Source organism: Triticum aestivum, chromosome 3D (genome assembly GCF_018294505.1).
Source record: "Triticum aestivum cultivar Chinese Spring chromosome 3D, IWGSC CS RefSeq v2.1, whole genome shotgun sequence".
In the NCBI taxonomy this organism is placed as follows: Eukaryota; Viridiplantae; Streptophyta; class Magnoliopsida; order Poales; family Poaceae; genus Triticum; species Triticum aestivum.
Window position 1 is genome coordinate 545113350 of NC_057802.1, and position 124750 is coordinate 545238099.

Genomic DNA, 124750 nt, shown 5'->3' on the forward strand with positions numbered 1-124750 from the left:
TAAAAATAACCAAAAAAATAAAATACTGGGTGCCAAACGAGGGTCTGAATGACTCCTCGAGAGGAAACTGCAAGAATAATAATGCCGCAGTCGGGCGTCGGGGCGACACCACATAAAGGGCTTATAAATAAAAGAAATGACAAGCGTGCCACAGTCGGGCGTCTGAGCGACACCACATAAAGGGCTTATAAATCAAAGAAATAACAAGCGTGCCACAGTCGGGCGTCTAAGCGACACCACATAAAGGGCTTATATATCAAAGAAACAACAAGCATGCCACAGTCGGGCGTCTAAGCGACACCACTTAAAGGGCTTATATATAATAATCACAGTGAATATCCAGGAGGTAGAACCATCCCAGGGATACTCAATAAAATACATAACGTAAATGGTTAGTCCACAATAATAGTAATCATAATTGTCACAAGTCACAAGTCATGATCCAAGTTCTGGTTTAACAGTTTTGCCTCCGAAGACCGACACTAGGACCGACACTTGACCTATCCCAGACTGTAGTCCTTAACCCTGGACACGGCTATTCGAATAGATGTATAATCTCTGCAGAGGGTGTACTCTTTACCCACGGGTAACGGATTTCTTTAATCCATCGGGACTAATTCCGTCTACGGTCTTTTAATTGAAAACACGCCTGACCTGCACACACCAGCCTAACTTACCGGTGTCTGGAATCACCCACAACACCTGTCAAGCGAAACTCTAAGTGGGGAGGCTACAACCTCGACATAGCATGGGATCACAAAATTTATACCGCGCGCAAACTAGGGGAGCTACCCCTCTGGCTACAACCGAAACACCCATGCCCCCGGACCGGATGACTGGCTTTAATCCATGGCCATGGGACCCTCATCACGGCCTCTCTATACGGTGTGTGCTAGAAAGGGGTTGACAACTTACTGAACCGTACCCTACCTAAGGCAGGGACAAGTGGTAGTACCAGGCAAGTATGGGGGTTACTGGACAAGATTCAATCTAAGGCCGACTCAGGAGGTTCAAGTGTTCCTTGCATGATTATCATAACAAAAATATTTCCATTAACAGGTAAACTTACCACTCGTCAAGCCTCACCATGCCATACCGGACATACTCGTCCCAACGAGGTACTAGGGACAAGCCCGTGTCTACCCAAGACCACGACTTTCCCGGCTTCCTTCCGGCATGCAAGGGAAGCTTACGAGGATGAATACCATCATCAACATATCCATTTATCACAGCAAAGAAAACTCCACTATGCACTCATGCATATGATTTTTATCGTCACAAAAAATGGCGTATGCTCCAAGTCAAGTTGATGTTGTAAATGTATCAACAACATCCAACAATATTAACCAGGGTCCAGAATGCTTGCCTTCAAGTGTATGCAAGAGGGGGTGCACTTTTGAAGGTTGCCTTTTTCTCCAAAAATCCTATTTTGAGAAATATACAAACAACACACATTTCAAAAACAGCACAAAAAGTTGTCTCAAATATTTTTGAAATAAATCTTAAAATAAACTAGATGAAATTTGAGATATGTAGGAAAAAGAATCAACTCATTTGGGTTTTTATTTTAAAAGTTATAGCCAGTCAAACATCAGTCAAAGTTCTGTTTTATAAAAATCAGAAAAAGGAAAATGCTTCGGGGAAGAGTACGTTTTCGAAGCAGGGGACACGTACTCCGGATCTCTGCGCTTTCACTTAAACAGAGAGAACGGCCGCGCGGGTCACTGACAGTGGGTCCAGGGGGGCCCACTGGTCAGGTTTGACCGTTCTTCCTCTCCCTCCTTTCTCTCTGCCCGAACAGGGCGGGGCTCCAGCGATCGCCGGCGACGAACGGCGGCTCCCCAAGGGGTCCCGAGGGCGGGGATGGATCCGTCAGACCGAGGCGGTTCTCCCGGTGGGTGCTAGGCAGGCGGGGACGGAGGAGGTCACCGGCGGCGAGCTTCACGGCGGGCGGTGGTTCAGGAGCAAAGTGCGTTTTGGGCTCCGGTGGTCTCCGATCGATGCGGAGGCGCTGGGCAGCTGCGCAAGAGCAAGAGGAAGCGACTGGTGGCGTTGGATTGGCGGGGGAGGGCCTGGCTGTGACGCATGGCACTGGAGCTCGGCGCCGGCCGAACTGGCCGGAGACGAGGAAGAAAGCCCCTCCTCGTCGATTGCTGGCTACGGGGGTACTGTGGAGGTGGCTGGGGGTTGCCTGAGTGCTCGGTTGAGCTCGGGGTCCCCTTTTATAGCGCGACGGGGCTGGCTCCGCGGCGGAGGATAAGATCGGCGACGGGTCGCCGTTGCTGTAGCTGCAGGGCGTCATGGCGGCGACGAACGCGTGGGTGTTCGACAGAATGCCATAGGCATCTAGGTAACTCTTGGGGTGGCCAAAATCTCCAGTTCCTAGTCTCTTTAGGAGCTAAAGAAAGTGGTAGGGTTAGTTTGGCAAAAACACAAAGTTGATAGTGCAAGTTTTTGAGAAAACCAGATTTGGGCAGAAACTAAAGGCTGTCATTGCATGCACCAAAAATACTCCAATGGGTCCAAACTCCTGGACTTAAGTGTTTGGTAAGGAGAACTATAAGTAGGAAAAAGCTCAAGGGCACTAGAGCAAAATAGAATGGGGTTGCAGTACAAATCACCAAATTGGACCAGAATGAAGATGAGGTTGATTCACTCAAATTTTTCAAAGAACCTCACTGGGTTTTTGCGTGAAGTTGAAATATGTGTATCCACTGACATCTCCAAATGCTTGGAAGAATTTTTAAAGAAACATTTAAATGGGTTGTAGTGCAAAAGTGCCTACTGGACAAGATTGGAAAAGTTGGTGTAGAGCTCAAAATCTCCAATGGCCAAAAGGTATTTTTGCATAAAAGTGATTTGGAAACATCACATGACATCCCCAAATTTTGGTGGAAATTTTAAATGCATTTGTCAAATGGTTGTAGTGCAAAACAGGCTCCAAATTCAAAAGAAATCATTTTTAAAAGAATAAAGCTCTGAGAAAAAACAAATCTTGCAATTTAAATCCACTGATAAAGAATTGTTTTATCATAGAGAGTATTCAAGTCCAACAATACCTTTTGAAAGTTTTCCACTTGAAGTAAAAATCCACAATAACAAAAGGGTAAATCTTGACAAATGGAAAAGTTTTATTTCCTGGCCAAATTTTAATAAATAAAACAAGGTCAAAATTTTTGGGTGTCACATAGGAGCCGGCCCTCTTTGAGGCCGCCTCCCATTGTCCGCCAGCCTTCGGCCGCCGGCCGCTTGGACTAGCCAGCCTCAAGAAGGCAGCACTTCGTCCTTGATGCTTGAGGGGCGCTTCTGGCCCTGATTTCTTGAAATACCAGGGGAGACTGATGAGGCTACACCCATGGTCATTTACTCCGACATTCTCTCTCCTGCCCTAAAATAATTTTTGGTCAGCGCCTTTTACATCATCTATTGGAAATGCTCTCATGAGTGTTCCTATGTTAATGCTATCCTTTTTTGAGGTCCCAATAGGTTTGACAAAAAGACTTGATTTTAAACACTCTAGGTTTTTCTGGTAGAGTGATGAACATAAGTCTGAATATCACATGGCGCGGTGGGATATTATTTGTCGGCCTAAAGACCAAGGGGGTCTAGGCATTGAAGATCTTGATATTAAGAACAAATGTCTCCTTTGTAAGTGGTTGTGTATACTTTTCTTCTGAGTATGATGGGATGCGGATCCAACTATTGTGTTACAAATATCTTCACTTCAAGACTGTGTCCCAACTTACAGCGCAACCGTATGACTCTCCCTTCTGGAAGGGTTTGATGCAAACTAAAATTGTGTTCTTTAGTAGATGTGCCTTTTAAGGTGGAATATGAACGTACCACACATTTTTGGGAGGATACCTGGCTAGGGGATGCGCCTCTGGGATTACAATACTCTTATCTTTATAATATTATGAAACGAAAAGAGTAGTTCATTGGCACAATATTACAAACTATTCCCTTGAATATCCAGTTCAGATAAGTTTTGACAAGAGATAAATGGCAGGGCTTGCTTCAACTTGTACGTGGGTTGATGATGGTCAACTTAAGAGAAGAGCCATATGCTTTTCATTAGTGGTTGATATCTTTTGGGATTTCCTCAGTTAAATCTATGTATACAAACTTTATCAACATGGGACATGTATTTCATTGAAAAATCAAAAAATATAGGGAAAAAATTCCACTTAAAATCAAGATTTTCATGTAGGTTCTTCTTCCTCATGGGAGATGCGCTGGGGGGAGACAAGGTAGTGTTGTGCTTGCGGTAGGTAGGTGAATAGAGTAGTGGATCAAGGCTCCTATACTTTTATGTGCTCTCTCATCTTATTCTATAGGCGCAAGTTGTAGCGTGCCTTTGTAGAATGCTTAGTGCTTGTGCCGCTAAACCACCTCGACTACTTTCAAACATCTTGCATAATATATCTTAGGTCTATGTAACTCTTGCGAGTAGAGGTGAGTACTCACCTTGCTTAATTACCCTTTTTCGCTGGATTGCCGCCAATCTAGCCAACAACAGTTCAGGAAGCAGGTTTGTTGATGGACGGCGTTGGTGGTTGTCCGACAAACAACGATCCAGGCAGAGATATGGACATTATTTGCTTTTGTTTAAGCCTTCTTAAGGCAATCCATCTTCATACCCATCTAATGTATAATCTGCTTCTATTGTATGCATTGTAATTGGTTCAAAGACCAAGGTTTCATTATTTTGTTATTCTTGACTCCTTGTAGTTGTTGCATATATGTGTATTCATTGTTCCTATAGATTATTTGGTCATATGTGTTGTGATGCCAACCGTTTTTACCACATGGTGAGCATGTTCTGATGTGTCCATTATGTGAAGGTGGCACCTTGGGACATATATTAAGAGGAGACTGGCGGAGGATGATAGATTTGCATAGTTCCGGTCATTGGGCGCTACAGACAACATCTCAGACAGGTTGCAGAAAACACAACATCCTAGGACTCTAGCGTAACACCTAAAGCAACACTGCCTTTAGCAGCTGCTCGCCCTCCACCAATAGCATCATCACCTTCATCATCGTCGGCATAGGGAGTTGGAATAATAATGGTCCTCGAGAGGCTATATAATTATGGAATATTTGGCCTCAGCTCGGAAACTTTTGTGGCCATCATTTGTGTTGCCTTTGTCCCCCCCCCCCCCCCCCCCCCGTGATCGAGGCTTGCTTCAAATCGGCACCATGAAGAAAGGGAATAATAACGGTAAATAAAGTACAGCAAGGTATCCCAATCCTTTTATATCAGAGGACAGGGCAAAACGGTCTCTTATGATAAGCAAAGCGTTCTTGAGGGTACACGGGAATTTCATCTAGTCACTTTCATCATGTTGGCTTGATTCATGTTCGCTACTTTGATAATTTCATATGTGGGTGGATCGGTGCTTAGGTGCTGTTCTTACTTGAACAAACCTCCTACTTATGATTAACCCCCTCGCAAGCATCTGCAACTACGAGAAAAGTATTAAGATAAAATCTAACCATAGCATTAAACTTTCGGATCCAAATCGGTCCCTTACGAAGTAGCGCATAAACTAGGGTTTAAGCTTTTGTCACTCTAGCAACCCATCATCTAATATCTACTCCATAATGCATTCCCTTAGGCCCTAATAAGGTGAAGTGCCATGTAGTCGACGTTCACATGACACCACTAAGGGAATCACAACATACATATCATCAAAATATCAAACACATATCAAGTTCACATGATTACTTGGAACATGACTTCTCCTGTGACCTCAAGAACAAAAGTAACTACTCACAAATGATAATCATGTTCAAGATCAGAGGGGTATTAAATATCATAATGGATCTGAACATATAATCTTCCACCAAATAAACCATATAGTAATCAACTACAAGATGTAATCAACATACTAGTCACCCACAAGTACCAATCTGAGGTTCCGGTACAAAGATTCAACACAAGAGATGAACTAGGGTTTGAGAGGAGATGGTGTTGTTGAAGATGTTGATGGAGATTGCCCTCCCAAAGATGGGAGAGTTGTTGGTGATGATGACGACAATGATTTCCCCCTGCGGGAGAGAAGTTCCCCTGGCGGAATCGCTCCGCCGGAGGGCAAAAGTACTCCTGCCCAAGTTCCGCCTCAAGACGACGGCGCTTCGTCCCGAAAGTCCCTCTCTGATTTTTTTTTCTAGGTCAAAATGACCTATATACCAGAGGATGGGCACCGGAGGTGGGCCGAGGAGGGCACAACCCACCAGGGCGCACCTGGCGCGCCCAGGTGGGTTGTGCCCACCTGGTGGGCCTCCTCCGATAGTTATTTGCTCCATTATTTTTTATATATTGCAAAAAACAACTCCGTAAATTTTCAGCTCATTTGGAGATGTGCGGAATAGGTAACTCCGACGTAGCTTTTTCAGGTCCAAAATTCCAGCTGTCGGCATTCTCCCTCTTTTTGTAAACCTTGCATATTATGAGAGAAAAGGCATTAGAATTACTCCATACAGCATTATTATGCATAAAAACATTGTAAATAACAGTAGGAAAACATGATGCAAATGGACGTATCAAGATCCCATCTAGAGGCCTGTTCTGGTACACCGTCCGGAGGGTGATTCGATCATGGAGGGCTTCTACATCAACCTTGCTGCCCTTCCGATGATGTGTGAGTTGTTTACCACAGACCTACGGGTCCATAGCTAGTAGCTAGATGGCTTCTTCTCTCTCTTTGATCTTCAATACAAGGTTCTCCTCGATGTTCTTGGAGAACTATTCTATGTAATCTTCTTTTGCAGTGCGTTTGTTGAGATCCCATGAATTGTGGGTTTATGATCAGATTATCTATGAATATTATTTGAGTCTTCTCTGAACTCCTTTATGCATGATTAAGATAGCTTTGTATTTCTCTCCGATCTATTGATTTGGTTTGGCCAACTAGATTGATTTTTCTTGCCATGGGGGAGGTGCTTTGTAATGGGTTCAATCTTGCGGTGCTTATTCCCAGTGACAAAAGGGGACATGACACATATTTTTATTGTTGCCATTAAGGATAAAAAGGTGGGGTTTATTCATATTGATTGGATCTATCCCTCTACATCATGTCATGTTGCTTAAGGCGTTACTCCGTTCTTGTTAACTTAATACACTAGATGCATGTTGGATAGCGGAAGATGTGTGGAGTACTAGTAGTAGATGCAGGCAGGAGTCGGTCTACTTTTGACAGACGTGATGCCTATATTCATGATCATTGCCTTAGATATCGTCATAATTATTTGCATTTTCTGTCAATTGCTCAACAGTAATTTGTCTACCCACTGTATGCGTCCTTTTAAGAGAGAACCTCTAGTGAAAACTATGGCCTCCGGGTCTATCTTTTATCATATTCTTTTCAGATCTATAGAACCAAAAACCCAAAAATACCTTGCTGCAATTTATTTACCTTTACTTTATTTTGCACTTTTACATATCTTTTATACCTATCTCTATCAGATCTCATCCATGGAAGTAACCGTGAAGGGATTGACAACCCCTTTACCGCGTTGGGTGCAAGTATTTGTTTGTTTGTGTAGGTGCAATCATTGATGACTTGTGTGTTCCTCCTACTGGATTGATACCTTGGTTCTCAAACTGAGGGAAATACTTATCTGTACTTTTCTGCCTCACCCTTTCCTCTTCAAGGGAAAAACCAACGCAAGCTCAATAAGTAGCACCGACGTCTTCCCGTTGTTGGCCGTTGTGCCTCTGCATACCAACAGAGAGGTGATGAGACGGGGGCCAGAGAGAGGAGAAGAAGAAAAGGAGGATGGGTGTTGGATTATTCATACCATGCCATGGTCGTCGAGGTAGCCACGGCCGTCGAGGGTGCCATGGCTGCCATCATCGCTGTTAAGGCATGTGCCTATCACCGGCCCCCGTGGCTGGTAGCTAGGGTTTCCAATGCGGGGATGGGGATGGGAGGGCGGATCTGACTCTAGGCTGAGCTATAGGGGTGGATCTGCCATGTGGAAGAGAGGGGAGGGTCGTCGGCGGTGGAAGGGAGACCGAGGGTGGGGGAGGACGAGAGGGGAGGGTCGCAGCCGGTGAGGTCACGACGAGATATGGGAGGGGGAGATGGGGGCGGCTGTTGGGGGAGAATGGCAGGGTTAGAAGGGAGAGGGACGGGAGGGTTTAGGGTTAGATATTACTTGGTACAGTTTAGATGGGCTTCGGTGGGCTGTTAGGCCAGTGGCGGGCACCTGTTAAATTTGCGGCGGGCACGAGACAGAGCCCATCACTGCCACTTGACTTACTAGTGGCGGGTCCAAAGAGAATCCCGTCACAACTATTTTTGGACAGATTTGTCACGAGACTAAAAACAACAGTGACGGGTACATATAGATGCCCGCCATAGGTAACATTTGCCCCTCACAAATCTGGACAACTACTACTAGTGATGGGCACAAACTGACAACCGCCACTGGTAAGCCAATAATATTGGCGGGCGGATTTTGGAGCTCGCCGCTGTTAATAGCAGTGGCGGGTGCTAGAGTGCTCCCGCCACTGATTTGAGATCACCTATGAGCCCTTTCCCAGTAGTGCTCAAGCGTTATTCAGGAGAAGGAACATCCAAAGAAAGAGAGAAGATTATGCGAGGGGACAAGAGAGGAGCAGAAACCAACAGAAAAAGAAAGGAGCGGAACACGAGAAGAGACGAGAGGGAAATTAAGCGCTGGTTGTGGAAGGAGTGGGGGAAGTGGGAGGAGTGCAGTTGGTTTCTCCTGCGCCCTCTGCCTACCACGGACCATTTGCTTTCCAGTGGGGTTCCCCCACCCCTACCCACAACTTCGTCGCTTCCCAATGGGGTCCCAACACCCCCGACCCCTCCGCTTCCCGTTGTAGCCCCTTACCGCCTCGTTAGAAAATAGGAAAAGGATAGGGGGGTGTTCGAGATGCCATAACCTTGGTCCTTCGAGGGCAAAGCTGTGTACTTATGTGCTACAAGCCCACAAACGGTTCTAAGTACAAAACCTCCTCGAGAACTTCCTAACAACAGGTGGTTTCAATTTTTCAACCGCCTTCAATAATTATTATAGACGGTTCCAAATTTCCAACCACCTTGACACCTAAAATAACTGTCGATGCTGGATTATTACAAGTGTATTTGTCACGTAGGGAATTAATTGCTTCGAGGGCCCGCTGCTAATGCCCATTTTTCTACTACTGAAATCAAGTGTAAGAAAGGACATGAAGTACACGATGCCCCATGACCAATCTGCCAGCTAAATCTGATGCACCGAAAATGAGATTCTTCATCAGTTTAGCTCAGAGTTATCCTAGATGACTTGGTGTCAAACCTGAACTTAACAAGGAGGCAGAATTCTCAAATTGAATCTGGATTAAAAATGCTTCCTCGTAACTGTCATGATTCTTTGTGGAATGAAACATATTACTGGCCATCAATTTGGTCAGTTGTGCACAGCAAATGAGATTGCTGATTTGATGGTATTATTAAGGCCAGTTCTTTTAGGCGATTCTCCAAGAATTGGCCCCATCCCCAGCTTCTTTCAGAATCGCCACTCCATATTATTTTTAAAATCTAGCTAGTTAAGGTCTAATTAGCTAGGACTAGTCGCCAACCCATGCACATGCACCGAATGAAAATATCTTGGTGATTAGTATATTTTAGAAAAATAGTAGGTCATATAGATCACTGCATTTAAGATGAATGGACAATCTAAGCAAGTCAGTTAGAACAACTTATTAATATTGTACCTACACATATGAATGGACAATATAAGAAACTGAGCATCTGAAAACTTGTAGTGCAATTTGGCCACAAACTTACCAATAAGCTCCAGATGGATCCAAGCTAAAACAATAGATCAAACAATGCACTAATGATCAGGTTTCAAGTCACATATGCTTTTACAATGGCATTTTGAAGATTTAAAATGCTAATATTGATAGTCTCTTAATATGATCTAGTACTAAGCTTGACACGTGGTAACATAGTGTTGGAAATATGCCCTAGAGGCAATAATAAATTGGTTATTATTATATTTCCTTGTTCATGATAATCGTTTATTATCCATGCTAGAATTGTATTGATAGGAAACTCAGATACATGTGTGGATACATACACAACACCATGTCCCTAGTAAGCCTCTAGTTGACTAGCTCGTTGATCAATAGATGGTTACGGTTTCCTGACCATGGACATTGGATGTCGTTGATAACGGGATCACGTCATTAGGAGAATGATGTGATGGACAAGACCCAATCCTAAGCACAGCACAAAAGATCGTGTAGTTCGTTTGCTAGAGCTTTTCCAATGTCAAGTATCATTTCCTTAGACCATGAGATCGTGCAACTCCCGGATACCGTAGGAGTGCTTTGGGTGTGCCAAACGTCACAACGTAACTGGGTGACTATAAAGGTACACTACGGGTATCTCCGAAAGTGTCTGTTGAGTTGGCACGGATCGAGACTGGGATTTGTCACTCCGTATGACGGAGAGGTATCTCTGGGCCCACTCGGTAATGCATCATCATAATGAGCTCAATGAGACTAAGGAGTTAGCCACGGGATCATGCATTACGGTACGAGTAAAGTGACTTGCCGGTAACGAGATTGAACAAGGTATTGGGATACCGACGATCGAATCTCGGGCAAGTAACGTACCGATTGACAAAGGGAATTGTATACGGGATTGATTGAATCCTCGACATCATGGTTCATCCGATGAGATCATCGTGGAACATGTGGGAGCCAACATGGGTATCCAGATCCCGCTGTTGGTTATTGACCGGAGAGGCGTCTCGGTCATGTCTGCATGTCTCCCGAACCCGTAGGGTCTACACACTTAAGGTTCGGTGACGCTAGGGTTGTAGAGATATTAGTATGCGGAAACCCGAAAGTTGTTCGGAGTCCCGGATGAGATCCCAGACGTCACGAGGAGTTCCGGAATGGTCCGGAGGTGAAGAATTATATATAGGAAGTCCAGTTTCGGCCACCGGGAAAGTTTCGGGGTTATCGGTATTGTACCGGGACCACCGGAAGGGTCCCGGGGGTCCACCGTGTGGGGCCACCTATCCCGGAGGGCCCCATGGGCTGAAGTGGGAAGGGAACCAGCCCTTAGTGGGCTGGGGCGCCCCCCCCTTGGGCCTCCCCCTGCGCCTAGGGTTGGAAACCCTAGGGGTGGGGGGCGCCCCACTTGCCTTGGGGGGCAAGTTTCCCCCTGGCCGCCGCCCCCCTCCCCCCCTTGTAGATGGGATCCAGGGCCGGCGCCCCCCCCCCAGGGGGCCTATATATAGTGGGGGGAGGGAGGGCAGCAGCACAACAGCCCCTGGCGCCTCCCTCTCCCCTGCAACACCTCTCCCTCCCGCTTGCGCTTGGCGAAGCCCTGCCGGGATCCCGCTACTTCCACCACCACGCCGTCGTGCTGCTGGATCTCCATCAACCTCTCCTTCCCCCTTGCTGGATCAAGAAGGAGGAGACGTCGCTGCTCCGTACGTGTGTTGAACGCGGAGGTGCCGTCCGTTCGGCACTCGGTCATCGGTGATTTGGATCACGGCGAGTATGACTCCATCAACCCCGTTCACTTGAACGCTTCCGCTCGCGATCTACAAGGGTATGTAGATGCACTCCTTTCCCCTCGTTGCTAGTATACTCCATAGATTGATCTTGGTGATGCATAGAAAATTTTGAATTTCTGCTACGTTCCCCAACAGTGGCATCATGAGCTAGGTCTATGCGTAGTTTCTATGCACGAGTAGAACACAAAGTAGTTGTGGGCGTCGATTTTGTCAATTTACTTGCCGTTACTAGTCTTATCTTGATTCGGCGGCATCGTGGGATGAAGCGGCCCGGACCGACCTTACACGTACACTTACGTGAGGCAGGTTCCACCGACTGACATGCACTAGTTGCATAAGGTGGCTAGCGGGTGTCTGTCTCTCCCACTTTAGTCGGATCGGATTCGATGAAAAGGGTCCTTATGAAGGGTAAATAGAAATTGGCATATCACGTTGTGGCTTTTGCGTAGGTAAGAAACGTTCTTGCTAGAATTCCATAGCAGCCACGTAAAACATGCAACAACAATTAGAGGACGTCTAACTTGTTTTTGCAGGGTATGCTATGTGATGTGATATGGCCAAAAGGATGTGATGAATGATATATGTGATGTATGAGATTGATCATGTTCTTGTAATAGGAATCACGACTTGCATGTCGATGAGTATGACAACCGGCAGGAGCCATAGGAGTTGTCTTAATTTATTGTATGACCTGCGTGTCAATGAAAACGCCATGTAATTACTTTACTTTATTGCTAACCGTTAGCCATAGTAGTAGAAGTAATAGTTGGCGAGACAACTTCATGAAGACACGATGATGGAGATCATGATGATGGAGATCATGGTGTCATGCCGGTGATGAAGGTGATCATGCCGCGCCTCGAAGATGGAGATCTAAGGCGCAAGATGATATTGGCCATATCACGTCACTTTATGATTTGCATGTGATGTTTGTCATGTTTGCATCTTATTTGCTTAGAACGACGGTAGCATAAATAAGATGATCCCTCATTAAAATTTCAAGAGACGTGTTCCCCCTAACTGTGCACCGTTGCGAAGGTTCGTTGTTTCGAAGCACCACGTGATGATCGGGTGTGATAGATTCCAACGTTCGAATACAACGAGTGTTGACGAGCCTAGCATGTACAGACATGGCCTCAGAACACATGCGAAACACTTAGGTTGACTTGACGAGCCTAGCATGTACAGACATGGCCTCGGAACACAAGATACCGAAAGGTCGAACATGAGTCGTATAGCAGATACGATCAACATGGAGATGTTCACCGATGATGACTAGTCCGTCTCACGTGATGATCGGACACGGCCTAGTTTGACTCGGATCATGTATCACTTAGATGACTAGAGGGATGTCTATCTGAGTGTGAGTTCATTAATCAGATGAACTCAATTATCATGAACATAGTCAAAAGGTCTTTGCAAATTATGTCATAGCTTACGCTTTAGCTCTACTGTTTAAGATATGATCCTAGAGAAAATTTAGTTGAAAGTTGGTAGTAGCAATTATGCGGACTGGGTCCGTAAACTGAGGATTGTCCTCATTGCTGCACAGAAGGCTTATGTCCTTAATGCACCGCTCGGTGTGTTGAACCTCAGCGTCGTCTGTAGATGTTGCGAGACATCTGACATACACGTTTTGATGACTACGTGATAGTTCAGTGCGTAATGCTAACGGTTTAGAATTGTGGCACCAAAGACGTTTTTGAAACGTCGCAGAACATATGAGATGTTCCGAAGACTGAAATTGGGATTTCAGACTAGTGCCCACGTCAAGAGGTATGAGACCTCCGACAAGTTTCTTAAGCCTGCAGACTAAGGGAGAAAAGCTCAATCGTTGAGCATGTGCTCAGATTGTCTGAGTGCCACAATCGCTTGAATCGAGTGGGAGTTAATCTTCCAAATGAGATAGTGATGGTTCTCCATAGTCACTACCACCAAGCTATTAGAGCTTCGTGATGAACTACAACATATCAGGGATAGATATGATGATCCTTGAGCTATTCGTGATGTTTGACACCGCGAAAGTAGAAACCAAATAGGAGCATCAATTGTTGATGGTTAGTAAAACCACTAGTTTCTAGAAGGGCAAGGGAAGAAGGGATACTTCATGAAACAGCAAATCATTTGCTGCTCTAGCGAAGAATCCCAAGGTTAAACCCAAACCCGAGACTAAGTGCTCCTGTAATGAGGGGAACGGTCACTGAAGCAGAACTACCCTAGATACTTGGTAGATGAGAAGGCAGGCAAGGTCGACAGAACTATATTGGATATACATTATATGAATGTGTACTTTACTAGTACTCCTAGCAGCACCAGGGTATTAGATACCGGTTCGGTTGCTAAGTGTTAGTAACTCGAAATAAAAGCTGCGGAATAAATGGAGACTAGCTAAAGGTGAGATGACGATGTGTGTTGGAAGTGTTTCCAAGGTTGATGTGATCAAGCATCGCATGCTCCCTCTACCATCGAGATTTGGTGTTTGCGTTGAGTATGATTGGATTATGTTTATCGCAATACGGTTATTCATTTAAGGAGAATAATGGTTACTATGTTTATTTGAATAATACCTTCAATGGTCTTGCACCTAAAATGAATCTCGATCGCAGTGATACACATGTTCGTGCCAAAAGATATAAAATAGTAATGATAGTTCCACATACTTGTGGCACTGCCATTTGAATCATATTGGTATAGAACGCATGAAGAAGCTCCATGTAGATGGATATTTGGACTCACTCGTTTTTGAAAAGATTGAGACATGCGAACCATGTCTATTGGTATATATGCATGAAGAAACTCCATGCAGATGGATCGTTTGGACTCACTTGAGACATGCAAGTCATACCACATGGGCAAGATGACTGAAAGGCCTCGTTTTCAGTAAGATGGAACAAGAGAGCAACTTGTTGGAAGTAATACATTTTGATGTGTGCAGTCCAATGAGTGCTGAGGCATGCAGTGGATATCGTTATGTTCTTACTTCACAGATGATTTGAGTAGATGCTGAGTGTATTTACTTGATGAAACACAAGTCTGAATTATTGAAAAGGTCAAGTAATTTCAGAGTGAAGTTCAAGATCGTCGTGACAAGAGGATAAAATGTCTGTGATATGATCATAGAGATGAGTATCTGAGTTACGAGTTTGGCACACGATTAAGAAATTGTGGAAATTGTTTCACGACTAATACCGCTTGGAGCACCATAGTGTGATGGTGTGTCCGAACATCATAGCTGCACCCTATTGGATATGGTGCATACCATGATGTCTCTTATCAAATTACAACTATCGGTTATGGGTTAGGCATTAGAGACAACCGCATTCACTTTAAATAGGGCACCACGCAATTCCGTTGAGACGACACCGTTTAGAGAAACCTAAGTTGTCGTTTCTTAAAAGTTTGGGGCAGCAATGCTTATGTGAAAAAGTTTCAGGCTGATAAGCTCGAACCCAAAGCGGATAAATGCATCTTCATAAGAATACCCAAAACAGTTGGGTATACCTCCTATTTCAGATCTGGAAGAAAAAGTAATTGCTTCTAGAAACGGTTCCTTTCTCGAGGAAAAGTTTCTCTCGAAAAAATTGAGTGGGAGGATGGTGGAGACTTCATGAGGTTATTGAACCATCAATTCAACTAGTGTGTAGCAGGGCATAGGAAGTTGTTCCTGTGGCACCTACACCAATTGAAGTGGAAGCTTATGATAGTGATCATGAAACTTCGGATCAAGTCACTACCAAACCTCGTAGGTCGACAAGGATATGTACTACTCCTGAGTGGTACGGTGATCCTGTCTTAGATATCATGTTGTTAGACAATACTGAACCTACGAGCTATGGAGAAGCGATGGTGGGCCCATATTCCGACAAATGGTTAGAAGCCATGAAATCCGAGATAGGATCCATGTATCAGAACAAAGCATGGACTTTGGTGAACTTGCCCCATGATCGGCAAGCCATTGAGATAAATGGATCTTTAAGAAGAAGACGGACATGGACGGTAATGTTACCATCTATGAAGCTCGACTTGTGGCAAAGAGTATTTTCACAAGTTCAAGGAGTTGACTACGATGAGATTTTCTCATCCGTAGCGATGCTTAAGTCCGTCGGAATCATGTTAGCATTAGCAGCATTTATGAAATCTGGCAGATGGATGTCAAAACAAGTTTCCTTCCCAGTTTTCGTAAGGAAAGGTTGTATGTGATACAATCAGAAAGGTTTTGGCGATCCTAAGGATGCTGAAAGGTATGCTAGCTCCAGTGATCCTTCCATGGATTAGAGCAAGCATCTCGGAGTCAGAATATACGCTTTGATGGAGTGATCAAAGTTTTTGGGTTTATACAAAGTTTGTTAGAAACTTGTATTTACAATAAAGTGAGTGGGAGCGCTACAACATTTCTGATAAGTATATGTGAATGACATATTGTTGATCCGAAATGATGTAGAATTTCTGGAAAGCATAAAGGGTTGTTTGAAAGGAGTTTTTCAAAGGAAGACCTGGATAAAGCTGCTTACATATTGGGCATCAAGATCTATAGAGATAGATCAAGACGCCTGATGATACTTTCAAAGAACGCACACCTTGACATGATTTTGAAAGAGTTCAAAATAGATCAGCAAAGAAGGAGTTCTTGGCTGTGTTACGAGGTGTGAGTATTGAGTAAGACTCAAGACCTGACCACAGCAGAAGAGAGAGAAAGGACGAAGGTCATCCCCTATGCTTTAGATGTAGGCTCTACAGTATGCTATGTTGTGTACCGCACCTGAAGTGTGCCTTGCCATGAGTTGGTCAAGGGGTACAATAGTGATCCGGGAATGGATCACATGAGAGCGGTCGAACTTATCCTTAGTATCTAGTGGACTAAGGAATTTTCTCGATTATGGAGGTGAAAAGGAGTTCGTCGTAAAGGGTTACGTCGATGCGAACTTTGACACTAATCCGGATGACTCTGAGTAGTAAACTGGATTCGTATAGTAGAGCAGTTATTTGAAATGGCTCCAAGTAGCGCGTGGTAGCATCCACAAGATGACATAGATATTCGTAAAGCACACACGGATCTGAAAGGTTCAGACCTGCTGATTAATAACCTCTCTCACAAGCATAACATGATCAAGCCAGAACTCATTCAGTGTTAATCACATAAGTGATGTGAACTAGATTGTTGACTCTAGTTAACTCTTTAGATGTTGGTCACATGGTGATGTGACCTGTGAGTGTTAATCACATGGTGATGTGAACTAGATTATTGACTCTAGTGCAAGTGGGAGACTGTTGGAAATATGCCCTAGAGGCAATAATAAATTGGTTATTATTATATTTCCTTGTTCATGATAATCGTTTATTATCCATGCTAGAATTGTATTGATAGGAAACTCAGATACATGTGTGGATACATAGACAACACCATGTCCCTAGTAAGCCTCTAGTTGACTAGCTCGTTGATCAATAGATGGTTACGGTTTCCTGACCATGGACATTGGATGTCGTTGATAACGGCATCACATCATTAGGAGAATGATGTGATGGACAAGACCCAATCCTAAGCATAGCACAAAAGATCGTGTAGTTCGTTTGCTAGAGCTTTTCCAATGTCAAGTATCATTTCCTTAGACCATGAGATCGTGCAACTCCCGAATACCGTAGGAGTGCTTTGGGTGTGCCAAACGTCACAACGTAACTGGGTGACTATAAAGGTACACTACGGGTATCTCCGAAAGTGTCTGTTGAGTTGGCACGGATCGAGACTGGGATTTGTCACTCCGTATGACGGAGAGGTATCTCTGGGCCCACTCGGTAATGCATCATCATAATGAGCTCAATGTGACTAAGGAGTTAGCCACGGGATCAGGCATTACGATCCGAGTAAAGTGACTTGCCGGTAACGAGATTGAACAAGGTATTGGGATACCGACGATCGAATCTCGGGCAAGTAACGTACCGATTGACAAAGGGAATTGTATACGGGATTGATTGAATCCTCGACATCGTGGTTCATCCGATGAGATCATCGTGGAACATGTGGGAGCCAACATGGGTATCCAGATCCCGCTGTTGGTTATTGACTGGAGAGGCGTCTCGGTCATGTCTGCATGTCTCCCGAACCCGTAGGGTCTACACACTTAAGGTTTGGTGACGCTAGGGTTGTAGAGATATTAGTATGCGGAAACCAGAAAGTTGTTCGGAGTCCCGGATGAGATCCCAGACGTCACGAGGAGTTCCGGAATGGTCCGGAGGTGAAGAATTATATATAGGAAGTCCAGTTTCGGCCACCGGGAAAGTTTCGGGGTTATCGGTATTGTACCGGGACCACCGGAAGGGTCCCGGGGGTCCACCGGGTGGGGCCACCTATCCCGGAGGGCCCCATGGGCTGAAGTGGGAAGGGAACCAGCCCTTAGTGGGCTGGGGCGCCCCCCCCCTTGGGCCTCCCCCTGCGCCTAGGGTTGGAAACCCTAGGGGTGGGGGGCGCCCCACTTGCCTTGGGGGACAAGTTTCCCCCTGGCCGCCCCCCCCTTGTAGATGGGATCCAGGGCCGGCGCCCGCCCCCAGGGGGCCTATATATAGTGGGGGGAGGGAGGGCAGCAGCACAACAGCCCCTGGCGCCTCCCTCTCCCCTGCAACACCTCTCCCTCCCGCTTGCGCTTGGCGAAGCCCTGCCGGGATCCCGCTACTTCCACCACCACGCCGTCGTGCTGCTGGATCTCCATCAACCTCTCCTTCCCCCTTGCTGGATCAAGAAGGAGGAGACGTCACTGCTCCGTACGTGTGTTGAACGCGGAGGTGCCGTCCGTTCGGCACTCGGTCATCGGTGATTTGGATCACGGCGAGTACGACTCCATCAACCCCGTTCACTTGAAAGCTTCCGCTCGCGATCTACAAGGGTATGTAGATGCACTCCTTTCCCCTCATTGCTAGTATACTCCATAGATTGATCTTGGTGACGCGTAGAAAATTTTGAATTTCTGCTACGTTCCCCAACACATAGTACTCTGAAGACGGTAAAAAGTCATCTTGTACATTGCACTGGAAATGAAGGATAGTGGCACATTACAAAATTAGAATGTTGCAAGTTATATAGAAATATAGACGCATGCTTAAATTTCAACGAATAGATGCATTTTTTAATGTGAAAAAAATTCCTAATATTTTACTGACATAGCAGACATACAAAACAAACATTCATCATCCACTATTTAAGTGGCCATGAGCCCCATAAGCATGCATCATCCACTATTTAAGTGGCCATGAGCCCCATGAGAACAAATCGACATTTGGAACTTCATAATTTTGTAGTAACATAGCAGGCATACAAAACAACAATACATCATTTGCTATTGAACTGGCAATGAGACCTATGGGCAACAATATAAATTTGGAAGTTGTTAATAATGCATGTAGATTTATATCCTTATATCTATTTTCTTTCGTATCCCCGTCATTGGAGTAAAATGAAATACACTTTAGTATTTATAGGTGCAAGGTATGATGTGGCCAGCTACCAAACATTGATATGAAATATGACCCAGATATTAGTAAACCTTTATCAAGCAATCAACCACATAGTGTATCATAGAGAGAAAGAGAAATATATGATAGACAAAGTTGTTATATTTAAAAATTAGTTATCACACCATCCCAAAAGCTATTCTACATAGCAATGAGGTCCCTGGGTTACCTTCCCAGATAATGCTGATCTCGAAATTTATCCATATATAACTAAAAAAACATGTATTCACTAGTGCAGAACCGGGCTTTAGCGCCGGTTCGTAAGGGCCTTTAGTGCCGGTTCTGCAACCGGCACTAAATAGTGGAGACTAAAGGCCCCCCCTACTACCGTGTCGACACGAACCGGCGCTAAAGTGCCACCATGTGGCACGAGCCAGGCCCGGGTGCTGGTAGACCATTAGTACCGATTGGTAGCACCAACCGATACTAAATGTTTGGGGGGGTTTTAGTTTTAATTTTTATTTTTCCATTAATTTTGTGTTTTCCATTTAATTCTTTTTTGTTTGCTGGTATTTTATGATACTACATATTGTACACGTTATGCATATATATAAATAGATTTTCTCGTAGAACGATCGTATATATATATATATATAATCGAATGTCTCACAACCACCATTAATTATTCACACATACACATGTATATATATATATACAATTTCTCCTACATGTTGCCTTGGTGCCTTCGGAGCACGATGACAAGTGGTTCATGGGGGCGGTAGCGGGTAATAGTATTCTCCTTTGGGATCTATGACCTGGTCGAGCAAAAATCCCGCTATTTCCTCTTGAAGTGCTCGTATGCGCTCTGTTGGTAGGAGCTGGTCCCGCACCTCTTTGAACTATTAAGAAGGAGATCAATATGCATGTGTATTAGTTGTGTGACTAGATATCGACAATCATGTAAGATTTGTGAATAGTGTTCTGGCAAACATACCCAGTCCTGTCTATCAGATCTGCTCCTTTTGGATGCCATCATGCGAATGTTCTCGCAAACGTAGTATGCACACACTTCAGTCCCCGGCGCCTGCTTCAGGGCCTTTACGAGAATAGAATTTAGTCAGATAATAATTAATCAAGCATGTTAATTAATTAATGGTATTGAAACAAACATTAAAGAGATGGTAGCTAGCTAGTACTACTTAATTACTTACCTTGGGTCGATACCAACATAGCTTTTGTCGCCATTTTCCTGGAGTCACCTTGATGTACTTTGCCCAAGCCCTGCCCGCCGGCAAAGAAAATTAATAAAGGGGTTATTAAAAATAGTTCATATCAGGAAATGACGAACTAAATTAGGCCGAGATATAGTTAATAATGATTGAAATAACCTGTCGACTATCCCCTTCACGATGTTGTAGTCACTATCTTTTTTAAGTAGTGAGTCCAGTACTTCAACTTTTCCTTCGTCAACTTTAATGTCTAACAAGATCCAGTGGAACCTGCATGCGCATACGTTTGCATGTATAAATTAAGCGGGCATGTGCATAACACTAATCAACTATAACCCTAAACCCTATACACTTATTAACATCTAGCTAGTAAGCAAAAACAGAATTTGTAGTACAAGACAGTGTGACTCACTCGAAGTTGTAAGGAAGTAGCATATCTTCATTGCTATTGAGGCGCTTCAAGAACTCTACCATGTTTTTCTCTACATCTTGTCTACACCATTCCAATTTCCATGTGTATTCATTAACGGTATTTGGGTCAATGAACCCAATGCCATAGCGTCCAGCTTTTTTCATTTCATACATCTTCATCCTGCATAATACCACAGAAAAGAATATATAGTGAGGATATATAATTACAGGTAATTAATGATCAATCAATGAGCACTAGAGCTAGCTTGAGACTTAAATTACAGAAAGAAATCACTTACAGACAATAGCAACTGACGATAGATTTGTCGAGTGCATCTTGATTGAATAACTGAAATAGTTCTGAATACTCAACGGACAGAGCTTTCTTATTGAAGTAATGATCTTCCTCGACTTGCACCATGAGGGACTCTCGATTGGAAATCTTGGTAATTTTCATGTACCAATCATGCAATTCATACATTCTCGTTGGGAGGTTCTTGACCTCCTCGGGCTCGACCAAAGGTTGGCCCCGGACATATTTCTGTTTTATTTCCTCCTCTCTAAGCGGAGACATGGGCTCGATATCGAGGAGTTGTCCAACAGTGATCTTGAGCATTTCAGCCTGCATTATATGCTCCTCGGTTATTACCACATCGCCCAGCTCGGAAACGTAAACGGTTTGCCCACAATAATATTGGGCGCGCGTACTCTCATGTGTTGTTGGCACAATAAGCGGGGGGGTCGATTGCGCCGCCTGTTCTCCCAGCTTGGGAACGGTTTTCCCGCATTTTTTGACAGCTGCTTGTTGGCTCGAGCTCGCTTCTTTCTGTAGTCGTGCTCGATGTGCCTTCCTGATTTGGCGCTCATAGTCTGAGTCAACAGGCTTGGGAGCTGGTGGTCTAGCCATACGAATGAAGTGGTCAATCTTTTCCTCAGGCACTTTCTCCCTCGGCGGCGGTGCCAGTTTCGGTCCAAAATGAGCGTCCACTTTGGCCCGCACTATTGCATCGTTTTGCTCCTCGGTCATGTCGTAAGGCCTCTGAGGAAGAGGAGCGAGGCTGCTTGGACCATATTTATATCGCTTGTCTCTGCCTGTACTTCCTGTACTACCTCGACTCGTACCGCTACACACCATAGCTGCGACGTGTCTCTTCTGCGATTGCTTAGGCGGCGGAGATGGCTGACGTGGCTTAGTTGGAGCAGGAGGAGTGGCCTGACGCTGTGTCGGACTTGAAGCAGGAGGTGTGGCCTGAAACGGTGTCGGACTTGAAGCAGGAGGTGTGGCTTGACGCTGTGCCGGACTTGAAGCAGGAGGTGTGGCCTGACACGGTGTCAGAGTTGAAACAGGAGGAGTGGCCTGACGCTGTGCCAGACTTGAAGCAGGAGTCTGCTCACGCGTTCGTGGACTTCGAGGAGGAGTCGGCAGACGCGGTGTCGGTGGACTTCGAAAGATGATGCAATCCTTTCTCCATAGGATGATACGATGTATGGCCTCTCCCAGTGTGTGCTTGTCGTCACCTCCAGGAATGTCAAGCTGTAGCCCCGAATATGGGTCCACCACCTCATCAACCAAGACACGAGCATAGCCCGCTGGAATCGGGGCGCAACGGAAGGTTGCTTCGGGGGTAATTGTAAAAGCAACGGCGTCTGCCACCTTCATGGATATGTTCTTCATTTTGAAGTGTAGCTCACAGTTAGTGTTCTCTATGATGTCATCCACAGGGTATGTATCCAGCAGTGCGTCGCCCGGGGCGGAACCAACGCTGCTTCTCGGCATGGATGGGACGGTGCTATCCAATGCTGGATGATCATCCGCTTGCTGTTGCCGCTGCTGTGACCCCCTTTCCTGGCTAAGTGAGTCGATCTGCTGCTGCTGCTGCTGGAATTTGAGTGCCAAGTCCGCGTGCCTTGCTTCTAGGCCTTGAAGGCGTTCCGCGTCCTGCTTCCTCTGCTCCTCCTCCAGCTTCCTCTTCTTCTCCTCCTCCATCTTCTTTCTTGCACGGGTCCTGTAGTCGTCGTTCCATTCCGAAAAGCCCTCATACCAGGGAATAACGCCCTTGCCTCGTGTTCTTCCCGGGTGTTCAGGATTTCCCAGGGCGCGCGTAAGCTCGTCGTTCTCTCTGTTGGGCGTGAACACCCCCTTTCGAGCATCTTCTATTGCGTCAAGTAACTTTTGTTCTGCTCCTTTTAGACTTGCCTTCTTCGAAACCAGGCCTGTCTTCGGGTCCAACGCCCCCCCATGCGCATAGAACCAAGTTCTGCACCTGGGGGGCCAGCTCCTAGTAACCGGAGTGACCCCTGCATCCTCCATCTCTTGCTCAGACTTATCCCACTTAGGCATTGCCACCGCGTAGCCACCTGGACCCAGCCTATGGAACTGCGTCTTTTTTGCGGCATTGGCCTTGTTTTTTCTCGACCGTTCCTTAGATAATTCTGATTCCTTGAATTTCACGAAAGCGGGCCAGTGTTCTCTTTGCTTCTCCAGTGTTCCCTTGAATTCTGGAGTCTTCCTTTCTGCAGCGAGGTAGTTGGCCCATACAGTTTTCTTGTGGGTGTTGAATGCAATTGCCATCTTCTTAAGAGCAGCGTCCTTGACTTTCTGCACATCTGCATCAGTGAAATAATCTGGTAGGGTGAAATGTTCCATCAGAGATTCCCAAAGCTTTTGTTTTGCTCTGTCGTCGACCCAAGTAACATCTGGGCGTTTAGTTTTTGGCTCTTTCCATTCTTGAATGGAGATCGGGAGTTGGTCCTTCACAAGAACTCCGCACTGACGAACGAACTTGTTCGCAATGTTCTTAGGCGTGAGGGGTTCGCCACTAGCTTTGATGGAATCGATGTTGTACTTTACACCCTCCTTCAACTTTTTGCCCGGGCCGCGCTTTGTCCTGCTGTCTGTAGAAGCAGATTTGCTCGATCCGGAGGGCTGAAAGAAGAAAGATCGATTCGTTAATATATCTTCAAATAAAAAAACATGTGATGATCACTAGATGCCTGCTTATATAAATATACCTCGCCGGTAGTCTTTGTTATTTCAAGATCAACATTGTATTCGTCATCATAATCATTGTCTGCGTCATCATAATCATAATCATAGTTCATGACTTCATCAGCTCGGTCGTCGAGATCGAATATCTTATCATCACCCTCCCCGGTATTGTTCAGATATTGGGAGCCGTCATTTGCTTCATTCAGATCATCTGGCCTGTTAGGGCTGCGTATGATCTCGAACAGGGCCTCTTCTCCCTCTCTGCCGGTATTGTCCGCCATAGCTTTTATTTAACTAATACAGAAGAAATATAAAACAATTTAGTATTCAAATTACAATGCATGGATGCAATCAATAAGGAAAAACTGAATCATATAGTACATAATATGCATCGTCTCGAATAATATATAATCTCGAATACATCGTCTCGAATAATATATAATCTCGAATACATCACTGGCTAGGTAGCTAATAAAGATCGAATACTATAGAAGAATCTAGGCCACTCGCGGTTCCTGGGGCGCGGGCGGTGGACACCCAAAGACAAGGAACCATCACAGGATCATATCTCCGGTCATCTGCCCAAAGAACCTGCCAGGTATTGGAGAACCTGACGTCCATAGCAGCCATGTAGCGATGGACGTGCTCGTCCTCCTCCCTGACACGACGACGCACCACCTCCGGCGGGGCCGGCTCCCTCTGCACCGAATGTGGCCCACGCGAACGCCACCAAAGGAGATCAGGGTCGACGACGGGACCCGAGGCCGGGTTCCTCACCAAGCGGCGCGCCCCTCCAGGTAGCACCTCCCAGTGCCAGCCCGGCGGAGCCCAATCCCGGACATGGGTCAGCCGGACGTCGTCGCGAACGGGTCGACGGCGAGGATGCGGGCCGGGCATCGTCGAGAACAAATACTATATGCCCGCAAAAAGTAACATTGTTTAAATGATTGGATTGTGATAACTAAAATTCTATATGCAAATTCTAACAATTTGACATTAATATAATTCATCTAACTAAAACTAATTCTAAAATTTCTAACATTTCTATATATATATAACTAACATTTCTATAACATTTCTAATATTTCTATAACTAAAAAACAGAAAAATTGCTAACATTTCTATAAATATTTCTATAACTAAAAACAGAAAAAAATATAACATTTCTATATAACTAACGTTTCTATAACATTTCTAATATTTCTATAACTAAAAACAGAAAAATTTCTATAACTAAAATTTATAACTAAAAAACTAATGTGTGTGTGTGTGTGGACATGGCGGCCGGGGCAGGAGCTCACCGGCGAGGCGCGGCGACGGGGGGGCCGCGACGGGGACGGAGACGGGCGGTGACGATGGGGATGGGGACGGGGCGGCGATGACAGGGACGGGGACGGGCCAGGCGGGGACGACGGGGCGACGGGGCGGGGCGCGGCGATGGGACGACGGGGACGGGGACGGCTGGGGCGATGGACGGCGACGGGGACGGCGACGGGGGCGGCGACGAGGGGCGGCGGCGACGAGGCAGAGAAGAAAGAAGCAGAGGGAGAGATGAGAAACTGAATTTTTCTGAAGTGCTTTCTTATATAGAACACCCCTTTAGTACCGGTTGGAGCCACCAACCGGTACTAAAGGTCTGGTTTGGCCAGGCCAAGCGGCGGGAAGCGCACACCCTTTAGTACCGGGTGGTGGCTCCAACCGGTACTAAAGACCCCCCCCCCTTTAGTACCGGTTTGAGCCACCACCCGTTACTAAAGGGGGTGCGCTGGCGCAGGTGCGGTGCGTCATGTTTAGTCCCACCTCGCTAGCCGAGGGGCATCCGCACTGGTTTATAAGCCCCAGTGCAGTAGCTCTCTCGAGCTCCTCTCCAAAGCAGGCCTACTGGGCCTAAATGTTCTGTGTTGCCCTGTGGGCCTACTGGGCCTTTGCGGGCCTGCATCCTGGCCCAACAACAGGTTGGGTTTCTAGTCGTATGCAGGCCGCTGTCACGCAGTAGGCGGGCTTTTTATTTTCTTTTTTTTGCTTTATTTATTTTTATTTTATTTATTTTTGAGTTGTTTTTTGCTGTATTTAGAGTTTCTTTGTGAATATTTTTGCTTTAGGTACAAAAAATTACAAACTTTCTATTAGTGCCGGTAGTTTACAAATTTGAATAGTTTACATTTTGAATTATTTGAAATTTGTGTGAATCACTAGTTTGTGAATAACTTAACTTTGAAAATAGATTTTTCAGTGATTCTTTTTTCTTATGTTTAATATTAGTGTGTTTTATCATTATATTCAATTTGGTAATGCTTAGGTTATTTAAAAAATGAAATGCCTTTGTAACGGATGAGTTTTCGTCCGAAACCCTGATACTTCGAAAGAGATTGTCCATTTTGTACACGAAGTGCATCCAGTTTTTGCGGTAACCCTCTCTACTTTTTTGCACATGCTATGTGGGTGAAATTATGATACCATGCCAACTTTCAACCTTTTCTGAGTTCATTTGAAATGCTTTTCAATTTCAGGGTCATTTAGCTGAAAAAATCAGTAAATGCATGAAAGAATTTGTTTGCACATAAAATTTCTTCGCGTTTCAAATGCCAAAACACATAACTACCCTAACTATTACAGAGATTCCCTCCTGGGTGTGAAACACAGAAGAAAGTGATGATAGTGAAGCCGATCACATCCCAGATCTTTGGGTGTGAAACTTTTTCTTCGCGTGTGTCCCTTTGCGCCGTAGCCATGGAAAATCTTCATCATTTAACTGGATGCTCGGGTCAATATTCACTGTGAATGGAGCAATTTCATCAAACTTTTCATAATCTTCTGACATGTCTGTCTTGTCATCCACTCCCACGATGTTTCTCTTCCCAGAAAGAACTATGTGGCGCTTTGGCTCATCGTATGATGCATTCGCTTCCTTATCTTTTCTTTTTCTCGGCTTGGTAGACATATCCTTCACATAGAAAACCTGTGCCACATCATTAGCTAGGACGAATGGTTCGTCTGCATACGCAAGATTGTTGAGATCCACTGTTGTCATTCCATACTGCGGGTCTTCCGTTACCCCGCCTCGTGTCATATTGACCCATTTGCACCGAAACAAAGGGACCTTCAAACCACGTCCATAGTCAAGTTCCCATATCTCCTCTATGTAACCATAATATGTTTCCTTTCCCGTCTTGGTTGTTGCATCAAAGCGGACACCACTGTTTTGGTTGGTGCTCTTCTTATCTTGGGCGATCGTGTAAAATGTATTACCATTTATCTCGTACCCTTTGAAAGTCATTATATTCGAAGATGGTAACTGGGACAGCGAGTACATGTCATCTTCAATAGAGGCGTCATGCATGGTACGTGTCTGCAACCAGCCGGCGAAACTCCTGGTTTGTTCACGTGTAATCCAGTCATCAGACCGCTCCGGGTGTTTGGAGCGTAGAAAATTCTTGTGTTCGTCCATATACGGAGCCACCAAGGCGGAATTCTGTAGAACTGTGTAGTGTGCTTCAGTGAGAGAATGTCCGTCCATACATATTTTTTGATTCCCTCCTAGCGTGCCTTTTCCATCCAGTCTGCCCTTATGCCGCGATTCAGGAACACCAATCGGCTTAAGGTCAGGAATAAAGTCAATACAAAACTCAATGACCTCCTCATTTTCATGGCCCTTGGAGATGCTTCCTTCTGGCCTAGCACGGTTATGAACATATTTCTTTAAGACTCCCATGAACCTCTCAAAGGGGAACATATTGTGTAGAAATACAGGACCCAAAACGTTAATCTCTTCGCATAGGTGAACTAGGACGTGCGTCATGATGTTGAAGAAGGATGGTGGGAACACCAACTCGAAACTGACAAGACATTGCACCAAATCATTCTCTAACCTTGGTATGATTTCTGGATCGATTACCTTCTGAGAGATTGCATTGAGGAATGCACATAGCTTCACAATGGCTAATCGAACGTTATCCGGTAGAAGCCCCCTCAATGCAACCGGAAGCAGTTGCGTCATAATCACGTGGCAGTCATGAGACTTTAGGTTCTGGAACTTTTTCTCTGCCATGTTTATTATTCCCTTTATATTCGACGAGAAGCCAGACGGTACCTTAATACTGAGCAGGCATTCAAAGAAGATTTCCTTCTCTTCTTTGGTAAGAGCGTAGCTGGCATGACCCTGATGTATGCCGTCTTTTCCATGCATACGTTGCTGGTCCTCCCGTGCCTCAGGTGTATCTTTTGTCTTCCCATACACGCCCAAGAAGCCAAGCAGGGTCACGCAAAGATTCTTCGTCACGTGCATCACGTCGATTGCAGAGCGGACCTCTAGGTCTTTCCAATAGGGCAGGTCCCAAAATATAGATTTCTTCTTCCACATGGGTGCGCGTCCGTCAGCGTCATTCGGAACAGGTTGTCCGCCAGGACCCTTTCCAAAGACTACCTTCAAATCCTTGACCATATCATGTACATCAGCACCAGTACGGTGGCGAGGCTTCGTCCGGTGATCCGCCTCACCTTTGAAATGCTTGCCTTTCTTTCTTACGGGATGCCTGCTCGGAAGAAATCGACGATGTCCCAGGTACACATTCTTCTTACAATTGTCCAAATATATACTGTCGGTATCATCCAAACAGTGCGTGCATGCGCGGTATCCCTTGTTTGTCTGTCCTGAAAGGTTACTGAGAGCAGGCCAATCATTGATGGTCACGAACAGCAAGGCCTTTAGGTCAAATTCTTCCCCCATGTGCTCATCCCACGCACGTACACCTGTTCCATTCCACAGCTGTAAGAGTTCTTCAACTAATGGCCTTAGGTACACATCAATGTCGTTGCCGGGTTGCTTAGGGCCTTGGATGAGCACTGGCATCATAATGAACTTCCGCTTCATGCACAACCAAGGAGGAAGGTTATACAAACATAGAGTCACAGGCCAGGTGCTATGGTTGCTGCTCTGCTCCCCAAAAGGATTAATGCCATCTGCGCTTAGACCAAACCATACGTTCCTTGCGTCATCTGCAAACTCCTTCCCGTACTTTCTCTCGATTTTTCTCCACTGCGACCCGTCAGCGGGTACTCTCAACTTTCCGTCTTTCTTACGGTCTTCTCTGTGCCATCGCATCGCCTTGGCATGCTCTTTGTTTTGGAACAAACGTTTCAACCGTGGTATTATAGGAGCATACCACATCACCTTGGCAGGAATCTTCTTCCTGGGGCGCTCGCCCTCGACATCACCAGGGTCATCGCGCCTGATCTTATAGCGCAATGCACCGCATACCGGGCAAGCGTTCAAATCCTCGTACTCACCGCGGTAGAGGATGCAGTCATTAGGGCATGCATGTATCTTCTGCACCTCTAACCCTAGAGGGCAGACAGCCTTCTTTGCTTCGTACGTACTCTCGGGCAATTCGTTGTCCTTTGGAAGCATATTCTTTATCATTACCAGCAACTTTCCAAATCCCTTGTCAGATACACCATTCTCTGCCTTCCATTGCAGCAATTCCAGTGTGGTGCCCAACTTTTTCTTGTCAGCTTCGCAATTCGGGTACAACAATTTCTTGTGATCCTCTAACATGCGCTGCAACTTCTTCTTCTCCAAATCACTTGCGCAGTTTCTCTTTGCATCGGCAATGGCCCGACCTAGATCATCAGCGGGCTCATCTGATGCCTCTTCTTCAGCTTCTTCCCGCATTGCCGGCTCAGCTTCTTCCCCCATTGTTGTATCATCGTATTCAGGGAACCCATGGCCAGGATAGCTGTCGTCGTCCTCTTCTTCTTCATTGTCTTCCATCATAACCCCTCTTTCTCCGTGCTTGGTCCAAACATTATAGTGGGGCATGAAACCGGACTTAAACAGGTGGACGTGAATGGTTCTTGACGTAGAGTAATTGTGATCATTCTTACAGACTAAACATGGACAAGGCATAAAACCATCCGCCCGCTTGTTTGCCTCAGCCGCAAGCAGAAAAGTTTGCACGCCATTAATGAACTCGGGAGAGCATCGGTCATCGTACATCCATTGTCGGCTCATCTTCATTACACAACACCGAAAAGACCAAATTAATACAAGTTCATACATAAAGTTCATACAAGACTTAAATGCAACAAACAAATAACTCTCTAACTAAAGCATTTAAATGCAACAACAAATGCGATCAAGATCGCAACTAAGGTAACAATTGATCCAACAGCATAATGATACCAAGCCTCACTATCAATGGCATATTTTCTAATCTTTCTAATCTTCAAGCGCATTTTCTCCATCTTGATCTTGTGATCATCGACGACATCGGCAACATGCAACTCCAATTCCATCTTCTCCCCCTCAATTCTTTTCAATTTTTCTTTCAAATACTCGTTTTCTCTTTCAACTAAATTTAACCTCTCGACAATAGGGTCGGTTGGAATTTCCGGTTCACAAACCTCCTAGACAAAAATATCTATGTCAACTTGATGGGCATAATTTGTCATAAACACGAAATGCAACAACTAGTTTTAAAAGAGAATATACCACATCCGAATCATAACAAGGACGAGGGCCGACGGGGACGGATATCAAAACCATGGCACTATGTATAACAAACAACGTACGGGTAAGATAATTATACGAGTAACTATATATCCAAATCACACAAACATCAATTTGGTAATGTAAAACATTCATGAACAAGAGGCTCACCACAAGGTGGTGCCGGCGACGGAACGGTGCGGGCGATCGACTGTGGTTACGACGGAGATTTAGAAGGCACTAAGTAAACCACACCTACATATGCAAACTAAGTGTTATTTTTGACCTCAAATTGCATATAAATCAAATACTAGCACATATATTTCCTCCCAAATTACTAAACTCATAAATTAATCACTATACAAAGCATTGCAAGAGCTAATCTAGCAATGAGAGATGAAAGGACAAAGTTGCTAACCTTTGTGATCATTTGAATGGATGGGGGCCTTCAAATCTTGACAAATTTTGGGCAAAATGTGTGATGAGCTCGAGAGGAAGAGGGGACGAACAGAGTGGAGAGGGGAAAGGGGAAGAACAGAGCGAGCTCGGGTGGACGAAGGGTTTATGTAGGACGACCTTTAGCACCGGTTCGTGCCACGAACCGGTACTAAAGGTGCTGGAGGGGCCCCGGACTGACAACATCCTGCCACCACTCACTTTAGTACCGGTCTGTGGCACGAACCGGTGCTAAAGGTCGGCCACGAACCAGTACTAATGAAAGCGGCCGGCTAGCCGTTGGAACCGGCACTAATGCACACATTAGTGCCGGCTCAAAAGCAAACCGGCACTAATGTGCTTGACATTCGACCCTTTTTCTACTAGTGATTGAAATTGAGTGCTACGGTTGCTTCTGTTTCAGGCAAGAGGCCATGGTATATATCCATATATCTAGGAACCAAACATGTCTTGAAAGTGTCAATGCAAGATATGGGGGTCACCATTGTATTAAATGTTGTTTTCATTAGAACTTATGACTTATTTATGAATTATGGACATTAAGGGCACGCTGTCACTGGAAATAAAGCACAACTATCAAGATAAATGAAACACATAGATTAGGTAATTCTGGAAGAGAAATTACAACACGCTCTAGTCGTATACAACTTCCAACAACATATACCTTTAGCACCATTGTCAATCAAGGCCTCTTCTCTACTCTTAACCACTCGTTGCAAATTTTATCCAAACACTAATTGGTTTGATCGACGAAATCTAGTCTTGGAATTGGTTGTTATTGCAAAAAGAAGCTCAGATGGTTATATTTAAATCATCTTTTACATGAAAACACTAAAAACTGGCGTACTTCTTATTGTAATAATAATTCATATGCAAAAAGTAACAGATGATTGAAGCATCCGATCCTGATTTAAATGGAAATTAGAATAAATCATGTCAAAGAATTAATCCAACTTCTCACTACAACAGCCTTATTATGTCAGTATATATCCGTATTCAGTTGGAAATTAAGGAGATCTACTGAGTATTACCTTGGCTGTATGACCAGAGTGCATAAATCTCTGCAAGCCTAGTTAATGGCCGGAGACCTCACCGTCTAAAAAAATCCTAATCCTTAGAAATTGTCAACGCCAGAAAGAAAATAATCATAGCTAGTACTTTGTAATATGCAGAAGAAATAGAGTTTATCCAGGTTTTAAGTCCGACAGAAGAATTGGTGAGCATGCTATTGAGCTATAGTATCAATGAAAGGCAATAGCCAATGGAAAAATCTAATATATCTAGAAGAAATTTAGCATCCAATGTATCACATAAGGGAACTGAAGCTCAAGCAAAGATTAGGTCTGTATCAAGGCCACACAACACTCGGTAACAATCAGCCGAGTCAATAGGCAGATGCCAATAGATTGTTGCAAAGAAAGCCTGGGATTGTAATGTGTAGATGGATGGTCCAGGAAGAGCGAGAACATGTATGCATATACATTGGTAATTACACATAGTGATTACTAATCTGAAGTAATCACCCACAACATTTGTCTCATCCTGCAGGGCAGAAATCGGCGCATACTTAGCAAGTTGAGTTACTGTTACAACTGGAAACATGCGTGAAAATTCAGGTAAAAGATTTACTTCTCCATCATCCAAATGCATGATTATTAAAATATTTTATGAAACTGAAAGATAATTGTTAAGCTAGAAAATCAATATATTATTGTCACACTCCTACATTTTTTCAGCTTAGTAAAACCCAAAAATGCTCGATCATTCAGCAACTTTTTTGGAACTCAAGCTAAAAGTCTGTGTGGCTTCAAATCTTCTTAGGTGAAATGACCAAACATATGTGCTATATTTGGTCGTCAGTTTAGATTCTTGACTAAGCCAGTGAATATATTATAAAAGACAGGAGTACTTAAATTAGTATACTCAAGTTATCCAAGCACATAGCAAGAAAATAATGGAAGAATCTGTTAAAAAACAAATATAAGCGCATGTTCAATGTACAGAGAAACAATATATATGGATCTATACATCGATTTCCCCCAAAAAATTGATGTAATTACATGGCAACACGAAGAGGAATACAGAGAGGTAGAAACCTATGGAGAGGTCAGTCAATTTGGCTACATAAGCCAAAATTCAAGTTAAACCTGCAATAGCAGGAGCAGTTGCAATGTGATCAACGACGCGACCATACTGAAATTGCAGGTGGTTAAAATAATTTAAAATTCTTGATAAAGTGTACACATCATATTTTCAATTTAGCTACAAATAGTATGTCAGTGATTAAGTTAGCTCATATATTTTTCTTACGTTTCCTAGTTTAGAGTACTGTCTGAAGGCACAACTGTCATGTTTAGCTGACAATATTTGGATCATTATAAACGTACATAGCTCGCCACTTTAAATATGGAAATCGAAAAAGGGCACTCTAATATCATAGCTAAAAATATATTATCATATCTTGTATACGTAGCATCCATAAATCTGAACCCTTGAACTTCAAAAGAAAGATCATGCATATATTGTTAGAAATGAACCTAGAAAATATGGATTCCATGATTGATGTAAATGTAGTTAACACACTCTTACTGTCGGGTGAAACTTCATGCGATGCAGACCACCTAGTTGGCTCTCATCTTCTCCCCCATATAATCTGATAAACAAAAGTAAGTTTTTCTTGATGAGACATTATGGATCAATATATGATAGGTGCAGAGATTATATGACCGCATTGGAGGCTTGCTGCAGTTGATACGATTTGCAGTAGCAGTTACCATGGTAGTAGAGCACAAAGCTAGGCAAACGTGAGAGCGCACATGGGTTACTGTGGCACCTGGCACGTGCACCCTGCAGTGCAGTATCGACCGTGTAATAGCCATTGGCTATGGCAGCCATAGCCTCAATTAATCGATGGCCTGGACAGGAAGCAGTGCAAGGATCCTCTTGCCTATTGAAAACATGAATTACAGGACAACATGAGGTTCCCAATCCTTGTGTTCCTTTCTCTTTTCACTACAGATTAATCACAGTTAAGCCAAATCTTTCTTCCGAAGTCGTGCTGAGCAATGAGTCTAGCTCAATTTCATTATTTATTGGCGACTGCATTCATTTACATGACAGATGAAAACCACAGAGCAAACCAATTGTAAGTGAGTCAAAGTTTTTGTGAACCTGTGATTAGATGAATGGCTGAAAGCACCTGCCCGACAACCTGTAGATATCTACAACATCTGACGCCTAATATATCAGTGCAACAGAAGAGAACTAAACTGAAAAATCTGAAATGGGCGAACGCAGAACTAAAACTGCTCCGTTAAAAATCATGTATCCTAGAAAGTGCAAATAATGAGTCAATTTCCAACGCTAAGAGTTTGAGCCTGTTCTGAAATATCATCTAAGCCATTAGTAAATGTACAGAACGTAACTAAAACTTAATGAAGATAGCAAATCAAACTTTTTCCAAAGTTTTTAAGTCACATAGGGGATAAAATTTCAAAGCGCATTAAGCTTGCAAGTAGAAGACAAAGTAATTAAAGGAGTAGGTAATCCATACATACATTAGATTTTGAAGGAAAATATAATAAGGTGCTTGGAAGTTGTTTCGGCCTCCTTTGCCGGGTGCTCGACAGTTGTTTGGGCGAGATGCCGGAAGCCTTTAGCTTTGACTAACATCTCGGTCAAGATGGCCTGATTTCTTGCGCCCTCACGTCATTGTTATGGGAGTATAATATATTATGGAAATTCTGATGGTAGTTGAGAAGGCCGCGAGCTTGTATCCATGACTTGCAGAGTTGCAGCAAAAGATATGCGCTTGTGATTGGATCTGCGCGGGCATCTTCCACAGCCACAGGTTGAACTCGAGACATTGGCTGCTCCTTCCCGACCACGGGACCCTCCACAATTGCAGAGAGATGGCGATAAAGGAATCTGCAAAGAGAAAATATTGAGCATGGGAGATGAGAGATTAGACGGAGATTAATTACATGCTAGATAAGGAAAGCTAGTCCTTTAAGATCTCTTTCTTTTTTTCCCAAGATTCTGAGAGAATCGATGGCCTCAATCGTGTCCTTCAAGGATGGGAGATGAACTCGATTAGGGCCTGGAGTGTGACCTGTAGTGCCACCAGTCCAACGCGATTCCTCAACTCGGGACCCTCTATGGGAGACATAGGAGGGAGGGCCGGTATAGGAGGCGGAGGAGGAAGATAGCCCAACGGGGCAGAAGAGCTTTGGGGAATAAGAGTTTTGTATTAACAGGGAATTCAGCGGGGACTCCATAAGGGATACAACACGCAGATTTTTTTTTAGGCTCATAACACGCAGATTCGAGGGACTCATAACACGCAGATTAGTTGTGAAGATTTTCTAATGACGTGGGAATTTAGACTGAGAATTATATGATTGATTGATCTCCACCATTATAACATGGTCCCACCAGTTGTGAAGATTTTTCTAATGACGGGTTGATCTTCACCGTTATAACTTGGTCCCACTAGATTAACGGTTCTTAATTACTGATTAACGTGGGAATTTATTGAGAGTCTGTAATTAGTATATGTATGTATGTATGTATGTATGTATGTATATGTATATGTATGTATGTATGTATGTATATGTATATGTATATGTATATGTATCTGTATGTATGTGTATGTATGTATGTATGTATGTATGTATGTATGTATGTATGTATGTATGTATGTATGTATATGTATGTATGTATAGATAGATAGATAGATAGATAGATAGATTGTAAAAAAATATGGAGTGGCAATTTTGGGAGAAGCTGGGGAAAGGGACGATTCTAGGAGAATCGTCCAAAAGAACTGGCCCATGTACTTCACACGGATGTGGAAACTGAAATCCGAATCAAAATTGACCATATAATCTTGAACCACCTAACTACCATGTGATCATCTGTATTCATTACACAAAAATTCTGCATACACCTTGAATATGAAACTTTACATCTAATCTTAGAACTACCCGTGTAAATTTGCGGGTTATGATCGAAGAGACTAGCAAATTGTTCAATATCGCAGTAACTTGACCTGTTTGGGTGCAACCATTCTAAAAGAAGAAAGTTAAGCACACAAAGCTCCATAGATCATTCACCAAAGCCAAGTTCTATTTTTTTCATCATAAAAATGAAAATGTGATATTCACTGAACTAAACTTGCACTTTTTAGACATAGGCTTGGACATACAAAAATATCAATACTTAAACACGATGGTTTTCCTCCTACCGTACTGCTGGACATATCCGCCACACAATGCAGAAAAAGAAATTCACAAATCTTTAGGTAAACTAACTAAAAAGAGATGAATGATGTCAAATCCAAAAGGGGGGAAAGCGACGACACTGACGATTGCAACCTTTAAACAAACAAAACACAATTTGATGCTGATCGAATCAAGACGCTCCTCCGAGCTATAGCCACTTAATTACTTGGCAGCGGCGGCGGCAGCAGCCCACATACTCCGCAGCTTCCCGGCATAGTCCACCATGCTCTTCATGAGCGGGGCAGCCTTCTTGGCCGCCTCCGTCTCCACGAACCTCTCAGCCCAGGCGGCCAAGCGCGGAGTCCTGCCTGCGTCGATGACCGTCACGCCGAACATCTCATGGAGCGCCTCGAACCAGAAGAGGTTGCACCCGAGCGCGATGTCAAGGTACCCGACGGAGTCGCCGGCGAAGTAGTCTTTCCCACCAGAGCACTGGGCGAGGGCGTCCTCCAAGGGCCCGACCACCGCGAGCGCTGCGTCGAGCTTCTCGGCTCTGTCTTCCTCCGTGGCGGCGCGCAGGATGCCTATCCACGCGGGGAATAGCTTGTCGTCGATGTAGGCGGCCCAGAAACGGGCGACAGCGCGGCCGTAGGGGTCGGCAGGGAGGAGCGAGGCGCCGTCGGCCCAGACCTCGTCGACGTACTCGACGATGGCGAGCGACTCGCAGATGGGCCTGCCGACATGGATGAGCACGGGGACCTTCTTGTGCACCGGGTTGGAGTCGAGGAGGAGCTCGCCCTTGTCGAACAGGTCCTGCTCCAGGTACTCGTAGCTCACGCCCTTGAGATGCAGGGCCATGCGCACGCGGATCGCGAACGGGCTCACCACCGTGCCCAGCAGCTTCACATCTCCTTCGCCGGCCATCGTCTTGGATCGATCTCTTCCTTGCTACTACTATTTGCTATTTGGTGCTCGATCGTAAACTGTTTGCTCTGCTGTGTACGTATGTGCTCTTAACTGAGTTTGGAAGTGTACGTCTATTAGGTTCGTTCTGGTTGTTTATATAGCGCAAATCAAGCTGAACAGTGGCTGGAAGAGTAGCTGCAGATATGTGCATCACCGTTGACGTATTCATTTCATGGTAGGTGCAGGTACGCGAGCATCCTAGGATTTCTTAATCACCGAAAGCCGGAAGGTTGACTGGTAGCTCGGCGTCACATGTGACGCTTCAGTGTTATGAGACGATCTTTGTGCCGCATATGCCCTGCGAGTCATTCTACTCTTGCTGCGTCCACTGACCCGGTGAGCGGGAGCCCGGAGCAAGCACAACATCGCTGCCTTGAAATGCTTAGATGGTCAGCAGTACAGTGGTATCCTTATTCCATCAGAGTTTAAATCCTGATGCTCGTATTTATTCTGAATTTATTTAAGGATTTTCGGTGATGCGTGTTAAGTAGGAAGAGACGTTTCTGTCGACTACGAGACGCCTACGACGACTTCATAAAATCTTAAGATTATATGCCGGCTTAGTCTCTCGAAGATGCTCACAGGGATAGATGTGCGTGTATACATTCATAGGGGTGAATGTATATGTGTATATATATGAGCACTTGCGTTTATACCGCCTTAAAAAAAGAAAAAGAAAACTTACGTGTAGAAAGCGAAACCTTTTTTGGCGAAAAATAGAAAGTGAAACCTTGAGTGAAGATAGGGCCCATAAGCACATGGATGTACGTGCTCAAACTTGAGAGAGAAAAAGCTTCGATTTTCAACTTTAAACTTTTCATTTTTGCATCAGAGACAATACATGAGCTACAATGCTACACTCTAAGAAACTCTAGATTTTTTTTTGCGGGGAAAGTTTGTGTTTTATTCCTCGGTAATAGAATTATAGTCTGCTAATACATCTTCAACTACACTCTCTGGCACACGGCACAACCAACAATCGGTGCTACCACTAGAACGACCAATATTCACTAGTAGAAAACAGGGCTTTCGTTCAGACCAAATAAGCCGATTAGTCCCGGTTCATGCGGCTAAAAGCATTAGTCCCGGTTCAAATGAGCCCTTTAGTCCCAGTTTGGGACACGAACCAGGACTAAAGGGTGCGATGCCCTTTAGTCCCGGTTCGTGTCTCAAACCGGGACTAAAGATTAGACCTTTAGTCCCGGTTTGAGATATGAACCTTCGTGTCTCAAACCGGGACTAAAGGTCCCATTTTCAAACTCTATCCCCCCCTCCCCCGGATCGCCTTTTCAGTTTTGTAAAAAGCAAAAGAAAATGATAAAAACTTCAAAAATTAAAATCCTCCGAGATGTAGTTATGTTACTACATCTACTAGTTAGGAAAATTTAAAAACTTAAATTTGGACATGTTTTGCAAAAAGTGTAGGGAAATGTAAAACGGCTATAACTTTTGCATATGATGTCAAAAAAAAACGTATAATATATCAATCCGATTTTGACAGCCTACGACCTGTTTGCAATTTTTTAGAATCCTCAAATTCTAAAAGGAAAAAAAGTTATGCTCAAATTTCAGTTTTTTTTTAAATTTTCGTTAAATCTGGTCAAACTATGGTCAAACTACTTATTCAAGAAGTATTAGTGTTACTAAATAATTATTCAAGAATATTAGTGTTACTAAATAATTATTTCAGTTTTTTTATTTTGGTCAAATCTGGTCAAACTATGGTCAAGCAATGGTCAAACTACTTATTCAAGAAATATTAGTGTTACTAATTAATTATTGTTTTTTAGAACAATAGTTTCAAACTCAAACAGTGAAATGTGTGACTTCATGCTCAAGCTAAACTCCTGAGGGTTAATAGGATTGACATCTTACTATTGTCAGGAAAACAACAAGTGCAGACTTGGAAACGAGGGAGAATAGAACCCGGAAGTTAAGCGTGCTCAGGCTGGGGTAGTGAGAGGATGGGTGACCGTCCGGGAAGTTAGATGATTTGGAATGATGAGGGGTGATTAGAGATTAGAGGTTAAATTGAGCAGTGATGAGGGGTGATTAGAGATTAGAGGTTAAAATAATTCAGAAATTTGAAAATCGGGAAAAAAATTCAAAAAAATCATAAATTTTTCTTTAGTACCGGTTGGTGTTACCGACCGGGACTAAAGGTGGACCTCCAGGCAGCAGCCACGTGGAGGGCCTTTAGTCCCGGTTCGTATAAGAACCGGGACTAAAGGGGGAGGGCCTTTAGTATCGACCCTTTAGTCCCGGTTCCAGAACCGGGACAAAAGGCCCTTTTTCTACTAGTGATTAGCAAGACTATGAGCAACTCTATTTTGACGATGCTCGATTTTCTGTCGAATAAACCAACGCAACTCCAGAAGTTTCTTGATCTCTAACATAAGATGTCCATAGTCGGAACGATCCAATGAATTATCTGATAAAGCCGCAACAACACACGAGCTGTCAGACTGAATCACAATTGGAAGGTCTGACTGCTGCATACTCTTTGATAGTCCTTCTAGCACCGCACTAACTTCTAACTCTAGGGCATCATTGCAGTGAAATAGGTAACGATAAGCCGAAAAGATCACCACCCCATCTGAATCTCTAAGAACCATACCTGAACCTGCCTCCTAGATTCTTTCACAAACGACCCATCAACTGATAACGCCACCCAACCAGGAGGAGGCCTAGGCTAAGGGGCATGATGTTTTACGCGTGGAGTCAGGGCTGCATGCACCACGTTCAGTGGCATTTTTACCTTTAATGATATCCTCGATGCTACGTTTTTGGGCTTGGTCAAAAGAAGATAAATAGCTATACACAAGAAGGTCTTTGATATTTCTGGAGGTGGAACCACCTTGTTGTGCAGCTGATCATTACGCAAGCTCCAAATTCTCCACAGGAGCATAATGATCATGTCCCTCACATCCTCTCGCTGCTCCGACAACAGGTTAAATAACCAGTCGGATCCTGTGTTGATCAACATTTCATTCGGCGGTAGAGGCCATACCTGTCGCATCAACTCCCATAGTGACACAGAGTATGGGCATGTGATCAATGCATGGAAGGAATCGTCATTGGTTGCACCACATAGCCGATAACCACCAAACTCACTGATGTGATGTCTTGCTTTACATGCATTCGTGGGCAAAGCATCAACAACTATTTTCCATGCAAAAGTACACATCCTGTGCGGAACTCTAGCCTGCCACACCAAGTTCCAACAGGGACGATTTCCATCAGGCCTTGAGCTACTGGCACCAGTAGAGAGCTCAAGTTCACTTCATTCATCACAAGATGCCAATGATAATCAAAATGGAGCTAATGAGGAAGAAATCACTTCTACTTAAACTTTTTTGAATGAAATACCAACCAACACATAAAGCAATAACCAGATAGATAGAATGATAACAGGTAATACGAAGATATCAACACAACCGGAGTCACGAGGCTTGATAATGACCAATGGGTTAGGATCTGAGGAAGCTTAGTTTGGATGATGGAATATTCGTTGTTCTGATTGTTGATATACTCTAGTTGAAGGTGATAGTGTTGAGATAAAAGTGAATGATGATGTTGGTCACTATTTCCAAACTCATAAAAGTTTGGTGTCAGAGGATTGTCTGTCTCCAACAATTTCAAACATCGTAGTTGCAAATATATTGGCAGTCCTCATTGCAAGGGCAAAGAATATGGCCAGGTAGGAGACTAGCGAAAATATTATTACTACATACACTTCCCTAACAAAAACTCTTCGTACTAAGTCATTTGGATCATCGTACTTTCATGATTTTTGCTAACCGTTTTCAGATTGAATTAGTACGCAAACTTTTGTAAAACATGTATGTATGTATAGCATTGCGTGTGGTTTAATCCTCATCTAGTGGATGGAGAAGTTTCTATTCTACAATATGTTGATAACCCACTATCATTTCCATGGAACACGATATGGACAAAGGCAGTCAATATGAAATTGATTCTTTGACTTTTCGAATAACTCTCTGGACCTAAGATAATTTTCTACAAGAATGAATTATCCTGCTTTGGACGTGCCAAAGTGGAATAGAATTATTTATAAAAAATATACTGATGTGAGGTTGGTAAACTCCCCTTTAGATATCTTGGGGTACCAATATACCATTGAAAGCTCACCAGTAAAGACTGGAAATGTATCGAGGAAATGTTTGGAAACAAACTTAGTTGTTGAAAATGTAAGCTGATGTCTAATGGCAGTCAGCTGATCCTAGCTAGTAAGGGCCAGCTCTTTTGTTGATTTCTAGAATAAGTTGGGTATTTCATATTATTCTAGAAGCCGAACAATATTTATAGCATTATTAGTAAATTGAACTATCGTGTGCCGCACATAGATGTGGAAACTAAATTCCGAATCTAAATTGACCGTACAGCCTTGAACCACCCAAACTACCATGCATGCGGTCATTTATTCATTTCTAGATGCATCATTTGTATGCATCATTCTGATGCAGAGGCCGGGGAGATCCCCCTTTTCGAAAAAAATTATTCATTTCTAGATACACCTCGAAGATGAAACTTATCATCTAAACATGAAACTACCAATGTTGTTTGTTTAATAATCAATATTGTAGTAATTTGACATGTTTGGGTGCAAGCAGTCTAAAAGACGGAAAAAATAAGCATATGGGGCTCCATGGATCAATCACCGAAACCAAGTTCCATTTTCCCCATAAAAATGCAAATGTGATATTTACTGTACTAAATTTGCACTTTCTGGACATGGACATTTATTGCTTAAAAAGTCAAAAGAATACATTAAGTAGTGCAAACTCTTATAAAGCACTTTTATAGTAATTGAAAACTACATCCAAATATTTAGTGCACCGAAGTCTTCTTCCTCCTGCACTCATCAACAATGCATAGTGAACAAAGCATGTTTTTGCCTCTGGGCTTCCATCCTACAGAGAAAACTTGTGGAAATCCAATAAAAATCTCAAAAGACTTGAAAACGGTGGTTTTCCTGGTATGTTGCGTCACACTCACACTTAGGAAGTCAGTGGGTTGCTCAACCACAACTTTATCAAAGTAAATGGTCATTTTATTGCATACTTAGGAGACCGGAGACTGGAGGAGGGGACGACATGAGGACCGTCGGCCACGATGAACATACAAAAAATCTCAAAAGACATGAACACGATGTATTTTCTCCCATTGTTCTATTGTAACATTTTATAATGCTGTACTATACTCCTGAACAAGTTAGTGGGTTGCTCAGCCACAACTTTATGAATATAAATGGTCATTTTATTGCATACTGGACAGATCATAATGCAGAAAAGTGAAATTTACAGATCTTTATTAATAATAAGTAAACTAATCAAAAGGGACGACCGACGATGACCACCTTTATAGACAAACAAAACACAACTCGAGGCCAAGCGAATCAAGAAACTCCTCCGAGCTTGCCACTTAATTATTACTTGGTAGCTGCAGCAGCCGCCGCCCACATAGCCCGCAGCTTGCCGGCGTGCTCAACCATTCTCTTCATGGGCGGGGCCGCCTCCTTCCCTGCTTTCGTTTGCTCGAACCTCTCAGCCCAGGCGGCCAAGCGCGGAGTCTTGCTGGCGTCGATGACCGTCACGCCGAACATCTCTCGCAACGCCTTGAACCAGAAGAGGTTGCACCCGAGCGCGAGGTCGAGGTACCCGACGGAGTCGCCAGCGAAGAAGTCCTTCCCACCAGAGCATTGGGCGAGGGCGTCCTCCAGGGGCCGAACCACCGCGAGCGCGGCCTCGAGCTTCTCGGCTCTGTCCTCCTCCGTGGCGGCGCGTAGGATGCCTATCCACGCGGGGAACAGCTTGTCATCAATGTAGGCGGCCCAGAAGCGGGCTACGGCGCGGCCGTAATGGTCGGCAGGGAGGAGCGAGGCGCCATAAGCCCAGACCTCGTCGACGTACTCGACGATGGCAAGCGACTCGCAGACGGGCCTGCCTGCGTGGATGAGCACGGGGACCTTCTTGAGCACCGGGTTGGTGGCGAGGAGGAGCTCACCCTTGATGAACAGGTCCTGCTCCAGGTACTCGTACCTCACGCCCTTGAGGTGCAGCGTCATTCGCACGCGGACCGCGAACGGGCTCACCGCCGCGCCCAGCAGCTTGACGTCGTCTCCTTCGCCGGCCATCGTGTTGGGTTGATCTCTTCCAATTTGCCGCTTGTAAACTACTCCTATTTGCTCTGCTGTGTACGTGTGTGCTCTTGTAAGCCTCAATCCCTTGATACTCAATTTGCAAGCAAGTGTGCGTACATAGCTTCGTTCTCGTTGTTTATATAGCGCAAATCAAGCGGGACAGTTGTTGGAAGAGAAGCTGCTAGAACCATGGGAATTGTGTTGGGTAGGTCCACGGTGTGCTATGCGCATCCCCCTTGACGTACGCAGCATGCACTGAAAAGTCACCCCTAAAGTAAGGTTGACTAGCTTGGCGTCACATGTGACGCTTCAGTGCTGGATTTCATGCACTCTTGCTGTGTAGCGACGAGACTCGGTTCACTCATCCGGGGAGCGGGAGGCGGGAGCGAACACAACATCGCTGCAGCGAAAACTTACGCCAAGACAGGGCCGCCAATAGGCTTATGGATTACGGGATAATAGATAATATCACATGCGTTGATGTGAGAATTGATTGCAGTATATTTGAATGAGATTTGATCATATCAGGTGAGGAACCTCTCCCCGGGTGAACATTTGAAAAACATAAATTATACTCCATAAAACATGGATATTTGGATCCTTCAAATGTGAATCTTTTTTCATGAAAGGAGAATGACCCCGGCCTGTGCATCTGGCCGATGCATGTATCCATATTATTAATCATTCACAAAGACCTTGCAAATTAATATATCAATAAGTCTGAAGCCGCCATCTTGTCACGTCTCTCGCTACTCTTATCCAATTGATGAAGGGGTGCCGATTGTCCGACCCGAATACTAAACAGACCTCACACCAAAGCCTAACATCTAAACCGGAGTCCCCAACCAATCAGCATTGCCGGGTCTGGGGCACACACCGGTCTGACGCACTCTCAGAGGCCATCTCTGTCGGCTTCCATCAATCTATATTCAGAGCAGGTATTGAAGCATCCACCTTGCCAGGCCTGCCGTCGAGGACGCCACCTCCCTAGGCGCGTCCATCATAACACATCTGTCGCGGAGACTCTGCCGCACCGCCGAGACTCCACATCATCGATGTGTCACTTGAAACGCCGCTCCACCGCAGAAACCATCCACTGGTCCCTCGAGCCAATGCACACCTCCAATAATGATGCCCCCAAGGGGGGAACAACACAAGAGCGCTATCATCCGATCAACTAATCTAGGGTTTCCTCCGAAGATAGCAGATAGAAGTGTGGAGCTTCTCCACGGTGATGCCTTCTGGAAGGTGACGACACAGAAGAGTGTCGCCATCGCCGGCCTTGGTAAGTAGTCGAGAGCAAGATTTTCACCTGGATCTGCTCAACGAACCTCCATCTAGCAACGTGTGCACGTGTCACCGCCGATTTCTGCCGCCACATAGCGCGCAAGCCGCACCGGCCAGATCAAACCTGACTGGAGGCCATAGCGCGCATGACGCCAACTTGTCCACCAGGCCCTCCATGTCGCCGCTGCACCACCTAGAATGGATCGGCTGCGCCTCCACACGTTTTGGGTCCCTGCATCACCCCTATGACGCGGGAGAGAGGGAGTCCTCCGCCACCGCCGCGGCCCCCGGGTTTAGCCCGGCGGCGTCCCCCGATGGCGGTGGAGGGAGGGGAGTAGGGAGCTGGCGCCTCTGGTGGCTAGGGCTTGGGCGCCGCCCGGGTCGCCCTAGCAGGGACGACGTGGGGGCCTCTACTAAAATGAGAACTGAAACTGAAATACAATCTCGGGTCAGCCGGCTCGTAGGATGTTGCTTTCCTGCATGGGTGGAATCCACCATATCCATGGCTTTCTTTATTCTTTTACACAATCCCTGCTCCGTTGCATGTATCGGTGCTCAGGTGCATGCATCGATATGGCATTTTTGTCATTGGCCTATCCCTTCGCCACATGAAAACTTCCCGTGCAATATATGCTCTTTATGTATGTAAATATTGGTCAAAAGTCGTGCCCTCTCATGATTATTCGAAAGTCATGCCACATTTCAAAGACGGCGATGCACCAGAAGGAGTTATATTCAGAGAGATCCGTGACTTTGCCCACTTAAAATTTTCAAGCATTTCGTTTTCTTTCGTCGTTACAAAATGATGATAGTAAGTTATGAAGGTCAACTACAAAGGCGTAGGCTATGTTTGATAATAAAGTATTAAAAAATCAAAGTATCAAAAACTACAGTAATATAGCATGTAGGTATAAAATACCATGGTTTTAACAAAAATAGAGTATTGTGAAGTATTCATGATGCAGAGGACCTGTTTGGTACAGTGTTGTAAAATTAGCTGCCAAGTTGTTATTGTTAACACTGCAAACATTCCCATTTTCTAGCTGTTAAGCTGGCTTGCATGCAGCAATTGATTGGCCAAGAACAGCCATGCATACGGCCATAGAGCAGTTTGTTTTCTACCTATGTAAGAGCATCTCCAACAGGCGCCAGTTTAGCGCGCGCGCAACCCGGCGGGTGGCTCCAGCGGACGCGCAATAACCGCGCGCGCGATATAAGGAGTTGGGCGTGCGGTCGGATTCGCTATCTCGCGCGGTGTATTTGGGGCGCCCGCTTCCGCGCGCGGCACACTCGAGCGCTCGCGCTGCACTCTCTCTTCTCCGCCTCCTACGCCCCGCGCGCGCCGGCGCCGGCGAACTGCACCCCATGGACGCACGCGCCGGCACCCCGCTCACCCCATTCTATAGTCGCGACCCCTCCACCGCCGCCGCCGCCGCAAACCCTAGCCCGGGTGGCGTTTGCCTCGCCTCCGCCGGAGCTCCTCCGACCATCGGCCTCGCGCGCGGCCTCTTCATGCTGCCGCGGATGACCTCGGCGGCGGGTGGCGTCGCACCGGCGCCGGCCCGAGCCGCCGCCCCCTCCTCGCACACATTCCCATGAAGATGCCGTTGAAGATCTTGCCAACACCGTCGGAGCTTCACGTGATGCGGTGCGTGATGAGGAGAGAGAGGAAGATTCATCTTCGGAGGCGAAAGAATCGTCTTCCGAATATGAGAACGAGGACGAAGATGAGGACGAGGAATGATGTGTCTTTCATTTGTGTATTGAACTTGATTTGCATTTTGAACTTGGTTGGATGAACTTGTGGGCATGATTTTGAACTTGTGGGCATGAACTTTTCTTCATCAACTTGTTTGTGTGAAATTTTATATGTCATGTTCATTGCATTTTGAATGTTTCAACTTCATTTTGTGTTCAAAATGCCATATATGCAATGCCCCAGTGAGTCACGTGCGCTGCATTTTTTGCGCGCTGCATTTTAGCGCGGCTGCTGGAGCCAGCGCTGCGCGCCACGCCAAACCAGACGATGGGCGCGCGGCAAAGCAGTTTTTTGCGCGCGGCGCGTTCGGCGCCTGTTGGAGATGCTCTAAGAATGCATCCAGGTATGATGCAATCCATCACGCCCCCGTCGAATCATGCCATGGCCTCCAGGTAGCAGCGGTGAGCTGTGCAACCCCTCCTACAAATTTGCCGCTGAGGGAGACAACACCAAAATTGATAGGCGGCGGCGGCATGTAAACGAGTGGAGTTGTGCCCATGGTTTTTCCCGGCTGCTCTGTTTTAAAAAAAAGAGGTCCGGAGCTCTTTTTTTATACAGAGAAAAAACCATGGTTTTGTAAATACTGTAGTATTTAAACTACAGTTTTTAGTTGCAATCAAACAGCTCATTGTAAATAAAACTATGATAATCTTAAAAACTGTAGTATTCTGAGAATATTAAGAAAATACTTTGCTATCAAACAGGGCCGTAGTGTTAAAAAAATTTATGCCCCCTCCATTTTTTCCTGGTCTTGTGACCGGCATTGGCAGTGTTCGGCTCCCTTACACCTATTAATTTTCAACAAACTCCCAGACATATTAAGATTTAATAGCTGAATAAGAAAACATGTTTGATTGCATTTTAGATATAAAATTTATTAATAATGTCCAGATGCTCTCACTATTGGTTGCACTATATAAAAAGCCTGAGGAGTCAGATATTACATAATATAGATTTGTGAATGTTTGAAACCAATAAACTATTTCCACCAATTGTTACTCCGAGAGTTGTATTATAAGACCGACAGTGCTGGTGTAGATACCATTGTGGCGGCTGCTACGTGAGGTCGACGACATAGGGGAGTAGTAGCTTTTTTGGTTTTTGTTTTGTTCTGAGGGACTGTGATCTAGAACATGAGATGTGGTAGTTTTTTCCCTTTTTAGGATGTGAGATCTTCTAGTTTTAAATTTTATTTATTTTATTTAAAGGGACATGTAGAAATATACAAGATGTGCACGTACGTTTTTTTAACAGCATGTACATGCTATGGTTTATTTAAAGGGACTTGTAGAAAGATATAAGGTGTGTATTTTCTTTACGTACATTTTTTTTGGACAGCACGTACATGCTAAGGTTTATTTAAAAGGACATGTAGAAAGATATATGATGTGTAAGATTTTTTTTTTAAACAACACGTACAGGCTAAGGCTAGGATGGAGCGCGCTTAGATCTAATCCATTAATTACGTATTTTAAGTTATGGGTCCACCAAATCAACGATCCAGATGTTTTTAATTATTATGGTAATTTCTAGCTTAATTATCTTTTTCTGATTTCTGATTCTGATTAACCCATCAAGCACTTTTTATATATAATAGATAGATAGATCCCTGCTCAGTTGCATGCATCGGTGCTCAGGTGCATGCATCGATATGGCATTTTCTCGTTGGCCTATCCCTTGTCAACATGAAAACTTACCCGTGCAATATATACTCTTTATGTATATAAATATTGGTCAAAAGTCATGCCCTCTCATGATTATTCGATAGTCATGCCACATTTCAAAGATGGCAATGCACCGGAAGGAGTTATATTCATAGAGATCTGCCACTTTGCCCGCTTAAAATTTTCAAGCATTTCGTTTTCTTTCATCCCATGCATTTAGTTTTCTTTCATCCCATGGGCGTGTAATAAAGTAGCACATTGCCTTGCAGCATTTGGCTCACGGTCCCAGGTCAGCCGCCAAGTTTGGGCGGAAAGGCTTCTTGATGATGTAAACGTTTAGAGCCTGTGTGATTTATGGAATCAGAAGTGTTCCATCTAACAAAAAAAAAGACAGCGATTCAATAAATTTTTAGGCCGCTGAAGCAGGAGGCGATACTGCGGCGCACGACTTCCTCGATGACAACAGCGATGTTGTTTACTGCCATGGCAAAAACAGTGAGAAACACGTCGCAAACATCGTTGCCCCGGCTTTGCGGTGTCATGATTCTGATTTGCAACATTGTTGATTTGGCCTTGCTGCCTGGGTGGCCCAATCTTTCTACATCACTGCCCCGGCCGCCACCCCTTACAACCTTGCTTATTTCGGTCTGCAGCATTGTGAGTCCGTCTTGCAGCGTCACCCTCCAGGCTTGCAACTTTGTCATTCCAGCTTGCAACATCAGTTACGCCACCGTACAGAGTCGCACATCCTAGCTTGCAGGGTCCATGTCCGACCTTGCAACATCGGCATGTTGGCTTTTCAGCGTTACCCTTTCGGCTTTGCGGTAGCGGCAAACACCGCCTTGCAACATTCACATCTCGGCCAGTACCATCGTCACCCGGCCTCGCAGCATTGCGATTCTGGCTTGAAGGAGCAAGGTTTTGGTTACCGGTCAAAATTTTGAGATTTCCCATGGTTACCACGTATTTCCGTGCCCTTCGTAAGTCCCCATACCGAGCAAAAAATACCAATATTTTGAATTTAAAAGCTCGATTTATAGTAAAGTACGTAGGATCTACATAATGTCACGAGAGTTGGTTCTGACGTATTGGTACTGTTTTGAGAGGTCTCTAGTTCGAATGTTCGTTCATTCATTTATTTGAATTCAAAATTTAACTATAAAATTCGTTCGAAATATTCTCGGTAACCGTGATAACCATGTTTATCAGTTCCCCTCAGTAAAATTTCCTCATTGGGTAACCAAAACCTTGCCAAGGAGTAGTGGTAGCAGCAGCAATGCGCTACTGCTCCCCGGATGAGTGGACCGAGTCTCATCGCCGCAGAAAAACGACACTCCAAGCGCGTGGAAAGATCATCTGACACTGAAGCGTCACGTGTGACGCCAAGCCAGTCAACCTTACTTTGTGGTGCCCCGCAAAGAAAAAAACCTTACTTTATGGTGCCCCGCGAAGAAAAAAACCTTACTTTGTGGTGACTAATAGATCCTGAAATGCTCGCGTACGTGCAAGCATTCTGCGTACGTATGGGGTGATGCACATATACAGATTACAGACCTAACACAATCCCCATGGCTCTAGCAGCTTCTCCAGCAGCAGCTGCTCAGTTTCATCTGCGCTATATAAACAACAAGAACGAAGCTATATACGTACACTTGCAAATTGAGCAAAACTTAAGCGCACATACGTACACAGCAGAGCAAATAGTTTACGAGCACCAAATAGTAGCAAGGAAGAGAGATCGATCGAAGAGGAATATCGGAAACGATGGCCGGCCAAGGAGATGACGATGTCAAGGTACTGGGCACCGCGGCGAGCATGTTCGCGATCCGCGTGCGCATGGCGCTGCACGTCAATGGCGTGAGCTACGAGTACCTGGAGCAGGACCTGTTCCACAAGGGCGAGCTCCTCCTCGCCTCCAACCCGGTGCGCAAGGCCGTCCCGGTGCTCATCCACGCCGGCAGGCCCGTCTGCGAGTCGCTCGCCATCGTCGAGTACGTCGACGAGGTCTGGGCCGGCGCCGCCTCGCTCCTCCCGGCGGACCCCTACGACCGCGCCGTCGCCCGCTTCTGGGCCGCCTACATCGATGACAAGGCTGTCCCCACGTGGATAGGCATCATGAGGGCAGCCACGGAGGAAGACAGGGCGGAGAGCCTGGCCGGTGCGCTCGCGGCGGTCGCGCCCTTGGAGGACGCCTTCGCCCAGTGCTCTAGCGGGAAGGCCTTCTTTGCCGGCGACTCCATCGGTTACCTCGACCTCGTGCTTGGGTGCAACCTCTTCTGGATCGAGGCGCTGCGCCACATGTTCGGCATCACGGTCATCGACGCCGGCAGGACTCCGCGCCTGGCCGCCTGGGCTGAAAGGTTCGTCGAGACGGAGGCTGCAAAGAAGGCGGCGCCGCCCATGGAAAGCATGTTGGAGGAGGCCGGGAAGCTGCGGGCTATGTGGGCTGCTGCTGCCGCCCCGGCTGCCAAGTAATTAGTTTGGAGATTTGCAGTGGTCACCTTTTTTTACATCAGCGTCATTGGTCACTTGTTTACCTAAAGGATTATGAATTTCATTGTTCTAAGTTGTGTGATTGATTTCATTGCATAATAAATGGTCATCTATCTTTGTAAAAGTTGTGATTATGCTCCACTCTTATAAGTGTGTTAAACTTGCAAAGTTGCAATCTATACCATGTACACAATTACCAAACATGTTGACAATTTTGCCGTTCCGGATCCTCACGTCGACAGCGCCACCTCCGTAATCGCGGGAGACAGAGGTCGTGGAGAGAGGGGGTGTTTTTTTCTCGAGAGGTTGTAATGGTCTGGGATTAATTCCACGCATAGGGAGGAGATGTTTTGTCCCCGGCAAAAAAAACACAGGGCTGGGACAGAATTGGATGGGGTTTTTTGCGGGAAAAACTTTCAATTTATTCATCAAATATCAAGAGAGTAAAAAGAACATAAGAAGCATTTAAAAATTACATCCATCTCCGATCTATTCATGATGTAACCGAATGCATTATATGGAGCAGGTGGGGATAAATTCCCGGCGAGAGCAATCCCCGCCAAACCGCGGGGCTTGAACCTCAATCCCGGCAAACGAACAAGGCCTTAGCGTGATGCTTTCAGAGAAAAAAAAACATCCCACCTAAAATTATTGCCCCCATATATTTGAGCCTTTTGTTGCTCGTGGTGGTACAATCATTTCCGCACTCACAATGTACGTGCAGCATATTTGTTGCTATTAGAGCATCGACAGCAGCGCCCGGACGCGTCTACGGACACTAACCGGTCACACCTCAAATAATGCAATCCACATCCGGATATCTCAATTTAGAAGCCTCAAATCTATATTATTACATGCAACATAGCGATCTTTAGGCGGAGCTCATCCGGTCACCGTGGCCATGTCCGGCGACCGGCTGCGCTCCCCGGAGTTTTGGTCCGGTCGCCAGCAAGGTAGAGTGGGTGAAAGGATCGAGATGGACCTAGAGGGGGTGAATAGGTACAATTACAAATTTTAATTATTACGTAGTAATTTTAGGCAATAATGCGGAATATGAAGATGAGCCTAACAATTGCAAGTGTAGTACTAAGAGCTAAGCAGGATAAACAAGTAGCACAAGTATGTAGGTAAGCAAGCACAATACAATACAAGTAAGTGCTAAGAGACAAGTAACCACAAGTAGAGAGTTAGGGTTAGTAATAACCGCAACTCCGGGAGACGAGGATGTATGCCGATGTTCACTTCCTTGGAGGGAAGCACCGTCACCGTTAGAGAGGTGGATGTTACCACGAAGGCACACCAACGCCACGAAGGCTCACCCTATTCTTCCTTTGAGACAACACCACGGAGGCGTTTCTCAACCACTAGTGGTAGACCTTGGGCTGGTCTCCAAACCCTCACAAACTTTTCGGGGGGTAATCACAATGATCGATTCCTCTCCAAAAGACTCCTACCGCCTAGGAGTCTCCAACCTCCAAGAGTAACAAGATCCAAGGGGAAAGCTCATGACTTGCTCAACTCACAATTTGCTTCGGTCACAAGGAGAGGGAGAAGATCTTTCTTTTGATTGGAACAACTCTTCGAAACTCTCAAGAATCCAACCGGGATCTAGGATTTAGTGTATGAGCAAGGGAAATGGAGCACTGGTGTTCTTGAGGCGTGTTTGAGTGAAGTGTTCAACCTTATCTCAAAGAGATAAGGGACTATTTATACCACAAGCAAATTAGAGCCGTTTAGACAGAGATTGACTTGCCCGGATGATCTGGAAGACCATCTGGATGGTCTGGTCAGGGTCCGGATGATCCGGAAGACCATCTGGATGGTCTGGTCAGGGTCCGGATGATCTGGCTGAAGGCCCGGATGCAAGTGGAAGTAGCAGAGTTGCGAGGAGCCCGGATGATCCGGATGACGGGCCGGATGATCCGGCTACATCCACCAAGGTTCTGTAAATATAGGGGGAAGATTACCCGGATGATCCGGGACAGGATCCGGACGATCCGGGCACAGCCCAGATGATCGGGGGCACCGTCCGGATGATCCGGCTTCAACCATCAGTGTTCTGTGATGAAGGGCGCACATTACCCAGATGATCCGGAACAAGGTCCGGACGATCCGGGTTTAGCCCGGATGATCTGGGGCTCGGTCCGGATGATCCGGCAAGGAGTTTGTGTAGAGAATGAGGAGGAGGAGTAGGTTTTGGCTAAGGGGTTTTGCTAGGGATTTTGGTCCTTTGTGAAAAAGTTCTTGTGAGACCAAATATGAGCAAGCCTTGAACCTATACCTGGGATCCCCTCTTAATAGTGCGGGATTCCTATTACTCAAGAAATATAAAAGAGCACGATACTTCGTCTTCGTTTGCTCCTTTCCTCATTGATAATTTGCTTGAGTAATATCTCATATGATGTGATCATGATGCACATTAGAAAAACCAGAGGACTAACGACCTGTATATACTTAGCAAACACGGTTAGTCCCCTATATGTAAATTTGTCATCAATATCAAAAATATTCTTTAAGAGCAAGATTGCACTTTCAGTAGGGCATGGGACATGAGCCGGCTCACAGGACTCAAGGCGCCGCCGTCTCCCATGCCCTACTCTTTCTCGTCGGAGCCCGGAACCTGTTGGGTACCTGTGGACGTCAGATCGATGATGGATCCATCATGGGACGAGCCGGCGACATCCACCACGACGCGATTGAGGCGCCCAGAGTGGTGCACCATACGGGGCGCCGGAGAATGCAACTCCGCCTCGCCGACGTCCATCGCCACGAGCGCTGCCGCCACCTCCTGCGCCCGCTGCCTCACACGGCGGGCACGCCACGCCATGGTTGCGTCGGACGACGCCCACGGTGCGTCCATGACCTCAGCGCACCAACGGAGGGATTGCCCGTCCGCCACCGTGTTAGGACGCCATATGGACCGCACTGCCTCCGTTGAGGCAGCGACGGATACCCTAGCGTCGGATCCATGCACCATTTGGGCGGACGCAATAGATTTCCCGACGGAAGGAGTCCGAGCGCTGCCTTGCATGGGCCTCCTCCCGGGAGCGGCGCAGCGCAAGCCGGACAGCCATCTCCTCCTCGGGGCCGCATGGGATGAGCTCGGGGTCGACAAATCTGGAGGTGAAGGACTCGGATCCGCTGTCTGCCATGCCGGAGACGGACGGACGGCGCCGAAGACGAGCTTGGGTGGCAGAGGGGAGTGGAATGAAATGGTTAGGGTTTGGTCCGGCGATTGGATAGGGAGGAATATATGTGGGGCCAGATGGGTCAACGTGGGCTGGATCGAACGTGGACCATATCCGTCCATATTTGGGCTGGATATGAGGGGTGCCAGTCAGCGCGGACGTTTGAGGCGCCCGGCTAGGTCGAAATTTCATGACCGGTCAGTGACCGGGTGGGCCGCCCGGGCGTTTGAGAAGAATTTGGGATGCCTGGATGTAGATGCTTTTAGTGGATATCATTTTGGGTATAAATGGTTCGTTGGAGGAGTTGATCATAAGGAATCCGAAGCATGTGCAAGAGAAATATCTGATATGTTCCTTCTCTGTTCAGAGAAAGAGAGAAATTCCCATATCCGTCAAGGAAAACGAAAGAATCCAAGTTACCTGCTCGCTGAAAGACCTGACTGCGACGATGCAAATCTATCTCCAAACAAGAATCAATTCTCAGAAAGAAAAACGAGAGGAGAGGAAGAAGTAGCAGCCCATGTGAAAAGCTGATACGTATTCCTCTCGATAAGAAGCGTGTCCGATAGATCTAGGCAAGGGGTGGTGAGCCGGACGAGAAGATAGAACGGTTCGAACGCTATCGTGTGGTCCGACGTTGGTGGGATCGACGGGCATCATCTGCTGCTTTTTGACCGCGAGGTCATAGGCCAGGTGCGGCATCTTCCATTTTTTGAACAGAGAGCCACCCCCAAGTCGCTTGTCGAATTCACTTTCGGTCAGCCATGCATTGCCCTTTTTCAAAATTATATCTGATTTATATTATATCAATAGACACAGGGTACAATCAGATGCAGTGTAATTAAACCCACACACGAAAACAACCTCAAAACGAAGGGGGGACTATGACTATAAATAAGGACATCTAACGGACATGACATGGGAGGAAGCAATCCAACACTAATTATAAAGTATCAGGGAGAAAAAATAGGTGAGGATCATGCATGTGATGAGATATTTATGGTTTAGTGTCCTCTTTAAAGGAGAGAAGAGGGCGGTCATGCATGCACGGTTGGGAGGAGAGAGAGAAGAGAGGGACATGCATGATGCATATGATTGGTCGAGTGCATGTACGGACTCCGAGAAAACTCCCTCACGTTTGTCTCCAAAATACCGAAAATTTGGACGCCTAGACAGCTTCACGGACTGATACAGGTCCCCATTGGATTGCAAAAGTGAACAAATATATTTGGTCGGTGTTTTGCGGGTCTTCCTTGGAGATGCCCTAATGCCTCTATTTTTTTGTCAGAGCAACTGAACTTGAACTTATCGCCGTTGCACCACCATAGCGCACACTTATAGTGAACAACATCATGTTAAACATCGAGAAATTCAACCACCAAAGTACCTGCAAAGACCTGTAGTGAAACAAGCCTTGTTGAATCGCCGCAATAGTAGATCACCGTGTACGATGGAGATTGGCAATCGTGTCAAGCATATCAGTGGGGGAGTCGCCCCGTACTAGACAGACGAACACACTAATATCGCTAGACCAAGCTGACGACTTTGCTTGCAAAGCCTCGAAGGAAGAGGTTGTCGAAGAAGACAATGTTGTCGCCGCCGGTGTACATGGAACCACGCCGATGGACAATACAGATAACCAACCCGTTATTGAAGAACACGGGGGACAAGGACTCCAATGCCACACCAAGCGTCATCAAACTGGATTGAAGTCGGAGGACTTTTATTCGAGATGACACCATCATCATTGTCGGAGAACCGTCACCTTGACCCAAAAATATACTAGAGTAGTACGCAAAGGCTCACGGCTGGGAGCGACGGCCGGAGGCGGAGGGGACGGAAGATTGATATTTTGGCAGCCATCCAGTGCCGTTTAGAGTTGAACCAAAACTTGTTTAGGCTTTGCTTGGATTATCGTTTTCATTCCAGATACACCCGTATAAAACTTACAGACCTCCGCCCGCCGTTTTGATTTCCGGCCGGAAATAGCTGTTGGCCGGTAAGTTACACTTGTAAGAATAATACACCCGTATTCAATTACACCCATGCCAAGCGCGGCCTTATGATTTTGCTTATTCCGTTCACAATGCCAGTTCACCTTTGTGTTGCCATTCTCGAACCGAACATGTGCATAATTTCGACAGTTTGAACTGCATATATCTTTCGGAGATCAAACAGCATACATAGAACTTGATTTATTTAAGGGGACGACACGACACACAACGGCCATATTACAGTGAGGTGCAGTAGAGTGGAGAACGAGGTACGTTCCTCCAGAGCCTTTGTATGAGCTATGCAGTGCTCATTCTTGATGGCATGGCGGCAGGTGATGTGATACATCGTCACACATACTAGTAGCAAGCATCATAGTTAATTAACCGGCCCATTATTCAGTACGGTCGATGCATGATTAGGTAGTAATCGTCGAGTGCAGTAGCCTGCAGCGCTGTGACGACGAATTCGCTGGTCGGGTTCTACATGCAGAACGGCTCGCGCTCGACGTCAAACTTGTAGGCAGAGGACAGCTGAGGCTCCTGCAAAGTTCAACCGAATGCACAGTTCAGTATATGTGAGCAAAAATGGTGACATGGGCAACAGTTACGCTAGCTAGGGTGCATGCTGCTAACACTTGAGGGAGAAAAATCTGACTTACCTCCACGCCGCTGAAGTTTGCGACCTTGCGGATGGAGCCGCCGATGGGGCCTTGCAGGTTGCAGTTGCCGCTGCTGTCGCGCATAATGGCCCTCATGGAGGTGAGCAGGCGGCCGTAGGTGGTGCGCGGCTCGCACTCCACCGCTCTGATGAAGCTGTGCGTCATGGCGCCGATCGTGGCGTAGGGCTCAGGCAGCTGCACGCACACACCGGTGGCATACGTGTGAGAACGAAAGAGACATGAAAGAATCAATGAGAAAAAAGCTTGTCAATGCTACTGAGTACTGACCACGCTCATGTTGCTCTTTCCGTTGCTGCTGCCACTGATGAGCACGGCCTGGCCTCCGCTGGTGCCCTTGCAGGCGCCGGTCATAGGGCGCTCGTCCCTCCACCTCCAGCGCCCGGTCCTGATCAAAACATTTCATATATGTAAGTAGGCGCTTCCCCTGCATGCGAACATGGATGGGATCGGCGTTATGAAAGTTGACGAGATAGATACTGACTGCTTGGACACGGTGCATTGGTAGGGGAGGTCGAGGACGGTGGCGCTGTGGCAGGCGTCGACGATGGCGTGGAGCTTGACGCCGTGCACCAGCGGGCGGACGATGGCCTCGTTGATCTCGTCGTCCAGGATGGGGCCCTGCTGGAACGAGTCCACGGGGCAGAGGGCCTCGTCCATGCCGTCCAGCTCGTCGCCGTCGTCGTCGGGCACCTGCGCGCCCAGGCCGGAGAACTGGAACACCAGGGAGTCGCCGTAGCTGCACCCCTGCACCAGCCAGTGCATCGCCATGCGGATGTTGTCCTTGGTCGGCTGCCTGCATGGGTTCCTCTCCTCATCTGTTCACGTACACAGTAAACCAATTGATCAAAAAAATTATCAAACACGAACAAGAGAAGATGTTGGATTGGTTTGTTACGAACCGGTGAGGATGAGGACGCAGTCGTTGGGGAAGCCGAAGCGCTCGGTGAGCAGGTACCGCATGCACTTGACGTCGTTGATGGGGCCCCGCAGCTCGCAGGAGCGCCGGTTGGTGTACTTGATCCCGATCAGCACGGCGCGCTTCTTGCCGCGGCCGCCGCCGAAGGCCGGGGTGGGACGCATCGGCGGCATCAGCATCCCGCCGCCGTTCCCGTAACCCTGGCCGTAGCCGTGCTGCTGCCGGCCACGGCCGCTGACGCGCGTCACGCAGCTGCACTGCATGCACTGCACGGCGCGGGCGCCGGGCATCGCCGTGATGCTCGAGCTGCACTGCCTGCACCGCACCATCGCGCCAGGACCCATGGAGCCGTAGTTCATGTTCATGGCTGGCTACCTGGTTTAGCTTAGTTAAGCTAGCGCTACGACGTGCGTTTGCTAGCTGCTTTGCTTGCACTGCCTCAGCCCCTCGCCCCTCCCGCCCTTTATATAGCACATGACTGATTGATGAGGCTGTGCATGCTGATGATACCAACGCCGAAAGTTTATTCAAATATTCTATTTCTATCCCCAAAACAAAATATTCGCTTTAGTGGAAATGGGCATATATTATTATTGTCCATGGAACATTTCTTTTTGTTTCTCTCTGCATTTTCAAGGAATCGACCAAGAACGCCCTTGATGTTGTGTATATACGCCAAACGCCAAGTGGAAATGGGTACGTGATTCCATGTTTCTCTCTCGATAAGAAGCGTGTCCAATCAAGGCAAAGGAGTATTGAGCCGGACGAGAAGATAAAATGGTTCCAACGCTATCGTGTTGTCCGATTACTAGTGCAGGAATGGACATCAGAGGCGTCCCATGAAGCCGGTTTTGGCGCAAAAGAATTAGGCAAATGATTCCAGCCGGACGACCGGCCACAGCCTCCGCCGGTGGCCGAATTCAGTGTTTTGATCCTTTTGGAAAAGTCGAGTCAGATCTGACTCTGGTTCAAAACATTTTTAAGATCTGACCCTTTATCCTATCGCCGGGGTCGATGACGGCATGGTATAACTGCCCACCGTCCGGGCCCTGGTGATAGGGAACTTATCCACGTCAGCGGCCCTAACGGCCCGCCGTCCCCTACCAAGGTCTCGGGCGATAGGCTGTTATACCCTACTGCCATCGACCCTGGTGATAGGGTTTGAACAATTAAAGGCCGCAGTGGGCCGGCTGGCAGGTCCCACCCACCGAGCCAGCCCCCTTCTTCTTCCTACCGCCCGAGACCTTGGTAGGGGAGAGAAGTAAGCTCTTTCGATCTCTCCAATTAGTTTTAGTCAAATAGCTCTAGTTTTGATGAGTTTTTTGACACTAGGTGAACCCTAGTTCATCTTGTACTCCCTCCATCCCTAAATATAAGTCCTTTTAGAGATTTCAGTATGGAATCCATACGGATGTATAGAGACCAATGTTTTAAATAGCCGGCTATAGCTCCGCTATAGCCTGCTATATAGCCTTTTCGGCAGGGTGCTGCTAAATGGTCCGATGTACAAATAGCCCGCTATAGCCCGCTATAGCTGATTTTGAGGTCCGTCGCTATTTGACAATAGCCCGCTATTTAAAACATTGATAGAAACGCAGTCTAGATTATAGATTCATTCAGTTTGCTCGTATGTATTCTATATTGGAATCTCTAAAAAGACTTATATTTAGGAACGGAGGGAGTCGTTTTGAAATTTGAATGAATGAATGAATATATATGGATGTGGATGAATGGATGGATATATGTTGGATGTGGATATATGTTGGATGTGGATATATGTTGGATGTGTGGATGAATGAATGGATATAGGTGAACCCTAATTCATCCAGTTTTAAATTTTTGTAACTAAATTTAATTACAATTGATGTGTGTATCAATGGATGGATATGGATGTCTGGATGAACCCTATTTGATCTTGCGGTATTGCTATATTTAAAAAGAATTCATATGCATACACTACTGGAATTACACACTACGTCGAGTGCCAGAAAGACTCGGCAAAGTCTTTGTCGAGAATTGTTCTCGGCAAAGATCACCTGGCTTACACCCCTCAGGCAAACAGAACTTTGTCGAGAACCAACCGTCGGGCACTCGGCAAATAGTTTGCCGAGAGCCAAATCGTACCCCTCAGTAAAATAAAGCCCAGTACAGACGACAGACGGAGACGGCGATGGCCATGTGGCACAGCTTTACCGAGAGCCAATCTCGGCAAAGCTAAAGAGTAGCAAATTGCCACATGTCCATGACCTGACAGCCGGGTCCCACACCCTACACCGAGCCATTGGTTTGCCGAGAGCTATTCTCGGCAAAGCTAACGAGTAGAAAACGGCCACGTGTCCATGACCTAACATGCGGGTCCCATGCTCTACGCTGAGCTTTTGGTTTGCCGAGAGCTACTCTCAGCAAAGCTAAAGAATAGCAAACTGCCATGTGTCCACCACTTGACAGGTGGGTCCCAAGCAGTACGCTGAGCCGCTGCTTTGTCGAGAACTACCGGCAAAGCTAACAAGTAGCAAACCGCCACGTGCCCACAACCTGACAGGTGGGTCCCACGTCGTATGCCGGGCCGCTGCTTTGGCAAGACCTACTCTCGGTACGTGTCCACCACCTGACTGGAGGGTCCCATGTCCTGCGTCGAGCCGATGCGTTGCCGAGTGCCCTTCTCAACAAAGCTAACGCAAACCAAACTGCCACGTTTCCACCACCTCAAAGGGCGAGCCCGTGTTTTGCCGAAAGCTCCTCTCGGGACAGTTTATTTAGTTTGCCGAGAGCATGGATGCTCTCGGCACATATGTCAGACTCTACAGGTCAGCACATTTTGCTGAGAGCTTGACTCGGCAAGCTTAGCAGCCTGCTCTAGTTCAAGAGGCTTTACCGAAGGAGCTCTTGGTGAAGGAAATATGCCCTAGAGGCAATAATAAAGTTATTATTTAATTCCTTATATCATGATAAATGTTTATTATTCATGCTAGAATTGTATTTAACCGGAAACATGATACATGTGTGAATACATAGACAAATAGAGTGTCACTAGTATGCCTCTACTTGACTAGCTCGTTGATCAAAGATGGTTATGTTTCCTAGCCATAGACATGAGTTGTCATTTGATTAACGGGATCACATCATTAGGAGAATGATGTGATTGACTTGACCCATTCTGTTAGCTTAGCACTCGATCGTTTAGTATGTTGCTATTGCTTTCTTCATGACTTATACATGTTCCTATGACTATGAGATTATGCAACTCCCGTTTACCGGAGGAACACTTTGTGTGCTACCAAACGTCACAACGTAACTGGGTGATTATAAAGGTGCTCTACAGGTGTCTCCGAAGGTACTTGTTGGGTTGGCGTATTTCGAGATTAGGATTTGTCACTCCGATTGTCGGAGAGGTATCTCTGGGCCCACTCGGTAATGCACATTACTATAAGCCTTGCATGCATTGCAACTAATGAGCTAGTTGCGGGATGATGTATTACGGAACGAGTAAAGAGACTTGCCGGTAACGAGATTGAACTAGGTATTGAGATACCGACGATCGAATCTCGGGCAAGTAACATACCGATGACAAAGGGAACAACGTATGTTGTTATGCGGTTTGACCGATAAAGATCTTCGTAGAACATGTGGGAGCCAATATGAGCATCCAGGTTCCGCTATTGGTTATTGACCGGAGACGTGTCTCGGTCATGTCTACATAGTTCTCGAACCCGTAGGGTCCACACGCTTAAAGTTAGATGACGGTTATATTATGAGTTTATGTGTTTTGATCTACCGAAGGAGTTCAGAGTCCCGGATGAGATCAAGGACATGACGAGGAGTCTTGAAATGGTCAAGACGTAAAGATCGATATATTGGACGACTATATTCGGACATCGGAAAGGTTCCGAGTGATTCGGGTATTTTTCGGAGTACCGGAGAGTTACGGGAATTCGTATTGGGCCTTAATGGCCATACGGGAAAGGAGAGAAAGGCCCCAAAGGGTGGCCGCACCCCTCCCCATGGACTAGTCCGAATTGGACTAGGGAGGGGGCGCCCCCTTCCTTCCTTCTCCTTCTCCCTTCCCTTCTCCTACTCCAACAAGGAAAGGAGGAGTTCTACTCCCGGTGGGAGTAGGACTCCCCCCCTTGGCGCGCCCTCCTCTTAGGCCGGCCGCCTCCCCCCTTGCTCCTTTATATACGGGGGCAGGGGGCACCCCAAAGACACAACAATTGATCTCTTGATCTCTTAGCCATGTGCGGTGCCCCCCTCCACCATAATCCACCTCGATAATATCGTAGCGGTGCTTAGGCGAAGCCCTGCGTCGGTAGAACATCATCATCGTCACCACGCCATCATGCTGACAGAACTCTCCCTCAAAGCTCGGCTGGATCGGAGTTCGAGGGACGTCATCGAGCTGACGTGTGCTGAACTCGGAGGTGCCGTGCGTTCGGTACTTGATCGGTCGGATCGTGAAGACGTACAACTACATCAACCGCGTTGTGCTAACGCTTCCGCTTTCGGTCTACGAGGGTACGTGGACAACACTCTCTCCTCTCGTTGCTATGCCTCACCATGATCTTGCGTGTGCGTAGAAATTTTTTGAAATTACTACGTTCCCTAACAGTGATATCAGAGCCTGGTTTTATGCGTAGATGTCATATGCACGAGTAGAACACAAGTGAGTTGTGGGCGATATAAGTCATACTGCTTACCAGCATGTCATACTTTGGTTTGGCGGTATTGTTGGATGAAGCGCCCGGACCGACATTACGCGTACGCTTACGCGAGACTGGTTCTACCGACGTGCTTTGCACATAGGTGGCTGGCAGGTGTCAGTTTCTCCAACTTTAGTTGAACCGAGTGTGGCTACGCCCGGTCCTTGCGAAGGTTAAAACAGCACCAACTTGACAAACTATCATTGTGGTTTTGATGCGTAGATAAGAACGGTTCTTGCTAAGCCCGTAGCAGCCACGTAAAACTTGCAACAACAAAGTAGAGGACGTCTAACTTGTTTTTGCAGGGCATGTTGTGACACTAGTGCAGAACCGGGCTTTAGCGCCGGTTCGTAAGGGCCTTTAGTGCCGGTTCTGCAACCGGCACTAAAGAGTGGAGACTAAAGGGCCCCCCTTTACTACCGGTTCGGCATGAACCGGCGCTAAAGTGCCACCACGTGGCACGAGCCAGGCCCGGGTGCTGGTAGACCATTAGTACCGGTTGGTAGCACCAACCGGTACTAAATGTTTGGGGGGGTTTGGTTTTAATTTTTATTTTTCCATTAATTTTGTGTTTTCCATTTAATTCTTTTTTGTTTGCTGGTATTTTACGATACTACATATTGTACACGTTATGCATATCTATAAATAGATTTTCTCGTAGAACCGATCATATATATATATAATCGAATGTCTCACAACCATCATTAATTATTCACACATACACATGTATATATATACAATTTCTCCTACATGTTGCCTTGGTGCCTTTGGAGCACGATGACAAGTGGTTCATGGGGGCGGTAGCGGGTAATAGTATTCTCCTTTGAGATCTATGACCTGGTCAAGCAAAAATCCCGCTATTTCCTCTTGAAGTGCTCGTATGCGCTCTATTGGTAGGAGCTGGTCCCGCACCTCTTTGAACTGTTAAGAAGGAGATCAATATGCATGTGTATTAGTTGTGTGACTAGATATCGACAATCATGTAAGATTTGTGAATAGTGTTCTGGCAAATATACCCAGTCCTGTCTATCAGATTTGCTCCTTTCGGACGCCATCATGCGAATGTTCTCGCAAACGTTGTATGCACACACTTCAGTCCCCGGCGCCTGCTTCAGGGCCTTTACGAGAATAGAATTTAATCAGATAATTATTAATCAAGCATGTTAATTAATTAATGGTATTGAAACAAGAATTAAAGAGATGGTAGCTAGCTAGCTAGTACTACTTAATTACTTACCTTGGGTCGATACCAACATAGCTTTTGTTGCCATTTTCCTGGAGTCACCTTGATGTACTTTGCCCAAGCCCTGCCCGCCGGCAAAGAAAATTAATAAAGGGGTTATTAAAAATAGTTCATATCAGGAAATGAAGAACTAAATAGGCCGAGATATAGTTAATAATGATTGAAATAACCTGTCGACTATCCCCTTCACGATGCTGTAGTCACTATCTTTTTTAAGTAGTGAGTCCAGTACTTCAAATTTTCCTTTGTCAACTTTAATGTCTAACAAGATCCAGTGGAAGCTGCATGCGCATACGTTTGCATGTATAAATTAAGCGGGCATGTGCATAACACTAATCAACTACAACCCTAAACCCTATACACTTATTAACATCTAGCTAGTAAGCAAAAACAGAATTTGTAGTACAAGACAGTGTGACTCACTCGAAGTTGTAAGGAAGTAGTATATCTTCATTGCTATTGAGGCGCTTCAAGAACTCTACCATGTTTTTCTCTACATCTTGTCTGCACCATTCCAATTTCCATGTGTATTCACTAACGGTATTTGGGTCAATGAACCCAATGCCCTAGCGTCCAGCTTTTTTCATTTCATACATCTTCATCATGCATAATACCACAGAAAAGAATATATAGTGAGGATATATAAGTACATGTAATTAATGATCAATCAATGAGCACTAGAGCTAGCTTGAGACTTAAATTACAGAAAGAAATCACTTACAGACAATAGCAACTGACGATAGATTTGTCGAGTGCATCTTGATTGAATAACAGAAATAGTTCTGAATACTCAACGGACAGAGCTTTCTTATTGAACTAATGATCTTCCTTGACTTGCACCATGAGGGACTCTCGATTGGAAATCTTGGTAATTTTCATGTACCAATCATGCAATTCATACATTCTCGTCGGGAGGTTCTTGACCTCCTCGGGCTCGACCAAAGGTTGGCCCCGGACATATTTCCGTTTTATTTCCTCCTCTCTAAGCGGAGACATGGGCTCGATATCGAGGAGTTGTCCAACAGTGATGTTGAGCATTTCAGCCTGCATTATATGCTCCTCGGTTATTACCACATCGCCCAGCTCGGGAACGTAAATGGTTTGCCCACAATAATATTGGGCGCGCGTACTCTCATGTGTTGTTGGCACAACAAGCGGGGGGGACGATTGCGCCGCCTGTTCTCCCAGCTGGGGAACGGTTTTCCCGCATTTTTTGACAGCTGCTTGTTGGCTCGAGCTCGCTTCTTTCTGTAGTCGTGCTCAATGTGCCTTCCTGATTTGGCGCTCATAGTCTGAGTCAACAGGCTTGGGAGCTGGTGGTCTAGCCATACGAATGAAGTGGTCAATATTTCCTCAGGCACTTTCTCCCTCGGCGGCGTTGCCGGTTTCGGTCGAAAGTGAGCGTCCACTTCGGCCCGCACTATTGCATCATTTTGCTCCTCGGTCATGTCGTAAGGCCTCTGAGGAAGAGGAGCGAGGCTGCTTGGACCATATTTATATCGCTTGTCTCCACCTGTACTTTCTGTACTACCTCAACTCGTACCTCTACGCACCATAGCTGCGGCGTGTCTCTTCTGCGATTGCTTAGGCGGCGGAGACGGCTGACGTGGCTTAGTTGGAGCAGGAGGAGTGGCCTGACGCTGTGCCGGACTTGAAGCAGGAGATGTAGCCTGACACGGTGTCGGACTTGAAGCAGGAGGTGTGGCCTGACGCTGTGCCGGACTTGAAGCAGGAGGTGTGGCCTGACATGGTGTCAGACTTGAAACAGGAGGAGTGGCCTGACGTTGTGCCGGACTTGAAGCAGGAGTCAGCTCACGCGTTCGTGGACTTGGAGGAGCGGGAGTCTGCTGACACGGTGGCGGACTTTGAGGAGGAGTCGGCAGACGCGGTGTCGGTGGACTTCGAAAGATGATGCAATCCTTTCTCCATAGGATGATACGATGTATGGCCTCTCCCAGTGTGTGCTCGCCGTCACCTCCAGGAATGTCAAGATCTAGCCCCGAATATGGGTCCACCACGTCATCAACCAAGACACGAGCATAGCCCTCTGGAATCGGGGTGCAATGGAAGGTTGCTTCGGGGGTAATTGTAAAAGCAACGGCGTCCGCCACCTTCATGGATATGTTCTTCATTTTGAAGTGTAGCTCACAGTTAGTGTTCTCTATGATGTCATCCATAGGGTATGTATCCAGCAGTGCGTCGCCCGGGGCGGAACCAACGCTGCTTCTCGGCATGGATGGGACGGTGCTATCCAATGCTGGATGATCATCTGCTTGCTGCTGCCGCTGCTGAGACCCCCTTTCCTGGCTAAGTGAGTCAATCTGCTGCTGCTGCTGCTGGAATTTGAGTGCCAAGTCCGCGTGCCTTGCTTCTAGGCCTTGAAGGCATTCCGCGTCCTGCTTCCTCTGATCCTCCTCCAGCTTCCTCTTCTTCTCCTCCTCCATCTTCTTTCTTGCACGGGGCCACATTTATATCGCTTGTCTCTGCCTGTACTTCCTGTACTACCTCGACTCGTACTGCTACGCACCATAGTTGCGGCGTGTCTCTTCTGCGATTGCTTAGGCGGCGGAGATGGCTGACGTGGCTTAGTTGGAGCAGGAGGAGTGGCCTGACGCTGTGTCGGACTTGAAGCAGGAGGTGTGGCCTGAAACGGTGTCGGACTTGAAGCAGGAGGTGTGGCTTGACGCTGTGCCGGACTTGAAGCAGGAGTCTGCTCACGCGTTCGTGGACTTGGAGGAGCGGGAGTCTGCTGACACGGTGGCGGACTTTGAGGAGGAGTCGGCAGACGCGGTGTCGGTGGACTTCGAAAGATGATGCAATCCTTTCTCCATAGGATGATACGATGTATGGCCTCTCCCAGTGTGTGCTCGTCGTCACCTCCAGGAATGTCAAGCTGTAGCCCCGAATATGGGTCCACCACCTCATCAACCAAGACACGAGCATAGCCCGCTGGAATCGGGGCGCAATGGAAGGTTGCTTCGGGGGTAATTGTAAAAGCAACGGCGTCTGCCACCTTCATGGATATGTTCTTCATTTTGAAGTGTAGCTCACAGTTAGTGTTCTCTATAATGTCATCCACAGGGTATGTATCCAGCAGTGCGTCGCCCAGGGCGGAACCAACGCTGCTTCTCGGCATGGATGGGACGGTGCTATCCAATGCTGGATGATCATCCGCTTGCCCCTGCCGCTGCTGAGACCCCCTTTCCTGGCTAAGTGAGTCGATCTGCTGCTGCTGCTGCTGCTGGAATTTGAGTGCCAAGTCCGCGTGCCTTGCTTCTAGGCCTTGAAGGCGTTCCGCGTCCTGCTTCCTCTGCTCCTCCTCCAGCTTCCCCTTCTTCTCCTCCTCCATCTTCTTTCTTGCACGGGTCCTGTAGTCGTCATTCCACTCCGAAAAGCCCTCATACCAGGGAATAACGCCCTTGCCTCGTGTTCTTCCCGGGTGTTCAGGATTTCCCAGGGGGCGCGTAAGCTCGTCATTCTCTCTGTTGGGCGTGAACACTCCCTTTCGAGCATCTTCTATTGCGTCAAGTAACTTTTGTTCTGCTCCTTTTAGACTTGCCTTCTTCGAAACCAGGCCTGTCTTCGGGTCCAACGCCCCCCCCCATGCGCATAGAACCAAGTTCTGCACCTGGGGGGCCAGCTCCTAGTAACCGGAGTGACCCCTGCATTCTCCATCTCTTGCTCAGACTTATCCCACTTAGGCATTGCCACCGCATAGCCACCTGGACCCAGCCTATGAAACTGCGCCTTTTTTGCGGCATTGGCCTTGTTTTTTCTCGACCGTTCCTTAGATAATCTGATTCCTTGAATTTCACGAAAGCAGGCCAGTGTTCTCTTTGCTTCTCCAGTGTTCCCTTGAATTCTGGAGTCTTCCTTTCTGCAGCGAGGTAGTTGGCCCATACAGTTTTCTTGTGGGTGTTGAATGCAATTGCCATCTTCTTCAGAGCAGCGTCCTTGACTTTCTGCACATCTGCATCAGTGAAATAATCTGGTAGGGTGAAATGGTCCATCAGAGATTCCCAAAGCTTTTGTTTTGCTCTGTCGTCAACCCAAGTAACATCTGGGCGTTTAGTTTTTGGCTCTTTCCATTCTTGAATGGAGATCGGGAGTTGGTCCTTCACAAGAACTCCGCACTGACGAACGAACTTGTTTGCAATGTTCTTAGGCGTGAGGGGTTCGCCACTAGCTTTGATGGAATCGATGTTGTACTTTACACCCTCCTTCAACTTTTTGCCCGGGCCGCGCTTTGTCCTGCTGTCTATAGAAGCAGATTTGCTCGATCCGGAGGGCTGAAAGAAGAAAGATCGATTCGTTAATATATCTTCAAATAAAAAACATGTGATGATCACTAGATGCCTGCTTATATAAATATACCTCGCCGGTAGTCTTTGTTATTTCAAGATCAACATTGTATTCGTCATCATAATCATTGTCTGGGCATCATAATCATAATCATAGTTCATGACTTCATCAGCTCCGTCGTCGAGATCGAATATCTTATCATCACCCTCCCCGGTATTGTTCAGATATTGGGAGCCGTCATTTGCTTCATTCAGATCATCTGGCCTGCTAGGGCTACGTATGATCTCGAACAGGGCCTCTTCTCCCTCTCTGCCGGTATTGTCCGCCATAGCTTTTATTTAACTAATACAGAAGAAATATAAAACAATTCAGTATTCAAATTACAATGCATGGATGCAATCAATAAGGAAAAACTAAATCATATAGTACATAATATGCATCGTCTCGAATAATATATAATCTCGAATACATCGTCTCGAATAATATATAATCTCGAATACATCACTGGCTAGGTAGCTAATAAAGATCGAATACTATAGAAGAATGTAGGCCACTCGCGGTTCCTGGGGCGCGGGCGGTGGACACCCAAAGACAAGGAACCATCACAGGATCATATCTCCGGTCATCTGCCCAAAGAACCTGCCAGGTATTGGAGAACCTGACGTCCATAGCAGCCATGTAGCGATGGACGTGCTCGTCCTCCTCCCTGACACGACGACGCACCACCTCCGGCGGGGCCGGCTCCCTCTGCACCGAATGTGGCCCACGCGAACGCCACCAAAGGAGATCAGGGTCGACAACGGGACCCGAGGTCGGGTTCCTCACCAAGCGGCGCGCCCCTCCATGTAGCACCTCCCAGTGCCAGCCCGGCGGAGCCCAATCCCGGACATGGGTCAGCCGGACGTCGTCGCGAACGGGTCGACGGCGAGGATGCGGGCCGGGCATCATCGAGAACAAATACTATATGCCCGCAAAAAGTAACATTTTTTAAATGATTGGATTGTGATAACTAAAATTCTATATGCAAATTCTAACAATTTGACATTAATCTAATTCATCTAACTAAAACTAATTCTAAAATTTCTAACATTTCTATATATAAAACTAACATTTCTATAACATTTCTAATATTTCTATAACTAAAAAACAGAAAAATTGCTAACATTTCTATAAATATTTCTATAAGTTAAAACCAGAAAAATTTATAACATTTCTATAACATTTCTAATATTTCTATAACTAAAAAACAGAAAAATTTCTAACATTTCTATTACTAAAAACAGAAAAATTTGTAACATTTCTATAATATTTCTATATAACTAAAAACAGAAAAATTTCTAACATTTCTATAAATATTTCTATAACTAATTTGTGTGTGGACATGGCGGCCGGGGCAGGCGCTCACCGGCGAGGCGAGGCGACGGGGGGCGGCGACGGGGACGGCGATGACGCGGATGGCGACGATGGGGACGGGGACGGGGCGGCGACGATGGGGACGGGGACGGCCGGGGTGGCGACGACGGGGACGGGGCGTCGACGACGGGGACGGGGCGTCGACGAGGGCAGCGACGGGGGGCGGCGGGCGACGGGGCAGAGGAGAAGAAGCAAATGAAAACTCACAAAATTTGTAAGTCTTGCTTATATAGGATGGGCCTTTAGTACCGGTTGGAGCCACCAACCGGTACTAAAGGTCACATTTGGCCAGCCCAAGCGGCGGGAAGCGCACACCTTTAGTACCGGGTGGTGGCACCTACCGGTACTAAAGACCCCCCCCTTTAGTACCGGTTGGAGCCACAACCCGGTACTAAAGGGTGCGGTGGCGCAGGTGCGGTGCGGGCAAGTTTAGTCCCACCTCGCTAGCCGAAGGGCGCCCGCACCTGCTTATAAGCCCCGCCGCGGTAGCTGTCTCGAGCTCCTCTCTATTGCAGGCTTTCTGGGTCTACCTGTTCTGTGCTGCCCTGTGGGCCTATTGGGCCTTTGCGGGCCTGCATCCTGGCCCAACAACAGGTTGGGTTTCTAGTCGTATGCAGGCCGCTTTGGCCCAGTAGGCGGGCTTTTTATTTTCTTATTTTTTTGCTTTATTTATTTTTTAGTTGTTTTTGCTGTATTTAGAGTTTCTTTGTGAATATTTTTGCTTTAGGTACAAAAAATTACAAACTTTCTATTAGTGTCGGTAGTTTACATTTTGAATTATTTGAAATTTGTGTGAATCACTAGTTTGTGAATACCTTCACTTTGAAAATAGATTTTTTAGTGATTCTTTTTTCTTATGTTTAATATTAGTGTGTTTTATCATTATATTCAATTTGGTAATGCTTAGGTTATTTAAAAAATGAAATGCCTTTGTAACGGATAAGTTTTCGTCCGAAACCCTGATACATCGAAAAAGATTGTCCATTTTGTACACGAAGTGCATCCAGTTTTTGCAGTAACCCTCTCTACTTTTTTGCACATGCTATGTGGGTGAAATTATGATACCATGCCAACTTTCAACCTTTTCTGAGTTCATTTGAAATGCTTTTCAATTTCAGGGTCATTTAGCTGAAAAAATCAATAAATGCATGAAAGAATTTGTTTGCACATCAAATTTCTTCGCGTTTCAAATGCCAAAACACATAACTACCCTAACTATTACAGAGATTCCCTCCTGGGTGTGAAACACAGAAGAAAGTGATGATAGTGAAGCCGATCACATCCCAGATCTTTGGGTGTGAAACTTTTCTTCGCGTGTGTCCCTTTGCGTCGTAGCCATGGAAAATCTTCATCATTTAACTGGATGCTCGGGTCAATATTCACTGTGAATGGAGTAATTTCATCAAACTTTTCATAATCTTCTGACATGTCTGTCTTGTCATCCACTCCCACGATGTTTCTCTTCCCAAAAAGAACTATGTGGCGCTTTGGCTCATCGTATGATGCATTCGCTTCCTTATCTTTTCTTTTTCTCGGCTTGGTAGACATATCTTTCACATAGAAAACCTGTGCCACATCATTGGCTAGGACGAATGGTTCGTCTGCATACGCAAGATTGTTGAGATCCACTGTTGTCATTCCATACTATAGGTCTTCCGTTACCCCGCCTCGTGTCATATTCACCCATTTGCACCGAAACAAAGGGACCTTCAAACCACGTCCATAGTCAAGTTCCCATATCTCCTCTATGTAACCATAATATGTTTCCTTTCCCGTCTTGGTTGTTGCATCAAAGCGGACACCACTGTTTTGGTTGGTGCTCTTCTTAAATTGGGCGATCTTATAAAATGTATTACCATTTATCTCGTACCCTTAGAAAGTCATTATATTCGAAGATGGTAACTGGGACAGCGAGTACATTTCATCTTCAATAGAGGCGTCATGCATGGTACGTGTCTGCAACCAGCCGGCGAAACTCCTGGTTTGTTCACGTGTAATCCAGTCATCAGACCGCTCCGGGTGTTTGGAGCGTAGAAAATTCTTGTGTTCGTCCATATACGGAGCCACCAAGGCGGAATTCTGTAGAACTGTGTAGTGTGCTTCAGTGAGAGAATGTCCGTCCATACATATTATTTGATTCCCTCCTAGCGTGCCTTTTCCATCCAGTCTGCCCTTATGCCGCGATTCAGGAACACCAATCGGCTTAAGGTCAGGAATAAAGTCAATACAAAACTCAATGACCTCCTCATTTTCATGGCCCTTGGAGATGCTTCCTTCTGGCCTAGCACGGTTATGAACATATTTCTTTAAGACTCCCATGAACCTCTCAAAGGGGAACATATTGTGTAGAAATACAGGACCCAAAACGTTAATCTCTTCGCATAGGTGAACTAGGGCGTGCGTCATGATGTTGAAGAAGGATGGTGGGAACACCAACTCGAAACTGACAAGACATTGCACCAAATCATTCTCTAACCTTGGTATGATTTCTGGCTCGATTACCTTCTGAGAGATTGCATTGAGGAATGCACATAGCTTCACAATGGCTAATCGAACGTTATCCGGTAGAAGCCCCCTCAATCCAACCGGAAGCAGTTGCGTCATAATCACGTGGCAGTCATGAGACTATAGGTTCTGGAACTTTTTCTCTGCCATGTTTATTATTCCCTTTATATTCGACGAGAAGCCAGACGGTACCTTAATACGGAGCAGGCATTCAAAGAAGATTTCCTTCTCTTCTTTGGTAAGAGCGTAGCTGGCATGACCCTGATGTATGTCGTCTTTTCCATGCATACGTTGCTGGTCCTCCCGTGCCTCAGGTGTATCTTTTGTCTTTCCATACACGCCCAAGAAGCGAAGCAGGGTCACGCAAAGATTCTCCGTCACGTGCATCACGTTGATTGCAGAGCAGACCTCTAGATCTTTCCAATAGGGCAGGTCCGAAAATATAGATTTCTTCTTCCACATGGGTGCGCGTCCGTCAGCGTCATTCGGAACAGGTTGTCCGCCAGGACCCTTTCCAAAGACTACCTTCAAATCCTTGACCGTAGCACCAGTACGGTGGCGAGGCTTCGTCCGGTGATCCGCCTCACCTTTGAAATGCTTGCCTTTCTTTCTTACGGGATGCCTGCTGGGAAGAAATCGACGATGTCCCAGGTACACATTCTTCCTACAATTGTCCAAATATATACTGTCGGTATCATCCAAACAGTGCGTGCATGCGCGGTATCCCTTGTTTGTCTGTCCTGAAAGGTTACTGAGAGCGGGCCAATCATTGATGGTCACGAACAGCAAGGCCTTTAGGTCAAATTCTTCCCCCATGAGCTCATCCCACGCACGTACACCTATTCCATTCCACAGCTGTAAGAGTTCTTCAACTAATGGCCTTAGGTACACATCAATGTCGTTGCCGGGTTGCTTAGGGCCTTGGATGAGCAACCAAGGAGGAAGGTTATACAAACATAGAGTCACAGGCCAGGTGCTATGGTTGCTGCTCTGCTCCCCGAAAGGATTAATGCCATCTACGCTTAGACCAAACCATACGTTCCTTGCGTCATCTGCAAACTCCTTCCCGTACTTTCTCTCAATTTTTCTCCACTGCGACCCGTCAGCGGGTACTCTCAACTTTCCGTCTTTCTTACGGTCTTCTCTGTGCCATCGCATCGCCTTGGCATGCTCTTTGTTTTGGAACAAACGTTTCAACTGTGGTATTATAGGAGCATACCACATCACCTTGGCAGGAATCTTCTTGCTGGGGCGCTCGCCCTCGACATCACCAGGGTCATCGCGCCTGATCTTATAGTGCAATGCACCGCATACCGTGCAAGCGTTCAAATCCTCGTACTCACCGCGGTAGAGGATGCAATCATTAGGGCATGCATGTATCTTCTGCATCTCTAACCCTAGAGGGCAGACAGCCTTCTTTGCTTCGTACGTACTCTCGGGCAATTCGTTTTCCTTTGGAAGCATATTCTTTATCATTACCAGCAACTTTCCAAATCCCTTGTCAGATACACCATTCTCTGCCTTCCATTGCAGCAATTCCAGTGTGGTGCCCAACTTTTTCTTGTCAGCTTCGCAATTCGGGTACAACAATTTCTTGTGATCCTCTAACATGCGCTGCAACTTCTTCTTCTCCAAATCACTTGCGCAGTTTCTCTTTGCATCGGCAATGGCCCGACCTTCATCAGCGGGCTCATCTGATGCCTCTTCTTCAGCTTCTTCCCGCATTGCAAGCTCAGCTTCTTCCCCCATTGTTGTATCATCGTATTCAGGGAACCCATGGCCAGGATAGTTGTCGTCGTCCTCTTCTTCTTCATTGTCTTCCATCATAACCCCTCTTTCTCCGTGCTTGGTCCAAACATTATAGTGGGGCATGAAACCGGACTTAAACAGGTGGACGTGAATGGTTCTTGACGTAGAGTAATTGTGATCATTCTTACAGACTAAACATGGACAAGGCATAAAACCATCCACCCGCTTGTTTGCCTTAGCCGCAAGCAGAAAAGTTTGCACGCCATTAATGAACTCGGGAGAGCATCGGTCATCGTACATCCATTGTCGGCTCATCTTCATTACACAACACCGAATAGACCAAATTAATACAAGTTCATACATAAAGTTCATACAAGACATAAATGCAACAAACAAATAACTCTCTAACAAAAGAATTTAAATGCAACAACAAATGCGATCAAGATCGCAACTAAGGTAACAATTGGTCCAACAACATAATGATACCAAGCCTCACTATCAATGGCATATTTTCTAATCTTTCTAATCTTCAAGCGCATTTTCTCCATCTTGATCTTGTGATCATCGACGACATCGGCAACATGCAACTCCAATTCCATCTTCTCCCCCTCAATTCTTTTCAATTTTTCTTTCAAATACTCGTTTTCTCTTTCAACTAAATTTAACCTCTCGACAACAGGGTCAGTTGGAATTTCCGGTTCACAAACCTCCTAGACAAAAATATCTATGTCAACTTGATGGGCATAATTTGTCATAAACACGAAATGCAACAACTAGTTTTAAAAGAGAATATACCACATCCGAATCATAACCTTTGTGATCATTTGAATGGATGGGGGCCTTCAAATCTTGACAAATTTTGGGCAAAATGTGTGATGAGCTCGAGAGGAAGAGGGGAAGAACAGAGAGGAGAGGGGAAAGGGGAAGAACAGAGCGAGCTCGGGTGGACGAAGGGTTTATGTAGGACGACCTTTAGCACCGGTTCATGCCATGAACCGGTACTAAAGGTGCTGGAGGGGCCCCGGACTGACAACATCCTGCCACCACTCACTTTAGTACCGGTCCGTGGCACGAACCGGTGCTAAAGGTCGGCCACGAACCGGTACTAATGAAAGCGGCCGGCTAGCCGTTGGAACCGGCACTAATGCACACATTAGTGCCGGCTCAAAAGCAAACCGGCACTAATGTGCTTGACATTCGACCCTTTTTCTACCAGTGATTGAAATTGAGTGCTACGGTTGCTTCTGTTTCAGGCAAGAGGCCATGGTATATATCCATATATCTAGGAACCAAACATGTCTTGAAAGTGTGATGTGATATGGTCAAAGCATGATGCTAAATTTATTGTATGAGATGATCATGTTTTGTAACCGAGTTATCGGCAACTGGCAGGAGCCATATGGTTGTCGTTTTATTGTATGCAATGCAATCGCCCTGTAATGCTTTACTTTATCACTAAGCGGTAGCGATAGTCGTAGAAGCATAAGATTGGTGAGACGACAACGATGCTACGATGGAGATCAAGGTGTCGCGCCGGTGACGATGGTGATCATGACGGTGCTTCGGAGATGGAGATCACAAGCACAAGATGATGATGGCCATATCATATCACTTATATTGATTGCATGTGATGTTTATCTTTTATGCATCTTATCTTGCTTTGATTGATGGTAGCATTATAAGATGATCCCTCACTAAATTATCAAAGTATAAGTGTTCTCCCTGAGTGTGCACCGTTGCGAAAGTTCTTCGTGCTGAGACACCACGTGATGATCGGGTGTGATAGGCTCTACGTTCAAATACAACAGGTGCAAAACAGTTGCACACGCGGAATACTCAGGTTAAGCTTGATGAGCCTAGCATATAACAGATATGGCCTCGGAACACGGAGACCGAAAGGTCGAGCGTGAATCATATAGTAGATATGATCAACATAGTGATGTTCACCGTTGAAACTACTCCATCTCACGTGATGATCGGACATGGTTTAGTTGATATGGATCACGTGATCACTTAGAGGATTAGAGGGATGTCTATCTAAGTGGGAGTTCTTAAGTAATATGATTAATTTAACTTGAATTTATTATGAACTTAGTACCTAATAGTATCTTGCTTGTCTATGTTGATTGTAGATAGATGGCCCGTGCTGTTGTTCCGTTGAATTTTAATGCGTTCCTTGAGAAAGCAAAGTTGAAAGATGATGGAAGCAATTACACGGACTGGGTCCGTAACTTGAGGATTATCCTCATTGCTGCACAGAAGAATTACGTCCTGGAAGCACCGCTAGGTGTACCACCTGCGCCAGCAACTGCAGACATTGTGAATGCCTGGCAGTCACGTGTTGATGACTACTCGATTGTTCAATGTGCCATGCTTTACGGCTTAGAACCGGGACTTTAACGATGTTTTGAACGTCATGGAGCATATGAGATGTTCCAGGAGTTGAAATTAATATTTCAAAAGAATGCCCGGGTTGAGAGATATGAAGTCTCCAATAAGTTCTAAAGCTGCAAGATGGAGGAGAATAGTTCTGTCAGTGAGCATATACTCAAAATGTATGGGTATAATAATCACATGATTCAACTGGGAGTTAATCTTCTGGATGATTGCGTCATTGACAGAATTCTCCAATCACTGCCACCAAGCTACAAGAGCTTCTTGATGAACTATAACATGCAAGGGATGGATAAGACAATTCCCGAGCTCTTCGCAATGCTAAAGGCTGCGGAGGTAGAAATCAAAAAGGAGCATCAAGTGTTGATGGTCAATAAGACCACCAGTTTCAAGAAAAAGGGCAAAGGGAAGAAGAAGGGGAACTTCAAGAAGAACAGCAAGCAAGTTGCTGCTCAGGAGAAGAAACCCAAGTCTGGACCTAAGCCTGAGACTAAGTGCTCCTACTGCAAGCAGACTGGTCACTGGAAGCGGAACTGCCCCAAGTATTTGGCGGATAAGAAGGATGGCAAGGTGAACAAAGGTATATGTGATATACATGTTATTGATGTGTACCTTACTAATGCTCGCAGTAGCACCTGGGTATTTGATACTGGTTCTGTTGCTAATATTTGCAACTTGAAACAGGGGCTACGGATTAAGCGAAGATTGGCTAAGGACGACGTGACGATGCGCGTGGGAAATGGTTCCAAAGTCGATGTGATCGCGGTCGGCACGCTACCTCTACATCTATCTTCGGGATTAGTTTTAGACCTAAATAATTGTTATTTGGTGCCAGCGTTAAGCATGAACATTATATCTGGATCTTGTTTGATGCGAGACGGTTATTCATTTAAATCAGAGAATAATGGTTGTTCTATTTATATGAGTAATATCTTTTATGGTCATGCACCCTTGAAGAGTGGTCTATTTTTGTTGAATCTCGATAGTAGTGATACACATATTCATAATATTCAAGACAAAAGATGCAGAGTTGATAATGATAGTGCAACTTATTTGTGGCACTGCCGTTTAGGTCATATTGGTGTAAAGCGCATGAAGAAACTCCATACTGATGGACTTTTGGAACCACTTGATTATGAATCACTTGGTACTTGCGAACCGTGCCTCATGGGCAAGATGACTAAAACGCCGTTCTCCGGAACTATGGAGAGAGCAACAGATTTGTTGGAAATCATACATACAGATGTATGTGGTCCGATGAATATTGAGGCTCATGGCGGATATCGTTATTTTCTCACCTTCATAGATGATTTGAGCAGATATGGGTATATCTACTTAATGAAACATAAGTCTGGAACATTTGAAAAGTTCAAAGAATTTCAGAGTGAAGTTGAAAATCATCGTAACAAGAAAATAAAGTTTCTACGATCTGATCGTGGAGGAGAATATTTGAGTTATGAGTTTGGACTTCATTTGAAACAATGCGGAATAGTTTCGCAACTCACGCCACCCGGAACACCACAGCGTAATGGTGTGTCTGAACGTCGTAATCGTACTCTACTAGATATGGTGCGATCTATGATGTCTCTTACTGATTTACCGCTACCGTTTTGGGGTTATGCTTTAGAGACGGCCGCATTCACGTTAAATAGGGCACCATCAAAAACCGTTGAGACGGCGCCTTATGAACTGTGGTTTGGCAAGAAACCAAAGTAGTCGTTTCTTAAAGTTTGGGGCTGCGATGCTTATGTGAAAAAGCTTCAACCTGATAAGCTCGAACCCAAATCGGAGAAATGTGTCTTCATAGGATACCCAAAGGAGACTGTTGGGTACACCTTCTATCACAGATCCGAAGGCAAAACTTTTGTTGCTAAATTCAGAATTTTTCTGGAGAAGGAGTTTCTCTCGAAAGAAGTGAGTGGGAGGAAAGTAGAACTTGATGAGGTAACTGTACCTGCTACCTTATTGGAAAGTAGTACATCGCAGAAACCGGTTTCTGCGACACCTACACCAATTAGTGAGGAAGTTAATGATGATGATCATGAAACTTGAGATCAAGTTATTACTGAACCTCGTAGGTCAACTAGAGTAAGATCCGCACCAGAGTGGTACGGTAATCCTGTTCTAGAAGTTATGTTACTGGACCATGACGAACCTATGAACTATGAAGAAGCGATGGTGAGCCCAGATTCTGCGAAATGGCTTGAGGCCATGAAATCTGAGATGGGATCCATGTATGAGAACAAAGTGTGGACTCTGGTTGACTTGCCCGATGATCGGCAAGCAATTGAGAATAAATGGATCTTCAAGAAGAAGACTGACGCAGACGGTAATGTTACTATCTATAAAGCTCGACTTGTTGCAAAAGGTTTTCGAAAAGTTCAAGGGATTGACTACGATGAGACCTTCTCACCCGTAGCGATGCTTAAGTCTGTCCGAATCATGTTAGCAATTGCCACATTTTATGATTATGAAATTTGGCAAATGGATGTCAAAACTGCATTCCTGAATGGATTTCTGGAAGAAGAGTTGTATATGATGCAACCGGAAGGTTTTGTCAATCCAAAGGGAGCTAACAAAGTGTGCAAGCTCCAGCGATCCATTTATGGACTGGTGCAAGCCTCTCGGAGTTGGAATAAACGCTTTGATAGTGTGATCAAAGCATTTGGTTTTGTACAGACTTTTGGAGAAGCCTGTATTTACAAGAAAGTGAGTGGGAGCTCTGTAGCATTTTCTGATATTATATGTGGATGACATATTGCTGATTGGAAATGATATAGAATTTCTGGATAGCATAAAGGGATACTTGAATAAGAGTTTTTCAATGAAAGACCTCGGTGAAGCTGCGTATATATTGGGTATCAAGATCTATAGAGATAGATCAAGACGCTTAATTGGACTTTCACAAAGCACATACCTTGACAAAGTTTTGAAGAAGTTCAAAATGGATCAAGCAAAGAAAGGGTTCTTGCCTGTGTTACAAGGTGTGAAGTTGAGTAAGACTCAATGCCCGACCACTGCAGAAGATAGAGAGAAGATGAAAGATGTTCCCTATGCTTCAACCATAGGCTCTATCATGTATGCAATGCTGTGTACCAGACCTGGTGTGTGCCTTGCTATAAGTCTAGCAGGGAGGTACCAAAGTAATTCAGGAGTGGATCATTGGACAGCGGTTAATAACATCCTGAAATACCTGAAAAGGACTAACGATATGTTTCTCGTATATGGAGGTGACAAAGAGCTCATCGTAAATGGTTACGTTGATGCAAGCTTTGACACTGATCCGGGCGATTCTAAATCGCAAACCGGATACGTGTTTACATTGAACGGTGGAGCTGTCAGTTGGTGCAGTTCTAAACAAAGCGTCGTGGCGGGATCTACATGTCAGGCAGAATACATAGCTGCTTCGGAAGCAGCAAATGAAGGAGTTCATATCCGATCTAGGTGTCATACCTAGTGCATCGGGTCCAATGAAAATCTTTTGTGACAATACTGGTGCAATTGCCTTGGCGAAGGAATCCAGATTTCAGAACAGAACCAAGCACATCAAGAGACGCTTCAATTCAATCCGGGATTTAGTCCAGGTGGGAGACATAGAAATTTGCAAGATACATACGGATCTGAATGTTGCAGACCCGTTGACTAAGCCTCTTCCACGAGCAAAACATGATCAGCACCAAGGCTCCATGGGTGTTAGAATCATTACTGTGTAATCTAGATTATTGACTCTAGTGCAAGTGGGAGACTGAAGGAAATATGCCCTAGAGGCAATAATAAAGTTATTATTTATTTCCTTATATCATGATAATTTTTTATTATTCATGCTAGAATTGTATTAGCCGGAAACATGATACATGTGTGAATACATAGACAAACAGAGTGTCACTAGTATGCCTCTACTTGACTAGCTCGTTGATCAAAGATGGTTATGTTTCCTAGCCATAGACATGAGTTGTCATTTGATTAATGGGATCACATCATTAGGAGAATGATGTGATTGACTTGACCCATTCCGTTAGCTTAGCACTCGATCGTTTAGTATGTTGCTATTGCTTTCTTCATGACTTATACATGTTCCTATGACTATGAGATTATGCAACTCCCGTTTACCGGAGGAACACTTTGTGTGCTACCAAACGTCACAACGTAACTGGGTGATTATAAAGGTGCTCTACAGGTGTCTCCGAAGGTACTTGTTGGGTTGGCGTATTTCGAGATTAGGATTTGTCACTCCGATTGTCGGAGAGGTATCTCTGGGCCCACTCGGTAATGCACATCACTATAAGCCTTGCAAGCATTGCAACTAATAAGCTAGTTGCGGGATGATGTATTACGGAACGAGTAAAGAGACTTGCCGGTAACGAGATTGAACTAGGTATTGAGATACCGACGATCGAATCTCGAGCAAGTAACATACTGATGACAAAGGGAACAACGTATGTTGTTATGCGGTTTGACCGATAAAGATCTTCGTAGAATATGTGGGAGCCAATATGAGCATCCAGGTTCCGCTATTGGTTATTGACCGAAGACGTGTCTCGGTCATGTCTACATAGTTCTCGAACCCGTAGGGTCTGCACGCTTAAAGTTAGATGACGGTTATATTATGAGTTTATGTGTTTTGATGTACCGAAGGATTTTGGAGTCCCGGATGAGATCACGGACATGACGAGGAGTCTCGAAATGGTCGAGACGTAAAGATCGATATATTGGACGACTATATTCGGACATCGGAAAGGTTCCGAGTGATTCGGGTATTTCTCGGAGTACCGGAGAGTTACGGGAATTCGTATTGGGCCTTAATGGGCCATACGGGAAAGGAGAGAAAGGCCCCAAAGGGTGGCCGCACCCCTCCCCATGGACTAGTCCGAATTGGACTAGGGAGGGGGGCGCCCCCTTCCTTCCTTCTCCTTCTCCCTTCCCTTCTCCTACTCCAACAAGGAAAGGAGGACTCCTACTCCCGGTGGGAGTAGGACTCCCCCCTTGGCGTGCCCTCCTCCTAGGCCGGCCGCCTCCCCCCTTGCTCCTTTATATACGGGGGCAGGGGCACCCCAAAGACACAACAATTGATCTCTTGATCTCTTAGCCGTGTGTGGTGCCCCCCTCCACCATAATCCACCTCGATAATATCGTAGCGGTGCTTAGGCGAAGCCCTGCGTCTGTAGAACATCATCATCGTCACCACGCCGTCGTGCTGACGGAACTCTCCCTCAAAGCTCGGCTGGATCGGAGTTCGAGGGACGTCATCGAGCTGAACGTGTGCTGAACTCGGAGGTGCCGTGCGTTCGGTACTTGATCGGTCGGATCGTGAAGACGTACGACTACATCAACCGCATTGTGCTAACGCTTCCGCTTTCAGTCTACGAGGGTACGTGGACAACACTCTCTCCTCTCGGTACTATGCATCACCATGATCTTGTGTGTGCGTAGAATTTTTTTGAAATTACTACGTTCCCTAACACTTGGGACAACATATGTTACCGAGTGTGACCCTCGGTAAAGTTTTGTCCAACAACATTTTTTCCTTATTTTTGGTTTATCTGTGTAGCAAAACATATACAACAACATCATATAGCGCATCCCACATAGCACATCCCACATATAAGCAACATCGCACATAAAAGCAATAATTCTCAAGCACCTACCACATAGAAGCAATAGTGCATAAAAGGTGCAATGGTTGTCAAGCACACTTCACTACCACAAGTTCACAGGTCTCAAGCATACACAACATGCAATAGTTCTCAAGCACACACAAGGAAGAGTTCAAACATCAACATAACATGACATTCACGCGGTTTTGGACATCGGAGTGGGAACATTAATATCAGAAGGAGTCATTTCATTTGCTTCCCTGCTACTTGTGAGCCGCGTTGGGATTTCCTCGAAGAGGAGATGAGGTGCAGTACAGTAGAGATAAGTATTTCCCTCGGTTAAGAACCAAAGTTATCAATCCAGTAGGAGAACCACGCAACACCTCGTGAACAACACCTGCACACAAAATAATAAATACTTGCACCCAACGCGAACAAGGGGTTGGCAATCCCTCGGCGGTTAATTGCAAGGATCAAATCTTGTATAGGTAGATGGATAAATAAAACATAAAATAAAATAAAGCGAAGAAAATTGCAGCAAAGTACTTTTGGTTTTTGATATATGATGAAAATAGACCCGGGGGCCATAGTTTTCACTAGAGGCTTCTCTCTTGAAAATAGCATACGGTGAGTAAACAAATTATTGTTGAGCAATTGATAGAAAAGCAAATAATAATGACGATATCCAAGGCAATGATCATATATATATGCATCACGTCCGAGACAAGTAGATTGAAATGATTCTGCATCTACTACTATTACTCCACACATCGACCGCTATCCAGCATGCATCTAGAGTATTAAATTCGTAAAGAACGGAGTAACGCCTTAAGTAAGATCACATGATATAGACAAAGTAAATTCACGCGGTAATAAACCCCCATCTTTTTGTCCTTGATAGAAACGATACAATACGTGCCATGTCCCCTTCTGTCACTGGGATTGAGCACCACACGATCGAACCCATTACAGAGCACATCTCCCATTGTAAGAAAAATCAATCTAGTTGGTCAAACCAAATCAATAGATCAGAGAGAAATACGAAGCTATAAGAATCATTCATAAAAGAATTCAGAGAAGACTCAAATAATATTCATGGATAATCTAATCATAAACTCACAACAAGTACACCGCAGAAAGTGATTACATCGAGTAGATATCCAAGAACATTGAGGAGAGCATTGTATTGAAGATTAAAGAGAGAGAGAAGAAGCCATCTAGCTACTAGCTATGGACCCATAGGTCTGAGGTAAACTACTCACACATCATCGGAAGGGCGGTAGAGCCCTGATACGTCTCCAACGTATCTATAATTTTTGATTGTTCCATGCTATTATATTATCCACCTAGGATGTTTTATATGCATTTATATGCTATTTTATATGATTTTTGGGACTAACCTATTAACCTAGAGCCCAGTGCCAGTTTCTGTTTTTTCCTTGCTTTTGAGTATCGCAGAAAAGCAAAACAAAACGGAGTCCAATTGACCTGAAAATTGACGGAGATCGATTTTGGACCAGAAGAAGCCCATGGAGCACCGGAGATGGGCCAGAAGAGTCCCGAGGCACCCACGAGGGTGGGGGCACTCGCTACCCCCTGGGCGCGCCCCCTACCTCGTGGCCGCCTCGGAGACCCCCCTGACTTGTTCCCGACGCCAAAACCTCTTATATATACAGAAACCCCCAGAACATAACCTAGATCGGGAGTTCCATCGCCGCAAGCCTCTATAGCCACCAAAAACCAATCGGGACCCTGTTTCGGCACCCTGCCGGAGGGGGGATCCCTCAACGATGGCCATCTTCATCATCCCGGCGCTCTCCATGACGAGGAGGGAGTAGTTCACCCTCGGGGTTGAGGGTATGTACTAGTAGCTATGTGTTTGATCTCTCTCTCTCGTGTTCTTGATTTGACATGATCTTGATGTATCACGAGCTTTGCTATTATAGTTGGATCTTATGATGTTTCTCCCCCTCTACTCTCTTGTAATGGATTGAGTTTTTCCTTTGAAGTTATCTTATCGGATTGAGTCTTTAAGGATTTGAGAACACTTGATGTATGTCTTGCATGTGCTTATCTGTGGTGACAATGGGATATTTACGTGATCCACTTGATGTATGTTTTGGTGATCAACTTGCGAGTTCCGTAACCTCGTGAACTTATGCATAGGGATTGGCACACGTTTTCGTCTTGACTCTCCGGTAGAAACTTTGGGGCACTCTTTGAAGTACTTTGTGTTGGTTTGAATAGATGATTCTGAGATTGTGTGATGCATATCGTATAATCATACCCACGGATACTTGAGTTGACATTGGAGTATCTAGGTGACATTAGGGTTTTGGTTGATTTGTGTTCTAAGGTGTTATTCTAGTACGAACTCTATGATAGATCGAACGGAAAGAATAGCTTCATGTTATTTTACTACGGACTCTTGAATAGATCGATCAGAAAGGATAACTTTGAGGTGGTTTTGTACCCTACAATAATCTCTTCGTTTGTTCTCCGCTATTAGTGATTTTGGAGTGACTCTTTGTTGCATGTTGAGGGATAGTTATATGATCCAACTATGTTATTATTGTTGAGAGAACTTGCACTAGTGAAAGTATGAACCCTAGGCCTTGTTTCCTAGCATTGCAATACCGTTTACGCTCACTTTTACCACTTGTTACCTTGCTATTTTTATATTTTCAGATTACAAAAACCTATATCTACCATCCATATTGCACTTGTATCACCATCTCTCCGCCGAACTAGTGCACCAATACAATTTACCATTGTATTGGGTGTGTTGGGGACACAAGAGACTCTTTGTTATTTGGTTGGAGGGTTGCTTGAGAGAGACCATCTTCATCCTACGCCTCCCACGGATTGATAAACCTTAGGTCGTCCACTTGAGGGAAATTTGCTACTATCCTACAAACCTCTGCACTTGGAGGCCCAACAACGTCTACAAGAAGAAAGTTGCGTAGTAGACATGAAGCTCTTTTCTGGCGCCGTTGCTGAGGAGGTGAGTGCTTGAAGGTATATTTTTAGATCTTGCAATTGAATCTTTTTGTTTCTTGTTTTATCACTAGTTTAGTTTATAAAAGAAAACTACAAAAAAATGGAATTGAGGGTGCCTCATATGCTTCATCTTTTTAATGTCTTCCATGAAAATAAGGATTCCGATAATTGTGCTCAATTGCTAGAGGAAGAATACATTAGAATGTTTGCCACTAAATCTTTGAATGATGAGCATGATTGCAATGTTGTTAGTATGAATTCTTTGAATATCCATAGTACTAATGATGATTGCACTAGTCATGATGAAAATGTCTCTTATAAGCATGTCAATTTTTGTGGAGTGCATAGAGTTTGCAAGTACACACCAAATAGGGAAGATAGATTTTGCAAGAGGCATAAGTATTTAGAAACTAAATGGTTGCAACAAAGGCTAGATGTTTGTGCTAAAAAATTAAATTTTCTTAGCCATCCTTGTGAACTTTGCAATGAACGTGGTCATTTAAATATTGAATGCAAATTGTTTCATGATCAAATTGTGTCCAAAAATTGTGATGACTTGATTTCCCTTGCGCATCATAATGAACTTAGTTTGCTTGTGGGTTATGAAGAAATGAAACATATAACTAAGGATATTCCAGAATTTGCCCTTGAGACAGTCCTTGATTTTGATCTAGAAGAAATTTATATGTATTGTGCGGTGAATTGCATTGAAAATCCTTATATTGCCAATTACATAAAGTCAAGAAAACAAATAGAAGATGAAGAGGATACTAATGAAAGGGAAGAGACTTCCCAATATCTTCCTATTATTTCTTATGATGAATCAGGTAACGAGGAGGAGCCTTCTATTCAACCAATCTCATTAATAAGGAACTCCAAAAAGAGGATTAAACCCACACATGATGTGAAGAAGAAAAAGAAAAGACGGAGAAGCAAAGGTAGAAAGGTATCCCTCCCAAATGATGTTGCTCCTATTACTCATTGTGATGATGATAATTGATATACTATTGGTGCTATCCATACTATTAATGATGAGAGTGATTATGCTTATGATATGAAAAGGCCCAAGCTTGGGGATGCTATGTTTGATGAGAATGACATGTTTGAGAATATATTTGCTGCAATTAATGTTTGTCCCAAGCTTGGGGATGCTATGTTTAATGAAGATGATATTTTTAGCCTCCCAAGTTTTGATGAGAAAATTTATTATGATAATAGCATGCCTCCTATTTATGATGATTATTGTGATGACACTTATGCTAAAAAAAGTAGTAATGATTATATTTATAAAAATTGTCATGATTATGATTACCCTTTTTCTGAACTTTACTCTTTTAATGTGGAAACAATTTATAGTATTCGAGTCTCTTATGATACTCCCACTATTCCGAATGAGAAGAATTTTGCTTATGTGGAGAGTAATAAAAATTTTATGTTTGTAGATCATGAAAATAATGCTTTATGTGATGGTTATATTGTTGAATTTATTCATGATGCTACTGAAAATTATTATGAGGGAGGAATATATGCTTGTAGGAGTTGCAATAATATCCAGTTTCCTCTCTATGTATTGAAAATCTTGAAGTTATGCTTGTTTTGCCTTCCTATGCTAGTTGATTCTTGTTCCCATAAATTGTTTGCTCACAAAATCCCTATGCATAGGAAGTGGGTTAGACTTAAATGTGCTAGTCATATTCTTCATGATGCTCTCTTTATGTTTCAATTCTTATCTTTTATGTGAGCATCATTGAAATCATCATGCCTAGCTAGGGGCGTTAAACGATAGCGCTTGTTGGGAGGCAACCCAATTTTATTTTTTGTCCTTTTCTTTCGCTCCTGTTTATTAATAAATAATTCATATTTCCTCTGTTTAGATGTGGTTTTACGTTTTAATTAATGTTTGTGCCAAGTAGAACCTTTGGGAAGACTTGGGTGAAGTCGATGCGATCTTGCTGTAAAAAACAGAAACTTTTGCGCTCACGAGATTAGCTGCCATTTTTTACTGGAGAGTTATTTTAGGTTGATTCCTTTTGCAGATGATTAATAGACACATTCCTCAGGTCCACCAATTTATTTAAGAATTTTTGGAGTTACAGAAGGGTTCGAATGATACAGATTACTACAGACTGTTCTGTTTTTGACAGATTCTGTTTTCATTGTGTTGTTTGCTTATTTTGATGAATCTATGAGTAGCATCGGAGGGTATGAACCATAGAGAAGTTGGAATACAGTATATATTACACCAATATGAATTTAAAATGAGTTCACAACAGTACCTAAGTGGTGATTTATTTTCTTATACTAACGGAGCTTACGAGTTTTCTGTTAAGTTTTGTGTTGTGAAGTTTTCAAGTTTTGGGTAAAGATTCGATGGAATATGGAATAAGGAGTGGCAAGAGCCTAAGCTTGGGGATGCCCAAGGCACCCCAAGGTAATATTCAAGGACAACCAAGAGCCTAAGCTTGGGGATGCCCCGGATGGCATCCCCTCTTTCGTCTTCGTTCATCGGTAACTTTACTTGGAGCTATATTTTTATTCACCACATGATATGTGTTTTGCTTGGAGCGTCATTTTCTTTTCTTTTGTTTTTCTTGTTGTTTTAATAAAATACCAAGATCTGAAATTCTTAAATATTAGAGAGTCTTCACATAGTTGCATAATTATTCGGCTACTCATTGATCTTCACTTATATCTTTTGGAGTAGTTTGTCATTTGCTCTAGTGCTTCACTTATATCCTTTTAGAGCACGGAGGTAGTTTTATTTTGAAGAAATAGATGAACTCTCATGCTTCACTTATATTATTTTGAGAGTCTTTAGAACAGCATGGTAATTTGCTTTGGTTATGAATTTAGTCCTAATATGATGGGCATCCAAGAGGGATATAATAAAAACTTTCATATAAAGTGCATTAGTACTATGAGAAGTTTGATTCCTTATGATTGTTTTGAGATATGAGGATGGTGATATTACAGTCATGCTAATTGAGTAGTTGTGAATTTGATAGATACTTGTGTTAAGGTCTGTGATTCCCGTAGCATGCACGTATGGTGAACCGTTATGTGATGAAGTCGGAGCATGATTTACTTATTGATTGTCTTCCTTATGAGTGGCGGTCGGGGACGGGCGATGGTCTTTTCCTACCAATCTATCCCCCTAGGAGCATGCGCGTAGTACTTCGTTTCGATAACTAATAGATTTTTGCAATAAGTATATGAGTTCTTTATGACTACTGTTGAGTCAATGGATTATACGCACTCTCACCCTTCCACCATTGCTAGCCTCTCTTGTGCCGCAACTTTCGTCGGTACCATACACCCACTGTATACCTTCCTCAAAACAGCCACCATACCTACCTATTATGGCATTTCCATAGCCATTCCGAGATATATTGCCATGCGACTTTTCACCGTTCCGTTTACGCTCCATCATTGTCATATTGCTTTGCATGATCATGTAGTTGACATCGTATTTGTGGCGAAGCCACCTTCATAATTCTTTCATACATGTCACTCTTGATTCATTGCACATCTCGGTACACCGCCGGAGGCACTCATATAGAGTCATATTTTGTTCTAAGTATCGAGTTGTAATTCTTGAGTTGTAAGTAAATAAAAGTGTGATGATCATCATTATTAGAGCATTGTCCCAAGTGAGGAAAGGAAGATGGAGACTATGATTCCCCCACAAGTCGGGATGAGACTCCGGACGAAAAGAAAAAAAGAAAAAAAAAGAGGCCATAAAAAAAGAAAAAGGCCCAAGCAAAAAAATAAAAAAAATAAAAAAATGAGAGAAAAAGAGAGAAGGGACAATGTTACTATCCTTTTACCACACTTGTGCTTCAAAGTAGCACCATGATCTTCATGATAGAGAGTCTCCTATGTTGTCACTTTCATATACTAGTGGGAATCTTTCAATATAGAACTTGGCTTGTATATTCCAATGATGGGCTTCCTCAAAATGCCCTAGGTCTTCGTGAGCAAGCGAGTTGGATGCACACCCACTTAGTTTCTTTTGTTGAGCTTTCATACACTTATAGCTCTAGTGCATCCGTTGCATGGCAATACCTACTCACTCACATTGATATCTATTGATGGGCACCTCCATAGCCTGTTGATACGCCTAGTTGATGTGAGACTATCTTCTCCTTTTTGTCTTCTCTACAACCATCATTCTATTCCACCTATAGTGTTATATCCATGGCTCACGCTCATGTATTGCGTGAAGATTGAAAAAGTTTGAAAACATCAAAAGTATGAAACAATTGCTTGGCTTGTCATCGGGGTTGTGCATGATTTAAATATTTTGTGTGATGAAGATAGAGCATAGCCAGACTATATGATTTTGTAGGGATAGCTTGCTTAGGCCATGTTATTTTGAGAAGACATGATTGCTTTGTTAGTATGCTTGAAGTATTATTGTTTTCATGTCAATATTAAACTTTTATCTTGAATCTTATGGATCTGAATATTCTTGCCACAATAAAGAAAATTACATTGAAGAATATGCTATGTAGCATTCCACATTAAAAATTCCTTTTTATCATTTACCTACTCGAGGACGAGCAGGAATTAAGCTTGGGGATGCTTGATACGTCTCCAACGTATCTATAATTTTTGATTGTTCCATGCTATTATATTATCCACCTAGGATGTTTTATATGCATTTATATGCTATTTTATATGATTTTTGGGACTAACCTATTAACCTAGAGCCCAGTGCCAGTTTCTGTTTTTTCCTTGCTTTTGAGTATCGCAGAAAAGGAAAACCAAACGGAGTCCAATTGACCTGAAAATTGACGGAGATCGTTTTTGGACCAGAAGAAGCCCACGGAGCACCGGAGATGGGCCAGAAGAGTCCCGAGGCACCCACGAGGGTGGGGGCACGCCCTACCCCCGTGGGAGCACCCCCTACCTCGTGGCCGCCTCGAAGACCCCCCTGACTTGTTCCCGACGCCAAAACCTCTTATATATACAGAAACCCCCAAAAAATAACCTAGATCGGGAGTTCCGCCGCCGCAAGCCTCTAAAGCCACCAAAAACCAATCGAGACCCTGTTCCGGCACCCTGCTGGAGGGGGGATCCCTCACCGGTGGCCATCTTCATCATCCCGGCGCTCTCCATGATGAGGAGGGAGTAGTTCACCCTCGGGGCTGAGGGTATGTACCAGTAGCTATATGTTTGATCTCTCTCTCTCTCTCGTGTTCTTGATTTGGCATGATCTTGATGTATCGCGAGCTTTGCTATTATAGTTGGATCTTGTGATGTTTCTCCCCCTCTACTCTCTTGTAATGGATTGAGTTTTCCCTTTGAAGTTATCTTATCGTATTGAGTCTTTAAGGATTTGAGAACACTTGATGTAGGTCTTGCATGTGCTTATCTGTGGTGACAATGGGATATTCACGTGATCCACTTGATGTATGTTTTGGTGATCAACTTGCGAGTTTCGTAACCTCGTGAACTTATGCATAGGGGTTGGCACACGTTTTCGTCTTGACTATCCGGTAGAAACTTTGGGGCACTCTTTGAAGTACTTTGTGTTGGTTTGAATAGATGAATCTGAGATTGTGTGATGCATATCGTATAATCATACTCACGGATACTTGAGGTGACATTGGAGTATCTAGGTGACATTAGGGTTTTGGTTGATTTGTGTCTTAAGGTGTTATTCTAGTACGAAGTCTATGGTAGATCGAACGGAAAGAATAGCTTCGTGTTATTTCACTACGGACTATTGAATAGACCAATCAGAAAGGATAACTTTGAGGTGGTTTCGTACCCTACAATAATCTCTTCGTTTGTTCTCTGCTATTAGTGATTTTGGAGTGACTCTTTGTTGCATGTTGAGGGATAGTTATATGATCCAACTATGTTATTATTGTTGAGAGAAGTTGCACTAGTGAAAGTATGAACCCTAGGCCTTGTTTCCTAGCATTGCAATACCGTTTACGCTCACTTTTACCACTTGTTACCTTGCTGTTTTTATATTTTCAGATTACAAAAACCTATATCTACCATCCATATTACACTTGTATCACCATCTCTTCGCCGAACTAGTGCACCTATACATTTTACCATTGTATTGGGTGTGTTGGGGACACAAGAGACTCTTTGTTATTTGGTTGCAGGGTTGCTTGAGAGAGACCATCTTCATCCTACGCCTCCCACGGATTGATAAACCTCAGGTCATCCACTTGAGGGAAATTTGCTACTGTCCTACAAACCTCTACACTTGGAGGCCCAACAACGTCTACAAGAAGAAGGTTGCGTAGTAGACATCAAGCCCCTTCGTGATCGATTCCGCCCCCAGTGGAGTACCGGAGAAGGCCTCCAGATGGGATCTGACGAGAACAGAAACTTGCGATGGCGGAAAAACTATTTCAGGTGGCTCTCTGATATCAGGGGAATATTTGAGAATTTATAGAGGCGGAATTTGGTCAAGAGGTGCCACGAGGGGCCCACAAGCCAGCCCCCCCCACAGGGGCGTGCTCCCGAGCTTGTCGCTCCCTCGTGACTCTTCAGGTCTTTTCCCTAACCTTCTAGGGTCTCTTCTGGTCCAGAAAAAATAATCCAAAGTTTTTTCTCCGTTTGGACTTTGTTTGATATTGATTTCCTGAAAATGCCAAAAACAAGCAAAAAAAACATAAACTGGCACTAGGCACTAAGTTAATAGGTTAGTTCCAAAAAAAGATATATAATTGCATAAAGTTGCATATAGAACATCCAAGATTGATACTATAATAGCATGGAACAATTAAAAATTATAGATACGTTGGTGAATGCCAAAAATAAGCAAAAAAACATAAACTGACGTATTATTCCCCAAACCCACCAACTTGAAGTGGAATTACCGGAACATTGTTCGACCCTTGTGATGGATTGAGCTGTAAGAATTTTGAGACAATAAGATGAGTGCATATGGTAATGCTAAAAATGATGATAGAAATAGTTCGAAAGAAACTCACAATGTTCCACCCTTGCGCCGCTGGCATGTCTGGCACTAGTTTACCCTGCATAGAATAAATATTGGCCATCATATATTGTAAATACTTCACTAGATCATTTTTGTACCTTCAGCTTAGCCCGGTCTTCATCTTGTTCTTTCTCGGTGTCATTCAACTAGTGTAAAAGAAAGCGATCCAATCAATCAAGGGATTGCTTGCAAATTAAAGAGAACTTGATGAAGATGTTGTCCCTTACATGTTTGGAGACGACGCTAGGATGGTGCGGTTGCCTTGACGGTATCCTGGACAACCCATCAACTTACGCCGATCCACTATTACCTTGTGTTCAGCCTGCCACACTGGATCTGTCCACCAATCGGCGATCTTCTCCCAGCACGCACATTTGTCAGCGCACCATCGAGGAATCACCTGTAATGAGTAAACAAATACATCTTAGGAAGGAGTCTAATTTGCGGTCATGTAGGGAATAACAAGTGATAACCCAGAAGTATAGGGGATCGCAACAGTTTTCGAGGGTAGAGTATTCAACCCAAATTTATTGATTCGACACAAGGGGAGCCAAAGAATATTCTCAAGTATTAGCAGTTGAGTTGTCCATTCAACCACACCTGGATAACTTAGTATCTACAGCAAAGTGTTTAGTTGCAAAGTAATATGATAGTAGTGGTAACGGTAACAAAAGTAACGGTAGCAAAAGTAGTATTTTTGGTGTTTTGTAGTGATTGTAACAGTAGCAACGGAAAAGTAAATAAGCGAAGAACAATATGTGAAAAGCTCGTAGGCATTGGATTGGTGATGGGGAATTATGCCGGATGCGGTTCATCATGTAACAATCATATCATAGGGTGACACAGAACTAGCTCCAATTCATCAATGTAATGTAGGCATGTATTCCGAATATAGTCATACGTGCTTATGGAAAATAACTTGCATGACATCTTTTGTCCTACCCTCCCGTGGCAGCGGGGTCCTAATGGAAACTAAGGGATATTAAGGCCTCCTTTTAATAGAGTACCGGAACAAAGCATTAGCACATAGTGAATACATGAACTCCTCAAACTATGGTCATCACCGGGAGTGGTCCCGATTATTGTCACTTCGGGGTTGCCGGATCATAACACATAGTAGGTGACTATAGACTTGCAAGATAGGATCAAGAACTCACATATATTCATGAAAACATAATAGGTTCAGATCTGAAATCATGGCACTCGGGCCCTAGTGACAAGCATAAGCATAGCAAAGTCATAGCAACATCAATCTCGGAACATAGTGGATACTAGGGATCAAACCCTAACAAAACTAACTCGATTACATGATAGATCTCATCCAACCCATCAACGTCCAGCAAGCCTACAATGGAATTACTCACGCACGGCAGTGAGCATCATGAAATTGGTGATGGAGGATGGTTGATGATGACGACGGCGACGAATCCCCCTCTCCGGAGCCCCGAACGGACTCCAGATCAGCCCTCCCGAGAGGTTTTAGGGCTTGGCGGCGGCTCCGTATCGTAAAACGCGATGAATTCTTCTCTGTGGTTTTTTTCTCCCCGAAAGCAAATATATAGAGTTGGAGTTGAGGTCGGAGGAGCTCCAGGGGGCCCACGAGGTAGGGGGCGCACCCTAGGGGGGAGGGCGCGCCCTCCACCCTCGTGGCCAGGGTGTGGGCCCCTGGTCTTCATCTTTTGCAAGGATTTTTTATTATTTCCAAATAGACGTTCCGTGGAGTTTCAGGTCATTCCGAGAACTTTTGTTTCTGCACATAAATAACACCATGGAAAGTCTGCTGAAAACAGCGTCAGTCTGGGTTAGTTCCATTCAAATCATGCAAGTTAGAGTCCAAAACAAGGGCAAAAGTGTTTGGAAAAGTACATACGACGGAGACGTATCAACTCCCCCAAGCTTAAACCTTTGCTTGTCCTCAAGCAATTCAGTTGATAAACTGAAAGTGATAAAGAAAAAAAATTTACAAACTCTGTTTGCTCTTGTTGTTGTAAATATGTAAAGCCAGCATTCAAGTTTTCAGCAAAGATTATGACTAACCACATTTGCAATAACTCTTAGGTCTCATGTTTACTCATATCAATGGCATAATCAACTAGCGAGTCATAATAATAAATCTCGGATGACAACACTTTCTCAAAACAATCATAATATGATATAACAAGATGGTATCTCGCTAGCCCTTTCTGAGACCGCAAAACATAAATGCAGAGCACCTCTAAAGATCAAGGACTGACTAGACATTGTAATTCATGGTAAAAGAGATCCAGTCATACCCAATATAAATTAATAGTAATGGATGCAAATGACAGCTGTGCTCTCCAGCTAGTGCTTTTTAATAAGAGGGTGATGACTCAGCATAAAAGTAAATAGATAGGCCCTTCGCAGAGGGAAGCAGGGATTTGTAGAGGTGCCAGAGCTCGGTTTTGAAATAGAGATAAATAATATTTTGAGCAGCATACTTTCATTGTCAACATAACAACCAAGAGATGGCGATATCTTCCATGCTACACACATTATAGGCGGTTCCCAAACAGAATGGTAAATTTTATACTCCCCCTCCACCAACAAGCATCAATCCATGACTTGCTCGAAACAACGAGTGTCTCCAACTAGCAACAGTCCCAGGTGGAGTTTTGTTTGCAATTATTTTGATTTAGTTTGCATAAAGCATGGGACTCGGCATCCCGGAGACCAGCCATTTTCTCGTGAATGAGGAGTAGAGTCCACTCCTCTTGAGAATAACCCACCTAGCATGGAAGATACGGACAGCCCTAGTTGATACGTGAGCTATTCGAGCATACAAAACAGAATGTTTATTTGAAGGTTTAGAGTTTGGCACATACAAATTTACTTGGAACGGCAGGTCATATAGGAAGGTATAGTGGACTCATATGGAATAACTTTGGGGTTCAAGGGATTGGATGCACAAGCAGTATTCTCGCTTAGTACCAGTGAAGGCTAGCAAAAGACTGGGAAATGACCAACTAGAGAGCGACAACAGTCATGAACATGCATTAAAATTAATAAACATTGGATGCAAGCATGAGTAGGATATAATCCACCATGAACATAAATATCATGAAGGCTATGTTGATTTTGTTTCAACTACATGTGTGAACATGTGCCAAGTCAAGTCACTTAAATCATTCAAAGGAGGATACCACCCCATCATACCACATCACAACCATTTTAATAGCATGTTGGCACGCAAGGTAAACCATTATAACTCATAGCTAATCAAGCATGACACGAGCAACTATGATCTCTAATTGTCATTGCAAACATGTTTATTCATAATAGGCTGAATCAGGAACGATGAACTCATCATATTTACAAAAACAAGAGAGGTCGAGTTCATACCAGCTTTGCTCATCTCAGTCAGTCCATCATATATTGTCATAATTGCCTTTCACTTGCACGACCGAACGATGTGAATAATAATAAGAGTGCACGTGCATTGGACTAAGCTGGAATTTGCGAGCATTCAATAAACAGGAGAAGACAAGGCAATATGGGCTTTTGGTTAAATCAACAATAATGCATATAAGAGCCACTTCAACAATTTAATCATGGTCTTCTCCTATCGACCCCCAAAGAAAAGAAAAAAAATAAAAACTATTTACACGGGAAAGCTCCCAACAAGCAAAAGAAGAACGGGAAATCTTTTTGGGTTTTCTTTTAATTACTACTACGGCAAGAAAAGTAAACTAACTAGAAGCTATTACTATTTTTTTTTGGTTTTTCTTAAGGTTTAACAAACACACAAGAAGAAAGCAAGAAAAAGAAAATAAACTAGCATGGATATTACAGTGAAAAAGTATGAGCACCGACATCTAGCAATGAGTGTGTGAACATAAATGTAATGTCGGTGGGAAATACGTACTCCCCCAAGCTTAGGCTTTTGGCCTAAGTTGGTTCATTGCCAAGGATGGCCTGGCGGATACCCGTAGGTGTAGCTGGGGTCGTACTGAGATGAAGAGGACTCTGACTGCCACTTGCTGGCAGTCATCTCCGGATCCCAAAAGTAATCAGACTGTCGTGGAGGCTCAAATTGTGGTTCCGGCTCCGGGGCTGGTGTAGGGTTCCGGTAAGCTTGAATGGCCGCCCACGGAACGAGATACGGACCTTCAGATAAATTAAACAAGGAAGGAGCAGGCAAGGTTCTAGTCTCAGGGTGATGTTTATCAAAGAACAATTTGTATTTAATCTCCCCTTCCTTATTCTTAACAATAAAGTCATGCGCTAACATACTCTTATAATCTAAATAAGCATTGGGCAACAATTTTTCTTCTTTCTCATAGAGCCTAATAGGTATATTATAATATGCAAGAAGGCGTGAAGCGTAAATACCTCCAAAGATGGGACCCTTAGTACGGTTCAGACTTAACCGTTTAGCAATAATACCGCCCATACTAACAGTGTTATCGGAATATAAACCATCGAGCAAAATGATAATATCAGGAACACTAAGGTTTCCACAGTTTCCGCGACCAATTAAGCAACGACTAGCAAATATAGCAAAGTAGCATAAAACAGGAAAATGTATGCTAGTGATTCTTGCATCAGAAACCTTCCTGGTTTCCCCACAGTAATGGTGTCAATAAACCCGTCCACATCTTTACGATGTGGTTCATCTAAGGTACCCTCGAAGGGTATTTTGCAAACCTTGCAAAATTCATCTAGTGGCATCTTCTTAATAACATCATATAAATGAAACTCTACTGAAGGAGGTGTTTCTTTAGGAAAATAGTAGAAGTTTTGCACAAAAGTATTGGTGAGTAAAAGATACTGATGACGTTGGTCGCGGAGGAAGTCGGTGAGGCCAGCATTCTCAGCCAATGAATAGAAATCATCATAAATCCCGGCTTTTCTCAAGAAATCATCGTAAGGCCATTCACACGGCCGGACCTCCGCGGTGCGAGGCAAATTATATTTGGGCCTCTGTGCTTCTTCATTTTGCTTTTCCTTCAAGCTTCGGCTCGATGAGCCCCTCAAAATCTCTTCATTATTTTCTGAAATATTCTGAAATTTTTAGTAACTTCAAACAAAAGTGAACCAACCTCAATAAAATTGATAGCAACTACTCCTACAAGTGCCTAGAGACTATATCATGCATTATAACTACTTGGAACCATATAAATTTGACATGCAAGCTCAAGAACATGGTCACCTAGGCAGCACAAATTTGCAATGAATAAAGCACTAGAGCAAAAACTAATTGGACCAATGGAGGAGTCACATACCAAGGAACAATCTCCCCAAGCAGTTTTGTGAGAGGTGCTTTGAGCAAGGAGATCGAAAATCGCAGCAAAATGAGCTAGAACTCGTGCTTGAGCTGGATATTGGTGTTTGTGGGAGGAAGAAGGAGTGTATGGGTGCAGGAATAAGTGGAGGAGGGCCACCGTGGGCCCATGAGGAAGGGGGCGCGCCCTGGGGGGTTGGGCGCGCCCTCCACCCTCATGGCCAGGTGCTTGCCCCTCCTGCTGTGTTCTCAGTGCCAGAAATTCTCAAATATTCAAGAAAAAATCATATTCCATTTTCAGGGCATTTGGAGAACTTTTATTTTCGAAGTATTTTTATATTGCACGGATAAATCAGAAAACAGACAGAAAAATACTATTGTTACTTTATTTCAACTAAATAACAGAAAGTAGAAAGAGGGTACATAAGGTTGTGCCTTCTAGTTTCATCCATCTCATGCTCATCAAAAGGAATCCACTAAGAAGGTTGATCAAGTCTTGTTAACAAACTCATTCCGAATAATCATGGAACCAGAGAAATTTCGAATAACACTATGTTACCTCAACGGGGATCTGCACATCCCCAATAATAAGAATATCATATTTCTTCTTGACAGTAGGAAGAGGAAATTCAAAACCTCCAAATATAATCGATGGGATTTTTTCAATAGAGTTGATACTATGAACTTGAGGTTGTTTCCTCGGAAAGTGTACCGTATGCTCATTACCATTAACATGAAAAGTGACATTGCCTTTGTTGCTATCAATAACAGCCCCTGCAGTATTCAAAAAAGGTCTTCCAAGAATAATAGACATACTATCGTCCTCGGGAATATCAAGAATAACAAAGTCCGTTAAAATAGTAACGTTTGCAACCACAACAGGCACATCCTCACAAATACCGACAGGTATAGCAGTTGATTTATCAGCCATTTGCAAAGATATTTCAGTAGGTGTCAACTTATTCAAGTCAAGTCTACGATATAAAGAGAGAGGCATAACACTAACACCAGCTCCAAGATCACATAAAGCAGTTTTAACATAATTTCTTTTAATGGAGCATGGTATAATAGGTACTCCTGGATCTCCAAGTTTCTTTGGTATTCCACCCTTAAAAGTATAATTAGCAAGCATGGTGGAAATCTCAGCTTCCGGTATCTTTCTTTTATTAGTGACAATTTCTTTCATATACTTAGCATAAGGATTCATTTTGAGCATATCAGTTAATCGCATACGCAAAAAGATAGGTCTAATCATTTCAGCAAAGCGCTCAAAATCCTCATCATCCTTTTTCTTGGATGGTTTGGGAGGAAAAGGCATGGGTTTCTGAACCCATGGTTCTCTTTCTTTACCATGTTTCCTAGCAACAAAGTCTCTCTTATCATAACGTTGATTCTTTGATTGTGGGTTATCAAGATCAACAGCAGGTTCAATTTCTACATCATTATCATTACTAGGTTGAGCATCTTCATGAACATCATCATTAACATTTTCACTAGGTTCATGTTCATTAGCAGATTGTGTTTCAGCATCAGAAATAGAAATATCATTTGGATTCTCAAGTGGTTCAGCAATAGGTTCACTAGGAGCATGCAAAGTCCTATCATTTTTCTTTTTCTTCTTTTTAGAAGAACTAGGTGGATCAATATTATTTCTCTGAGAATCTTGCTCAATTCTCTTAGGGTGGCCTTCAGGATTCAAAGGTTCCTGAGTCATGTTACCAGTTCTAGTAGCCACTCTAACAGCATAATCATTTTCTTACTATTCATTTCATTGAGCAAATCATTTTGAGCTTTAAGCACTTGTTCTACTTGAGTGGTAACCATAGAAGCATGTTTAGTAATGAGTTTAAGTTCACCTCTAACACCAGCCATGTAATTACCCAAGTGTTCGATCATATAAGCATTTTGTTTTAATTGTCTACCAAAATAAGCATTGAAATCTTCTTGCTTAACCATAAAGTTATCAAACTCATCCAAGCATTGGCTAGCAATTTTAGTAGGAGGGATTTCAGCTCTATCATATCTATAGAGAGAATTTACCTTTACTACCTGTGTCGGGTTATTAAGACCATGAGGTTCTTCAATAGGTAATGGATTAAGATCATATGTTTCTTCAACATGCGGTAGATTAAGACCATGTATTTCTTCAATAGGAGGTAAATTCTTAACATCTTCAGCTTTAATACCTTTTTCTTTCATAGATTTCTTTGCCTCTTGCATATCTTCAGGACTGAGAAATAGAACACCTCTCTTCTTCGGAGTTGGTTTAGGAATAGGCTCAGGAACTGGCTCAGGAGCTGGCTCAGGAAGTGTCCAATTATTTTCATTTGTCAACATATTATTCAATAGGATTTCAGCTTCATCCGGTGTTCTTTCCCTGAAAACAGAACCAGCACAACTATCCAGGTAATCTCTGGAAGCATCGGTTAGTCCATTATAAAAGATATCAAGTATTTCATTTTTCTTAAGAGGATGATCAGGCAAAGCATTAAGTAGCTTGAGAAGCCTCCCCCAAGCTTGTGGGAGACTCTCTTCTTTAATTTGCACAAAGTTGTATATTTCCCTCAAAGCAGCTTGTTTCTTATGAGCAGGGAAATATTTAGCAGAGAAGTAATAAATCATATCCTGGGGACTACGCACACAACCAGGATCAAGGGAATTAAACCTTATGTTAGCATCACCCTTTAATGAGAATGGAAATATTTTAAGGATATAAAAGTAGCGAGATCTCTTATCATTAGTAAACAGGGTGGCTATATCATTTAATTTAGTAAGATGTGCCACAACAGTTTTAGATTCATAGCCATGAAAAGGATCAGATTCAACCAAAGTAATTATATCAGGATCAACAGAGAATTCATAATCCTTATCGGTAACACAGATAGGTGAAGTTGCAAAAGCAGGGTCAGGTCTCATTCTATCATTAAGAGATTGCTGATTCCATTTAGCTAATAATCTCTTGAGCTCATATCTATCTTTGCAAGCTAAAATAGCTAAAGAAGCTTCTTTATCAAAAACATAACCCTCAGGAATAACAGGCAAGTCTTCATCATCACTTTCATCAATATAATCAGTTTCAATAATTTCTTTCTCTCTAGCCCTAGCAATTTGTTCATCAAGAAATTCACTAAGTGGCACAGTAGTATCAAGCATAGAAGTAGTTTCATCATAAGTATCATGCATAGCAGCAGAAGCAGGTTTAGGTGTCGCAAGCTTACTCAAAACAGAAGGTGAATCAAGTGCAGAGCTAGATGGCAGTTCCTTACCTCCCCTCGTAGTTGAGGGATAAATTGTTGTCTTAGCGTCTTTCAAGTTCTTCATAGTGACCAGCAGATATAAATCCCAAGTGACTCAAAGAATAGAGCTATGCTCCCCGGCAACGGCGCCAGAAAATAGTCTTGATAACCCACAAGTATAGGGGATCGCAACAGTTTTCGAGGGTAGAGTATTCAACCCAAATTTATTGATTCGACACAAGGGGAGCCAAAGAATATTCTCAAGTATTAGCAGTTGAGTTGTCAATTCAACCACACCTGGATAACTTAGTATCTGCAGCAAAGTGTTTAGTAGCAAAGTAATATGATAGTAGTGGTAACGGTAACAAAAGTAACGGTAGCAAAAGTAATATTTTTGGTGTTTTGTAGTGATTGTAACAGTAGCAACGGAAAAGTAAATAAGCGAAGAACAATATGTGAAAAGCTCGTAGGCATTGGATCGGTGATGGAGAATTATGCCGGATGCGGTTCATCATGTAACAATCATAACATAGGGTGACACAGAACTAGCTCCAATTCATCAATGTAATGTAGGCATGTATTCCGAATATAGTCATACGTGCTTATGGAAAAGAACTTGCATGACATCTTTTGTCCTACCCTCCCGTGGCAGCGGGGTCCTAATGGAAACTAAGGGATATTAAGGCCTCCTTTTAATAGAGTACCGGAACAAAGCATTAGCACATAGTGAATACATGAACTCCTCAAACTATGGTCATCACCGGGAGTGGTCCCGATTATTGTCACTTCGGGGTTGCCGGATCATAACACATAGTAGGTGACTATAGACTTGCAAGATAGGATCAAGAACTCACATATATTCATGAAAACATAATAGGTTCAGATCTGAAATCATGGCACTCGGGCCCTAGTGACAAGCATTAAGCATAGCAAAGTCATAGCAACATCAATCTCAGAACATAGTGGATACTAGGGATCAAACCCTAACAAAACTAACTCGATTACATGATAGATCTCATCCAACCCATCACCGTCCAGCAAGCCTACGATGGAATTACTCACGCACGGCGGTGAGCATCATGAAATTGGTGATGGAGGATGGTTGATGATGATGACGGCGACGAATCCCCCTCTCCGGAGCCCCGAACGGACTCCAGATCAGCCCTCCCGAGAGGTTTTAGGGCTTGGCGGCGGCTCCGTATCGTAAAACGCGATGAATTCTTCTCTCTAGTTTTTTCTCCCCGAAAGCAAATATATAGAGTTGGAGTTGAGGTCGGAGGAGCTCCAGGGGGCCCACGAGGTAGGGGGCACGCCCTAGGGGGGAGGGCGTGCCCTCCACCCTCGTGGCCAGGGTGTGGGCCCCCTGGTCTTCATCTTTTGCAAGGATTTTTATTATTATTTCCAAATAGACGTTCCGTGGAGTTTCAGGTCATTCCGAGAACTTTTGTTTCTGCACATAAATAACACCATGGAAAGTCTGCTGAAAACAGCGTCAGTCCGGGTTAGTTCCATTCAAATCATGCAAGTTAGAGTCCAAAACAAGGGCAAAAGTGTTTGGAAAAGTAGATACGACGGAGACGTATCAACAAGCAACCATCGTCACTTGCCTTGAAGTAATTTTCCCATGGAAGATGCTTTTCTCGAGCATTCTTTTTTGAAATCTTGATATTGAGATAGTCCGCATTATATTTGACCACTAACCGGACGCTCTCCTCATAGTGCATGTGGTTTTTTTTGCCGGAATTCATAGTGCATGTCGTGGATTAGCTTCTTGGCAATATTCTCAATCACCACATTTGCGTGATCCTGCTTACCATCTGCGCAGGTAAAGAAATCCTACAGACATGCATACATGGGAGAATGGTAGAATCATGACTATGCCAAATTTAAAACTTTTGGTATTCACATTGCGGTGTTTCAAATGACTTGCCCAGAAATCGTTGACCACCTGCGAGGCTTTGGTATTATAAACCTTCTGACGTGAGAAATAGTTACCAAGACATATTGTAAAGTGTAGATTCACTCATTTTGCTACATATGTAGTTCATATTGGAATCTGTAAAAAGATTTAGGACGCGTCTAGCGGGCGGCTGGGTGCCTGCTAGCGCTCCTGGACGGCCTGCTTTTTTTCAAATAGTGCCCGTAGCGCGTTGTTACTTAATCATTCCTGTGACTAAAAAGGATACTGCTAATTAATTACCCATTATGTGGTCTCTTCTCACGTGATGGATGCCTGCATGTCGCTGCATTAATGTTCCTCATGTACGTTTCTTGTGCATTAATGTTTGGTTTTCAAAATTATAAAAGACATATCTTCTAAACCGCGTGTTGAAATTCAGATCCGTTTTCACCATTGAAACCCTCACGACGTGCTCTTCAAAAATAGATTCCGCATGGGGATGTTTCGACGAACTGGTATTCCTGCCAACTAAACATCAACGTGTGTGCAACTAGACTACATTGCCGCGCCAACTGAGCATATGTGTGCGCTAACAGTCCTGCCAACTAAACATCAATGTGTGTGCAATTAGACTACGTTGTCGCGCCAACTGAGCATATGTGTGTAACTAGTCATATCAACTAAACATCAATATGTGTGCAACTAGACTACATTGTCCCGCCAACTGAGCATATGTGTGTAACTAGTTCTGCCAACTAAATATCAATGTTTATGCAACTGGACTACATTGCCGCGTCAATTGCGCATATGTGTGTGCAACTAATGTCCTGCCAACTAAACATCATGTGTGTGCAATTAGAGTAAATTACAAGCCAATTGAGCATATGTGTGTGCAACTAGTTTTCCTGCCAATTAAACATCAATGTGTGTGCAACTAGACTACATTACAAGACAACTAAACATCAATGTATGTGCAACTAGTCTTTTTTCCAACTAATAAACTACTCCTAGTAATTAAGTACAATATTACGCCCACATAACTATCATTAGAAGAAGATTTGAGAACAGTCGATGTTCTTTCCGATCCAAATGCAGAAACGCGCCTCCTAGGACGAACGAGAGGAAGGAGGATGTGTGGATCTCAAATCCAGCGGCGATGGGGAAGATAGGGAGGGGTGGCGGCGGAGGCGCACTGGCGTCGATGCAGATGGAGAGGAGGCCCAGCGTGGCGGCGTCGGCCAGGGCAAGCTTGACCCGAGCGGGGATCATCCATGGCCGCGACCTGTGTGGAATAGAGAGAGAGAGAGAGAGAGAGAGAGAGAGAGAGAGAGAGAGAGAGAGAGAGAGAGAGAGTTGGGAAGGAGAGAGAAGGAAGGCAGTAGGGGACCGGCGTGACACGGCTCCTGGTCGCCGGCGAGACGGCTGGTCAGTGGAGAAGCACCGGGCGGCCGCTCGTGAAGCTCCTGGGCGGCACGCTTCGCCAGATGCGTGCAAGGGGATTAATTGGGGGTTTTTTTTTAAGAGAGGCAGCTACTGAAGACAGACAGCGAGTCAGCGATGATTGTTTCTGTCGGCTAGCGCGGCCGCTCATTTCCTCCGTATCGTGCGCGCGCACTTTTTAGGTTTTAGGAAAGATTTATATTTAGGATGGAGGGAGTGTATGAGATAACTGATGAAGTAGTACTATTAGACCGTTCCTTCCTTCTAATCATATTATATGTTTTTTTTCATATAATGGGTTAGCGCTTCAACCACAGCAGGTGTTCATCACGGACTGAGATCCAGTGCCTTTATCAAGTGAAGTCACGTTGCAACTTTACTCTTCTAATCTCCATCCAATCCACATCCTACGGTCCAGATCACACAAGGGGAAATGCTCTCAACACTTGGCAGTTTTCAGCATAGCTTTTGTGTAGATGATTACTCAACATTGACACTTATTGCTGTAGCATTCAGACATTATGCGCTGCAGCCTTTTAATATCAAGTTTTACTGGATTTAGTGTCAACTGCAATTGATTTATTCCACTTTGATTGCATAATGCACTACTGTATAACCAAACCAAATTTTGTTTTATAGTCTGCTCATGAGTATCTGCAGTTCTTTATTTTTTGGGTTTCAATCTGTTCAAATAGAACTGAGTTCAAGTGCCACTGCATCGTTGTTTGCAGCTTATTGATGTTTGCTGCTATCCTAAAAAATGCTAAGTGTTGAGAGCCTTTCCCCTTGTGTGATCTGAATCGTAGGATGTGGATTGGATGGAGATTAGCAGGGTAAAGTTGCAGCGTGACTTCACTTGATAAAGGCACTGGATCCGTTCAGCACGTAGCCGGTCAGTTAGCGGTAGGTGGGGATGCACGCTCGTGTCACGAACTCACGGCGGCCTCGCAGTCTACTCGTGCCGGCATCCCATCTGTGATGGAACATGGAAGATCTCGGGAAGCTTCCTAACCCCAAACAGAAATGGCCAAAACGTCTTGATCGTGCTCCAACTTTAGCCGGGGCGTCACGTAAAGGAGCAAAGAGTTCGATTCCAGTTTCATGCATGCATATGCACCCTCGTTGACCGCCCAGCACCGCAACCTAGTCCTGACCGCAATCACTTAGAGAAACCATACAAAGTAAGAAGGCTATTTTTTCTGATTGAAAGCTAAAGCAATGTTAAGCAGTTTACAGACTTACAGGCCATTTCTCGTCTTAAATACTGCAAGGATTTACTTTTTTTCATGTAATGAATCATGGTGGACCAATGTGAATGTTGATTCTATATGCAGCAAAAGTTGTTGTCACAGCAAACCAACCTGTGGTTGGATGGTTAGAGGGACTGTGGTATCCTAGCCCATCAGAGTTCAAATCCTGGTGCTCGCATTTATTTTTGGATTTATTTCAGGATTTCCGGCGATGCGCATTCAGTCGGAGGAGACGGTCCCGTCGACGACGAGGTGCCTACGGTGACTTCATAAATTTTAAGATGATATGTCGGTTCAGCCTTTCGGAGGTGCTCATATCAGCGTGTTTGGCAACAATGGGGAGAGGGAACGGGAATTTAGAGATGGGAGTTTGCAGAGGGATTATCATGGAAAATTGATATCAAATCTCATTCCTTTGTTTGGCATTGTAGGCATTAGATCAGGGAATTTAAGAGAGAGTTAACTATCCCTATTTAATTGGTAGGATTAGGTAGGAGAATAACAAACATCCAACGGTGGCCCTTCCCTGGCGCACGTATCCAAAGAATAACAAACATGTGTAGGCATTAGACCAGGGAATTTAAGAGAGAGTTAACTGTCCCTATTTAATTGGTAGGATTAGGTAGGAGAATAACAAACATCCAACGGTGGCCCTTCCCTGGCGCACGTATCCAACGAACTGATCGATGTTTTCTTCCGTCAACTCCCAATCCCCACATCAATTACCAGGGGTCCCCCTGGGAAGAGATTTGAGGGAGTTGGACTCTTAATTCCTCTTCCCCGTCCCTTCTTAATTCTCATGTTCCTGAGCCAATCAAGGGATTTTAAATCTTACATACCTTAAACTCCCATTCCCAATCTCCAACTCCCCCAACCAAACACACTGATAGGGTTCGTAAATTTCAAGATGATATGCCGACTCAGTCTTTCGGAGGTGCTCATAGGGATAGGGTGTGCGTGTGTGCGTTCTTAGAGATGAGTGTATGCACGTATATATGAGCGCTTGCGTAAAAAAAATGTTGTCACCCGTAGGTGTTGGATCTCTCGATGTTATATTATGAATCGATAAAACCATCCTTTATAAAAAAAAACGGCATGACAAAATGCGTAGCGCAACGGAACGGGCATACATTTATCAGCGTGTGTTCTGCGGCAACACACCCCGCCGGCTAGCGGTAGGTGAGACACTTGTGTCACGATTCACGACTGATCGCTGGCCTCACCGCTCACCGTGGCAATGGTGTGCGACGGAGGTGACGGGAAGCTTCCTTCCTACCCGGAACAAAAGTGTAGCCATCGTGCTCCAACTTTTAGCTGGTGCGTTGCCATCTCTAGTAAACTAATAAATGACATACCATGCTCTGCTCTCCCCCTTCTCCACCATGGCGCCTCATTCACTGCGCTGCAACCACTCAGCTTACCTCTATGGCATGGCCGGCCATGTGACGGCCTCTCTCCTTTTCACCATCTCGGATGCCCAGGACTAGGATCATGGTGGTGGTAAGAACTGAAGCGAAATCATGGCGACTCAACGCGTTAGCAACAGCAGGTGCCCGGCACGTTGGCCTGGCCTATCCCATTCGTCTTCTTCCGCAACACAAGTCCACGCACCCGCTGGCGGCTGGCACGGCCGAACGCTCCCAGGCCGCTCGTGTCACCAACCCAACGCCGGTGTCCATTTTCGGACGTGGCAACGGTAGAGTGGACCATTCGCAGCCACAGTGCCATATGGTCCTTGATCTCAGATAGTGTCTTTCTTGCCCCTAAACCGCATTATGCTGATTGCTACGGTTCTACATACGGACCCCCTCTCGTGCCGTGTTCGAGTGTCAAGTACTTTCTCCGTTCCTAAATATTTGTCTTTCTAGACATTTCAAATAAACTATCACATACGGATATATGTAAACATATTTTAGAGTGTAGATTCACTCATGTTGCTCCGTATGTAGTCACTTGTTGAAATATCTACAAAAGACAAAAATTTAGAAACGGAGGGAGTATATGACATTGTGGGTCCACCATGCAAATCTTGAGTTCCTCGTATTTCTCCATGACGGGTGAAACTCGGTGATGATCTTCGTATGATATCAAGAGGAATACAATGGTGTTCTTGGCTGTCAAGAATAACAAAAATGCTACACTTACGTAAAAATCTACATACTATTACGTAACTTGACTAACTACTAATCCTTCCGCCCCCTGATTTCAACTGGGTGGGGCCCTTCCCTAATTTCCAACAACTAAAAAAACCACCTAAGCTATTACGTTAGTTTACGTATGATAGCTACGTAGGTGTAGCATTGCTCCAAGAATAAACCCTATATCGACTAGTGTTATTTTGATGTTATGTGGCACAAACGTTGCTTGTTCTTTGCCGTGGCCTCCAAGCTTCTTATTATATTATGCGCACGGCCTTGATCTCAAAGTTGTAATCCTATTGAATTAGAGAATGATATTTCAATTCATTTTGTAGCCAAAACTTCTTACAATTATGTCAGTATCGGCTTATGAGTCCCTTTCAATGCCCATCGTCATGTTTCTTGAAAGAGTTCATCATTGAATACATGTATATTCGTGTGACACCGGTCAACCCACTTCCAACGTCCATCGTCTCTTTTACCCTCTGCCTCAACGAACAGGACGCAACTACAAAGGTCCGGGGAGGAAGGGTTGAATCACAGATAAGAGTATCCCAACCGTCGAGGCCTTGTCTGGCAGCCCTAGTTGTAAGATCGACTGCATAACATATAATCCAGGGGGAGAAGAGGATTGTGAGATTTGGTAGTCACACAAAGTGCCTCTTCAATGCAATAGTGGACCAACAATGTCAGATACGAGACACATCAACACATGACGGGGGGTTTCTCTTATTTAGGACCATATTGAATTGTATAACATGGTTCAGGGACCTAGAGGGGTCATTTTCCGAGTTTGAGGACTAGACTGCACCGTTCGCACAAATTTCATGGTTGTGGTTGCATTGCACTCTTACATGCATAGCTTAATCAAACAATGTCATTTCTAATAGAACCATACATAGTAGACACCTATAAAGTCATGCATGTATTGTGGTTTTTTTTGTTTTATATCCACATTTTGAGTTTCGGCATTGATTAGCCAAAATTCCAAATAATATTTTTCACCAAAACAAGAACTAAAATACAAAGCAACTATCCTAAAGTTTGAAAAGGAGTTTGATATCATTGTTACACATTTTTCATTCATAGTAGTGCAATTACTTCAGCAACCTCTTAAAAAATATTAGAAAATCAATTACTTCAATGGCTATTGTTTTAAAAAAATCATAAAAATTCACATAAATTGTAATCATTTTGCTACCAGCTGCCTAAATATTTCGGAGACTCTTCACATAAATTTCAATTATTCCATTCATACTATAATCAATACCAGGAACATTTCGTACATGCCAAAGACTCCATTGTTTTTCATGTACAAAATCTTTTTTGTAAATGGTGTTTTTCATAAACTCAAAACATAGCATCGAGGGATACAATCATAATGAATACACACCCAGGCTCTGCATAACTGTGACACACAACCAACACAACACACTCACACACACATAAACACAAAACGATAACACTGACAAAAGGCAAAGTCATACAAGACCAAAGCTATGTCGGCGGAGGAAGAAGAAAAACAACGAAGCAACGAAAACAGAGATTGACAATATAAAGCAGTGACCATCCGCACCAACAATCTTTTGATGGCTTAAAAAAACAATCTGTTGACAACGCATTAAACATTTTCATGTATATTATCAGGAATGTCGATCGTATTAAAAATACATTTCCTATTTTTTTTAAATTCGTCGATATACTTTTTGTATTCACTCAACAATACAACCATCTGCTATGTGTATTGTTGTATGTACATTGTATTGTATCAGGGTATTTGCTAAAGGAACCCACCAATGTGGAAGCAGCTGTGCACGGTCGATGTTGTTCGTTTCTCCTTGTCCTCGCACTGACTGCACCTTCTTACCACCCCAACCATCTCAGCTGCACTGCACATGCACAGATCGATCCAGTATATACCGCGTGCGCGCCACTGAACCAACGAGCTTCCCACAGCTCACTGTCGCCGGCGCCACCATTGACCTTGACTCCACCAAACTCCAGAACCCCTAGGAAGATATTTGCCTTGCTCTGGTTCAGGCTCAGGCCGAGAGCCAGTCAGCCAGAGACCACACAGAGCGAGCGGCCGAGCGAGCAAGCACAGCGGGGAGAGCGATGGCGGAGACGGCGATCACGACGGTGCTGGCGAAGGTGGCGGAGCTGGTGGCGTGGGAGGCGGCGGTGCTGCTGGAGGTGGGCGACGACGTGCGCCTGCTCCGCGACAAGCTCGAGTGGCTGCACACCTTCATCCGCGACGCCGACCGCAGGCGCCGCCTCCGCGACGACGAGTTCGTCGCCGTCTGGGTGCGCCAGACCCGCGACGTCGCCTTCGAGGCCGAGGACGCGCTGGACGACTTCCTCCACCGCGCCGGGCGACGCCGGAGGCGCCGCGGCCCGGCCCCGCCGCTCCCCGGCACGGGGGCGCGCTGCTCCGGGTGGCGCTGGAGCTGGCGCCGCTGGCGGCCGCGCTGCGCGGGGCTGCAGGTCGCGCTCCGCCACGACCTCTCGGCGCGCGTCCGCCAGATCAGGAAGCGGCTCGACGAGATCTCCGCCAACCGCGCCGCCTACCACATCGAGCACGCGCCCTCGCCCGCCTGGGCCGCCTCCTCCGCCACCACCCTCGCCGCCTGGTACACAACCCACGCTCCCAAAATTACTTGGTGTTCGTCGTCTCTGGTTCTTTTCTTTCTTCCAGCCAAAATCAACACCCAAAATCAGAGACATAATCAAGAACCAGAAAGAAGAGTTGAAAGATTTCTTCCTTGATTATTCTGCTGTCTTTAATCTTCGTCTTGTTCTGCGAGCAAAGATTCTACTATCACGCAGCTTACAGAATTTTACTCTCTGAAAATGACACCAAACGCATGTAAAACTAAAAAATGCAAGAGATACTTCCAGTGTTGCCTGCTTGAGTTAACCAATGTAGATTCTGCAGAATTGTCAAGCTACTTCATTTTATATGCCAGGATTTCTCACGCTGAAAATGACATCAAATTATTGGTTGTCACTGTTCCGGCAGTGGAAGTGGTTCTAGGCTTGTAGCTAACCATGGTTAACGAGATTTAATCACTGCATTGTGCATATGAGAATAATGACGCAGGCAGCTGACTGACTCGGTGCATTTGGATGCAGGGACGATCTGGAAGAGTACACTGTCGGCTTCGGCAAGTACAGCGACATGCTCAAGGAGCAGCTCCTCGACATCGACACCGTCCCCGGCCGCGCCCTCGTCTCCATCGTCGGCGAGAGCAGCATCGGCAAGACCACGCTCGCGCGCAAGGTCTACCAGAGCCCGGAGGTCCGCAACCACTTCGCCATACGCACCTGGACCGTGCTCCCTCCCAACAGCCGCCCGGCCGACGTGCTCCGCGACATCCACCGGCAGGCCACCTCCCAACTCCGCCGCTCCCCGTCCAACGGCCAGAACGCGGAGGACGGCGGCTGCGACGCCAAGGGCGGCAAGGACATCAGCAACTCGCTGTTCCGGAACATGACCGGCAGGCGGTACCTCGTCGTCGTGGACGGCAGCATCGCGGTGGCCGACTGGAACAGCCTCCGTGCGTCGCTCCCCGACGAGGGCAACGGCAGCAGGGTGGTGCTGGTCACCGACGCGGCGGGGCTGGAGGTGGTGGGCTACGCCGGCGGGCCGACGTACGACCCCATCGAGCTCACGCGGCTTAGCCCGGAGAACACGTACGAGCTGTTCCGGCGCCGGGTGTTCGGCCTCCGCGGCGACTGCCCCGGCCGGTACAAGTCGAGGTACTACCAGGACGTGTTCCGGATCACCCGCGGCCTGCCGCTCTCCGTCGTCGTCCTCGCCGGCGTGCTCCGGTCCAAGGAGCTGCCTGCGGAGTGGGACCAGGTGATGGCGCAGCTGCTGGCGGCCAAGGACCAGCCGCAGCATTGCAAGAGCGGGAGCGGCGGTGCCCGGCGGATCATGTCGCTGGCGTTCGACGACCTGCCGCACCACCTCAAGTCGTGCTTCCTCTACTTCGCGGCGATGCCGGAGAGTGCCCCCGTGGACGCGGCGAGGCTGGTGCGGCTGTGGGTGGCCGAGGGGTTCGTGCGGCCGCGGCGCGGGAGCACCATGGAGGAGGTCGGGCAGGGTTACCTCAAGGAGCTCATCTCCCGGTGCATGGTGCAGCTGGTGGACAAGGACGAGTTCGGCACCGTGACGGCTGTGGTGGTGCACGACCGCCTCCACGCCTTCGCGCAGGAAGAGGCTCAGGACGCGTGCTTCGTCGAGAGCCACGACAGCACCGACGTGCTCGCCCCGGCCACCGTGCGCCGCCTCGCCGTCCAGAACACCACGGACAGGCACGTCCACCTCGGCAACGCGCTGCCCAAGCTCCGCACCATCGTGTGCGACTTCGCCAACGGCGGTGCCGCGAAGCCCAGCGTCTGCATCCACTCCACCGACCTGGGCTTCCTCCACGCGTCCAAGTTCCTCCGCGTCATCGACATCCATGGCCTCGAGCTCAAGAAGCTTCCGGACGAGCTCGGCTCGATGATCCACATAAGGTACCTGGGCCTCCAGTGCGGGCAGCTGGAGAGACTGCCGAGCACGATCAGCAAGCTGGTGAACCTGCAGTCGCTGATCCTCAAGGGCCGGAGCGGCGGCGTGCTGGGCGTGACCGCCGCGTTCTGGACGATCCCGACGCTGCGGCACGTGGTGGCGCCGTTCGCGCTGCCCAGGTGCCTGGGCGACCTGTACAGCCTCCAGACGCTCCACGGCGTGCAGCCGCGCGGCTGGGACACGCGCGCCGTCGCCGGCAACCCGCTGGGGAGGGCCACCAACCTCCGGTCGCTGGAGCTGAGCGGGCTGACGGCCGCGAACGCCGGCGCGCTGGTGACGGCGCTGGAGAGCCTGGACCTGCTGGTGCACCTGGTGCTGCAGGGCGAGTCGCTGCCGCCGGCCGTGTTCACCGTGGCGAGCCTGCGGCGGCTGCAGAGCCTGAGGCTGGTGGGGGCCATGGAGGAGGAGGAGGAGGACGCCGGCGACGAGGTGGCGGTCCGGTACATCCGGCCGAACCTGACGCGGCTGTCGATGTGGGGCACGATGGTGGGGCAGGGGTTCGTGGACATGCTGGGGGAGCTGCCGAGCCTGGCGGAGCTGACGCTGATGTGGGGCGCGTACGAGGGCGAGCGGCTGGAGTTCGGCGACGGCGCGTTCCGGAGCCTGCAGAAGCTCAGGCTGGGGCTGCCGGACCTGGAGGAGTGGGCGGTGAGCGCGGGGTCGATGGCGGCGCTGGCCCGGCTGACGCTGCTGCGGTGCGCCAAGATGGAGATGCTCCCGGAGGCGCTGGGCGGGATGAAGGAGCTGGAGGAGGTGGTGCTGTACAGCATGCCCAAGATGGTGGGGAGGATCAAGGAGGACGGCGGCCTGGACCACCACAAGATCAAGCATGTCCCCGTCATCCAGACCATCTGGTAGATTTGACCGGCTTTCGTCTGTGTCATCGGGTCAAGGAAGGAGAAGGGGGGCATTCTTGTCGTTCTAGTGTTGTTGCCATGAGCGCCTTCTTCTGTATCGTCGAACCAAGCACGTTGTGTGTTCTGTGCCTGTCTCTGCTGTTCTTGACAGGAACGTGAAAGCCTCTGCAGTTTTAAAACTTTGTATCTATGGGAATGACTATGGCTCCGACACTGGTTAGAGCATCTCCAGCCGCGCCTTTAGAAAGGTCTCTCCAGACATTTTTTTCACACCGGCGTCGAAAAAACGGCGCAGTCGCGTCCCCAGAAGCCCGATTTTCGTCGGCCTGGACCGAAATCAGCGCCGGCGGACCCAGGCCAAACCCGGCGCGCTGGGGGGCGCCGGGGCGAGTTGTTTTGGCGCGGAGCAGCCGCAGGCCCGCTGAGTCAACGAGACGGGCGCTTCGTCGCCCTCATCGCCTCGGTTCCCACGGGAATCAATGCCAAGGCTGCCGCCGGTCAGCCTTGCCATTGATTCTCACGGGCGGCGCGGCGACGCCTCCCCTCCCGCCACGCGTACACACGGGCGCGGCTATATAAGCCGGTGGCCTCCCTCGCCTCTGGCCACACCCGCCCTAGCCGCCGAGCTCTCCCTTTCCCGTGCGCCGCCGCCGAGCCCTCCCTCTCCCGTGCGCCGCCTCCGAGCCCTCCGAGCACTCCGACAGCCCCGGCGATGGCCGAACATTTCCCCGGCGACGAGGCGGCGGCCAACGGCTTCGGCCGCCGCTCGCTCCGCGAACAGGAGTCGTGGCTCCTGTTCGAGGCCAACATCCCGGCGCCGCCGGACATGCGCGCCGGGCCGATGGGGTGGAGGCTCAGCAACGGGCGAGTGCCCGTTCCCCCGTTGCCCGACGCCGTGGCGCGCACCCCTACTTCGCCGCCGAGGTAGAGCTCGTGCGCGCCTCCCTCACCGACGAGCAACTCGCCCTCCCCTAGTACGCCGCCGACAATCACGCGGCGTGGGCTGCGTACTTCGAGCGCCGTCAGCAGCAGAGGCTGGCGTCCACCAACGGGGAACCGGTGGTGGGCGGCACAAAGAACAGCGAGGGGCGCCACGTGTGGTGGGGCGTCCCCGGCCGCATGCTCGAGGGCGTGCTGACGCACCTTGAAGGCGGCAGCAACCCGCCGTTGGCATACCCTCCCCCGGCGAGGGCGGCCGCCCCGGCCCACCGCTGACGCGCCAGGCAATGGATGCCCAGGAGGTTCGGCTCCTGCTCGTCTTCCTCCTCGCACTCCTCCTCACGGTCTTCTTCGCACTCCTCTGGCTCTCCGGCGCTGCTCGGCGTCAAGGCCAAGCCCGTGGCGGAGACGTCGCTCGGCCGGCGCACTCGCAGCGCCGGCATCGTCATCAACGAGGGTGGCCGGCGCGCCTCCTTGTCGACTCCTCCGCGCTTCGTCAAGCCAAAGACGGAGCCGGGGCTCGCGCCGGTGAAAACGGAGCCGGGTCTCCCCGCCATGAAGACGGAACACGGCGACGTGGAGCTCGATGATGACGCGGCCCTGGAATGGGCGCGCAAGGACTCCCTGAAGATGGAGAGGAAACGCCAGTGCGCCGCCCTGCGGCGCTTCGAGCAGCGCCGCCGGGGCCGCGACGAAGGAGGAGTCGTCGTCCTCGACGACAGCGACGACGACGATGCTTCACCGGCACCAGTCCGCCATGGCGACGCCGGGCAAGGGTCCACCAGGGACGGCCGCGTCAAGGAGGAGAAGGACGACGATGACGACGGCGGCGGCGACGACGGCGACTACTCCGCGTTCAACAAGTTCTTTTTTAGATATATTTGCTATGTAAGCCACGAACATGTCTAATATATGCCAAAGTTTGCTGAAATTTGACGTGTTTAGCCGAACTTCACCGAACGTTTTCTTTTTTCAAAAAAATTAGACGCGTCTGGGGGCGGCCCTGGGGCCGGCGGCTGGGGACCAACTTGCCCCCAGGCCGTTTTTTTGCGTCGGCTCGCGCCCAGGCGGCGATTTTAGGTGCCCCCTGGGGGGCAAAGGCTGGAGATGCTCTTACCTACAGGAATTGCAATTTTCATATGGATCGGTTTCTCACCATCGTAGAGGAATAGCAAAACATTTTGCATTGTAAGCTGTGGTAAGGTTTTTCTACGGGCAGGGTTGCTAATTTCTAAGAGCATCTACAACCGGACCCCTACCCGCCCCAAACGCCAGGCAGCCTCTCCGGTCAATGACCAGACGCGAAAGTGCCACCCAACCACGGCTGAAAAATTCGGCCCAAACGCCTGGACTGACCGGCACTTCTCATATCCGGCCCATGTCTGGGAAGGATATGGAATGCCCAGGCACGTCCGCCACGTAGGAGTGAACGCTAGGGCACACGCCAACTCGTCCATATCCGTCCCTGCCATCCCCCATCCTTGCCTGACCAGCCCTTCTCCTCTTCTCTTTTGGCCTCGTCTGCACAACCATCATCGGTGTTTCGCCGCCATTATTGCTCCACCGTCATCCGCAACCCAGGGTTTCGCCACCGGAGGCCCGAACCCACACCGCTGCCGACCGTGTCGTAATCGGTCAAGTTCGCCACCACCGGACGCCGCCCTGATACGTCCAACTCACTTGTATATACACCTCGCGCTCTACGTGTTTGACGAAATGTCTGAGCCGGTTTTTTATTCTTTTGTTCATTACTTCTAGGAAACCTATGGATTCGTCATGCAATGGTGGCTATGGAAACCCTGACCTTCACGAATTCATATTCAATGAGTTCATCGCCTCGTCGGATTCGAATGATGAAGATACTGAAATGATGATGATAATGAGCATCCAAGAGGAGATCGAGAAGGCAGTGGAACATGTCCTGAACCTCAAGGGTTCCGTAAAGGCCCGAAGAGTTATTCCCCTGGATAGGGTTTTGTAACACCCTAGATTTTCCCTTCTGGAAAATTCCTTTCTTGTTTTGTCTCCTATCTTTTTATTTTGGTGTTCTTGCTTTTTATTTGCACTCTTGTGTTTAATTTAGAGTAGTGACTTGCCTAGTTACTTAGGATTAGCGTTTTCTCCCCAAAACCCTAATAGCCCTTCCTACTAACAAAAACCCTAGGACCCATGTTGAACTACAACACCCATGTCCCGTGGATATAAATTCACCAAATTAATTATGGAGTTTATCCATCACATATATTACCATTTCCATCCTCACCACCCAAACCCAAGTCAACGTTAGCCAGAACAATTCACCCAAATTTCTGCCAGATCTGCCAAGTTACACAACAAGTACAATTTAGCTTCACCCTATGAAGCTGAATTTTTGCATACATCACCATACCATCATATTATGCATGTCCACCAAAAATGAGCCACACCCAGCACCAATAGTTCCCTCCATAATTTTCCCAAAGATTGCATCCACCTAGCCACATTGTCAAGGAAGTATATTTTTCACCCACCCACTTGAGCCCAAATTTGTCATGATTCTCAAACATGACAAATCACCCATGCCATCAAAAATATAGCCCATGACACCACTCCATATGACCCTGGTGAATTTCCAAACATATTACACCAGAGAGCCTAGTTCTACATGAAGTACACCTTTCCCTAAGCCAATTGATCCCAAATTTTGGATGCATGTCATAAATTATATAGGACTCCACCACACCAAAATTTAGCCTCATTAGATTCACCATTTGAGCACAGCATCCTCGACACGTTTCTGTACATATTGTCAGGTTGTACAGGAAGTATCATTTAGACTCACCCTCCTTGCCATCAAAATTTACATGCATGTGCAAATTCATAAAAGACTATTCTCCACCAAAAACCCGCCCACAGCAAGCTCCCAAAGCCTAGTGACCAGCAAGCTAAGTTACAAAGGTAGTACTAGCTACACTGGTCAACTAGCCATCAAAAATTTCAAACATGTAGCTCATCCTAAGAAATACCACTCCACCAAATTTCAGCATGTTTGGCAGAGTAGAATTCAACTGGCAATCTTCAAACACCTTTTTTAAAGAAACTAAACCTAGAAGCTCAGCTCAAGCCTAAAACTCTCAGGACCCAAACCCAGAATAAAAATGAAAGTGCGTTATATCGACTAGAGGGGGGTGAATAGGCGATTTTTATGAATTCTTTACTGAGGAATTTGCGGGTGAGGAAATTCCTTAGCGAAGAACTACTTGCAGCGGAATAAGTACTCAAAAGTAAACATAACAGAATACAAGCATGGTCATCATGATGAAATGAAGACAAGCACAGAGTACAAAAAGCGTAAACACAGGATAGCACAGGATGAAGACAAACAGACTGAAGAAATTGAACTGAGGAAATTGAGAAAGTCTTCAGTCAAAGTCTTCAAACACAGATATGAGGAAATGAAAGAGTTGAGGAAATAGAACCAGTGAGCTTCGTGAAGACAATGATTTGGTAGACCAGTTCCAACTATTGTCTCAGTTGTACATCTGGTTGGAGCAGCTAGGTATTTAAAACCTGAGGACACACAGTCCTCACCGTATTCTCCTTGAGCTAAGGTCACACAAACCTCGCCCAATCACTCGTGGTAAGTCTTCAGGTGACTTCCGAACCTTCACAAACTCGGTCACTCGGCGATCCACAATTTCCTCTTGGATGCTCTAGACCATGACGCCTAACCGTCTGGAAGAAGCACGGTCTTCAAAGGTAACAAGCGTCGGATCCGCGCAGGATCAATCTCTTCAGTGATGCTCAATCACTTTGGGTTTGTAGGTGTTTGGGTTTGGATTTTCCTCACTTGATGATTTTCGCTCAAAGTCCTCGGAGGATGGGATGCTCTCAAATGACAAGTGTCAGTTTCTCTCGGAGCAGCCAACCAGCTAGTGGTTGTAGGGGGCGGCTATTTATAGCCTAGGGAGCAGCCCGACATGATAAGACATAAATGCCCTTCAATGATATGACCGTTAGGTGGGTAGATATTTTGGGACAGCTGGCGCGTAGCACGGCAACGGTTGGAAATTTGAGGTTCAAATTCCTCAGGGCTATCATGTTCCTCACTGTGTAGGCAATCCGCACTGGCGAATTCCTAACTCCTCAGTCAGAACAAATTCCTCAGAGACCAGAAGAACTTCGTCTCTGTCACTGAAGAATATGACTGAACTGTATGAGATTTCCAATGGCTTCACTCGAAGGGATTGGTAGGTGTAGGATTTTGAGTTGAGCATCACATGGAAATTTTTCCTTAGTATTTCCTCGACCCCCTTTAACAGTACGGTGTTTCCTATGACTCAAGAAAGAGAAAATGAAACTACGAAAACAAAAGTCTTCACGCTTCATGTTCCTCGAATGAATACCAAGTCTTCAAGGTCACACCAATTTCTTCACTTTCAAAGTCTTCAGAAAGTCTTCAGAAATCCAAAGTCTTCAGTCGAAGAACTTCATTTTTAGGGGTCGACTTTCTCTGTAAATATCAAACTCCTCATAGACTTATAGACCTGTGTACACTCATAAACACATTAGTCCCTTAACCTATAAGTCTTCAATACACCAAAATCACTAAGGGGCACTAGATGCACTTACAATCTCCCCCTTTTTGGTGATTGATGACAATATAGGTTAAGTTTTCAACGGGGATAAACATATGAAGTGTAAATACTGATATTGAGGAATTTGATTGCAAGATATAGAAGAACTCCCCCTGAAGATGTGCATAGTGAGGAATTTGCTTTTGAAGCAATGCACACTTGAAGAGTAGAATCATGGAGATCTCCCCCTATATCTTGTAATTCATACACGCATTTGACATATAATATGAAGAACTTGAAATGCATGATGAAATATGGTGACTGATGTAATTCAGCATGCGTGCATAAACATTAATGAGGAATAAGCATGCAGAAAATCACAGCAAAAGTATCAGGCCACCATAGAGTTTAAGTTTACAACTCGATCCAGCAAAGTCATCAGAAGAACGAGAGTTGTAACTTAGAAAAAAACGCCCATATAAGATAGACCCGCTTGAAGACTAACTCAAATTTCCCCCCTTTGTCATCGAATGACCAAAAGGATCGAAAATGAGGACTAACGCCCCTGAAGAATATCAAGTTGATGAAGGAGCGCCAGCGTTGTTGGGGTCGTTGTTGATGTAGGGCCTGCCGCAGTGTCGTCCAAGTCTTCATGCTCGTCGGTGTCGCGCGATGAAGGATAGGAGCTGGCCACCAAGGAAGGAACCTTGACCTTCTTGTACTTCTTCGGTGGAGGAGCAGACCAGTCAAAATCTTCCTTGAGACCCATTTTCTTCAGATCTTCTTCGTTATAAATGTGAGACAGAACAGCCCAGGTACGGTTGAAGGTTTCATGGAGGTAGTAATGGTTTTTCTTCACTGCATTGTGGGTAGCAGTCATATTGTGAAGAATTGAACCAAACTGACGCTTGACCCATTTGTGATTGTGATCAACCTTCTGGTGAAGACTGAGCAGAAGCTCACGATCAGTCATCACCCTGGGAGCTGTGCCTTGAGGATTTTGCTTGGGTGCGTTGGCGGCAGAGTCATAAGTGGCAGAGTCGTCATTGGTGGAGTAGGATGCAGCCTTGCGAAATTGACCATCCAATGGATGAATGCCTTCATCAAAAACAGCAGAAGCCTTGCCCTTGTCATCAGCTGAGGAAAATGTCCGTTTGAGGACTTCAATCGGGGGCAAGTAGCTGCAAGGGTTCAGTGTATCAGCTTTGTAGTTGAGTGAAGACCTTGTTCTGATGAATCTCATAATCCACGGAGCATAAGGCTTCAACTCAAATGGTGACATAGCGACATTGGCCAGAGTCCTCATGAAGAAATCATGGAAATTGACGGGAACGCCATGCATGATATTGAAAAGAAGATTCTTCATGATGCCAACGACTTCTTCTTCATTCGAGTCGTGGCCCTTGATAGGACTCAATGTCTTCGTCAGAATGCGATAGACAGTCCGAGGCACATAAAGCAATTCCTTCATGAGGAATTTGGTTCTTGGGGCCTGACCTAGCTTCAATGGCTTCATCAGCACTTGCATATAGTGGTCTGTAAGCTCAGGCTCTTGGTACATGAAACGAGCAGCTTCAAGGGGAGGACTGAGAGGCAAAGCACGAAGCAATTCAGTAGCTGGTGCCTTGTAGTGAGTGTTTTCAGTCATCCAGTCCAGCACCCATGAGTTCACATCTTCAGAGTCTCCGGTGATGTGCAGCGTTGCATAGAACTGAAGAATGAGTTCTTCATTCCAATCACAGATGTCAGTGCAGAAATTTAACAGTCCAGCATCATGAAGAACACTGAGGACTGGCACGAAGCACGGCAGAGATTCCATATCCACATGAGGAATGTGCTCATGATCGAAGACTTTGTCTTTGTTGAACAACACTGAGGAATAGAAATTGGCCTGGCTGGCAGTCCAGAAACGCCTCTTCCTTATGCGAGCAGAGTCATAGGGGTTGTAATCTGTGAAGAATACGTGCTCGCCGAAGAAATCATCAGTCTTGAATTTTTGCTTCCTTGAGAATGGATCCTTTGGCTTGGGTTGAGGAGTGTCAGTCAGTCGCATCACAACCTCAGGAATCGCAATCTTAGGTTCTTCAGGCTGAGGAATTTCTGGTTCCTCTTCAGTGGCAGTCTGCGTCTTCAAAGATTCAGCAGCAGCAGTTTCTTCAGCACTAGTGGCTAGAATTTCTTCATGAACAGACGAAGTGGGGTGAGTTTCTTCAGAGCCCAAAGGAACAGTATGTGCAGGGGACTGAGGGATTTGCTACAATGGCGTGAACAGAAGAGAGTTGGGATGCTGACTTTTCCAAAAGTCATCATTCATCAATGGAGTAGTACTCCCAATGTCCATGTCAGAGTTGTGTTCATCCAATTCCTCAACGCCGGCCTCTTCAGCAGTGAACTGAGGCATGGGCGAGGAGACAATTGGAGTTGAAGGGATTGCGTCCGCTTCAATTTCTTCATCCATCTGCTCTGAGGAAGCAGTAGAGGGAATGTCTTCATCAGATCCACTAGGGATCACATATTCTTCATCAAAAGGTACAAGTTCCTTTGATGGCATTGAGGAAACAGGAACAACATCAATTGGATTTTCAAATGAGCTGGACAATTTCTTCATCTTCTTCGGAGCTGAAGAATCTGATGAAGCTGATGCTTTCCTTTTCCTCACCGCTGCACACTCTGCAACCTTGGTCTTCTTCACATCTGATGCAGATGGAAGGATCGGAGTTGGGGTAGGTTCAGGAGGAGCAGAGGAATTTGGTTGAATTTCTTCAGGCACAACTGATGCAGTTGCCCTGACTTCTTCATTTTCTTCAGGCGCATCACTAGTGGATGCCCTGGCAATTTCTTCAGCGGCTGGAATGCAGTCATCAGCCCTGGAACTCACATTTTCTTCAGCAGCCTGATTGTCATCAGCGGTGCTGGCATTTTCTTCAGTCGGCTGAGCAGATGCTTCAGCCTGAGGACTTTCTGGTTGCGATGGAGCTGCAACCTTTGAAGTGAATTTCTCAGTTATCTTTACAAATCTGACCTTGGCTCCAAGCCAGTCAGCATAGTAGCGATCAAATTCATCACTCAGTTGCTTGATCTCAGCTTGCAAGGCAACGAGTTCTTCAGGGGAAAGCTTCAGGACATTTTGCTTCAGAAAACACTGTTTCTTGTACTGCGCTTTCTTCACTCTTCTTCCTTGTTCAAATTTCCACTTTTCTTCATCAATGAAGGCAGTCAAAACATGACTTTGACCAGGAGTGAGGTTCATCTCCGGCAAAGGAGTGTTGGGATCTTTGTGCCAGAGGTCGATGAAGTCGAGGATTAGCTTCGGATCCAAAAGCAGTGACACATTGCTTCCTTTGGCTCTAGCGGCCTTGACTTGTCTATCTCTGATGATTTCGGCTAGTTCATCATCATCAGAGGGCACTTGGAAGGCGACCTGCTTCTTGTGAGGACTTGGTCAAGGACCTCGTCCAGCGGCAGACTTTTTCTTCAGCAGAGAGGGGCCAGCTGAGGAACTTGGAGCAGCTGAGGAACTTGCAGAGGCTCCTGAGGCAATAGATATGCCTATGGTCCTTTGGCACGTGGCGAGATGCACAAGTACTGAGGATTTAGTCGGAGCAGCCGAAGACTTTGGCGGAGGAGCTGAGGACTTTGGAGGAGTAGGAGCAGTTTGAGGATTTGGCCGTGAGGGCTTTGAGGAATCTGGCCGTGAGGGCATTGCTGAGGAACTTGGCCATGAGGGCATTGAAGGTGAAGCACTTGGCTTATGCGCAGGCTTCTTTGCCATGGCCTTCTTCGGCTTGCTAGCAGAGGCCTCGGCAGTGGCAACAGCGGCAGCAGAGTCTTCGTTGAATTTCCTCACTGCTTCTCTTGCTTGTCTAGCTAACTTGGCCTGGCGCTTGGCCCATTCATCAGGATAATCCTCACCGCGCTTGAGGCTAGTGGGATCTGCTTCTTGTCCAGGTGCCAATGGAGGTCTTGGGCATGGAGGATTGAGTGCGAATTTCTTCATGTACTTGGGAGTAACATACCTGTACTCCCTCCACTCTCTTGCCCATCTCCTCTCAATCCTCTGAATGCACACCTTGCGCTGATTTTTGTCCTCTTTTCCAAACTTGGCCTCATCAGGAGTGCAGTAGTCAGCATATATGTCATCAGGGATTTCAAAAGCAGTATTAATCTTTGGCCTCTTTCCTCCCTTTTGTGGCCTCTTTCCATTAGCCATTTTCTTCAGATGAGGAATTTGAACAATGGAATTCTCTGAAGATGTATGCAACTTTTCTTCGAGGAACGCTGCAAATGAGTTAAGTTGATGAGAACCTAGTGATTCAGCAGTGGACATGAGTACCTGTGAACAGAGTATAGTTGCGAGGAATTTGGAGAGGTCATATGCGTTCTCAGAAGGTTTTGTAAAAAGAACAAGTTTGAGGAATTTGACCAGATGAGTCTAGAAGAATTTCACTAAGCGTTCTTTGTCTTAGGTTCCAGAGTTGTACAGATCAGAAATCCACACAATTGAGGAATCTTGAAGAAAAATGTAGCTTAGGGAAATGAATCAAGAACAGATGACATGTGAGGTGTTTAGTGTGTGAAGAGTTGAAGAAAAACACCTTTGAAGATTTTGTAGAAATCATTTGAATCAAAGAGGATAGTAAAAGTAACTTTTAATTACCCTGGACGAAGGACACGGCGAACTGGGAAGTGGAGATGTGAAGTTCGTCAGTGCAGATCTTCCACGCCCTAACTTGGCTGAGGAAGACAGCTACGGCGGCGGCGGAGTGAAGAAATCCGTGGCCGGCGCGAGTACGACGACGACGAGGTCGAGGCAGTGAAGCTCTTCCTCACCGGCGACGATGAAGTAGCGGCGGCGCTAGGGTTTGAGAAGCTCGAGCTGGCGTGAGGTCGAGCGGGGTAAAAGAGAAGTGAGGAAGGGGATGGGTATTTATAGCCACGGTGAAAAACTGTTCGCCCGAAGAATTAGGACGAACGTGCCCCTGACCCTTCTCATTCGCTTGACATGTGTCACCCACGTACTGAGAAGTGGAGATCGTGTGAGATCGTGGGTGAATAGATAAGTGTTATCGTGGGATGCAGAACGGTTTGAGCGGCAAAACCGAAAATTTTGGATAAGATAAGTTTTAACATTGCGTTCGCAATTTTTCAGCTGACAAGGACACAGTGAAGATTTTGAACGAGTTTCAAATAGAACGCACATGAAGAATTTGTGAATAGAATGGGTTGAGTTTAGAATAGAGGGGGAAGGGTCCGATCACATTCACTTAGCAGAAAAAGTAACTTGAAGAATTAGCAATAAGTGAATGTTGTAGAGGACATAAACTCATATATATATATATATATATATATATATATATATATATATATATATATATATATATATATAGCCAATGAAGAAAAACGACGGAAAAGGTGAAGACAATGCAAAGTTGAAGAAAATGAACAACTGAGGAAAAACTCAAATTGAAGATTTTCAACTTTTGGTGGTGGCGTGACCCACCGTATAAGAATGATGATTTCAGACACCGCGTACAATTGTCGTAGGGCTCTGAGAATCAAATTCTTCGTTAATTTCTTCACACTTAGAGTGTTATTCTTCATTGATTGAAGAAAAACTATTCTTCATGTGTTGCACATCTAAGTCATCAATTTTGCATAAGTGTTAGGATGAGTGTCCTTTTCAAAGAACATTCGAAGATTCTAAGATATTTAGCTCACACCGCAACTTGCTAAATCTCTTCTCATCCAAGGGCTTTGTGAAGATATCGGCTAGCTGTTCTTCAGTCTTCACATGCTCAATAGAAATGTCGCCCTTCAACACATGATCACGAAGAAAATGATGACGAATCTGAATGTGCTTTGTCTTCGAGTGCTGAACTGGGTTGTGAGCAATCTTGATGGCACTCTCATTGTCACAGAAGAGAGGCACATTCTTCACGTTGACGCCGTAGTCCTTGAGAGTTTGCTTCATCCACAGCAATTGAGCACAGCAAGAACCAGCAGCAATGTACTCAGCTTCAGCAGTAGACAGTGATACGCAGTTCTGTTTCTTCGAGGACCAACAGACCAAAGATCGTCCGAGGAAATGACATGTGCCAGATGTTGACTTGCGGTCCACACGATCACCAGCATAGTCAGAGTCAGAATATCCAATGAGATCAAAAGCCGAGCCCTTGGGGTACCATAATCCAAGTGTTGGTGTGTGAGCTAGATATCGAAGAATATGCTTCACAGCCTTATGGTGTGATTCCTTCGGTGTAGCTTGAAATCGGGCACACATGCAAACACTAAGCATTATATCTGGCCTAGATGCACATAAGTACAATAAAGAACCAATCATGGAGCGGTATACCTTTTGATCGAAGTCAATACCATTTTCATCAGTGCACAGATGGCCATTTGTGGGCATAGGAATTTTGACGCCTTTGCAATCTTGCATGCCGAATTTCCTCAGTACATCCTTGAGGTATTTCTCCTGAGATATGAATATTCCATTGCGTTGTTGACGAATTTGAAGACCTAAGAAGAATTTCAATTCTCCCATCATAGACATTTGATATTCTTCACTCATCATATAGGCAAATTCATCACTATAATGTTGGTCAGTACAGCCAAAGATAATATCATCAACATAGATTTGGCACACAAACAATTCATCATCATAAGATTTAGTGAAAAGAGTAGGATCAAGTGAACTGGGTTTGAAGCCTTTCTTCATGAGGAATTCCTTCAAAGTATCGTACCACACCCGAGGGGCCTGCTTGAGGCCATAAGGGCCTTATTGAGTCTGAAGACTTTGTCAGGATTCTTTGGATCTTCAAAACCTGGGGGTTGAGCAACATATACTTCTTCCTCAAGCTTACCATTGAGGAATGCACTTTTCACATCCATTTGATATAAAGTGATATCATGATGGTTAGCATAAGCAAGTAATATGCGAATAGCCTCAAGTCTAGCAACAGGTGCAAAAGTTTCATCAAAATCAATGCCTTCAACATGTGTGTAGCCTTGAGCTACAATCCGTGCCTTATTCCTCACCACAAGGCCGTTTTCATCTTGCTTGTTGCGGTAGATCCACTTTGTGCCAATGATATTGTGCTTGCGAGGATCTGGACGTTTGACCAGTTCCCAGACGTTGTTGAGCTCGAACTGGTGTAATTCTTCTTGCATAGCTTGAATCCACTCAGGCTCCATAAATGCTTCATCTACCTTAGTGGGCTCTGTGATAGAGACAAAAGAAAAGTGCCCACAAAAGTTAGACAAATGTGAAGCTCTTGAGCGTGTGAGAGGACCTGGTGCTTCAATGTCATCGATGATCTTCTCAATTTGCACTTCTTTTGCAACGCGAGGATGAGCTGGTTGTCGTCGAGGAATTTGATCAGCATTTTCCTCAGCACCATTTTCTTCAGGTGCCTCAGCTTGATGTTCTTCACGTTCTGGAATGAATTCTTCAGCAGATTCCTCGGTAGGAATGACATCCTCAGTAGCCTTGAACTTGATAGTTTCCTCAGGTGCTGATTCATCTATCACAGAAGGTAGGTGATCTCTTTGCGAGCCATTAGTCTCATCAAACCGCACATCTACAGTTTCAACAACCTTGTGAAGAACGTTGTTGAAGACTCTGTAGGTGTGCGAGTCCTTTCCGTAACCAAGCATGAAACCTTCATGTGCTTTCGGTGCAAATTTTGAGTTGTGATGAGGATCTCTAATCCCACATTTAGCACCGAAGACTTTGAAATAACTCACATTGGGTTTCTTGTCAGTGAGGAGTTCATAGGCAGTCTTCTTGAAGAACTTGTGAAGATATACTCTGTTGATGATGTGGCACGCAGTATCAATTGCATCAATC

General features: G+C 45.5%; 6 protein-coding genes across 6 annotated transcripts; 2 read left to right on the forward strand and 4 right to left on the reverse strand.

Moving 5' to 3' along the window:
* Positions 1-26323: 26323 nt before the first annotated feature.
* Positions 26324-29620, reverse strand: LOC123075289 (uncharacterized; the record flags this gene model as incomplete). The annotated part of the gene is made up of 3 exons (XM_044497934.1): positions 27932-29620; positions 27575-27823; positions 26324-27322 (listed from the first exon to the last, which is right to left on the reverse strand). Coding segments are annotated over exons 1-3 (2937 nt in total), but the record flags the coding sequence as incomplete, so codon positions are not given.
* Positions 29621-35759: 6139 nt separating this feature from the next.
* Positions 35760-36831, reverse strand: LOC123075290 (probable glutathione S-transferase GSTU6). Its single transcript, XM_044497935.1, has one exon. It carries the CDS (start codon positions 36712-36714, stop codon positions 36013-36015), a length of 702 nt encoding a protein of 233 aa, XP_044353870.1. The 5' UTR covers positions 36715-36831; the 3' UTR covers positions 35760-36012.
* Positions 36832-42061: 5230 nt separating this feature from the next.
* Positions 42062-43009, reverse strand: LOC123075291 (probable glutathione S-transferase GSTU6). Its single transcript, XM_044497936.1, has one exon. It carries the CDS (start codon positions 42911-42913, stop codon positions 42209-42211), a length of 705 nt encoding a protein of 234 aa, XP_044353871.1. The 5' UTR covers positions 42914-43009; the 3' UTR covers positions 42062-42208.
* A 6283-nt stretch (positions 43010-49292) lies between these two features.
* On the forward strand, positions 49293-50273 carry LOC123075292 (probable glutathione S-transferase GSTU6). The gene has a single exon (XM_044497937.1). The coding sequence runs from the start codon at positions 49394-49396 to the stop codon at positions 50102-50104; it is 711 nt and encodes a 236-aa protein (XP_044353872.1). The 5' UTR covers positions 49293-49393; the 3' UTR covers positions 50105-50273.
* A 5217-nt stretch (positions 50274-55490) lies between these two features.
* LOC123080347 (metacaspase-1) lies at positions 55491-57336 on the reverse strand. The gene is made up of 5 exons (XM_044503258.1): positions 56884-57336; positions 56466-56799; positions 56252-56369; positions 55964-56158; positions 55491-55844 (listed from the first exon to the last, which is right to left on the reverse strand). The coding sequence occupies exons 1-5, from the start codon at positions 57263-57265 to the stop codon at positions 55785-55787; spliced, it is 1089 nt and encodes a 362-aa protein (XP_044359193.1). The 5' UTR covers positions 57266-57336; the 3' UTR covers positions 55491-55784.
* A 50575-nt stretch (positions 57337-107911) lies between these two features.
* On the forward strand, positions 107912-111626 carry LOC123080348 (disease resistance protein RPP13). The gene is made up of 2 exons (XM_044503259.1): positions 107912-108603; positions 109106-111626. The coding sequence occupies exons 1-2, from the start codon at positions 108089-108091 to the stop codon at positions 111405-111407; spliced, it is 2817 nt and encodes a 938-aa protein (XP_044359194.1). The 5' UTR covers positions 107912-108088; the 3' UTR covers positions 111408-111626.
* The last annotated feature ends 13124 nt before the right edge of the window (positions 111627-124750 follow it).

Bases quoted from the DNA above. Each gene is read 5' to 3' on its own strand.
- LOC123080347 (XM_044503258.1), bottom strand. From the start codon at position 57,265: ATGAACATGAACTACGGCTCCATGGGTCCTGGCGCGATGGTGCGGTGC. The intron at 56,800-56,883 runs GTTCGTAACAAA...GTACGTGAACAG, and splicing joins CTGCGTCCTCATCCTCACCG to ATGAGGAGAGGAACCCATGC. The intron at 55,845-55,963 runs GTAAGTCAGATT...TGAACTTTGCAG, and splicing joins CAAACTTCAGCGGCGTGGAG to GAGCCTCAGCTGTCCTCTGC.
- LOC123075292 (XM_044497937.1), top strand. From the start codon at position 49,394: ATGGCCGGCCAAGGAGATGACGATGTCAAGGTACTGGGCACCGCGGCG.
- LOC123075291 (XM_044497936.1), bottom strand. From the start codon at position 42,913: ATGGCCGGCGAAGGAGACGACGTCAAGCTGCTGGGCGCGGCGGTGAGC.
- LOC123075290 (XM_044497935.1), bottom strand. From the start codon at position 36,714: ATGGCCGGCGAAGGAGATGTGAAGCTGCTGGGCACGGTGGTGAGCCCG.
- LOC123080348 (XM_044503259.1), top strand. From the start codon at position 108,089: ATGGCGGAGACGGCGATCACGACGGTGCTGGCGAAGGTGGCGGAGCTG. The intron at 108,604-109,105 runs GTACACAACCCA...ATTTGGATGCAG, and splicing joins GCCACCACCCTCGCCGCCTG to GGACGATCTGGAAGAGTACA.